Below are 144179 nucleotides of genomic sequence, written 5' to 3'. Positions count from 1 at the left end.
AGATCCTTTGACTATGGGTACTGTTAACCGTGATCTTCTACCCAGCTAGCTGATTTTTAGAAAGTATGGAAAGAAGATAAGACTCTTGTTGGGAAAGGAAGGATTGTGAGTTGGATCTAGAAAGCAGTGAGGTTGTGGGAGGTCAGATTCTGAGGTAAGGTGAGAGTAAAGGATAGTAAATAGGTGTAGTGTGTGAGAGAATAGGATCAACCACTACAGTAATAGAGTTCAGGACACTTTAAAGTGGGCTAAGATCTGGGAGGGGTGTTATGAAGTATTTACAATTGCATGGAACAGCAATTATTTACAATAATATTAGAGCAACAATCATATGACAGAATCTATGAGATCTAGGTAACAAGAATAGGGAGTATAGAACCTTGAGCAGTGTGCTAATGGGACACAGGTGAGGTGAAGGACAGTAAATTAACAATACACTATGAAAGAGATATCAGGGGAAACCTATCAGGTCATACAATATAACCAGCCTGGCAAAGCAGACTATACAGAAAAAAAGAGGAATGCAAAAATATTATTTAAAAAAAGATGTAAGAATACTGGAAAAATAATAATACAAATATGCAATAACTTGCAGGTTCTCTGTAATAGCAGAGTGAAATTTTTCTCACTGTCAAAGCTGTTGTGATGCCCCTTCTTTGAGTTCAACTCTGGTTTTTTCACAGATCCAGGTTTTTGTCTCACTTGTAGGTATTTAAAAAAAATAAAAAAGGCAGATGAAGGAAGGAAGAAGAGATAAAATTGGAGGAAAGAAAGGAGGAAGGAATAAAACAAGAAAGCAGGAAAGAGGGGAAAAAGAAATTAAAGGAGAATGAAAATAATATAAATTTAAAAATTAAAAATTGTTAAAAAAATAGAATAAAATTAAAAAGTCTCTTGGTTTCAAAGTGGCCAAACCAGTTTTTCTGGTCTTGCTGGCTGCGGCAGGCTAAAGGGTGATTGGTATGGCTTTTCTTCCTTGGGAATCTGCACTTGGTCAGGGACAGGCAGTGTCTGGGGAGCTATTGTTGCTCCTGGGCCCTGTGCCCTGGGTGTTGAAATCAGGCCTTCCCTAGGGTTACTGCTGTGGACTGGGGTGCGGAGATGCTCTCCCGTGCTCACCCCACGTGCCATCAGTCAGACTGCATTACCTTTCCCAGTGCTATGGGGGTGTGCAGGGTCCTTCACACGAGCACAAACCTTCTGTGCAAACTTGGGATCTCTGCCTGGCTGGGTGGCAAAGAGGCTGGCGATTGCTGTAGGAGAATTCCCCAAACAGTGTCTGTCTTTTCACTCCTTCCTCTTGAGAAATTCCTCTTATTCAAGCCTGCTGCTCCCTACAGTGGCCTGGCTCCTCCTGTAGCCCAACTCTCCAGCCAGACCAGTGACCATGGGCATCAGGGCCCGTTGCGAGACTGAACCCGGCCAGTGTCCACAGACTCTGAGGGTGCTCATGGCCTTTGTGTGTTTGCCAGCAACCGGGTTCCTCCCAGTGCCACTCAGACCCTGTTTGGCTATGGAGGAAGCAGTTGTCCCAGCTCTCTCCCAAGGACTCTGTGGCAAACCCGCGCGGGTCCCTGGGACCCTACCGTGTTGCAGCACTCCTCTCACCAATTGGTTTTTCGGTTCCACCACAATCCTTCATCCCCTATTTTCACATATGCTGGGGTATGTTGGTTGCTTGCTCCTCCATTCCATAGATTGGCCAGGATTTTCTCCCGTGTGCAGGAGGAAGCCAAATCTGCTCCCTCCTACTCCGATGCCATCTTCTTTTTCCTGTTCTTATTGAACTTTAGAATCAACACATCTAATTTTCCTGGAGTAGAAAATAAAATCAGTTGGAATCTTTATTGTAATTATATTGAATATATTAATTTTAATCTTCCTTATTTATATGGTACAGAGTATCTTCTCTTCCATTGTATCTTTTAATTAGTTCTTGCCAATTATGATGTCTATATGTCTCCATACTACTTTAAAATCACTACCTTACTGAATAATCTTATTTTCAGTTGAATGTTTTGAATATTCTGGCTAAATAATAATTGTGTTTATATATAATTATTAGAATACATACCTACATATAATTACTACAATTTATTGTATTATGTACAATAAATAAAAGCTTTGATTTCCTTTTACTTTAAATACCTCTTTTTTTCTTAATTTATGTTCACTAATACCTCCAAAAAGTATAAAATATATAGTTATACTAGTGACATCTTTACCTTCTTACTCACTTTGACATGAATGCTTCCAGTATTTTTTCTCTATTAACACTGATGCTGGCTTTAGACTGACATAGGTATAAAAGTCAAATTTTATTTGTTGTAAAATTTCAATATAGTTGAATTACATAGCATTCAACTCCATTATGTCACTCAAATCTCCTTTTTTCCTTAGATCAGTAGTAAAATACAGTCAATATGCACAGCTCATCCTTTTGCTAATGTTTGAATGGAATTATTCTTCCAGTGATCTCTTCAAGAAAGGCTTAAGTGAAGTATCCGAGTATCAGATAGTATCTGATAGTATCAGTAATACTATCTGAGTATTAACAGGTTCAAAAACATTTGTCTTTAGTCTTTATATTTGAAGGGAAGCTGGAGGAAATGTGAATAAGGTTTATATGAAATGTGTGGAAGTCTAATGCCAGCTTCTTTCACATTTGTGTGATTAATCTCCTTGTTTTTTTTTTGCTTTTTAAATTTGGAAGGTCAACTTTACAAAGAGATGTCTCATTGCTCTGAATAATGTCTCATTATCACACAACGTGATCTTCCAACGTATGAAAAGGTCATGGTTCTTGTATTTTAGAATATTTTCTCTAATTACATATTGAAATTTTTGCTTTGTTTTATAGTTTTATTTTCTTCAGGAATTTCAATTTTATGTATAATGAATCCTCTCTTCCTGGCTTTTATTTTTATCACTAGTCTGTCACATATATATACATATATGGTTTCCTTGGGATATAGTCTCTTTGTTTCTGTAATTTAAGGCTTTTTTCTGAAATTTTTTTGCTATTTAACTTCTGTTGCCTTTTTCTACTAGTTTCCCATATTTCATTCTCTTGTCCTACGCTTGTCATCTACTGCAGCCTATACAAGCATTCTCAGTTCTTGTATTTTTGGTCTTCCATTACAACAGGAATTGCTGCATTCAATTACTTTTAATGTTGGTGATAATTCATGTTTGTAATGTTGAATTACACTCCAAATGCTTTGTGATAATTTTTCTTTCTAGCGAATTTTATTCTAGTGCAGTTTTATTATTTAAGAGTTTTATAACTCTTTGTTTTGTAACAGTGTACGAAATTTTGAAAATTTAAATAAAATATTTTTATTTAAGAGAGATAGGTTTATCTGACAAAACTATTAGCTAATGATTTCTATGAGCATGTATTGGGGCGGCAAGGGGTGGATTTGGGAGAAAAAGGACCAGGATAGCTTCCAAATTTGTAATCCTGACTTCTTGTTCCTTGCGGTAGTACTATTCTACACTTATTTAAATATTCTGGTCTTTGTATAATTGTGTTCATTTCACTGATTTTCTGTGAGAAGAATATTAAGCACAGTTCTGTTTACATAATGAACATGTATAGAAATTCTGGTTCTAGCTTTTCTCTGATCTTATTTGTCCTATAAAAGGTAGAAAACAGTTGTCTTCTACCGTAACACACATTTAAGCACAGAAAGCAAATTAGTATTGAAGTGTGATAGCCAAAACCTTGACTTTATAACTCTGTGTACTTTTTTTTTTTGTATTATCCTCATTGTCTTGGACAGAAAGCAGATAACAGCTTTGGCTTGCTACATAAGGAAACTCTTTGATACTCGTTAATCATCTCTGTGACTGGAAACTAGACGCTGGAAGAGGGGTGAATGGGTATCATCTTAAAATGATCAATCCTCATCACAGATATCATAAGCAAGACCCTTGAGTTCAGGTAGTGAAAGATTCTTTTGACTTTCAGTGACTTTTCAGGATGTGTTTATTGATCATGTGTTGCATTTTCTATAACAGTTCAGTGGAAAATATTAGTACAGTTTTCATGACATTGGAGATTATAAGTTTTTGACTGTCGTATGAGATAATCAACCATTCAACTGTATCCCTTTAGTTAAATGCATATTTTTATATAATTAATAGGGAAAAGAAAGTCTTTTTGATATTTGGCATTATAATGGCTTAGTTAAATCAACACAAAGGAGAATATAAATCAATTAAAACTATCTAAATCTTTAAAATACATGTAAAGATAAAATTAGTATATATACTGCAATCAAAAAGGTTATTTATCTTTTACTTAAAAATAGATTTCTACAAGAATTCAAAAATATGAGGAGAGGCTTAGAAACCTCCAGGATAACTTTAAATGTTTTGACATCTGAGTCGTAGGGGTGCCAAAAGGAGAAGAGGAAGAGCAAGAAATTGGAGACTTATTAGAACAAATAATGAAGGAGAACTTCCCCAATCTTGCAAAGGAAATAGACTTCCAGGAAGTCCAGGAAGCTCAGAAAATCCTAAAAAAGTTAGACCCAAGAAAGCACACACCAAGGCACATCATAATTACATTACCCAAGATTAAAGATAAGGAGAGACTCTTAAAGCAGCAAGAGAAAAGGAGACAGTTACCTACAAAAAGTTCCCATTGGACTATCAGCTGATTTCTCAAAAGAAACCTTGCACACAAGAAGGGGCTGGAAAGAAGTATCCAAAGTCATGAAAGGCAAGGATCTCCATCCAAGATGACTCTATCCAGCAAAGCTATCATTTAGAATGGAAGGGCAGATAAGGTGCTTCTCAGATAAGGTCGAGTTAAAGGAGTTCATCATCAGTAAGCCCTTATTACATGTAATATTAAAGGGAGTTACCTAAGAAAAAGATGATCAAAACTATGACCAGTAAAATGACAACAAACTCACAACTATCAACAGCTGAACCTAAAAAAACAAAAACAAGCTAAGCAAACAACTAGAACAAGAACTGAATCACAGATCAAATGGAGATCATTACATGGAGGGCTTTTAGCAGGGGGAATGGGGGGGGGATAGGTACAAGGAGTAAGTAGCAAATAGTAGGTAGAAAATAGATAGGGGGAGGTTAAGAATAGAAAAAAAATAGGTTTCTAAATTTTAAAAAAGTGAATCCAATTATCCTAGTATTAACTATGTGAAATTATTCTATGTACCTCTGCACTTCTCCATGGAGAATTATGTCATCTTGCTACATTAAGAAACAAGATATTTATTGATAAATTTTAATAATAACATACACACACTTCAGACACTTTTAGTAAATATCTTCCAGTGTACACTTGAGAAAACTTGAATAATTTAAAAATTAAACTTGGCAGCTCAAAGGAGACTGAGTGCTAAAATTTATGTGCTATGGCTACTGCATTTCAGTAACTTGCTTAAGAAACAACTATTTCATTAAAGAATTTTTAAGGAGGAAAACATAAGAAACTTTAAAAAATATAAATTTGTTGGAAATTGAAATATTCATAAGTATTATCTAAGCAGAGATGAATTTATCTTTGCACTTTGAAACTAAGGCTAAAAGCTTGGTGAAAACCAACTTCCTCTTCAAAGATTTACAATTCTTCACTTTTTTTCCATGGGAATAGAAATGCTGAAATATCATTTTCCCTTTAGGAGTACAGTATTTGTGTTTCAGAGCCAAACCAAACTAAAGCCATCTGGGAACTTGCCATTCTTCACCTTTCAATTTACTCACTGAGTTGAAATGATGACCCAGGCTCTTAAGTTCTGGCACTTCAGTTTGCCTCACAGACTGTTGAATGAATGCCATTTGTTAGCCTACGTGATTTTTAGCTGTCTTTATTACTTTTATTTTGTTTCCTATCAGTGTATCTCTTTACCCAATGATACATAGTACTTAATAATTATAATTCTCTTTTTTATCCATCTCAAGTCCTAGTGTGGTGCCAGTCACACAATATATATTAGTAGTTATCTGTGAATTCAATAGAGTATTTTAGCTGCCAAGTCTATACAGAGTACTTAATAATATTCTCTTTTCAAATTCTTTTTGTAATTATTTTGTTGTTGTTCAATCACAGTTGTCTGCATTAACACCCCCCCAACTCCCCCCCACCCCAGTCATCCCCACCTCCCTCTCTTGCTTCCACCCCCCTTTGGTTTTGTCCATGTGTCCTTTACAGTTCCTGACAACTCTCAAAACCCTTCCCCTCTTTTCCCTCATTATCCCCTCCTACCTCCTCTCTGGTTACTGTCAGATTGTTCTTAATTTCAATGTCTCTGGTTATATTTTGCTTGCTTGTTTGTTTTGTTGATTAGTTTCCAGTTAAAGGTGAGATCATATGGTATTATATAACTGAAACTACACAGCAGATTATTGCAAAGATTTTCTGTGCTCTGGTGATATATGTTATTTCCTCTTAGATATTATCATATTTTGTAATATTATGTAGCTTTCCTAACCGATCCTCAACTTTTTATGCTTTTGAAGTGTCTTTTCTTCACCTTTTCCCTCACTGTTAGGTTTTGTTAATAACCCTTACTTTGTTAATAAAACCTTGTTGGGAACAAACTCTTACTGCTACTTTGACTTTCCTTTCACACTTTTCTCTGAACTCTTTACCCAGACCCCAAACCTTTTAATTTTTAGTACTCTTTACTAGCTCTATTGCACTGTTCTTTTTTTATATATGTGTATTTTCTGTGTCAAGATGGTGTCTTTAGGAGCTAAGACCACTATAAAAAGATGTTTTGAGCTATATTTTACAGGGTCTATCCTGCCATTTAGCACTTTTGACTTTATTTATATTTTTAGTTTTACAAACTAGTTATTAACAGACAAGGCCTACAGATTTATTTCTTCTTGGTGGTCTTGGCATGCTGGTCTCAAATACAAAGACCCCCAAAGTGGCGCAGCCTTTTGTGGGTCTGAATTTTCTTCTGCCTCTCAAGGTCTTCTCCGAGCTTGTTGTGTAGTCCATGGGCCAGGGCCTCCCTGTATTTTCCATCCTTCACATCCTTCTGTCTGCTCAACAACCAACAGTCTGGGATCTTGCACTGGTGTGGATTCTGCATAATGATGATCACATGTTCCAATAAAAACAGTTTGAAATATTTACACACACATCTCAGAAATCAAAAAAGTAAGTAGATATGTGAAAGATCTACATAACTTATACATTTAAACCATAAATGCATAAAAAAACTCAACACCCAAGAAAGAACAAATGCACATTCTTTTAAATAATGCATGGGACATTTGCAAACATTTATTATATTCTAGGTCACAGATAAATATTAAATAAATTCCAAGGAATTAACATCCTATACAATATGTTGTCTAACCAAAGCAAACAAAAAAATGTAGAGCTTTAAAAAATCGAATACATTGAAAGTTCCAAAGCATATTAAGTTACCATTGGGTTGAAAAATACAAGGGTGGTGAATAAATGCTTAGAACTGAACCACAATAAAAAAACAAACCAAAGCCCTGGCTGGTGTGGTTCAGTGAACTGAGCACTAGCCTGTGAACCAAGGGGTCGCCAGTTCGACTCCCAGTCAGGGTGCATGCCTGGGTTGCAGGACAGGCAACCACACATTGATGTTTCTCTTCCTCCCTTTCTCCCTTCCTTCCCCTCCATCTAAAAATAAATAAATAAAATCTTAAAAAAAACAAGACCCCCCCCAAAAAAAAACCCACCAAAATTTGAGAAGCAGCACTAACATAAGAAAAAAGAAAATATTTTTAAAAAGTAAAAGCAACAAACTAAAGAAACAAGGAAAAGCAAATGATGAAGATAGAAGAAATGAAAAAATGTAGAGAAATATATTTTTTAAATAAGAAAAGAGACCTTGCAGGGCCCTGGTCCACCTTTCTATGAGTGTGTTTAGAGGTCTCGGGGTGAGCAGAAAGGAGCAGCCTGCTATGTGCCTATTGGGGACCAGCTGTCTGTGTGGAGAACAAGCAAAGGCTGTTCCTGTGGCTCCAGACTTTGCCTATGTCTGTGAAGCCGAGTTTCCCAGCAAACTGGTGGCTGTGCACTTAATCAGACTTCATCTTGGAGGAGAGGCTGAAATGGCAACAGAGAAGAGCATGCTGCTGGCCTCACAGCAAGTGTGTAAAGAATTCACGAATCTTCTCACATCAAGACCAAACACCCAAAAGGAACACACCGGCCTGCCCGGGTCTTGGAGGTAAACATTCAGAACGGCTTCTCTAACTTCAGACTGATTACCCACGGGCTTGGCAGCCAGGCCATCTGTGCTGCTGTGTCTGCTGAGCAGAACTACGTAAAAGAAGCTTTGGTCATCACAGGCTATCTTACATGAACCAGAGTCCAGCCGATTTCAGTGAGATGGTGAAGAAAATGAACAAATATGGGAAAATAGAACAGGTGGGAGCAAAGGGCCAAAGAGTCGGCAGGAAAACAAAAACAAAAAAACCACTCTCCACCACACACAGGTGAGGGAACTCCTCTTATCTGGGAGACAAGTTGAGCTTGTTACCAGCGTTACTATTAAAAAGACTTCTGTCGATTGCCCAACCGTGATCTGTGCTCTTGAATCCTTAGTGTTTCTCTGGCGCTGAAGCCTCTCCTGAACTCTGGACAAGATACTGGACAGTGACAAGCACTGGTTCTTTACTCATTAACCTTATGTTTTATTGTTTTAAAGCCCATTCTTCCTGTTTCTGAAAGTGGTGCTACAAGTTTTTGTACCTTTTAAATCCATCCCCTGGGCTAACAAAAACCCCCACATGCTTAGCTGTTGAAATATCAAACTGATGTGATTCAAATCTACAATAACTTTCACTGTTAAGGTAATTGCTGGCTTTTTTGCCCACCAAATATTTACCTTAAAAATGTATTTATCTAGCATCTGAATATGTATTTATCTGAAGTGTCTTCAGATATCAAATACTACATACAGTAAGAGGCAGAGTCTATCTGTTTAGCAACTAATTAATAGGTGGTATTGGACTAAAAAAAAACTTGTTCAAAAGAAGGTGAAGGGATTGAGCAAATACACGTGTGTGTGTATTTGTATATCTAAAACATATAGGCACAGACAACAGTGTGGTGATAGCCAGAGGAAAAGTGGGGGTGGGGGTAGGGTGGATGGGGCAAAGGAGGAATAAATGAGGGCAAAAAAGATTTTACTTTGGGTGATGGGCACACAATGCAGGGTGCAGATGATGTTTTGTTGAGTTGTACACTTGAAACCTGTATGGTCACCCCGATAAATTTAATAAAACAACAACAAAAAGAGGGCCTTCAGGTTTCACAAAACTTGTAGAAACAAAGGCTGATGATGATTTTGTTTTCTTTTTATTAAAACTTTGAATATTAACTCTTCAAAGGGGAGATTCTTTGAAATGATATATTCCTTTAAGGTGTTGAGGGTTTATTTGCATATTTATTTCACATCTTGGTGATTTGAGTAAACTTAAAAAGGGTAGGCATAAAGTTTTTTTGCTGCCTGTCAACCTGAATTCCCAGAGCAGGTACAGTTATTTGGAGAAATTATTCCTTGAGTGTACAGATTTTATTTATGCATAATTTAATCAGGCCTGTAAATACCAGTGAAATTTTTAATGACTTTTTGAGAACTAGGATTTCATTTTAATACCTTTTAAAGATGATGGGTTCACCTAAACACCCTTAGGTTCCATTCATATGGGCACAAGGCATTAAGAATTAGGATCCTAGGCTCTGTTCTTGATGCAAAAGATTCTATTTAACTGAAGCTCTCTGTTCACAAAGCAGTAAGTGTGTCTCATTTCCACTGGGCTTATCCCAAACATGAGTATGCAGTACAGCATATGGGGGTGCCATGCAGATTTGGAATTGAACTCCATGCCTATAAACGTTTTTTACAAATTGATTGTTGTATATATGAAAACTGTATGATAAAAAGTACTCTTGAAAAGAATACAGAAACAAAATAAGAAAACCAAAACATGTTTTTATTTTAAAGATCAATAAAATAGGCATTTGTTAATACTTATCATTAAAAAAGATTGTAATCAATTAAAATACAGACTAAAAATATAAATAACTAGACACAATACATATCTAGATGATAAATGATACATTTTAAACAAATATGAAAAACCATGCACTAAAATTTTTGAAAATATGATGAACTAAGCAAAAATCTAGAAAGAATTAAAAGTTTTTAAAAGATTAACCATTAAAGAATATCCCAGCAACAAGTAGTATTGAATTCCAAAAACAGAAAATTCTTTTCTTATACAAGGTTTTCCAGAGACTAGAAACATAAAAAATCTGCGATGCACATTTTGTGATGCTGATACTATCTTGATTCCAAAACAAGATATAGATAGCACTAAAAAAGATTTGACCTATACTGTACTTTGCTGACCCCTGGTCTAAACTTAGGAAAGTAATAGAAAAAATGTTTCTAATGCAGTTCAAACTGAAGCATGCATCATGCCTGTGACCCTCCGATCATAAATACCATAACAAATTGAGGAAAATCTCTCACAGTATTCAAAAACTATTATCTTATTTAACATAGAAGGTGCTTATGTCATTGATAAATGAATGAAAGGTCAGCATACTTCTTTATTGTTTTACTTTTGTCTTACTAATTAATCTAAGCAAAAATATCACCAATGTTTATTCTGGAACTACCCAGGATTGTCCATTACAAGTACAGTTTGGCTTTTGATGCAAGAGTGCAGCCAAAACTGATGAAAGCCCTCTATGAAAATCATTTGACTATATGGGAATTCAATAAAAACATTTTATATTTAATTTTTCTTTAGAAAACAATGAGTTACACATTTTTACATTAGTAAAGTTTATAACAAATCAATGTGTATCAATAGATCTGTATTCATCCATGCACATATTTTATAGAGAGCTGGTTGTTAAACATTTGCCCATAGATCAGTGTATGAAAGCCTATTTCTAGCTTTCTCCCTTTTATGTATACACATTTGGTTAAAGTGAATGTTTTCTTCAGTGAGTATGCCTTTCATTTTTCTCAACTCCCTGTGTCCAAGTTGCTCCTTCAACATGGAGTGACTTCACAGTCCACTTCCAGTTAACATTACCCTATGCAATCTCTAAGATTTAGCTTACATTGACAAGTTTAAGTTTCTACCTTACACGCCCATAGTTTTTATATTCCAAAATTAGTCAGAGTTCATCATGTATCCCCCAATGCTTGATTAAAAGTTCTTTGAGGATACATGCTCTATCTCTTCCATTCTTCACTCCTTATGAGATCTAGCCATATGTCATTTATAGTGTTTAATGCATTTACTGATGAAGTTGAAAAAGCACCATGAAAATAAAATTGCTAGGATATTTTTGTGAACCTTGTTTCTTCCATATGAACTCCCTTTAGTAATACTGATCTATTTACTTTCTCATGAAATGCACATGTAAGTACCTTTACATGTATTTTACATGCATGTATCTTCATGTATGTGCCTTGTCCTTGTTATTTCTCTAACTGAAAGTTCCTTGTCTTAGTTTGTCCAGGCTACTATAGCAAAATACCATAAGCTAGATAGCTTATAAACAACAGAAATTTGCCTTTTATGGTTCTGGAGGATAGAAAATCCAAGATAAGGCACAAGCATGATGTCATTTTGAAGAGGATCCTCTTCCTAGTTCACAACCAGTGCCGTCCCACCTTGTCCTCATATGGTGGAAGGGACCCACAGGATCTCTGAGGAACCCTGTTCAGGAGAGGGCATCCCTCATGACCTAACTCCCAGAGGCCCATATCATCTAGTGGGTTAGGATGGTAACATATACATTTTGGGAGGACACAAACATCAGATTGTAGCATTCATCTATTTTTCTGTTATCTGAATACCACATTGAAAATCAAAGTTAGTTCCCATCTCAAGCAGAAAAATATTCCCTGAAAATAAAAGCCAAAGGAGAGTTTCTTCATCTGAACTTTAGTATGTTTTATTTATCTGGTATTTTCCCAAAACTGTATGTGTAAAAATTGCACCTCCCTAACTGGATGTAAGTTTCTTGAAGAAAGGAATTATTTCTTCCTCAGCTTCAGAAAGCAAAGAGCACTTCCAAAGCACTCAAAATAGAGCCTTGCACTCATATGCTGAATATAATGTTTCGTGAATGAATACATTTTTCATACATCTCTGTATTCCCTATAGTGCTTAATGGTGCTGAACACATTGTCACTCAATAAATAGTTGTTGATTGATTGATATGTTAGTGAAACATAAAAACTGACAGTAGATGAAAATTAGACTAATATTTTATTGGAATGCCATAAAACTATCTTCAGTTTCTAAGTACTTTAATGCTTTCAACTATTTTTTCATCTTTTCATCACAGCCAAATTTTTATGCAATGTCATGAGGCTGTTGTTTGCTCAAATTTATAAGACCTTTAAAAATTCTTAGTCCCCGTAGCAATGCCAGAATCTAGGAAATCTGCAGACATTTATGATTAATGATCTTCTGTGTTTTGTGAAGAATTATTAAAAACAGAAGCCTATGACTTCACTGTTTCTGACAATGACTTTAAACACAAGGTCAGTCCTTCAATTTTAACATTTCTTGGTATGATTAAAATGAAGTAAAAACAATTGCATTGAGAGCTTCACCCAGATGTGACAAAATTGGAGACATAAGTTTTTAATTTGTTTCTTCCAATGAAACATCACCTCATTCACAGAATATTGATGGTGAGCAAATGTTACCAAAGGGCCAATCTAGTCATCAGAAAAACATAGAGTTCAGGACTCTATCCGGCATCACATGGTCAATTCATAGAAGATGTCAACCAAAGGACTTGAGAGCCGCTGAAGAGCTGACTCATAATAAGTGCAGTTTAATATTGCATTTCCCTCCAGATGAGTAATTGGAACAAGAGTTATCAAGTTTAGAAAAAAGTATTTATGATTCCATTAAAAATTCAGTAAGCAAGCACTGAATGTTTCCTGAAAAAAATTGTATAAGGACCATTTTTATTCAATTACTTAAAAATAATAATCATATGCTTCAGCAAGTAAAAAATAGGGCCAACACAATAGTTTGCTTTTAAATGAAAACTCCAGACTCAAGACACACATAGTTTGCCTTCTATTATCTTCTTTTTTGCCTATTAATACCTATAGTTAAATACTTTTCTATAATAGGTTATTTGATTATACTTGTTGATTTTCTAAAAGAAATGTATGCTTTTACAAAAATTAATTCAGCTCTTCAAATCTGCTTGCTGACTAAACTTTACAATCCGTAGGACACAAAAACTAACTTTGTATAGAATTAGTATAGTCTTCCAAATGTACCATTGCACTGAATTCCATCTCTACTACCATCTTAAAAGCATTCTCTTGTCCAGTAACATGGCGATGATATTCAGCGTTGCTTCAGGGTGTGTAACTTTTTCCATGTTATAAGTACCTCACTGAGTGCTAGGCCACAGTCTGACCTTAAATTTGTATGAAAAATTAAGTGGAAGACCCATGACTGAGCTGTGGTTTTTCTCAATTTAATATGATTGCCCTGGAGTCTGGCAAGGGAAGAAAAAACCAGCTGCTTGATAGGAATTGTCACTTTCCAGTCCTTTGGTGGGACGGCACTGAAAAGGATTAAGCTGGAGCCAGCTTTCAGCCAATTCTTCTTCCTGAAAATGTGATGACGTGAGGACAGACAGGCCTAATGAATGAAATAATCCAAAAAATTTCTTCCTTATTTTATTACTACAAGTTGACTCCTAGTTCTTATTTTTTGAAGAGCTCTACTTGCCCTCCTTGTTTCAAAGCAGTAAAATAATGTGTCAAAGCTACGTAGTTCAGTTAAACAGTCCTGGGCTATTGGAACAAAGGCCCTAGTATGTCATGATTTCAGTCCTTATGGTAACCACAATTTAAGATGACCCAACAAGAGATATTTGAAGAAAGAGCAGCCATTCATAAGTATGCAGTTTAAAACCTTGTTTTCTATTAAATTGAACAGGATTTGTGAATTAGAGTGTGTTGTATATATGTGCTGAAATAAAGCTGTTTGCTGTTAATACCACAAAGGAAATGAGTTATAGGTTTTGTAATAAGACACCTTTTTCTTTAAGTTAATAAGAGTTGTGGTGTTGCGTCCCTACCAATGAAAAAGCAGTCCTTAACGTATGATTTTGGTGGTTGTCTATTTTAATTATTTGACCAAGTCCTATATCCATGCCTTCAGTATTTGACCATTTCCAAAATACTGTACATTATAAATAAATCCAATGTTCTGGGTGTGGATTTTTAAAACTGTTGGTTAAGTCCCAATAATTGGAACATATGAGTAATTGGCTCAATAAAATTGTTGTTAGTATTTCTTTTTCTATTTTGGGGGTAAAACTAGAAACAAATATTAAAAATGTAAATTACCTTGCAGTATTTTAAAAGTCCTCCTTGATACCTGAAGTGAATCAGCAACATTCTTTGTACCACTCCCTTCACAGAGGAATTTGGCCTTAAAAAAATATCCTTATGCACTCATAGCTTTCATTCATCCATTCTTCCCCACAATACATTTTTGCTGAGCACCAATCATGATGAAACTATGCTAGGTCTGGAGGATGTAGCAGTGAAGAAGCCAACTGTGGACCTGTTGTCATGACACCTCATGTCTAGTCATGAGAAATGGATCATTGCGTGTGTGGGGGGCTCCACCTGCAGGGCTACCCCCCACCCCGACTGCTACAGATAAGAATAAGTCTACCAAGACATGATCTGCTTGGGGAGGAAAGGTGGCCAGTCTCTCACAGGAGAAGGGCCAAGAGCCTGTTCCTCAATGGCCTTTTATTGGGTTCGCTTACACAGGAATTCAGGTAAAGCTCATTAATCATTGCCAGGAAGTAAGGATCAAACAATAGATAACAAAGAACTCTGAGGGCCTATTTTGAGTCAGGGTTAGATAGCTAAAGAGCTATAAAACTTTGAGGAACAAACTTACTTCTTCCATGGACCCTTATCAGTTAATTAAAAGCATTCTAAACAAAGCAGGTTTCACAGGATTTTACATATTCTTTCTTAGGCCTAATCACCTAGGAAATCTGCCCTTTCCAGCACAGGGCGGCACCACCCTCTGTCATTGTTTCAGGCTTAGGTGGAGCAAGGAAAGTAAGCCAAGAGATTAGGAGATTTTCTCGCAGACAATGAGGACTCAGGCTGTGTCAAAGCCAAGGGCTGAGGGTCCATCACCCCCTTTTGCTGTAGCCCTCAAAGTCCTTCCTTGGGTGCCTCCCACGTGATCGTGCCTGTCTTAGATCATTTCCCCCTTGGGGAATCTTACCTGTCATTGGCTAACCTACCAAGCATTGGGGGCCAGTTATGGGTGAAGTAAAAGAAGCAGAAGCTGTGCTCCTGCCAGGGAGATAAGCTTTTGTTTCCTCAGTGGCTTATGGTCCCAAGGTTCCCTCAGCCTTAGCCTTGGTGAGGGTTGTAGTTTCTGATACCAGGCAGGACAGTTCCCAAAAGATCATAAATAAGTACATTAAAATGTATTAGAAAATGATAAGTTTCCCCATGGAGATGACTTTTTACCTGGGATCTGAACAACATGATAACACCAGTTATGTGACTAAAAAATTCCAAGGCAAAGGATGCAGAGACCCTGAAGGAAGAAACTTGGTGTGTGTGAGGAATTGAAATAAAGGTACTGTTGGCTGGAACCTAGTGGGAGGAAGTATCAGAGAGGAAAGCCAGGCCAGACCATATACTACCACACAGGCTAGTGCAAGAAGGTTGACATTTCCTTAGCTGTGATGGAAAGTCCTTAGAAGAGTTTTAAGGAGAGAAGTAATACAATTTCATTTACATTTTTAAAAAGATCCCTCCAGTGGTTGAGGAAGTTTTCTAATCACTTTGCTGTAGGGTAGATTGCATGAAACAACCCATAGTAGGAAAGGGGTTTTTGTATATAATGGGATTATGAAAACATTAGTCTGTTTGTAATTATTTATTATGTATTTTTTCTATTGACATTTATTAGTTTTAGACTGAATTTATACTTTTAAAAATAGTTTGGGACATTACGGCTATAAATTTTTAGTTAGTATCTTATTTTCTAATTTGTATTTTTCTTTTTTTTTTAAGAAATGTGTGTGTGTGTGTGTGTTGTTTTTTTTTAAGATTTTATTTATTTATATATATTTTTAGAGAGGGAAGGGAGGGAGATAGAGAGAGAGAGAGAGAAACATCAATGTGTGGTTGCTGGGGGTTATGGCCTGCAACCCAGGAATGTACCCTGGCTGGGAATCGAACCTGGGACACTTTGGTTCCCAGCCCGCGCTCAATCCACTGAGCTACACCAGCCAGGGCTTCTAATTTTTATTTTTCAATTAAAGTTGGCATTCAGTATCATATTAGTTTCAAGTGTACAGCACAGTGGTTAGACACTTATGTAACATACGAAGTCATCACCCTGTTAAGTCTAGACCCATCTGGCACCAGAAATACACACTACAGTATCATTGATTATATTCCCTCTGTAGTACTTCACATCCCCATGACTAATTTGTACTTCTTAATACCCTCACTTTTTCTACTGAGTTCCCCCAACCTCCCTCCCTTCTGTCAACCATTCCTATCTATGAGTCTATTTCTGTTTTGTTCCTTTATTTTGCTCTTTAGGTTCCCTATATAGGTAAAATCATCTGCTGCTTGTGTTTCTCTATCTGACATTTTGCTTAGCATAATACCCTCTAGGTTGATTCATGTTGTTGCAAAAGGTGTGATTTCATTTTTTTATAGCTGAGTAATATTTACTGTATATATGTACCACATCTTCTTTATTCATTCATCTATCAATGGACACTAAGGTTGCTTCCATATCTTGGCTCTTGTAAATAATGCTGCAATGAACATAGGGATGCATATATCTTTTCAAAGTAATATTTTGGATTTTTCAGATAAATACCTGACACAGACACTGGGCCACAGTGTCCGTGGTGTTATGGATGAGACATGAGATAAATTCACATGGACTACTGAGTCCTGTGGAGGAAAAGGGGTGGAACATCTACCTTCTCAAGGGGAGGGTGCCTCGGAGTGGCTTGGCCACTCTCTCTAGGGGAGAGCACCCCGATCCTTCCCTTCACAGGTTTTTATTGGCTTTTTAACTGCACAGGAATACAGGTAAATTCATTAATCATTGTCAGGCAGTAAGGATCAAATGATAGATAGCATACAAGGAACTATTAGGGCTCATTCTGAATCAGGGTCTATCACCTAAAAGGCTACAAAACTTAAGGGACCGAACTCATTTCTTGCCCAGGCCTTTATCATTTAATTAAGAGCATTCTTAGCAAAGCAGGTTTCACAGGATTTTACATATCCTTTCTCAGGCTTGATTACCCGGGAAAACCCACCCTTTCCAGCACAGGTCTGCACTGCCCTCTGTCATTGTTTCAGGTTTAAGTCAGGCAGAGGAGGCAAAATAGCTAAGAAATTAGGAGAATTCCTACAGGCAGAATGAGGACTCAGGCTTTGTCAAAGCAGAGGGGTAAGGGTCCATCACCCCCTTTTGCTGTAGCCCCCCAAGTCCTTCCCTGGGGCCTTCCATGTGATCGTGCCTATCTTAGGTCATTCTTCCCTTGGGGAATCTTGCCCGTCATTGGCTAACTGATCAAGCATTGGAGGCCAGTTATGGATGAAATAAAAGGAGCAGAAGTGGTGCTCCTGCCAGGGAGATAAGCTTTGCCTCCTCACTGGCTTATGGTCTGAAGGTCACTCACTCAGCCTTAGTCATGGGTGGGTTACAGCTCCTGAAAACCAGGCAGGGTGGCTCCCAACAAATACCCAGAAGTGGAACTGCTGGGTCACAAGGTATTTTTATTTTTATTTTTTTGAGGAAACTGCATACTGTTTTCGTAGCCACTACACTAATTTGCATCCCCACCAAAGTGAATGAAGGTTTACCTTTCTCCACATCCTCACCAGCACTTGTTGTTTGTTGATTTATTGATGAAAGCCATTCTGACAGCTGTGAAGTGATATCTCATTGTATTTTTAATTTGCCTTTCTCTGAAGATTAGTGATGTTGAGCATTTTTTCATGTGTCTATTGGCCATCTGCATGTCCTCGTTGGAGATATGTCTATTCAGGTCCTCTTCTCACTTTTTACTGGATTATTTTTCAGTGTTAAGTCATTGTCATTTGTTTTGTTTTCAACTGGCCTTTCATGTGTGCAATGAACAGTCCCTTGCCTCTGCTCCTCGAGATGCTGGTTTTCCTCTTTAGATCCTATTCTATGTATCTACTGTTGTATCTCCTTGAAATCTTCTGTGATCATGATAGAGTAGGTTATTATTTGCATAAATATATATTTGGCAATAAATCATGGCATGTAATCAATGTAATAATATCTATAATAGTAATTGCTGAAAGAACTACAATAATATTATAATAATTGGGGCTAATTTAATTTATCCTAACAATTGAATGAAAAAATATTGTTCTTATTTACAAATAATAAATTAAAAGCTGAAAAGAGTCAGTAAATTGATCAGTTGCTAAGTAGTAGAGCCAGGGTAAGAGCCACAGATTTTCTAGCAAAAAAGCTTCTGCTTCTTCAATATAAGGAGCTGTCCTTTCAGTGAAGCACTTACTCATTTGTTGTCAGTCAATGGGATCTCAGCAGATGTCATCACCAAAGAGAAGAATGCTCCTGTATATGATTACAGTCGTAGAGAGAAATATTAATAGGTAAAAATGTATGGTTTTAACCAGTGTTAACATCTTCTTTCTTAGAAAATACACCATAGAATATGGTGTGAATATGAAATATAAGAACCTATTTCAAGGAAAAAAGGAACACAGAGTGATGATTAGTAGTATGTAGTTGTGTTCTTATTCACACATACAATGGATACTACATGCTTAATAACATGTACCTGTGTTAGTGTCTTTCAAACACTGAAAATCTAGAGATTATGGCTTTGCACCCAATTTGTAAATACTGTGTGATGCCATGAAGCTGCATTGGTCATTATGATCTCCTTATCTTCAAATAAGTGAGTGATAGCTACAGAATTATACAATCACCAAAGCAGAACCGATCAAATCACAGATTGATCCTGTTTACTAACCTCCCTCCACGGCCACATAAGATATGAGCATAAGAAAAGAGTGATGCATGTACCGTATCCATGAAGGCTGATTTCGACTCACTTCCTGAACTAAGAGTTGAAGAACCATTGTGGATTTCCCTTGTTGCACTATGCCAAGAACCTCTTTCAGACAAAGAAGAATAGATTATGCTATCTTATTTTCTTCTTGGCTGGTTTTCTGATTGCAGTCTTAGCCCACTGAGGTAAAGAACTTGATATTACTTTTTATAGAAAAGGCAAGAAGTCAGTCCATGTATATAAGTCAAATTGCCTACTAAGGTGTTTATTTGGATTTTGTATTAGTACATAATGAAAGGATTAGTTTAAACAGTGCCTCAATTCAAAGTGGTTTTCTCTTTGAACATAGAAAGTTTAAAGAATACAACCACTTTAGCTAGCTTAAAATAAAATTTTAAATTTTAAACTTTATCTATGTTACAAAAACAAATTTAGAGTGTAATTAATTTTTAAAAGGATAAAAAAATTGATGAAAAATTACACCCTGTTTAGAATTGCAGGATGTAATTTATATTTTCTGAATATTTTCTCTTGATTTTTTATTTTTGCTACTGGAAAGTAATATAACAGATTTTGTTAAATAATTTAAATTCAGTTCTCATAAATGCTTATCTAATGTTTGGAAAACCTGGTGAGTATTTTAAAACATGTTATGTAAACTTGAAAAGCTATATTTTCCCACCAGTATAACGCTGGATTCAACAATTGGGAAAAGGATTCCATCAGAATTGATAAATCTTTTATTATACAATAATTAGTCTGTCTTAATTCAGTTAAACTTAATAGAACAACTTAGTATTTTTTAAAGATTTTATTTATTTATTTTTAGAGAGAAGAGAAGGGAAGGAGAAAGAGGAACATCAATGTCTGGTTGCCTCTCATGTGCCTTCCCACTGGGAACATGGCCACCAACCCAAGCATGTGCCCTAGGCTGGGAATCAAACCAGTGACCTTTTGGTGTTCAGGCCCATGCTCAATACACTGATCTATACCAGCCAGAGCAGAACAACTTAGCATTTTTTAATTAAAATTTTTGGGGTGACATTGGCTAATAAGATTATATAGGTTTCAAATATACATTTCTATGGTACATAATCTATATATTACATTGTGTGCCCACCACACAAAGTCTAATCTTCCTCCATCACTATGTGTTTGACACCCTTTATCCTTTACTTCCTCCTTACCACCCTTCCCTCTGGTAACCACCATACTGTTGTTTGTATCTATGAGTTTTTGTTTATTTGTTTTTCTTATTTATCTGCTGCTTTTTGTTTTCCCATATATGAGTGAAATCTTATGGTTCTTAACTTTTCCTGTTTAACTTATTTTGCTTAGCGTGATACCTCAAGATCCATCTATGTTGTCGCAAATGGCTATTTAATAACAAGAGACACTTCCTTGCTCTCATCACAGGAAATTCCAGTGGCTTTAGGAGCTCTGCAGATATAGAGCAAATATAAATTTCTTATAAAGCACAATATTATACATCCATTGATTTTGACCTGAATCACTCAATATTATGATGACTTAAAAATAATATCAATACTTTTATTTTCATCATCCTTGATATCTGCTGAATTGTGGAGATAGGTTCTGCCAGTAGGATTGTGTGGTACTTTGTATCTGTTTGCCTTCTGCAGTCTTGTTTACTGTTTCCAGGAGGTTCAGCTTCTGGAAGAGCTGAAGGTATCTTTAGAAAGGTAGGATGCCAGAAAGACTAAGAGTTTTGGAACCCAGTTTGATATCAAGTACATTGAATTTCTCTCTCAGCCCATCCTATTACGGCTTTAGAGAAATAAGACAGTTGCTGGTGAGATTGGTGCCATTTTATGTAGTTTCTATATCTTGAACTCTCTTGTCTCAGGAGACCTTACTGTTGGTCTTATTTCTGTACTGAGGACTTGTCAGGTTTTCTTTTTCACTGGACATGGAATCTATTTGAAACACAATTTGGATTCTTGACTATGAAATCCCAATTTTCTTAGCAAGTTGCTCTTTCTAACCAATAGCATTGTAAGAGTTATTCCTAAATGCCACGATAAAGATGTGTAATCTAGAGGAATTGTACACCATCTATCTTCTCTTCTTTGAACCTTCTCTTCAGGGTGATCTTGGTCTTGACTGGCTTTTAAGCCTTCAGATTCTAATTTTTTCTGGACTCGGTGCCTACCTCTTCACTTCTGAAACCAAATATGGATTCTGGGCTCTTAAGTTTTGATTTCTAAATGAGGCTTTTGTTTGGTAGTATAACCTGGGTAAGCTTTTGGTTGAACGCTTTGGTAAGGATTTGTAACTGCTCTTCTGTGAACTTGGTGCACCTTCATCTATGAATCATTGCTATGGTCTTCTTTGTAGTGTAGTTTGGGGCCATATTAGAAGGGAGTCCTGAAGCAGACTCACTCTGCTCTCCATGCCTTGTATACTGTTGTACAGGTGCTGCCAGAACAGAAACCAAACAGCCCAGGAAAATAGACCCACACCACACAGATATCCCACAGCCAATTACACTATGGACAGTGAATGTGCCATTATTAATAAAGATGTAAAGAGGTTAAGACTATTATAAGAAAGGGACAATGAATTTGAGATGACTAACTGAAAGAAAAAAGATTTTGCAAGGGTAGGAGGAGGCAATAATAAGAGTAGGAAATAGAGACAAGACAAAATGGGAAAGAAAATAAAATTTACTTCATAACTAAGAAAGGGAGGAGAGAAGGTGGAATTAAGAGAGGAAAAGCATGTAGTATTGGGTTAAAACCAAAATTTAATATATATATATATAATCTTTTTTGTATATATCCAGTGAGAGAAAAAACAACAAAAAAACCAGAACAAAAATATGTATATTTTTTGTATATGTATACAAAAATATGTATATATATACAAAAAGTAATATGTCCCTAATTTCAGAAAAATCTCCACCACAGAGATATCAGCAACCAATGAGCTAAGATTTATATGGGTGGAATGGGAGTAAGAGGGTACAAAGAAAGAAAGAACAATTTAAGAGATGTCTAGAGGAAAGAAAAATAATTTTTAGTGGATAGAGGGAGAAGAAATACTAAGAGTGCTGGATGAAAACCTGGCTAAGACAGGTCAGAATTAGTATTTAAAATGAAAAAAGAGAAATACAGGAGGAGGGCAAAATGGAGTAGGAGAGGGGAACAGTGAAATTTGAGATTTGAAATGCAAAGGTAGTCACTATCTAGAAATAAGATAGAAGAACTGCAACAACAACCACCTTATCCACTACCTGTGAGCAAAGATTGATAAAGGTGGAAAGAGAACACAGGTATTTTAAGAAAGGGAAAAAATGTGAGATGATCAAGAAAAATGGGTTTGAGAGGCTGTAATGGGGAGAAATAGTAAAAGTACAGAATGGAAACAAGTTGTAACAAGAGAGAAAACAAAGCTTAAAATGAAAATAAGAGAAAAGAAGAAGGTTACTTGCAGTAAAAGAAGGGAGGAGCAAAATATGAGATTTGAAATAAACTATGATATAAAAGCTAGTGACTTAATATGCACAAAACTGAAGGACAAGAAATGAACATCAAAACTCTATGCAGGAGAGAAAATATCTTAAATGATGAAGAAGACCATGGTGGTTTTCATCTTCGTAGTGGTAGCATCTAGTATTTACCACTGTTTATTTATTTATTTTTTTTTCCTAGATCCCCTCCTGGTGATGTCAGGTGGTATCCTAGTCTGGCCTTAGGCAGCCTGTTCAAGACTACTAGGGATCTACCATCTGTGGTAGACTCCTTCAACTGTCAGTCTGGTCACTCTGTAATCAGCAGTTAGGCTTAAGCACCACAAGGTGGGGCAGAGTAATTCCTGCAGGTTGGCTTATTGTTTCCCCTTAGGCTGATGTCACTCAGAGGGGGGTGGTCTACCTGAGCAAGATGGCCCCTGCAGCATGGGAGATAACTCAGCACCAGGATCCTGGCACCTGCTCTCTCAGTTTTCTCCCCAAAGCCACCAGCCCCAGTCCTCTCTGCCCTGTCTTTGCCAGAGCCCAGTGTAAGTGGCTACAAATGAAAACTTACGCATTGGCCCTTTAATGGGCTCTCTGTGTCTTTACCTGTCTGTCTCTGGCAGAGAGAAACCCTGCCACCCTTCACAGCTGGATGTTATCTGGGTATTTTTCAGGCTCTTGTGCTGGATGTTGGGGAGTCCATCTTGGGGTCTAGACCCCACACTTCTCAGTGACATCTCCTTGGTTGCTGAAATATTTCTCCATCAGTTCAGCTGCTACCCATGGGAGCTCCGCTAGCCTGCTCACATCTCCTCCACACTCCATACCAGTCATGTTATTGTGAAGCTGTTTTTTCTGTGTGTCCGTGTTTATAAAGCTTCTCTCCCATTATTGTTCAGTTGTATATTCTGGATGATTTCTCTGCAATTTATTTATAATTCCAGATTTATCCTGGGAGGAGGTTAGTGTAGCTTCCACTCACTCCTCTGCCACCTTGGATCTATCCTAGTTTCATTATTATACCTATTTTAATTTTTACATACATTTTGGGCATCATTTAGAAATTGTCATATATATATATACCTATCAATATATATGTAAAACAGCATCATTTAGAGTAAAGGACATAGCACTCTCTTCTTGTTTGACTAGAACAGTGCTTCTCTATAGGGAGTTGATTTTGTTCCCAAAGGCCCATTTTTTTGATATGTGCAAACTTTTTTGATGGTTGTCACTGGTTTTGATGGTTGGCGTTTGAAAATCCTGGAGTAGAGATGTATTAAAGAACCTTAATACTACAAAGTACATTAAAAATTAAAAAATAAGAATGCAAGTATTACATGAAGTTACGGGCTGAATCTATCTAACAACCATGCCTTGTACATTGTAGAAACTCATTAAATATTTGTTGAATAAACACATAAATAAACAGGTAAAATACAGACAATTGTTCCTGAAGACCTGAAGACTTGCACAGTTTTTTGTATGTAAAAGGATACAAGTAGTTATTTTTTTTATATCTGAGCAAGTTAGTAATCATCATTGTAGGGCAATATATCCTATTTAACGTATGGGGAGCATTTTTAGGATTATGTTTATGATATACTCCAGAATGCATGTAAATGGAGAGTTGAAATGTTTCAGCTTGTTCTAGTATAAGACATATTAATATACATTTGGAAAAACATAATATAGCCATTTTATTATACTGTAAAATTATTACTTTTTCTTATGGAAAAATAAAATTTATGGAAAGGGCCTTTTTACAATTTTTAGCCATAAATGATAAAAATTTTATATACCCCAGGCACAATATTACTTATAAATTTATACCATACAGAGCTTTAACTCAAACTTTTTTTTTTTATCGTTAAGGGGAATGATCAGAGTCAAAACCATATGCTGTGGCTTTTACCCTATGGAATTCTCAAATATACTCTAAGAATAATTATTCCTACTTAATGGAGTTACTGAGGAGAATGTAGCGCTGTATGGCAAGATGTATGTAATCTAATGAAAACCCTCTGTAATCTCTCTAAAAGCTTATGCTAAGAGCTTTGAGTTTTGTGGGTTTTCTCTTATTAAATACTAGCAGTTGAAATTTTTAAGAGAATAAAGGGTGCTAAGGATTCAAAAGCTTTCTTCCTCAGGGAATTCCATCATAAATGTACATAATAAAGGATTTGGGCCTTAGGGAAATCAGTGTCTTTCTGAGAGAGGGTGGGGGGGGGATTTAAAAATTATGTTTTTCAAAACTATATCATATTAAGTTTTCCTTTATTTGAAAACTAAAACATACATTTAGGCCTTCATCATTTTCTTTTGATTACCTCCCTAAGTGTCTTTCTGCTTATAATCTTTTTTCCATCTAGCCCATTTTTCAGAACTTTGTCTGTTTTTTATTTTCGAAAGCACAGATAGGGAGATGACTATCCCCAGCTTCAAGATTCTTGATCCCTTACCACGGCAGAAAAATTCTTTTAAAATCTGTCCTCTACCCTTCTTTCCAACAATGTTCCCACCACTCGGGCACATCTACACACAGCTTTTCCTGTATGCCTTTGCTGCTTTTTTTTTTTTCCTTTCCTAGCTGGGTAGTGTCAAGATATCTTTCAAATGGTAAATCTTTAAAAATCTTCTCTAACCTTCCTTTGACTTCACTTCCTTATGTTCCTTACATTAATAGATTAACCACATTATACTAAATTTCAAAGTGTTTTGAAATTCAAAGGGGAGCCACTTCTTAGAATGGCTAATATGAAAAAGATGAGCCAAACTAAGTCAGTTGAGATAACGATGTGGAAGAACTGGAAGCCCTATACACTGTGGGTGGGAGTAGAAAATAGTATAGCTGCTCTGGAAAACCATTTGGCAATTTCATCCACTTCTGAACCATCAGGCCATTTTACTCCCACTCAAGCATAGGTCCATACAAAAACTTGTACATGAGTGTGTATAGTAGTTTTATTTTAATAACTCCAAACTGGAAATAACCCAAATTTCCATCAACAGGTAAATGGGTAATCCAACTGATATATATCCACACAATGGAATGCTACTTACAGTAACACATAGAGGGAACTGTAGAAAATGCAATAATATGCATGAATCTCAAAATAATTATGCTAAGTGAAAGAAACCAGATAAAAACAAATGTATCCCATATGGATTGATTTTCAATTTGATATTGTAACACAGACTTTTAAAACATAAACTTTATTCATTTATTAATTTTTTTTGAGAGAGAGGGAAGGAGAGAGAAACATCCATTTTTTCTTCCATTTACTTATGCATTCATTGGTTGATTCCTTTTTGTGCCCTGACCAGGAATCAACCCCACAATCTTGGTGTATTGGGACAATGCTGTAACCAACTGAGCATCCAGCCAGGGCCTGCAAACTCTTTTGTAGTGACAGAAAGTATCTTTGTGGTTGCTGGGGCAGGAGTTGGACAAGTACTGGAGAACTGAGGAAAGTAACAGGAGGGCGTGATTGCAAAGGGAATTGATGCCTGATGGTGACAGGTATATTCACTATCTTGATTTTGGTGATTATCCCAGTCCATATGGGATATATTTGTTACATGTAAAAACATCATGTTATGTGAAGTTTTTTTCTGAGTCAATTATATCTAAATAAAGCTCTTTTAAAAGGAAAAAAAGAAGCTGAAATCATGATGAAAAGGCATTTCCATATTTCCATGTAATTTACAACATAAATGTTATTGGTTTTCTTAGTGCATAACTGAATAAGCACAGATATTTATTGACATATTTGGCAGTACATATTTTTCTTTTTTAAGACTAAAAAGATTATTGATTTGAAATACTGTAAAGCCAGACAATATTCTACTGTATTAAAATCTATATTTACTATGGTGTAATAAGGAAAAATAAATTGAACTTAGCATAATTCTCACAATTCTACCAAAGTCACTATATGGTCCCTGGGCAGGTAGTTTAAACTTGTGGGGCATCAGCACTTCAGTTTGTAAAATAAGGCTGTTGGTGCACAGTGAACATAGTTCAACACTTATCAAGGCAATTGGGAAAGATGCTAGTGGTCCAAATGTTAAAGGATTAACTGAGGTACATTAAAAATTTCAAGTTTATTTGAGCAAACACTAATTCAAATCCGGGAGCACCAAACTCAAAAGTGGTTAGGAGCATGCTCCCTCAACAGGATTTGATGAAAGGCTTCAAAGAGCAGTGTTGGCTCCCACCCTCAGAACTTCCCAGATGAAATCTGAAACAGGCCCCCATACATGGAGGGCAAGCAGAGACTGAAGAAAAAAGCAGATCTCTCTAGATGCGTAGGTGACAGTTTTAATAAACAAGGGAACTTATATACATATAGGTGGCTTGTCTGGATGGCCACAAGATGAGTAGATCTTGCAACTGCCCACCAGAGCCCTAAAAGTTTATGTGGAACTCTTAACAGGGTTTAGTCATGTATACCATCCAGATGGTGTCAACAGTACACTGTTCTCTCAAGGTTGTAACCTTGAAAAAAGTTCTGGCTGTGGGAAGAGTGGGCAGACTATGTATTCCAAGGACTGAGGAGAAGCTGAGGAACCTTCAGTTTCCCAGGTCCAGTTTTCAGGTCAAGCTAAGATTACGTGCTTTCCATGACCTCCTTCAAGCAGTAGCAGAAGCAAAGCAAAAAAAAAAAATTATTTGATCAGCCAGGGCTTACGTGGTTGACTTTTGGGGTAAGTCTAGTAGACTGGTTGTGATTGGTTCTCAAATTTTGTTTTCTCCCATACAAGTTCATATACAGGGATTGGCTCTGGCTCAGGTTTCGTTTTGCATACATTAGATACTAGAGCATTAAAGATACTTCCTTCTAATGGCCTCTTGTTTAATTACTTTAACAGTAATTACTATTCAGGAACTCTCAAGGAGTTAAAATCTAGAAGAGCCCTGGCTGTGTGCTATACTTGGTTGAAGTGTCATCTCATAAACTGAAATGTTGCAGATTCAATTCCTGTCTGGGGCGCATGTCTAGGTTGTGGGTTTGGTCTGCCAGTTGGGGTTCAGGAGAGGCAACCAATCAGTTTCTCTCTCACACTGATGTCTGTCTGTCTGTCTGTCTGTCTCTCCCTCCCTTTCCTTCTCTCTAAAATCAGTAAGCATGTTCTCTGGTGAGGATAAAAAATAATAAGTAATAAAAAATAAAATAAATTCTAGAAGATAAATGAGGTCATACACAAATAATTTTTAAAGGAGTTCTAGGTAAAAGTGGAATATGCTATAAGCAAGGTAAAAGCCAAATGCTCTGAGAGGACAGTGAGCACCCATCTGACTGGCAACAGGAAAGCTTTGGATGGACATCTTTCTGCAGATGCCCTTGAAGCTTTCAATGTGTTGAAGTTGTACTGTTGTGGCAACACACAGTCTAAATACTATTGAACCAAACAGAGATGGGAAGAAAGATAATTTAAAATGGTGACTTAGCAACTATACAAAACAAGTTTGATAAAATGGTCTTACAAGCTATTCTTAGAAACAAATAGGATATGGGATGGTTTGGAAAAGGTTTGGTGTAAATCACTGAAGACTTGGAATTCCATCATTAAAAAAAATGGATTTTTGTTATAGAATCATGTTTTGGAAAGCAAGTTCTTGAACCTTTGCACTTCAGCAAGACCATAGAATAAATGTAAAAAGTTTCCTTTTTGGAAGTTAATTTTATCCTACCGAGTCTAGAGAGCACTCATACTCAAGACTAAGATGAAACATACACTGGATCATCTGGTTTATGGAGGTGATTGACCTCAGGGCCAGATACGTTCAATTAGAGGTGCTAGCAGAACAATCAGATACTAATATCTGTTGGGCAATTGATACAAAAAGTTTAGATTAAGCTTAAAGCTAGAGAGGTTACTATGAATTGAATATGTTTTATTGGCAGTTTAAAAAACACAAGTCATTATTTATAAAGCCCAATAAATGTATATACCATTACCTCCCATACATTTTTACAGTAAATATCCATCCTATGAGGCACTTTTTAATCTCTGTGGCTGGTCTTACATCCCTGACCTCTAAAGGAAAGAACATTTTAAGGCTCTATCTTTGACCTTCTTTTCTCCTCCACCTACACTCATTCCCTAAGTGATCCTGCATACAGGGTTGTTTTAAAGCATAATTTTTATGTTGAAAGCACATATAAATGTACTGGGCTAGACTTTTCCAGAGTTTTGCATGCCTGATAGATATCTCAGACCTAACATAGCCAAAAACAAAGTCTTGATTTCACTTTTCTCACCCACATCTTCTTCTGCTCTTTCACATTAGAAAATGACAACTCTACCCATCCAATTACAGAAGCAAACAAAACCAAAACAAAAAAGAGCTGTGCTATACTTATTTTTCTCTCTCACACTTTACATCCAATCCATGAGTAAATCTACAAGCTCAACTTCCAAAATAAATTCAGAACTTATCTATTTTTCACCACCTTTACTGTTACTACCCTGTATAAACCAACATTATGTCTCACCTGGATTGATTAATATGATCATTCCCTAAATGACCCACTTTCAATCTTACCCCCTTTCAGTATATGACCCATATAGAAGCCAGAGTTGTTCCTTTAAACCATGCGTCAAATCATGCTGCTCCACCGCTAATAATCCTTGGAATATAAAAGCTGAAATCCTTACCAAAATTCCTCATGACCTCTCTTACCCCCTCTAACTGACTTCTCTACTTGTTCCAACCAAGGATGTGTTTCTTGCTATTCCTGAAACCCACTGAGCAGGGTTCACCCTTGTGGCCTTCATATTTGCTGTTTCTTCTACATGAAATGCTCTTCTCTCTTTTATCTATCTATCTATCTATCTATCTATCTATCTATCTATCTATCTATCTAGAGAGAGAGAGGGAGGGAGAGGGAAGGAGAAAGAGAGGGAGAGAAACATCAATGTATGGTTCCCTCTTCCACACCCCCTACTGGGGACCTGGCCTGCAAGCCAGGCATGTGCTCAGACTGGGAATCGAATCAGCAACCCTTTGATTCACAGGCTGGCATTCAATCCACTCTAAATATAAAAAAACAAAAAAACAAAAAAACCCCAAAAAAACAAAAAACAAGAAACCCAAGCCTCTTGAACCCATTACTGGCATATAGTAGGTGTATAAAAATATTTGAATGAATATTCAACATTTCAAAGAATAGTCTGTGGGTAGAAAACAAGTACCCTGTGGCTTGAATAAATATTACAAAATTTCACATCTGTAAGTTACAGATCTAGAATTTGAATCCAATTATTTCTGACTCTAAAATGTTGGTTATTTTATGGAGATTAAATCCCAATGTTGAGTTGGAAATCTGCAAAGAGAAATATTTGAAACTGTAGGAGGAGATGGGATTACATAGTAGCTAGTTTATATTGATAAACTAGGGATTGGCACTAGAGAGGAGACTCAATCTTTTTCAGGTTATAAATTCTCCCACTTCTCAAAGCACACATAAGCATGTATCACAGTCTTGCATAATATTTCATGTAAGGTATAGACTTTATTTTATGCTCTAGCTGAAAGGGATAAGAGATAGTGGGAGAGGATGAATTTGGAAATAGTTTATGCAGACTAGTCTTTAGGGAGTTTTCAGAGTAAATGTAAAAGGGGGGCAAGTGGTTCTTCCAGATCTAAAGGCTAAAGTCTGATTTCTTTGTTATGCCTAAGTCATTCAAACATCATTGTCTCATGGAGTCAAGATAGAAGGGACAAAATCGATTATCTAGCACCCTCATTTGCACTTGAAACTGTGGAAGGCCCAGATGTGCCCCAGTTGTTTGCCCCTGTACCCAAATGGCTAGTAGCAGAGCAAAGACTAAATTCCAGGTGTCTTGACCCAAGGCCTATGCTACTTCACCTGACCATGCTACCTCTTCAGAAAAGCTAGGTTATCTTTCCAAGCTTGTGAGCTGTTCTTGAAGGGTTTCAGCGTACAAGCCATTAGTGTCTTTAGTATCAAAATATATGCTGAATACAAATAATAGACAGTGCTTTACACTGGAAATTTTTTTTATATTCCTGAAACATGCCAAAAAATCATTTTGTAACTAATTCATGGGTTTGAGAAATTTGATGGTTAGTTATAACTGGTGAAAAAATATTTGATGGTTAATTGAGAGCTTAAACATCTAGACAGTTAAATGCCAGTGGAAGAATTTTATTCCATTATGCAACTCACTTTAATCAATTTGGTTTCGTTGCAGAGACGGTTGAAACAACAATGCAAGATTGCAGCATTACAATCAATCGCACAATTGCAAAGGGTGTTATACATTCCAGGTCTTTGTATAAACAGTACACAATGTCAGTGGTATAGTCATTCACTTGGAAAAGCTTAAACAATATTTAAATTCTTCAAGATCTGATAGTAATACTGAGAGGAATGATTAAATCAAATCATTAACCCATGTATTTATCTATTTATCTATCCATCTATCCATTCATACAGTGCTTTAAAAAGAAAGGGTTTTGCCAGTGAAGTGGAATCCCTTGAACATTATTTCTCTCTGAGTGACTGGCAAAACTACCCAAGAGTGCTAATGTACTCTCTGCTCTAGCTCATCGGTTAACTAGTGACATTTAACACGAACGGTGTCAGCTTTATGTTTAGGGCATAACTGTTTAAACAGAAGAAGCCACTAGGAGAGTCTTGTTTTAGTGTTTTCACCTCATTTACATTCTTAATTAGTCCCTTTAGTTTAGAAAAGGCTGTTGCAGTGCGTTCCTGCTTTCAATTAATGAGCTTCAGAAAAGGATTAGGTTTGCCTTACTTGGTTTTTCCAAAATAGACCAACCTTAAATCACACAAACTGGAAGAGAAGGTAAATACTCCATTCTGATTTAAATTAACTTCAACAGGGAAGACAATCCTCCTTTGCTTATTTTATTATAGCCTGAGCTGAGAGTCCCAGAAGTTAAAGTTGATAAACAGACACTGTTTTTAATGTCATTTAATTTTTTTCACTTAATCTAATGTTTTCCATTTCTAGTCATTCAATAAAATAGTAACAATAAATGGTAGCTTGTATCAGTGTCATAAAGTCAAAAATATTTGGGTTATTTTGTTATTTGAAAATAAATCCTGAGAAGCCAGTTACCAAAAAATAAAAAATATACCCTAATGTATTTCAATATTAAATATCTTAAGCATACTATGCAAATATAAAGGGAACATAATCGTGTGTACATTTGTAAGGTCACTTTCAGGATACTTATGTTCCTATACTGACTTTTGGGAGATTTCATAAAAATCAAGACATTTGAAAACATCAGAATCCATTTTCTCCTCAAACCCATCCCTACATTAACGTCCAAGAATGAGGAATACATGTGAGGATGGCATCTAAGGTGTCATCAATTTTTTTTAACATTTTATTTATTTTTAGGCAGAGAAGAAGGAAGAGAGGGAGAGAAACATTAATGTGCAGTTGCCTCTCATGTGCCCCACACTGGGGACCTGGCCTGCAACCCAGACATGTGCCCTGACTGGGAATCGAACCAGCGACCCTTTGGTTCGCAGGTCGGCACTCAATCCACTGAGCCATACTAGCCAGGGCAGATGTCATCAGTTTTTATCAATCCACTTTTGGTGATGTTTTTTATGTCTCTACTTGAATCTTTTTATTCCTGAATTCTTGGACTTCACAAATGTTGTTATCATTCCCACAAGCACATATGCATTCTAGTCCTTTCTACAGATAAAATTAAACTCATAACTCACCTGCCTTATATAAGATGAGGGTAATACATTTGTCAGTGTTTAATTACTAAAGACCATGTAGATTTGAGTAGCAAAGGAAGAAACAAAAAAGTTCCTTGATTTAGGTCTAATTATTCATGTTAAAAAATATTGCTTTTAAAGTCCTCCCCAACATATGTTACTCAGCCTAGATTAAAGCAATCAACCCAGTTGTAAATGAAAATATGCTTGAATTAAAACAATTAGGCTCCATTTTCTTGTGCCTTGCATTTCACAGCAGGCGTTCAAGCACAGCCAAAACTTGGACGTGCTGACACCTGTAAATCAACAGGAAAGGCCTCTTTCAAACTAACAAATCATCCCTCCCAGTGGAAGTGTAAACAAAACCCTAATTGGGGATTTTGCTAACTATTTTGCCCCGCTGTGAAGAGTGGTTAGTATCTTATGTTTAAGCAGTAACCTCGGCTATAATTTATAATTGGCAAAAGATAAGACCTAATTTTCTCTGCTCAGTCAGTATTGTTATGTGTCCTTATATGGAGCCAACAGCATTCAATGATTTCTAATTACCAGCTAGTATCAAGCATCTTGAAACTATTTTTTAACTACTAACAAATAATACTAACACATATACTAGTGCCAATAAAATGCTAGACTTTGTCCGAAGCATTTTTATGTACGTTAGCTAATTTAACCTTTACAAAATACATTTGAGGTATATATTAATATTGTTCCTAATCTACAGATGATGAAATGGAGCAGCTTTTCCTAAGCACCAAAACTACTGAGCCATGGAGGTAACATTCGAATACAGGTGACCTGTGGTGCTAACTCAATAACAAATTTGTGCTTCATTTCATCTCGGAGAACATTTTTCTCCAAGAAAAGTTAAGAATAACTTTTCCCTCTATTTCTCAGTGTGGTTATCAACATGCTTTATAGCTACATTCTGCTGTTTGCTAAGGTGCGATATTCTTGGGCCACAAATTAAGAACGTTTGAAAGCTTCATTAAGTCTTTTAGGTATGTAATGAATGCTAATGTAATCAATTTAGATAGTGCCACAGTTTTACTCAAAGCCTAGTCTGTTTAAATCCTTGCTACTCTCATATGGTTATCATCAGTCAACATCAGCATCACCTGGGAGCTTCTTAGAGCTGTTGAATCTTAGATTGGAAAACCCAAACCTATTGAATCAGAATCTGCACTTTTAACCGGATAACCCAGGTGATTTACATGCACATATAGCTTGAAAAGAGGTGGTTCAAATCGTTATTTACAAAGGAAATAAAACTGTGGTTTCAAGTATCATAAGAATTTGATGTATTTTCATCTCTTCACTGCTTGTACTAAAGAAAACAGTAAATCTAAACAGAAAATAAATATGGTATCATAGGCAGTTAAATTAACCAAGGATATTCTAATTTTATTTTTATTGTTTTTTATTATTTTTCAGAAATAAAAGTGGGAGTAGGTTTTATAGTGTTGGGTTGTTAACTATGCACATCTGTGGTTTTACTTTCTCCAGTATCCTTTTCCTTCCTGAAAACTCACTCCTTCCTTGTTTCCAGTCCTTACGGTTCAATGTGACAATCTCACCTCTCCTCCCACCCAAATCAAAGGGTGGGTCCTAGACACTGCCTCAGCCAATAATAATCCATAATGATTGGGCCAGGCTTAGCACATGACCTCACAATGACCAATGAGAGCTTTCCCAGGGCTTTCCCCTGCACTGTTTTGGAAAAGGCTGCTCCCTCTTGCTGAGATGCCAAGCCCTGGTGATCACTAAAGACCAGGAAACCTGGAGCTTCTGTAAATCGTGGTTGCCATGTTATGGGTGGATGGTGCTGCCTGAGAAGGAAACCGACGGAGAAAAAAGCAGACTCAAGAGACAAATTCTTAGTGATGTCAAACACCTGGATCCAGCCACAGCTTTGAATCTTTTACATGGACTTTCCAGGTATGTGTGAGGCAGTCATTCTTTTTAAAAAAATTGAGCTATAATTAATATACAAAATTATATTATTTTAGGTGTACAATATAAGTGAAATGATCATCTCAATAAGTCTAGTTAATGGTTGTTACCATACATAATTACAAGTTTTTCTTTCATGTGATGAGAATTTTGAATATTTGCTCTCTTAGCAACTTTCAGATGTACAATACAGTATTATTATCTATGTTTACCATGCTATACATTACCTATCCATGGTTTTTTATTGTATCACTGGAAATTTGCACTTTTTGTCCCCTTTTGCTTATTTTGCCCTCCCCTCACCCAATAACCAATCTGTTCTCTGTATCTATGAGCTTGTTTTTGTTTGTTTTTAGATTTCCACATGTAAGTGAGATCATACAATATTTGTCTTTCTGTGTCTGACATATCACTTAGCGTAATACCCTTAAGATCTACTCATATCGTTGCAAATAGCAAGATTTCTTCCTTTTTATAGCTGACTAATATTCCATTGAATATAAATATGACATTTTCTTTACCCATTCATCCATCAAGGAATACTTAGGTTGTTTCCATATCTTGGCTATGTCTTGGTAAATAATGTTGCAATGAACATGGAATGCGTATATCTTTTGTTAGTATTTTTGTTTCCTTTGGATAAACAACCAGAAGTAAAATTGCTGAATCATATGATAGTTCTTTTTAAAAAATTTTTTGAAGTACTTTCCTACTGTTTTCCATAATGGTTGCACCAATTTAAACATATTCCTACTGACAATGCACAAGGGCTCCCTTTTATTATTCTTACCAACTCTTATTTCTTGTCTTTTTGGTGATAGCTATTCTAACAGGTATGAGATGTTATCTCATTGTGGTTTCTGTTTGCATTTCCATGATGATAAGTGATGTTAACCTTTTTGTGTGCTTTTTGAACATCTGTGTCTTTGGAAAAATGTCTATTCAGATCCTCTGCCCATATTTTAATCAGATTTTTTTCTGCTATTGAATTGTATGAGTTCTTTATATGGTTTGGATATTAACTTCTTATCAGGTATATGATGTGCAAATATTTTCTATTATTAAGTTGCCATTTCATTTTGTTGGTGATTTCTTTGCTGTGCATTCTCATTTTTAAATGTGGCTATTCTAGTTTCTGAAAAAATTCTCTATTTTAAGAGCCGTTTAATTGACAATGTGTTTGTATTTTAGTTTGCTCCAAAAATGATTTAAGATCATGTACTTAAGACACAAGCATAGAGTTTGGGAGCTCTAAACCTGAATTCATGCTGCCTATATTTGCAGTCTTATTAGCTGAGTGAATTTGCTCAAATGACTTTACTTCTTCCTGTCTCAGTTTTCTTATTTGTACAGTGTAGATCCTATCATAGTTATGTATACCTTTTAAGGTAATTAGGAGGATTCACTAATTCATACTTTAAATGCTTAGTACAGTTCTGGCAATAACAAATTCAATGAGCTTCAGGTACTACAATACTACTAATAGAGTTACATAAAATTAATGGAAAATAAACAATGAAAGCTGAAGAAAGTAAAGTAAGGATTAAAAATGAAAAGGTGCCAGGTGGAAGTTAGAACATAAAACATGTCCCACAAAATCCTACATATGTGCCAAAAGCAAGACTCAACTTTGGCTCTCAGCCTCTTAGTTGCCAAAGTGGAAACCATCACTTACTTGATTCATAGCCCAAAATGAAAATTAAATTCTTGCCTCGGAGCAGTTGTAGTTATTCCTGGGATGAGAGAATTTTTTCCATGAGTCCTACTAATGAGGACATTTGTGATGTAATAGAAATATATCCTCAACACACTCCTTAAAATAAATATATTGATAGGTTTAATGTAACTATTTTATATATTAACCTTTTAAAGAATAACAAATATTTTAGTAAATATAATAGAAATAGGATAAAACTGCAAAGGCAGAATTTTGAATATTAATATAAATGTAAATATATACATAGCATAAGTACATTTATAGACACAAAATGAATGGTTCTAGCATAATTTTTCCAAACTTTCAGTTTTGTACAATACTTGCACTGTCTTTAAAATTCATTATCTTTGTATTATACTACATGTTATTGAGCAATAAATAAAACTGTTCAATAGTATTTAAACAAAAATCATGCCATAATTTTCCTAATATATGCCTTTTTCTGGACATGTAGTTTGTTTCAACCTTTACATAAACTAATTTTATAGCATAAATATATTGGGGCATAATTTTGTATGTGTTTAACATAATTTGTTTTGGATAGATCACTAAAATTAAAACTGAAGTCAGAATTTTAGCATTTTAATGTTTTCAATAAATATAGTATACTTTTAAATATGGTAAAGGGCCCACTGGATACAGAAATATTTAATTTGATCAATTCTTCACTACATTTTTTTCTTTTACACTTAAAGTCAACTTTATTCATTATTTAAAGAGAAGTTGTGAATTTAACAATTTTTAAATTAAACAAAAATTTTTAATTGCTGTTCAAGTTCAGTTGTCTCCATTTCTCCCCCCACCCCACCAACTCCCACCTCCCACCCTCAGGCCTACCCCCTTTGGCTTTGTCCATGTCTCCCTTTTACATGTTCCTTGACAACCCTTCTCCTATTTTCTCCTATTATCCCTCTCCCTGCCTCTGGTTACTGTCAATTTATTCTTTGTTTCCATGTCTCTGGTTATATTTTGCTTGCTTGTTTTGTTTTGTTCACTAGGTTCCATTTATAGGTGAGATCATATGGTATTTGTCTTTCACTGCCTGGCTTATTTCACTTATACATTTTTTTGCTTTAAAGTAATTAGCTTTGAATATCTATGTTAATCCTGAAAATATTTTGCATTTGAAATCTGTATAGTTAGGGATATTGGGTTGCTAAATCTATATTAACACTAGGGAAACCATCCTGAACAGATACAGGATGGGGAAAAATAAAATTACAGTTTTTTGTATGGAAAATAATATAAATAATAAATGACAATACAAAAATAAACTCTTTCACATACTCACAATGGTAGACCTACCTTTGCTTACCCTGCACTTTCAGGGACCCAGGTCACTAGACCTCTGCCATCTTTGATAATGGCTTCCCTGGTCACCCTGGGTATAAATATCCAATTGGTGAGTTGATAAAAATAGGGTGGAGAACATACCACATTTTGGTCTTGTAACAAACTGACAACTTCTACCACCATTTTGATAGCACGAACTAGTTAGATGGCCTTAACTAAGCCTGATATGTACAACCTTGAGGATATGCTTAACCTTCCTGAGTTTCAGTTTTTCCATTTTTAAAATGGGGATAACAATAGTAAACAGCTTATGTGGTAATTATGAAGGTTAAATACTACACACAAAACACTTAGCTTGGCTTCTGACTTATACCAAGGGCTTAATTAATAATACTCACAACATAATTGCCATTTTTAGTTTTGAGAAAAGACCTACAACTAGGCACGTGTTACAAAATATTTTAATTACTTGAACTTACATTTAATAATTCTTAAGAGAACTCCAAGAAACAGGAAAAAAGTTATCTACAAAAAAATAGGTCCTTGTCTCAGACCTCTGCCTAACAAAAAAGAAAACAAATGTTGTGGTTAAGAATTTGATAACTGGACTCATATATAAGGCAATAGTAAGACATGTTTATGTACATAGTTGCATGGAAAATATAGATATACATGCTTCATTCAGAAAAAAACACATAATTCTAAAAATATGAACTCAAGAATGAAGATGACACTGGCCAAAAAGGAAGGTGATAAATTCTAACTTTCCGAGTTAAGGATTATTACAAAAATTGGTCCAGAATACTCTAAAGTTTCAGAGAAGTTATTGAAAGATAATGAATGTGTTGTGAAATTAGTGAAATAAATTTAAAGCATGGGATTATGTAAATAAAGGAGAAACTTGAGAGAAAGTTCAATAAAGGCTGCTTTGCTAAGACTGACAGGAGCAGTGTGGCATGGAATAGGGCTGAGGGGTGAGCAGTGACTGAAAAAGGAGAGTCTTTCTCAGTATATTGGGAGAAAATTGAGTTTTTTAAGAATGCATATGTTAGAAAGTAGGGATGCATGGTAATATCAGAGCTTTCAAACAATCATTCTAGGTGCATTTTGGTGAATGAACTTGAGAAATCTATGAGTAGTTGTGGTGAGTCCAGTTAGTAGGCTATTTAAGTTGTTTAAGAAATGCTCCTAGCTCACACCAGGTGTATTTGGCATTAGAGTTGAGAGAAATTGATGCATTTAAGGATAATTAACCTGTAGAAGTAGTAGAACTTAGTAATGGATTGGGCATGTGGATAAGAAAGGGAGAGGTGAGTGGTGACTCTGAGTGGGTGTCTGTCTTGTGACAGTAGGTTGTGGGTACTGATGCCACTCACTAAGATTGGGATTGAGGACTGACACTGAGTTTGTGTAACCTTGAGACATGATAGTGGAGAGGTTCTATAGACTTTTGGATTATAACTCAAAGATTCAAAGAGGCTATTTGTAGTGATATTGATAATGTTCAGTCATATAGGTGTTATAATTAAAGCTTAAACCTGAGTTTCTCAACTTTGGCACCATTGAAATTTTAGGCCAGTAACTCTTTATTGTCCAGGGTGTGCTGTGTATTGTAGGGTATTTAGAACATTTCTAATCTCCACTCCCCAGGGACTGGTAGCAAGCATCCAGTCATGATAATCAAAAATGTCTGTAGATGTGGCAAATGTCTCATGGGTGGTAAAAATCACCCCATTTAGAAACACTGGCTTAACTGCTGGGGGAGGGAGTATAACAGGACTGAATGGTAATGGAAAAAATACAATAAAAAAGAAAAAAGTTGATAGTGACTAAGGAGAGAGTATAGAGTTATAAGAAGGCCATACAACTCTACTGAGACTAGTAATTTGCTTCTAAAATATATAGCTGAGATAATTTTTCTTAATTGAAAAAATTATGACATAAGAGTAAATAACATGAACAGCAACAGAATGTATTTGTATGTGCTATTATTGTAAGACTAGTTCAAGTAGCACCCAAGGTAGGTGGAGGAATGAAGTCAGAAGGATTAAAGATTTCAAGGTGGTTGAAGATTGGATTTACCACAGGTAAGAAAATAAAAAATGGTATGTAACATTTGTAAATTTTAATTTGAAAGTGAAATATCCTCTTTTTTAAATTTTATTTATTTATTTTTAGAGAGGGAAGGGAGGGAGAAGAGAGAGAGAGAGAAACATCAATGTGCGGTTGCTGGGGGTCATGGCCTGCAACCCAGGCATATACCCTGACTGGGAATTGAACCTGTGACACTTTGGTTCGCAGCCCGCGCTCAATACACTGAGCTATGCCAGCCAGGGCTGAAATATCCTCTTCTTATAGTTAGTTAATTCTGCATATCCATGAATAGGCTTAACTGAGAGACAATGTTCTTACTGACTCCATTTTCAGAAAAAAAAAAAAAAAAAGGCTGATTGCTTGTTCAGTGTTGAGGTGGACATGAATCCAATCAGAATCTTCTCACTTGAGTGTTTGGTCCTTCTAGTGACAATGAACTCTAATGGCATCATGAGAGTCTTAGTATCTTTGAAGGATGATAGAATATTAGGACTTTTTTTGAACTCTGTAAAGTAATATTAGTTACACGATATCAACAGCATTTTCATTATATAATTTTTTTTACTAACTGACTTGCATAAATTTAGCTTCTGTACATTAGTAATATTTGCACTATTATTCTGATTATTTTGTTGGTGAGTATCCCTTTTATTCCTGAAAAATATGCAAATATATAATAATTTCACAAAATTAAACCAGAGGAGTCTGAGCTACAGTTAAATTGTGCAACCTCTGTTCCTTTTTCATTATTTTTTTATTTACAGATAACCAGCTGACTAGTGTTTTCTAAAGTACTTGCCTTAACTTTCACCTGATTGTACTCTAGAATGCTGTTAATATTATAAATTTTACAGTTTTTTGCTGTTAACTTTTGTTTGGAATATTCAGTATGACAAGCTGTAATTTGCCTGTAACTGCCAACTCCTTTGAAAGTGAGAGTGAAAAAAAAGTAGAAATCTCTTTCAAAATAATTTAAAGATCTCTTTTTCTCCCTTAATGACCAGAAATTCCCAAATCCTGGTTTCTAAAAACCGTGCCATTTTGAAATTTCTCTGACGGACAGCACTGCTCTGCTGCATCACATGTGGTTGATGTTAGTCACATCCTTGATGTAACATAACGCAAGCTGGCTAAGGTAATCCAATGTGACATATGATAGCGTTCTGAACCAGTCTGGAATATTTGAAAATATGCCATCTCTCAAAGACCGTGGACAGATAGCATGGAGAGCCAAGACTGTAGACTCTGCTGCTTGCATTTTAAACAACCACAAAAGCAAAATTCTGTGATAATTAAAGGGTGAATTCCAACCTGGTAGATTCTAACAAATACTAACAAATGTATATTTTTTTCTTGATGGTGAGTTTATATTTTAGAAAAAACAGCCACCAAAGAGATGTGATCATGCATTATTACAGGTATGTGAAAAGGTAATGCAGAGATGAGCATTGTATCTAGGAATGTGTAAAGAGGTGACAGTAGGCATTTGGTACCTAGTTGTTGACTATTTGATAAAAGTGGTGCTCAGATCGAATCAAGTATCATTAGTGTTGGAGGAAAAACAATCGAGAAACATGAGCGCAAAGAGGAAAATATGTTTTCTACATATGTTGTTGAGTTTCTCTGTAAAAAGTCTTTCTGTCCTCAGCCTAATTTATTGTGTAGGCTGTGGAGAATTTGAAAACCATGTTTTCTTCTAGGATTACCTCAAGATCAGCTCCTTTGGTTTTAAATTTGTTTCACATTTATTTTAGCAGAAAAACTAGCACTAATAATACCTGATGAATAGTGATGAGTTACAGAAATGAAAATAAGCTGGACACTAAATTTGATAGAGGATGGAGAAGGAAATTGAACATAATATGTACATCTTACAATGAAAAGGTGAACTTGAACTACAAGGTAAAGGGTCAGCAAAGCTGCTTTTTGTAGATTTACAACTGAATGTTGTAATACAGTACTGGCTTACTCAATTATATTTAAAAGAGTTTTAATTTATAAAAAGCTCTTTTTATCTGTCCATGTAAGTCAAAATTTTTAAGTAATTTCTGAGGTAATCTATTAATATGATTTAATTAATTGTGGAAAACTATTCAATTTTTTGTAAATTAAAAATACAGATATTTTTGCATATATGAATATATAAATACATTTTTATTATTGTTTGCACATATATTTTAAAAACATTAAATTGAGATTCCTGAACAGCTGAGATGACATAGGGCATAGGAAGAAAATGCTGTTTTTTAAATTATCTTAGGCACAATAGAAAGAATTTCTAATATTTAATACCACTCATAGTTCATAGTAATGTTTTTCTGACACTTTTTCCTTTGAAACTCAAAATTATATTGTGTATTACGAATTTAGATAATTTTATCCCACTTAACAGGAGGAAAAATTGAGACTCAAGGATGTTCTAGTAATTGATGGAATTCTAATTTCAATCCCAGTTTCAAACTTGACATCTACTACGATTTCTTTTTATGTTTTCCCATAAAATTAGAAGTTTGTTAAAGCTACTTAAGGTATAATAACCAATGCCAAAATTTAATGTAGAGATAAAAAATGTGACATTGAATGGAGGATAGATCTCTCACCCTGATGTTATACTTTAACAATGCTAACAGTATACACAGAAATAGCCTTTCAAATTCTGTTTGATAATTAGATTAAAAGAAGGCTATAGCTAAGAATTTTATAGTGTGTTGTGCTTAGTGCTACATGATTGATGTGTTGGAAAAAAGACATAGCAATACCCAATGAATCTAATATGGAATATCTTATATTTTTTATTTAATAGAATAAACAAAAATATTGCCAAATTTACCACTGCTAGAAAACAATTTAGAAAGCCCATTAGAAAACCAAAACAAAATAAAAGTAGATTGGAGGAAACTCAAGACTAAAAAGTATAAACTAGGGAAAATCAAGATCAGGCAAATTGCTTTATTCACTGGGTTTGTTTCAGGAATGTTATTTGAACATTTTATGGATTCAGCTGTCAATAATCCTGTGCTGTCTATTCTAGACAGATGTTGCCTTACCAGAAGAAAAGATAGGATACTAGAAACAAGATTTTAATGTTTGTTATGTGCTTACTATGTCTATATTTTTCATGGATTATTAATTCCCACAGGAAGCATGTGAAACTTATTATTATCCTATTATATACACCAAGAACTGAAGCTCACAGAGATTAATTGATTTATTCCAAGCAACATAGTAACAGAGTAGGGATTTGAACCCAGTTAAATTGAGATTTGAATACTGAAAATATTGGAGAATTTGCATATCTTGGAAAAAGTATAAGTAGACGACAAGTGACAGGGAATATAAAAGTAAAAAGAACAAAGGAGTTTTGCAAATTGGTAGGTAGTCTAGTATTTGTAAGACCCTACCCAGGAAGATTTGTGTGATACAATTGGGTATCAGATCATTTTCATTAGCTAGCTGAGTTAGAGGTCTCCTGGATAATGAGTTGGCAAGCATTTTGGATCAGCAACACTATAGGGGAGAGAGAACATGGGACATGGAGTCAGAATCTCTGAAGCTGTCTACCTGTGTTACTATGGGCAACTTTATTCCACTCATCAATCCTTTATGCACTCCTCAGCAAGGTAAGCACCAACATCGCTTACCTGCATTCTGTTAAATTATACTGTGGTGATAAAAATTGCCCAAATCCGAATGGCTCACAACAACAAAGGCCCATTTCTTGCCTGGATCATAGATTCTTTTCAGGCTAGCTACAGCTTTGCTCCCTGTTTTCTTTCTTCTGACAAAAAGTAAGTTGTACCTTCTGGCATGTGTTTGTCTGATGGCAGAGGGAAAAGGAAGACACAGGAACCATGGGATGGCTCTCAGAGGGTCTGCTTGAACGGTTCTTGTGTCACTCTCACTGCCCTTTAAATAGCCCAGAGGAGGTCACATACCCAAGCCTCTTATGAGTGAGGTAGGAAAATAGCATCGTCTCACAGGCATAATGGAAAACAATTCTAAGTCTGCCACAATGCCCACAGGATTGTTGTGATGATTAAATACAAAAAGTGAAGCTCCAAGCAGAGTACTAGGCACTTAGAAATTTTATTTCTCTTTCCTTTCCTCTTTGAGATCCAGAGTCAAGCCAAACAAAGCCCAGACTCATGAAGTATTATTGAGGTGTAAGTAACACTTTTCCAGGGTCCATTATGTCTATGACACTTTTTAAATAATTGAGAGAATACAACTAAGTAAATTACTATGTTTCTCATTAGACACTGGTAATTCAAGAAGAATTAAAGTCATAGTTTTAAAAACCACAGTAAGTTAGAAAGATCTTAGTCTTGTTTTACTCTCGATAAAGAATTGACAAATTAAAACTGGTTTTTAAAAGTACATTCTTCTTAGATATCCCTAACTTTTTAGAAATATACATAAATACACACATATGCCCATACAAAGCAAAAATACATAAACTATTAAATGAGTACTATTATCAAAATAAGAAAGCGAAGTTTCAATTGGAAGTTTGCATTTGGCATACTCAATGAATGTAAATTTGGTGATAATTATATTCCTCAGATATCCTGAAATATCTCTCAAGAATTTTGCAAACTTTAGAAGAGAGGAAAATTCCCTATCAAATGTTTCTGAACAGGTCTCTTTTTTAAGTCGTGGTCAACTACAGTTAGTTTTGTATGAGTAATGGATTTGGTCTTATAAAGTTTTGGATGAATCCTTGAGGAAAAAGCCAAAAAGTCTTTCCTTCCCTCTATGAGATCAAAGACACCACTGTACTTTGGTATAAAAAGGGTTTTACCATGGTTGCCAAAAATTTCGTTTCCCCATCAACTGTGTAGTGGCCCACAATGACTGACAGACCAAGCAGTCTCTCCAGTGGGGCTGCATTTCAACTTAATGCCAGTGCTTAATTGGAAAGTACTTTGAGTCCCTCTGGATAAAAATCAGTACAAAAATAGTTTTTTCCTCAGTGAAGAGTCGGTCAACAGCATCCATTGTGTTATGTGTTGCCATAAGATGAAGGAGCTCTCCCTCTAAGAATTCATGAGATGTGGCCCAGGCTGGCATGGCTCAGTGGATTGAGTGCAATCTGAGGACCAAAAAAGGTCGCTGGTTTGATTCCCAGTCAGGGCACATGCCTGGGTTGTAGGCAAGCTCTCCGGCTGGGGCTGTGTGAGAGTCAACCAATTGATGATTCTCTCATACATTGATGTTTCTCTCCCTATCTGTCTCCATCCCTTTTGCTCTCTCTAAAAATAAATAAAATCTTTTAAAAAAATTCATGAGATGTGTTTCTATCTGTGTAAGAACAAAGTACTCAGTTGTGATCATTTACTTGCCTAATTTTCACATTAAATTCAATGGAGAAAAAAATAGCTTCAAATGAAAACTAAATTATTTAAATGATTCTACAGAAACAAATATTTGAGAATTGTTTTTGTGAAAAAAATAAGAATATCATTTGTATGCCATTTTCATTATAAAGTATTTAAATAGTAAAGTTGTCATCACATGATTTTAGATATATAATAGATTGAAACACATCCTCTCATCTAGTAGGTTTTCAGAAAACTCATGTCTTATCAAGGGGTTCTATAGCATATAAGCTCCACTTTGATATCGTATATGTGAGAAAGAAATTTTGAGAACCCATTTATTTTCAGTTTAGCATGTTTCCTTCACACTTGAAATCTATATAATCTTAACCAACGTGACCCCAATAAATTTAATTTAAACTTTTCAATGTATACAATATAGTGCAAAGTGGTAATAATGAAAATAGACTAGCAAAATGTAAATAAATTAACAGAGGTTTATTAAAATCCCTATCTGTCACTTCTGGGAAAAAGAAAAAAATATACAGATTAATAAACCTCTTCTTAAAAGAGTATACCCTTTGAACTGAGGATCAAGAGAGATGAGAATACAAAGCCCAGTTGAGTAAAAAAAATCTGAGAACTTTTATGGTATCACAACTTATATTTAGGTTCTTTATTCATTTTGAGTTATGCCATATACCAGAATAAACTGGAAATATAGAAAACATAGGCAATAAAATTTGAGGCATCTCACTAGCAATATTTTTGCCAATATATTTCCTAGGGCAAGGGAAATCAAGGAAAAAAATAAACAGATGGGACTATATCAAACGGAAAAGTTTCTGCACAGCTAAAGGAACCATCATCAAAATGAAAAGAGAATGGATATATGGGAGAGCATATTTGCCAATGATACATTGGACAAGGGTTTAATCTCCAAAATATGTAAAGAACTCATATGGCTCAACACCAGGAAGACAAACAACACAATGAAAAAATGGGCAAAGGACCTGAATAGACACTTCTGCAAGGAGGACATACAGAGGGCCCATAGACATATGAAAAGATGCTCAGCATCACTAGCCATCAGAGAGATGCAAACTGAAACCACAATGAGTTATCAGCTCACACTTAACAGAATGGCCATCATTAATAAATCAAAAACAAGTGCTGGCAAGGCTGTGGAGAAAAAGAAACACTAGTTCACTATTGGTAGGAATGCAGAGTGGTGCAGCCACCGTGGAAAATAGTATGGAATTTCCTCAAAAAATCAAAAATGGAACTGTTATGACCCAGTGATTGCACTGCTGGGAATATATCCTAAGAGTCCCGAAACACCAATTCAAAAGAACTTATGCACCCCTATGTTCATAGCAGTGCTATTCACAATAGCTAAATGTTGGAAACAGCCAGAGTAACCATCTGTAGATTAGTGAATTAAAAAACTGTGGTACATTTACACAATGGAATACTATACAGCAGAAAGAAATGAGGAAGTCCCATCTTTTGTGACATCATGGATGGAACTGGAGACTATTATACTGAGTGAAATAAGCCAGGTGGTGAAAGACAAATACCATATGACCTCACTTATAACTGGAATCTAACAAACAAAATAAAATAATAAGAAAAATAAAACCAGAGACATGGAAACATGGAACAGACTGATAGCTGTAGGAGGGGAGGCAGGGGTGGGGAATGGTGGAAGAAAGGAAAGGGGTAGTCAAAGAACGTGTATGAGTGATGCATGGATATGAACAATGGAGAGGGGACTGACTGTGGGCTGGCTGGAGTGAGGCACAAAAGGGAAAAAGTTGACAACTGTAATAGAATAAACAATAAAAAATGACAGAAGAAAAAATAACCTGAGAAAACATTTTCTGCTAAAAATGACCTGTTCTTACACTAGTGTTTGCAGCCTTTGTACTTGCAGCATTTCTTAGCTTTTCCCTGAAACTCAGATCTAACTGAATGAAGTAATTGTAGTAAAACACTTAAACACTTTATGCTTCAAATCATAAAACTGAGGATATGATATCTTGAATGATTAAGGCTGATTGGTGACTGTATTCAGAGGTCAAATTTACCAGAAAGCTGCCTTACTTTTTTGCTTTAGTTCACAGGCACTGTTTAAGATCAGAGGTAGAAAAGGGTTGCATGTTGTGTTAATTGATTTGGGAGTATGTTTTCTGCTCACTTTTGATGTTATAAAATGAAATGCAACAAGTTCAATGCAAACTGAAGCAAGAGGTTAGATCGGCGTGGCAATCAGAGCCTAAGTTAGTTTTAAGGGTGCCAGTCAGCATTCATTTGTTCTGCCTCTGACATCTGTGCTCTGTTCTAGGAGTATTTTTGAGAAAGTATAAAAAGGACTGTGTGAAAAAGATAAAGTACTCAGTTAAGTTTTGAATATTTCATTGTCTCAATGTCTACATATTTCATAAAATTTAGTTCACCCAATTTTTCCAAGTTACTTCCTAATTTCTTTACTTCAGTTTGTCTGTATCTAATCCTAAATATTCTATAGCCTGTAGGGGACATTTAGGTCTATATTCTGCAATATCTTGTTATTTGTCTGTAGTGTACAGACAATTCATGTTTTAATTATTTTATTAAGCAATGTAATAAGGCATCTAAGTAAAATTAATAAAAACATTCAAGAACTCACACTAAATCTTGAAGCCTAGTGAAATAATTACAGTTTTACTAACAAATTATGTCACTTATAATAGTAATGTTATTGTCCTTGTATCTGTGCACCTTTTCCAAAATGAAAATGAATAGATATCTCATTTCCCTCTAATTTCCACTTTGCAAATGTCCAGACTCTGAAATAAGCTTATTCCTTATATCACATTGCATCCTCATCAGAGGAAAAAGCCATAACTCTGGGAGAAATACACCCAGTAGGCTTAAACTAGTAGCTTTTTGAAATATTTGAATGATGATTATTCACAGCTCAATGTCTTCTGAAGTTTAAACTAGCTTTATCATTACTGCCTGAATCATTATTAGGAAATGCCTTTTAAAAATATGTCTAAATTGGGGAGCTTTTTATCAGTTTTGCTCCTATTATAAAATCATATCCTTCCATTGACAATAACCAAAATGCATAAGGTAGATGCTTTTGCTCTTAACAGAGTACCTGTCTTTAGAACAGTGCTATTATTTGGGAGTCAGAAATTAATAAAATCTACCAATATTAGTAAAATAACAAGTTTAAAATATGCTAAAGTGAAGCTCAACCCATTTTGTGTTTAAATTCCTAAAGCTTTGATTTAATCCTAATCCCTGCCACCCAGCTGCACTGAATTCATTTGATGAAAACACTTGATAATTATTCACCTTATACTTTTATCATCTATACATTCTCTAGCACTGTCTCCTTATTACTCCTTGAAATAATAAACTCAAAACCAAAGTAAAAAAAAAAGCAATCTAAACACTGCACTGAAAAATAGCATACTCTGAAAATAAAAACAGAAAGCTCTGAAATAATGTTTTATTTATCACATACAAATGTGTTTTCCTAAGAATTGTTTCCAGTGTGAGGCACCATATGGAGGTAGAAAGCCATTATAGGAATGAACTAAGATGGTTTGTATCACCTGCATAACTTGTTTTGTTCTATGCCTTCAGGCTTGAAAATCCGCTTCCCATATTTTTTTTTCCTTTCTTTAAAAATAATGTACATCAGTTTAATTTATCCCAGGTCCTGACAGAAGGATCAGATTTTAAGCATTTAATGCTGTGGTTTCAAATCCAATTTCTCAGTGTTCATCATTTCAAAAGTGGTAGAATTCAGTTTTTGAAAAGGTTCAAGAACTTGGGGAGAATTGGCAACCTTTCTAACGTCCCACACTGATGTTAAAGGCAGCTCTGTATGGGAGAGAGAGAAGTTTGGTCTGAGTTTTTCTATAGTGCTCCAGGAAATACTAAACCCTTTGCCTACCCCAACAAGAATCTCTTCTAATGGCATCAACCTAGGAATATTTTTAAACTCATAAAGCATATCGAATAAATAACCTATTTACAGATTTTCTGAGGTAGGACACTGATTGGTTGGTACATTTTCCTGAAAGGAGGGTATCAGTGTATCTGCTTAAGGCTTGATTCCACTGCATGTGTTTGGAAACAGCTCTCCTTGAGCCCAATGGGATTTTTATCCATTCAGACGCTGAAGCACTAGATCCTTGCACAGTAAATTCATTGTACGCTCTCTTTATTGGTGGTGGGGGAAACTCAAAAGGTCAGGAGTCCATATTGCTTCAAATAAACATCCAGAATCTCAGATGCTTTTTTGAAATGGGCCCAAGTTTATTTGAACCTCTTTTCTGGTTTGGAAATCAGGCTGAAAATTTCACAGAAACAGATTTTCTTGTGAGATCTCAGAATGTTGTGGTTTAAGTAAAGTAATAAACAAACTTGAAAAATGAAAGGCAAAATTGGCTCAGACTCACCTGGTTTCATTCTATTAAATGCCTGAAACTGAGTGGCATTGTGCAATATTTAAAAAAGAAGAAAAAATCAGAGTTTGGCTGTGGTTTAGCCTAGAATCATCAAAAATTCCTGCTGAGGAGGTTTAAGAAAACTTTCTGTCTGTCTGTTCTCCTTAGTCCTCGTTTTTCAGTAACTTAACTATTTTTTTCTCTTTATTTTTAGTTTGGGAGACTTCTGTATTGCACTTCTACTTTTTAGCTATTAATAAAGACTAATTGTTTGACCTTCTTTTGAAGTGAAATAATTTCTATTTGTTTATGGGTGTGATCACCTTGCAGCACATATTATGGTATTTGCATGATGTATGTAACATAAAAAGGAAGAATTTTTTAAATAATTATTGAACACCAGGCATAAAAGTTAAAACTTTTACTTATATCATATTGTGTTATTGTTAGAGCAAAACCATTATGCAACTGTTACTATGTCCATTGTATAAGTGATAAAGATGCAGTTTGTAAAGCTATGGTCACTTGTCCAATTGTATAGCTATATTACTTACAGCTAGTAAGTAGCAGAGGAAAGGTTGAAGCCAAGGATGTCTAACTTCAAAGCCCTTACATTTTACTACTTCTTTATGAAGTTTTCTGTATAGTTATTGAGGTTTTCCCAAGAGCTTTTTTAAAGCCCACTTCTCACTTACTAATAACTTTAATTCCAAATACATACACGTATGTATATATTTTATACACACACACACACACACACACACACACACACATGCACATACCCTTTGCCTACTCCAATAAGAGTCTCTTCTTAATGGTATCAGCCTGGCTGGAAAGAATACTTGTTTTGTACATCTTAAATGTGAACAGGAAATTTCTATAGTTAAGAAAGTCTGTTATCAAGATAATAGCTTTGTAAACCACTGTCCTAAGTACAGGGATCCTTTGTGTTTGTTATCTCATTCAGATCCTTCTAGCAAACCAGGAGGTAGGCAGATATGGCATCTTGATCTACTGGTACAAATGAAGAAAACTGAGGCTCCATGAAATTAAGGTATTTTCCCAAAGTCTTGAAACTAAGAGACATCCAGAGAAACTCCAAGTCAAATCCTCTATGTAAATTGCTCTTCACAAATCAACACTTCAGAATTCCATTCTGTGATCTCCTTCTAATATCTATGTTTTATTTTCTCTCTTACCTCTTTTCAATCACACTGTATGTTCCCCAGTTCTTTTGCATATTTTAGCTCTGCACATACATTATGCTCCTGATAGAAAGTGTTCTACACTAACTGATAAAATCCAAACTACTTTTGCAAAGCCCAAAATAGTCTGGACACATGATACCAAAGCTGTTCTTGTGCTACCCATTTAAGTTATGTATCAAGTCTAAATTTAATTAAGACCACATTTTATTTATACATTTCATGCATTAAACTCATTTAAACTTTTAGTCAGATTTCATTAGAAGAAATACTACCGTGCACATCATGCAGTAGTAAAGCTAATGTGCTTCAGGAATTTGAAAGAAGTTAGAGATCGGGGGTCTGATTTCAAAATGTCTTTTTCTTTCTCTCTTCAGTGCTTGCAGCAGGTCTGGGAGCAAGAGGCACACAGTTTGTTTCCTAGGACACTAATACAGTCAGCATGCTCTGTACAAATGTGTAAACACAGACATTCCCTGTAATCAGGAAGGTTGGTATCTTAAGGCAAGATTATGTTTTTTTAGGAAATGCAATTTATGTTCAGGATTAAGTTTCGTTTGCAGACTGATAATGTCTGAGGTTCAGGAAGATGATAAAAATATCGTGTCCTAACTCCCTGCCCTACCTCTGAAGTCTTAGAATCAGTCTTCCTGGACAGTCCCTATTCTCATAATTCCGAGTAGAATTATTTACATTCTTCATTTTTTAGACAGATAAAAAAGTAAAGGCTATGAAAATATAAAACAAACATTTAAAAACTTAACGCATTTATAAGCCTCAATGGTGGGTGTGAGGAAATTCAGAGAGACATGAGGAAAAAGCACAGATGGCGCTAGGACTGACGCCCTTCCTCACGAGTCAGGAAATTTAGATTTATGTTGGGTATGTTGGAATTCTTGAGGTTAAGGTGGGATTGGGCAGCAAGTTAGACATGATTTTTAGAATGTAATCATTTTTGTCTGCTTGTGGCATTGCACTAATACTATAAAACAAGTTAAATATATGACAAATATTCCTTGTTTGAAATAGAAGTTGAAATAAATCCACTCAGAATATCAACTTAGTCCTCTCTATAAATCCTTTCATCAAAAAACAAAACTAACTTCTTTATTTCTTTTCCAAGCTAGCAAAAAAAATTATCACAAGGTAAAGAGCAGTTTTCATGCCAAAACACTTTTTTTTTTGCACTTAATTCATGGGTTTTCATTTTTAGCTCCAGAGTCAGAGATCTGAGGTTCACTCCTCCCTCCTTTTATACAGCAAGTTGCAGATCATGCAAAAGTAAACTATGGCCTTGATCTTTGATCAGACAGCTGATTTTTTCTCCATCTTTAAAATAAAAATTTCTCCAAATGAACTGAATATGCAGAACTGGAACATTTCTGATGGCAAGGGAGCCTGGCATGCTTTTTTTTTTTTTTTAAATCATGGTAACAGCTTCTGCACAGGTCTGTTGGAAACTGCACTCTGCAGGGCCTCACTTGTGAGAGCAGTAGTGTTGGGGCAGGCAGAGGGGGCATTTGCTTGTTTGTTCTCACATATTTTCTAAATTTCTTGTTTGTGTCAATTAAGAGAATAGAACTGGAGAATACTGCTTTGGGTTGATTTTCATGGAGTGAAGTCCTTGAGTAGTGTTGTAATTATCTGAGTAACCAGATATGCTCTTACAGGCAAAGAGGGAATCAAGTATGATAGGGCTGGACCAATTTTAGATTCTGACTCTTCCTGCTGTTTTCTTCTAAGACATTTGAAAGAAAACATATTGTAGATTAAACTTTTTTCTTTATTTCCCCTTCTGTTTGTAGCACCTCCTCTAAAAATAGAATTTTATGATATGCAATATAATTTATTTCTAAGATCATTTATTAAACAAGAAGAATATTCTCCTGGCTTGAGATGATATATATGTGTGTGTGTGTGTGTGTGTGTGTGTGTATTCGTAGAGTTAATGTTTACAGCAGAGGGCTAACGCATTGAAATAAGGAGCAGAAATGGAAACTCTGACATCATTTTAGCTGCAGTCCCGCTGCCTTAACTGGAGAGAAAAATATTAGCCCTTGTCCAACTTACCTTTTCCGTGAGGTGTAAAAAACACCCTATACAAAGGGAGACTATGAAATCCAGAGCTAGTCTGATTGCTTGCATGTTATTCATCTACACGCCCATTGTTTTAAACTGGCACTAGGCAAATCTGCTGATTCTAACCATATGGCTGCGTGCAGAAGTGCATTGAGGAGTTTCCTCTAGGGTGCCCACAGAGTGTCCTACTGGCGTTCCAGGCTGCAGAAGAAAATAAAAAGTCTGAGTCGTCCCATTATGAGATTTCATCCAGATGCTCATAAGGTTATGTATTTAAATAATGAGTCTTGGACTTGAAGGGAAATTACCATTTAAAGCTTTACACATCATATACATCTCTCCACTAGGTGGCGCAAAAGGCCATAATACTAAAGGTAACTTACAAACGGGGGGGGGGGGGGACAAAATCTAGTTTTTGAATATTTTAAAGGTACATTAATTCACAACTACTACTATTCTAATCAGATTACAAGCTTATAATCTCAAATGCCTGCTGAATGGCCGATAAAAATTCCACATCATAGAGGGCATGTAGAAACTTTTGAGATATGGAAAAGAGTTTATGTGAGTAAACCGAAATGTTTTAAGAATGAAATATTTTCTACTCAATGTATAAATCAATACAAGAGACCAAATGGTCAAATGATCAAGTGGTCAAATGTTCACAATAATTTCTCTACAATCAAGTAGATTTTCTTCCTGTTACATTATTCACAATTTTAAAGGAAGGTATTTCTTGTCCCAAATAATCTTCAAAATTTGGTGGTGTTTTGTTATTAAGACTACTCATGAAGTAGTCTTAATTATTTCTCTAACTGGAATTTTTAGGACTATATGGTTCTTTCTTTTCAGTTTAATAATATTCAGCTATTGTGTGCCATGTGAGCTCTTGACTAAATCGGAAATCTCATGTGGACTTTGGGTTACAATGGGGTGTAGTCGAGGTTCCTATTACATGTACTTGAATTTTGGCTTCCCCAGTTGGTGTTTCCTTCTTCCTTTTAGCACCAGTTTCTATCTCGTTCCTCATGTCTGCTGCACAAATCCTATTTCAGATCTTTCTAGGCTATAGAAACAAGCAGCAAATAAGACATAGGTGAGGTCACACTCTTGCGGCCTCCAGGACTGAGTTGTATGTGAACTGCCCCACCACACACGCTTATCACTAACCAGACCAAGTATGTGCAAAAGTGTGAATCAGGCAATATTGTCTTTGATTGATAGTGATCTTCTCTTTCCATGACCTTATATCCACATCACATGTAGTATAGTTCAGAAAGTAAGCCACAGGCATTAAACAGACTTGGGATCAAATGTTAATACTACTATTTATAGATTACATGATCTTGGATAATTTACTTAATATCTCTGTACTTCCATTACCCAATTTGAAATACTGGAATAATAGTTGCCATAACTAAGGGTAGTTTTAAATATTAAGTTTGATCAAACATATGAAGCACTTAATGGTCTGGTCTGTGATAACTTAATATATGGTAACTATTGTCAGCAAGAATAAGTATTTTATAAACCTAATTCTATTTGTATGGCATTGTGATAGATTAAGGTGAAATAAATCATGGGATATCCTGTCCTAAAATCTACTAAGTCTAGTTGGGATAATCATTCATTTGTTCACTCATCGATTCATCAGCAAATATTTATTGAGTACCTACTATACAACAAGGTGTTTTGATGATGATATTATAATAATGAACAAAAGAGACATGAGCATTGCCTTCCATGAACTTGTAGTTTGGTGGAAGAGACAAACTCTACATAAAAACACATTATTCAAGTAACCTTTTAATTACAGTTATGACAAGTATCATGAACAAACAGGACAGCATAATGAAAGCCTAAATGTCACCTTGGGATCACCCTTACCTTTGAATTACAAAGAAATATTGATCCAAATTTCTTCTATCATATTTTCTGCAAAAGCTAATATCTTAATGGCCGTACAGATGCCTCCAGATTTTTTTTTGGAGGGTCACTCTTTCTCTAATTTCATATTCCTGCTAAAATCTTTCTTTGTGATCTTAATTTCTACAGTGCTTTTCTTCTCCCTGCCTATTGTGGATCAAGATTGATTGCCTAGCCTTTCTAATGGTAACAATATTTTGATTTAAAAAAATAGATATCTAATGCTGCAATTGATTAATCTAATTACTATTTATGAAGTCAGTGATGGTGCAAATATGATTTATGGTGAAGACCAATGATAATGATCCCAACCTGGTGGAAAGAGAGGTTACAACAGAATTCCTTTCTGCTGTTTCTCAAATCATAGCAAATAAATTTGTCTACCAAACTTATTTGCAAAGTGGCTTATACTTGCTTGAACAAATTTAAAACAAACAAAAAACAAACAAAAATTTAACCAAACCTTAAAAAAACCCTGCAACATTTGATCTTCAATTTAAATTTTTCTATTTTATGTCTCTTTAAGAAAGTAAAAATTTTATTTTTTTGTTTTTTTCTTTTTATTACTGTTGTTCAAATACAGTTGTCTCCATTTTCCCCTCACCTCTCCCCTAACCCAGAAAATAAAAAAAACTAAATTGATAAAATTAGATTTTAAAATTTATGAAAAATTTATTTATTTTAACTGTATTAAAAAACAATCCCACATGGACTGAGGAAAGTTTGTAAAAATAATCAACCTGAGCAGAGCTAAAGTAAAAAAGTAAAGTTAGTAAAATACAAACACTTCCAGTAATGTTTATAAGTCTTCTATATGTCCATCAAAACTGGATTGTTGTTCACACTTAATGTGATATCATATAGGGGTGAACTGGGAATTAGGAGGCCTGGCTTCTAGCCATCCAAACAATGATCGATAAGTCTCCGAAACCATCTAGCAATGCACTGTGCAATATACATTTAAATTTTAAATAATTAAAATTAAAATTTTTTATTCCTTAGTCATACTAGTGATATATGTAGTCATATACAAAGTGTTCAATAGTCACATAGAATTAGTGGCTACCATTGGGAAATTCAGTTAAAACACTGCAGAATGTTCTATTGTACAGTACTGTTCTAGAATGCTTATCCATATCTGTAAGTATATTCCATTTTTTTGCTTTTGATCCCCCATTATTTTCTTAATGGTATGTTTGGAGAACAGGAATTTTTAATTTTAAAGTACTTCAACTTATCCATTTTTTCTTCTTCATGGTTAACATTTTCTGTGTGCATTTAGTAAAGCTTTGCCAACTTCAAGATTATAAAGGTATTCCCTGAAAAAGTAAGATTTTTCTTCTCTATAATATTATGAGCTAGCATTGACCTTGGTGGAAATTTAATAAATGCTAATTATAATGGTGGTGATCTGAATGTCTGCATGTTCAATATATATGATATTAAAAGAAAGATAACATTATGGAAAAGCCTATTTTTTCTTTAGATGAAAGTATAGAGGCAGCCTGGCTGGCTTGGCTCAGTGGATTGAATGCTGACCTGAGAAACAAAGGGTTGCTGGTTCTATTCCCAGTCAGGGCACATGCCTGGGTTTTGGGCCAGGTCCCCAGTAGAGGGCGTGTGAGAGGCAACTACACATTGACGTTTCTCTCCCTCTCCTTCTCCATTCCTTCCCTTCTCCTTAAAAACAAATAAATTATTTTTTTAAACAAACTATAGGGACATGGGAAATAGTCCAAAATATTTTCTTACAATTAAACTTCAATTTTTTATTTGAGCTAAGTATCACCAAAACATTTGATTTCATGGCAACAGAAAAGAAAATAGTGTACTGTAGTTTCACTTGGGAAGCAACCTGTATATTTAGTTGTGTTTGTATGGGTCTTGGCTATAGCCTTCAACATTCTACCCCTACTTATTTGAAAATGCTAAGTTTATGGATTAAAATTTCCTCGCCTGTTACTGGAGCAAGTGTCTTCTCTCTTTTGCCTGATCCCAATGGCCTTTCAACCTCGACAGCCATCTCTTTATAAGACAAACTGTGTATTTGAGAAGGAAAACATATTTTGACCAATAAACTTCATATTTTATGGAGTTTAGGGCATGGGAAAGTGCCTAGGGTTCTTGAGTTGTATTTTATTTGAACTTTTTCATATTTCTACTTACCCATTGAATTTTGACTATTTTTCTTACTTATTTGATAAAATTTGGGTCTCAATTTGGTCTCTAACACTGAAGTTCTGAGTTCATTTTGATGGCATCAAAATTATTTCTGTATTCTCTACTATCTTTGAACTCTCCTAATGATAGGTAAAATATTAAAATGGAATACACACTCATGTAATATTTCTCTAAAGAATTTTGGGGAAAATGTGTTATTTGTGGCAATATGACCTTTTGTAGTTTGCTGTCAGTCCTTTGATATCACTGGTTATTCTTCACCCCAAATACATAACTCACACAGAAGAAAATCACCAGAGTAATTAAGTAGTTATGCTATGAACAAAATTTATTAGAAATCTAGAGCAAAGCAATATACTTTATATAGGAAGTTGCTGATCATCAAAACATTTCTTGAAAGTTTGCCAGCCTTTCTGCTGGATACAAATCTCTCATACCAGCTTAGCATATTTAATCTTCATTAGCATCTCAGAAAGCTAGCCAATTTCCCCCCACTGATCTCACTCTCCATCATCTGCTTTATTTTCTCTTCAGGACTTGCAACTACCTGAAATTTTCTTGTTTATTTTTTACTTTTATTGTCTGTCTGCACCAACTAGAATGTCAGCTCCATTCTATATATTTTCCTGTTAACAATTCACTGCTTATGTGTTTTTTATTTCCCTTAACTACACATGACCTGCTTTTTTTTTTCTGTTATAAGGAGAAATGCAAATATCATTAATAAATTAGGTAAGGCAGAATAGAAACTAAATTAATTATACAAATTGTGTCACCCTATGTGATTTGCTGATTTTGTTTAAAGCTCTATCTCTAGTATCAAGAATAGTGACAGGCACATAATAAAATACTTAATAAATATTTCTTGAATAAATAAATCTTCCTGAATTTTTAGACGAGCAAGAAAAGATCATTTTGTTGTTTAAAGGCAGACTTGAAATAGACGTACAAATTTTCTAAGAATCCAAGCTCATAAAGTTTTCATATGTCAATCTGCCTCTGAACTTCAATGTTAATAATCAGTTGGAGAAGTAGAATTTAGCACAATCTTAAGGAAAATTACTGTTTCATATAAGTTGACTCTAGCCAAAAGTCATAGTAAGAAATGGACACATGATTGAAAAAAAATTTCCAGAAAGTTCAGCTAAAAGATATTTTGAAGAAATGGTCTGAGGCTTTTAGAGAGAAGGTGGTTGAGAAAGATGAGAGGTCTTCAACCGTATGTGTGCTGAACACTGACAAACCATCCGTGATACTCTATTTTCAAAGAGACCAACACTTACCCCTCTTCACAAGCCTCAATAATCTTTCAGGTGATGATCTTAACTCATATGTAACTGGAAAATAAAACAAGATTAATTAGACTCTAAGAAGACGACTCTGTCTAGAGATTTGTAGCGCCATCTAATGGATAGTCCAGAGGGCTTATCTGGTGTTAATGGGTAGAAGTCACAGAGACTGCGTTGTGCTTAGCAAATAAAAAAGCTGTGCCCAGACAATTTTGAGTTACTTAGTGAGGCACCTGGAGGAAGAAGGTAGGCAACTATGTTTATTCACTGTCAAACACAAATCAGAAAAGCATCAGATCTGAGCCACTGCATTGGGGTTTGAAACTACTAATGACACTTGCAACAGTCTGGTTAAACTCACATTCTGAATTCTAAAGGTGGTATAGAGAACAGTTTTTCAAATCTCAATTGGTAGATGTTTAGAGAGAAGGCTTACCAAAAATGAATATAAAATAACAATTGTTAATGCATTTAATGCTGACTATCAGTCAAACCTATATGAAGGAGTGGAAACTGAAAATCCCCAGGCAGGAGAATGTTAGGGGTTTCAGATCTCACCTGGCCAGGCCAGTGAGGGCAGGGAGGGGAAGGGAGCAGGGTACATTCTGGGAGTAGAGAGGTGGAGGACCAAGGCTGGTGTTCTAACAGCCATGGTCTACCTGAGGATTTTTTATTTAGATCTTTTTGGACACAGTGCTACCAACACATTTCAGTCAATGGCATATGTGCTGGAGTACGTAGCCTGCTACCTCTGGTTGCTCCAGAGTAATTCCTGGGAACCCTTCTGCATGCAGGGAACTGGGATTCAATTCGTGGGTTATCCATGTGCAGTTCTTTAGCATTATATTGCTGAAAGGCAATCATGTTCTCATTTATTTATTTATTCATCCAACATCTTTACCGAGTATCTATCTGTCATTGCTCTAAATGCAAGGGAACAGCAATGGAAATAAAAAAAGAACTTTCTCATGAAACTTGCATTCTAATGAGGGAAGGCAGAAGTTAAGCAGGTTAGATAAGTAACGTGTACTGTGTGCTAGGTAGTAATATGAGCTATGGGCAAAAATAGTGTAGAAAATGGGGTTGATTACAAGTTTAAGTAAGGTGGGCAGAAAGGCTTGTGGATGTGACATTTGAAGGAAGGATTGAAGGCTTAGAGAAAATGGCTGAGAGGAATGGGGGTATAGGGAAAAGCTTAGAATGCAGCATGCAGGGGAAGAGTATGCTGGCAGAGAGATAGTAAGTTCCTGTCCCCAAAGCAGGGCTGGCTTCATGGTTGTACAATCTGTGCTCTTGCACAAGACCCACACCATCTTGAAATTCTTCATAAAATTATAACAATGAACCTTGAATTTTTATTTTGTGCTGCATCCCTCAACCTAGGGAGCCAGCCCTGGCCTTAAGGCACTGCAGCAAGTAGCAATGAGGCCCCCTGGTTAGAGGGGAGTGAAAAAGATAGAGAGACCAGGAGATGTCAGGGCTGTAGGAGGGATACACACCTGCATGCATGTCAATGACCTGAGTAATGTTTGAGTGGGATCAGTCCAACTGCTGTGTTGATAATAGAATTAATAGATCGTAGGTGAAAACAGAATGGTCAGTTTAAAGAAAACTATTTCTGGTAGGGTAATATCTGGTCCTAGATTTAAAATATCATTATATTTTCCTGTTTATAATTAAGGGCTTATATGTTTCAATAGTTTTAGATGATAGTTTATGAACAAAAGGAAGAAAGACTTGCCATAAAGTATTATTTGTTTGTAGGCTGCAGGTCCTAAAATAGAGTTACCTCATGTCAATGTACCACTAATAATGTGTCATCTAAAAGTCTCACACATATTAAAAATAATGCCTTATAAACTATATGAAGTTATTATCATTGCTATAATGGGGAGTTTGACCTACATGGTCTGGGAAGGTTCTTTCCAATTCTTATTTTCTCTGTTTCATACATTCTCTTTTGCCATTTAATACTATCTTAAATCTGATTTTCATTTTACTTACTCTGGCCCCAGACAGGCTGGGTTTATTTTAAATTCACATTTAATTTTGAGGTTTTGAGGAGTTGTCATAGATTTTAAATATTTATACATAATTATATATATTTCATCTATTAGAATCAAATGAGATAATGCATATAAAATGCTTTGGAAAGCCTAAGTCACTCTATAAATGCAAGAGATTAAGTAGTATATTAAGAAGATTGTAATTTAAATCTGTTTAAAATAATTGGCTTGAAATCTCTCTTACATTTTTCAACAATCTGAGAAAACTATATACCCCACTATAGCTAAAACATAGAACTTGCTTTCATTTTATAAAATTAAATTTTTGGAGAAGGATTAACTAGCAATTTTCTACATAGTGTAAAGATTGTTCTTCTGATATTGGCACTTGTAGGTTGTTTAGAATTTTCCTGCCAAATGTGCAGTTTCTTGACTTTCAGTTGGTGGGAGAGAATTAATTTTCTGGGCTCATGCTTGTTTCTAACTTTAGACTTTTATTTACAAGCAAGAAAATAAGCTCATTTTTTCCCCTAAAATGTTAAGTTGAAGTACTCATTCCCTGGATCAAGTTGTTGGCAATTAAAATGTTCCTTACAAATTTACCTATGTTCATGTGATCTGGACAATGTCGTGCTCTTACACACATTTCTCTAGGAAGATGGCCATCTTTACAAAGGTTAAGTCCTTTATAAATGCTCTTGATCCAGGCTCAAGCATAAAGAGTCAGCTCTTATTCAGACCATCCCTGCCAGCCCTCCTTAAATTGCCAGATTAGGTCTCATCCCTTCACGGCCCTCCATTCTCTTCCTCTCAGGCATTTGTCATGATGAAGTTGATTTTCTTTTCCTTTTTTATTTATTAGCTGTCTTCCCCATAGACTGTAAGCTTGGTTATAGTAGAAACCATGCCTGTTTGTTCTTCCAACTCTGTTACATTACTTGGTGAATGGGAGGTACTCTGCATCTGTCCACTAATTAATGTGAAGCTGTCTGCTTCAGTGCGACTATTGTACTAACATTTTTCAGAATAGCATAATATATGAGAGATATTAATAGCCATGGGATGAATACTAATAAAATAGCAAATGTTGCCTTGAGTTTATTTGAAATAAAATATAACTTCACAACGATCTATTTCACTAGCTTAATTATTGACTATAGGCTATGCTATGCTACACTAGAGATCTCTCTCCCAAATGATAACATTTCTAGTGAGATCAGTGGGAACAATTGCTCCAACAGGTTACTTAGGGACACCAGTTTGGGGGGGAGTTCCACTGTGTTGGGACATACCATCTCAAAGCATGGCTTCCAAGGTCACGGCAGGAAGGAAAGAGAGAGAGCATGGGGAACTCAGTGCCACTCCTAAAAGCCCTGGACTGGAAATGACAAGCGTCAGATGGCCGCTTAAATGCAGGTGTCTTGAAAATCTTCTTTTGTGCAAAGGAGAGAGGTAAAGTAGATGTGGTAAGAACTAAGCAAATGTACTGTTAAGTTAAACTTTTATATGGGGCAATGTTTATTTCAGGTGTTTGAATAAAGAATCACACGTGTAATAATAAATGGTTAAGTAGATAGCTCACTCCTGTAAAGCAAGAAGACTTGACCAGAGAATATCATGTAAGACACAAGATACATAGAATTAACTTTATCATCTGAGCCTCAAACATCATCTGGCAGTAACACTGTCAAATTAAGGTCTTTTTTCATCCTTCCTTCTTCTTTTTCTCTTTCTTTTGAATAATAGATTTGAAAGCTTGTGATTTATAAACTAATAGCATAGGTCACGAAAAAGCAGAAATAAGACAGATTTTAGGTTTTTAAAAAACACTATAACTTTTACAGGTTAAAAACATAAGTGACAAATGTATACAAAAAATTACGAGCTAATAGTATTTGATAAAATCATTCAGTCATTCTGCTTTTGAAATAATTTCAAATAGAACATAATAATGACCATAATGGGGGCTGTGGTCATGACTGTGGAAACGGAAGGAGAGTGTGGCAAGCACACTTCCATGCTACGGAACCAAAGTGACTACTCATAGAAACCAGAACACAGGTTTTTACGAAGAGCCTTGCATTAAGTCTACATGATCAGTTTTGACATATTCACTAATTTTGGAGCTTACTGTAACTACTTATTTTTCAATTTGGTCAAATAACTCACTGATAAGAAGTGCATTTATCCAAGGTAGTTAGTATAGTAAAAACAAAAAGTAGTCAAACTGTTGGAACACATTTTTTAACTCCAAGTCATACCTAAAAGATTCTGACAGAAATGAGTGTGACCAAAAGTTGTTTTGGTTTGAACTTTCTGGCCCTCTTTTGGGGTAAATGTGTAGAAACCTACATATTCTGGATCAATTACTTATAGGGATATCTTACTGAACCAGAAACTGACTCTTTTAGCCACATTCAATTCAACCACAATTACACATATACAGGCTTGGCATAAAAGCCGTATTAAAGTGTTCATACATAAAACCAAATACTGAAATCGAGTATAAACATGTGTATACATGTGTGTGACAACTACATTTATGGTATAAAAATAGTAACTCTAGGAAGCCTAGTTTGGCTCGCTGCATTATCCTAATTCCTTCTCTAAAGAAGGAAGCTTTGCATCAAATTATATAGCATGTAATGTCTGGTACATTTTAGCAAACTTTAGAGATGCCTATTTTGTTTATTGTTTAGCCATTTATTGAAAATATGTTTTATTTTCTGGGTTTTTAGTAAATATCTTTTGAGTGGAGATTGATACCAGTATACAATACAACCACATCTTATTTTTTCATATTTCTATGTGGAAAATGCTCTGTAAACTGCAAATCAAATCTGCTTTGACTGACTACTCATTGCTAATGTCTAGAGTATAATTCATTCAAGTATTTATTGAGCACACACTAATGCTGTTATTCTAGACCATTGATTCCCTTCATGGAATAGAGGAAATGGATGTTAACTTTGTAAACTGGTCACCTATACATACATGCACTGGGAAATAAATGTCATGGAAGTTCTCAGAGGCATATGGTGCAGGTGAGGTCTCATTGAGAAGGAACCATTGAAGCAAAAACTTGAAAATGCCATGGCAGTAACTAAGTGATAATTTGTGGAACAGCATTTCAAGTGAAGGGGAGAGCTAAGTAAGAGGCCCCTGACTGGTGTGTGTCTCCTGTGTTTGCAGAAAAGTAAAATTAACAAACAGAATAGAAATAGGCTTATAGCTGGCAGGGGTATGGGGACTGGGTGAAAGGGGTGAAGGTATTAAACAAAAACAAAAACAAACAAACAAACAAACCCCTCATAGACAAACAACAGTATGGCCTTACTGAAGGAAAATCAGGGTGGGGGTGGCAGTAGAGGGTAAAGAGGGAATAATTGGCGGTGGATGGAAACATGGCTTGGAGTGGTGAACATACAACATACAGATGGTGAATTATAGAATTGTACATCTGAAACCTATACAGTTTTATTAACCAATGAAACACCAATGCATTCAATAAAAAATGAAAAGGAAAGCAAGGAGGCCAGTGTGGCTTGAGCTGAGTAAGAGAAGAGAAAAACCGTCGGAGCTGAGGCCTGCAGGCTAACAGCAAACCAGGACTTTTGACTTTTGCTCTGAGTGAAATAAGGGAGAGTCTGCAGATTTTTGAACAGGACAGTGACATGATCTGAATGGCGATTAAAAGAATCACCAGCTGCTAGATCAATAGCAGAGTAAACTGTAGAGATGCAAGGACTGAAGTAAGGAGATCGGTTATGAGGTGATGGTGGGTAAGAACAGGCTAACAAGATCAGTTGGTGTGAGAAGTGGTTCGATTCTGAACGCAGAGTCAACAGGCAGATGGAGGGGAGTGGGAGAGAGAGAACGAGAAAACCAGAGGAGTAGCTGTGATTCTAAGGTTTTTGGCCCAAGTAACAGGTGAGACACAGTCGTTTTGTGAAATAGGTTTGGGTGATGACAATTGTGGAGGTTGAGTGTTGAATGTGGACTTATGTTTGAGATGATATACACACTTAGATTGAACACCAAGTTCACCAAAATACTTAGATACATGAAGCTAAAACATTAGGAAATAGACTTCTAATAAAAGAATATTTGGGGAAAGCAGGCATTAAAAGCAGGCTTAGAGACATTTATGTGATTTCAGTTCAAATAGGAAACTATTTTTCCCTCAGCCCTGTAAAGTTAGTGTATTTTGTAGCTATGTATAGATCCGCTGGACTTTATACATTTTCTGGTGGGAACACAGCACCATCTTGTGGATAAAAGTGTACACATGCCTGAGGTCTAAAGGATTTGAATTCTGAAATCATACAATAATGTTTTGAAAATTCAACCAAATGTATGAGTTTATTTGCATAAAGTTGTGTCTGCTTGGTGCTAAAATAACTGACAGAACCAATAAGTCTGTCAGGAAACTAAACAATTCAAATAAATATGAATTTAATTACCATTATCTGACAATTGTCTAAGGACTCATTAATTATGTACTTGATCATATAAATAACTTTGAAGAGAAGAGACGAGATAGTTATATATATAATTTGTTAAAGAATATAAATTTTTCAGCCTTTGACAGACTTCATTCTAAACTTCATTTTTACTTCTTCAGTCTTAAAATATTTCAGAAAAATTTTCTGTACATGCATAGTTATAGCAGGCTCAGTTAGAACCAAAGAGGTTATATAAGTCATTGTCTCAGTCCTGAGGAAACTTACTAACAAGGTGACCTTACTATCTATTCAAATTTTTTAAAAAATTGTTATTTTACAGCAATAAAATAAGTATAAAGTGGCTACTTATGAGTCAAATTATTTTTAGACTATATTTCAAAGTAGGTTAATTGGATTTCCTTCAGAAGTTTCACAAAATTTTAACAAAAATTAGGAGAATGATTGTATAAGAAAGTTTGCTTTGGTTGTTTAAATAAACATAGGAAACATTACAAATATTGTATTAGAACACAAATGTCATAACAATTTATTCTAATTTTACTTTCATTTACTTTAACTATTGTTTTCTAAATAAGACAAAAGCACATTAGATCATTCTATGCATCTAATAATTTTATAATAAGATTAGTATCTTTTAAAATAAAATAAACACTCAAATAAATACAGTGTAAATTATCGAGAATCACACAACTAGTTCTGGCTTTTATTATTGCAAAAAGGAAATTCAGGCAGGAAATGAATGAGGAGAGAGTGGAAGAGAAAGAAAAAGAAAATAAGAATTCTTTAACATACTTTTTTTAAAAAATTAAGTTTTAGTTTTGAAAAATGTAAATGTTTTCTATATTACATAAACTAATAAAATAACTAATAAAAAACTAAAGAGATAAACAAAATCTAAAAACCAAAAACAAATGAAGATGACATTATTTCAGACTGATAACATTACCATTCAGAAGAAAAATGTTAATTCAGCTAGTTTCTCAACACAGTCTTTTGATTACACACACAGGCACACACAGACTTCAGAGACACACACATGTACACACAAACTCAGTGAGAACTACAAGGAACTGTATGAGAGCTACAAGGAACTTAGTGGGAACTACATCAGCATGGAAAAGAACATAGAAACTATGAATAAGAGATGCACACACAAACTTTATTTAGAAAGTTTGTATTTGAAATGGCATTGGTATAGTGATTACTAAGTAATTTGTGATGAATTGCTGGTTAGAGCAAATGAGTAAATATATAGATACTGTTGTGAACCATCATTTTCAAGTGGGAAAAGGGAAATGTACATTTGGAATGGGGGAATTGGAAGAAAGAAATTCATGGTGATGGACCTGTAAGTATGAACTTATATTTATATATATATATATATATATATATATATATATACACACACACACACACACACACACACACATAATTATAAATATAAACTCATATTTTATAAATTTATATATAATATATACAGAAATTATATATGTAAATTATATATGTATACACACATATATAAATGATTCCTAGCTCTATTCACAAAAAGATGTAAAAGCAATGAAATAATATAAATTAGCAAAGAGCACCCCAGTTTCCAGATCTTAGTTTCTAAAATCCATGTCCAGAAACTGAGCCCACTTGCTTATGCACCCAGCATAGATTTTTGGCTGATCTTTGGACAAGTGACCTGAACAATTAACAGAATCTCAGCTGACATGATTTTTGAAGCCAAGGAGCACAGAAGATGCTTTGTACTGCCTGCACCTGTAAAACAGCATACAAGATACGGTGGGCAACGTGACTCTCAGTAAGCCAGCCAGAGGGAAGAACCCAACAAAGAATGACCCAACAACCACCAAAACCCAATTACAACAAGAGAGCCCACATCAGCAGCAGAAAGGGCATCCTAAGATCATCTAGCTCAGGAGATCAAGGAGACTGCACTACTGAGTCTCACAGAAGTCCTTCCTATGAAGATGGGGAATCAAAGCAGATTAATCTAGTACACAGAAATAAACAAAATAATTTCCTAAAATAAGGAGACAAACAACCCCCCCAATCAAAAGGAAAGGAGGAATCCACAGGAAGAATGCTAAATGAAATTGAGGCAAACAATCTATCAGACACAGAGTTCGAAATAATGGTTATAAGAATACTCAAGGAACTCAGTGAGAACTACAAAGAACTTTATGAGAGCTACAAGGCACTTAGTGGGAACTATATCAGCATGGAAAAGAACATAGAAACTATGAATAAGAGCCAGGAGAAAGTGAAAAATACAATGTCTGAAATGAAGAATTCAATAGAAGGAATTACAAGCAGGCTAGCCAAAAGCAGAGGATCAACTCAGTGAGTTGGAAGATAAAGTAGAAAACACCCAGCCCTGGCTGGTGTAGCTCAGTGGATTGAGCATGGGCTGCGAACCAAAGTGTCACAGGTTTGATTCCCAGTCAGGGTACGTGCCTGGGTTGCAGGCCATGACCCCCAGCAACCGCACACTGATGTTTCTCTTTCTCTCTTTCTCCCTCCCTTCCCTCTCTAAAAATAAATAAATAAAATCTTTAAAAAAAAACCCAGTCAGAGCAACAAAACAAATAAGACTCAAAAAGAATGAGGATAGTTTAAGGGAGCTTCAGTACAATACGAAATGTCACAACATTCACATTGTAGGGATACCAGAAGGAGAAGAAAAGGAACAAGGGGTAGAAAACCTGTTCAAAGAAATAATGACAGAAAACTTCCCTAACTTGATAAGGGAAAAGGTCCTGCAAGTCCTAAAACAAAATTGACAAACATTTAACCAGATTCATCAAGATAAAAAGAGAGAGGACCAAAATAAAATCAGAAATAAAGGAGAAGTTAAAACTGGTACCACAGAAATACAACGGATTGTAAGAAAATACTATGAACAACTAACTATACTGTAAGAGATTTGACAACCTGGAAAAATGGAAAAATTTCTAGAAACATACAATCTACTAAAACTGAATCAAGACAAAGCGGAAAGCCTGAATAGATGAGTAACAACTAGTGAAATTGAAGTGGTAATCAAAAAACTCCTAGCACTCAAAAGCCCCGGACCAGATATCTTCAGAGGTGAATTTTACCAGATATTCAAAGAAAAAGTAACACCTATCCTTCTTAAACTATTCAAAAAAAATCCTGAAGAAAAGGAAAGCCTCCCAAATTCTTTTTATGAGGCCAATATTATCCTGATTCCAAAACCATATGAAGGCCCAACAAAGAAAGAAAATTACAAGCCAATGGTGTTGATGAACATAGATGCTAAAATCCTCAACAAAAATATTGGCAATCTGGATCCAGCAATATATCAAAAAGATCATACACCATGATCAAGTGGGATTTATCCCAGGGATGCAAGGATGATACAATATTTGCAAATCAATAAACATAATATACCACATAAACAAAATGGACAAAATTCATATGATCATATCAATAGATGATTGAAAAATCATTGATAAAATATCTAGCACCCATTTATGATAAAAACACTCAGCAAAGTAGGAAAAGAGGGAGCATACCTCAACATATTAATGGTCAACATCATACTCAATGGACAAAAACTAAAAGCTTTCCCCTTAAGATCAGTAACAAAACAAAGGCATCCACTTTCACCACTTCTATTCAACATAGTACTGAAATTTCTAGCCACAGACAAGAAAAAGAAATAAAAGACATCCAAACTGGAAAGGAGGAAGTAAAAGTATCATTAATTGCAGATAACATGATAGTGTACATAGAAAACCCTATAGCCTCCACCAAAAAAAAAACTACTCAACCTAATAAGTGAATTTGGAAAAATGTCATGATACAAAGTCAATATTCAGAAATCAATGGCATTTTTGTACACCAATAATAAAGTATCAGGAAGAGAAACATGGGGAAAAATTCCATTTACTATGGCAACAAAAAAAATAAAGTACCTATAAGTAAACTTAACCAGGGAGGTAAAAGACCTGTACTTAGAAAACTATAGAATGCTGAAGAAAGAAATTGAGGAAGATATAAATAAATAGAAGCACATACTGTGTTCATGGTTTGGAATAATTAACATCAATATAGTGGCCATACTAACCAAAGCAATCTATAGCTTCAGTGCAATTCCTATCAAAATACCAATGGCATATTTCACAGACCTAGAAAAAATATTTCAAAAATTTATATGAAACTAAAAAGAGCACCAATAGCCCCAGCAGCCTTCAGATAAAAGACAAAATTGGACAGATCACAATATCTGATATCAAACTATACTACAAAGCCCATGTAGTCAAAACAGTCTGGTACTGGCATAAGAACAGACACATAGACCAACGGAACACAATAGAGAGGACAGAAATAAACCCATGCTTTTATGGCCAATTAATATTTGACAAAAGGGATACAAGCACACAATGGAGTAAAAAGAGCCTCTTCAATAGATGCTGTTGGGAGAACTGGACTGGTACATGCAAAAAAATGAAACTAAACCACCAACTTACAACACACACCAGAATAAACTAAAAATGAATAGGAGACTTAAATATAAGTCATGATACCACAAAGTCCTAGAGGACAACATAGGCCGTAAAATTTGTGATATCCCACATAGCAGTACTTTTGCCAATATATCTCCTTTGGTGAGGGAAATCAAGGAAAAAATAAACAAATGGGACTACATCAAATTAAGAAGCTTCAGTACGGCTAAAGAAACCATTATCAAAATGAAAAAGGAACCAATTGTAGAAGGGAATGTATTTGCTAATAATACATCAGACAATGGTTTAATCTCCAAAACATATGAAGAACTCATATGACTCAATGCCAAGGAGACAAACAAATTTAAAAAATGGAAGAAAGACCTGAACAGACACTTCTCTGAGGAGGACATACAGAGGGGCCCATAGACATATGAAAAAATGCTAAACATCACCTCCATCAGAGAGATACAAATTAAAACCACAATGAGATATCACCTGTCAGAATGATTATTAAATCAACAAACAACAAGTGCTGGCAAGGATGTGAAGAAAAAGGAACCCTAGTGCACTGTTGGTGGGAATGGAGACTGGTGCAGCCACTGTAGAAAATAGTATGAAATTTCCTCAAAAAGTTAAAAATGGAACTGCCTTTTGACCCAGCAATTCCACTGTTGGGAATATACCCTGAAAATCCCAAAACACCAATTCAAAAAACTTGTGCACCCCAATGTTCATAGCAGTGCTATTTATAATAGCTAAGTGTTGGAAACAGCTCAAGTGTCTATCTGTAGATGAGTGGATCAAAAACTGTAGTACGTTTACACAATTTAATACTATGCAGCAGAAACAAAGAATGAGCTCCTACCCTTCATGATAGCGTGGATGGAACTGGAGATCATTATGCTAAGTGAAATGAGCCAGTCAGTGAAAGACAAATACCATATGATCTCACCTATAAGAGGAACCTAATCAATAAAACAAACAAGCAAGCAAAGTAGAACGAGAGACATTGAAATAAAGAATAAACTGAGTGAGCAAAGGGGCAGGGGGAGGGGGATAATGGGGGAAAGAAGGGAAGGGACTAGTCAAAGAACATGTGTGAGTGACCCATGGACATGGACAATGGTGTGGGCATTGACAGTGGGAGGGGAGGTGTGAGTTGGGCAGAAGAGGGCAAAGGGGGAAAAATTAGGACAACTGTAATAGAATAATAAGATAGTAATAATAAAAAATAAAATCCATGTCCATTAAAAATAAACAGTGTAGCAAGAAGAAATTAATGGTTTTAAGTTTGGGGCAGGAAAATGATAAGGAGAATTTCAAACATATTATTATGCCAGAAACCAAAGAAGAACCTACAGATTAATGGGATCACATGATGAAAAGGGATAGGTCCCATTCAAGACTCATACTGTGCAAATGTAGGACAGTTTGAAAAATCAAAAGAATAATGAATATAATGAATTATAGAATAATAGAATTAATAAATTAGGTGAAATGATAGAATTAAAAAGTCACCGTTTTTTAGTCACCAATATAATTAGCTGATTCAGGAAAGGATCATTAATGCATACTGAAACTCCTTGTTTTAGGGTTGTTTTGGAACATGATATTCACATGGTCAAAAAAGTATCACCTCACATTATATAGGAATTAAAGAAGGAAAATATTCCTTGACAATGGAGAACTCTAGTTGACATCACTTTTACAAGTGATCAAGCTTAGTATCATCAGTGAGAGAAAAACCTAAATTATATGCCTTCTGATATGATGCAATAGGAAGGACATAGCACCACCTAAGGGCAGACTTTGTGACATAAATATTTAACCTAGATCTAATCATGAAAAAATTCATCAAATCCGCAAGGCATTCTGATTTCTCATGCAAGATGATTGTGATTGCATTAGTGTCAAATACTTTGGGTGGTCACACAGGACAAAGTCCTTTTCTTAGGAGATAACGGCTAAAAGTATTATGACACTTAAGTAACCAGGGACTAAGTTTCATTGTGTCTGCAAATTGCTGTTAGGTTTTTCTGGGGGAAAAATAAAGATGATATCTGTGTCTTTGTCTGCACCTAAATCTATAAGTTTATGTCTATATCTATACTTTAATCTCACCTACATTTACATCTATCTATGAAGCAAATTGTTAATGATTGATAATCTAGATAAAAGGTATGTGGGAGTTTTTCAACTTTATTGTAGGTTGGAATCTTTTTAAACTAAAGAAATTAGGGGGGAAGTGCTCTCATTTATCACATAGATTTTTTAAAACTTCGTCATGTTTAAGAAATACAAAAGTTATAAAAATACACAGGCAATTCAACCCAATATTCAAAAAATGTTTTTTGCTCAAGCTTACAAAGTTAGAAAAGTCACAGAGGTGAGATACAAATTGATACTCAATCGGGAACACTCAGCCATTGCCGCGTTCTGCAGTTGCCTTCACAGCACACCTAATCGCAATGTTCCAGCTGGCTGGGGGGATACTAATTCTATTTCTTAACTTTCTGAGCACAACCTTCTTGTGACTTTAGATTCTGACTTTATGTGACATTTTGACATTATCAGTTCTCCAGGAACTTGTAGTACAGAAAATAAGAAGTTTGAATTAAATGAAAGTTCAGGCTTTAATTCTAAGATTTTAGGTTTTCATGGATTTTAAATATTGTTTATCTCAACCACAGAAACATAAGATCTAATATAATGTGTATGTATAATATTTAAACCTAAAGACCATAAATGCTTTATGAATTAAAAACAATAATATATACATATAGATTCATTAAGGTTCAATATATATACAATATTGTATTCTGATTATTTGAATATTGCAATTCATATCACTACATTATTCAATGTGTCAGAATCTCAATCATTGCAGAAATTTCAGCTTTATCTACATTTTTAAAACTGGAATTTACAAAATGGATAAATTCCATTATTGAAGTTATAGATTTTTACATTTTTATTTCAAGATTTCAATAATTAAAAGTTATTTTCAAGAACTTTATCTATGAATGCATTTATTTTCTCCTAATAGTTCTTAGCCTTTCTCTGCACCTTGCAATGAAAGTCTCATTCACTATAGTAGAGAAAATTCTGAAAGCTTGTACTTTGTTTCTCTTGTTAGGATAACCATTTCCTTTACATTAATTAAATCAGAAAACCTGCCTTACATTCCACCTTGCTTTAACAGAGAAAGCATTGAGGAATAGTATAAGGAGGAGGAGGAAGGTAGATATAAACAAGAAACAAAACTTCAGAAATGCGATATACAGTGAACACAAATGTTTTGGTGTAATAAACTGAGATCTTAGAGTAAGGGAAATTTCGTGGACTCTGAAAAGGCACTATAATTTATAGGACTATGTTGGTTAAATTCCAAAGTGAAATGTTCTCACTATATAAAAATCTAGCTCAAATTCAAATTTTTGGAGGAAAGATTAAAAAATAAAGTACTGGTTGCTGGAAGGGAGTAACTAAAATTATGTTTATCTATATATTAGGATTGATATTTATATTAGAGATATAACTACCTATTGTATTTCCGATAGATACATAACAGTTTCTTGTATTGGTCTGCCAAATATATTTAATATAATTTAATGTATTTACTTGGCATTTATTCAGCATCAATTATGTACCAGACATTGTGCTGGACAAATTTATATAAAATAAATGAAATAACCCTGTTAATCCAGTTAAGTAGGAAAGAGATATTTTTATCATGCTGCACGAGTTGTGGTCTTCCCGCACCGCCGCTGAGATTCTGAGCCTCCTTATCCCCTCACCTGCCACCCAGAATTCTCTCTCTCGAAATTACATAAAATTACTGTCTGTGAAAGCAAGTCATTGCCCTCGTGTTGGAGCACAAAAAGAACTGGGATGCACTGGTTATGCTGCTCCTTTCAACGGGCTTCTGTTATTTTCAGGTGTTTCATGGAAATCCATAATTATGCATATTTTGATCAAATGGTTAGATAGAGATGCATTTCAGACTTCTGTTGATGTCAGCTTTGCTCTTACAATTCTCAGATGTGACATTTTATCTTAACTCAAATGTGGCAAATATGAAATTAAACACCATTGCTGCTAATAATGCTACTGCCATTTTTGCCTGCTCACTTTCCTTTCCTAAAGCAGTCAATTTAATGAAAGTTTTGAGAGTAGAACATAAATATATAACAAGATAAACAATACATGGAAAATGGCAGAAACCTTAACATAGGAGAACCTTTCAGAAGAATAATTTGAATAGATTTTTTAACTCTTGTGGTGCAATTATCCCTAGAATACTGTGATGCAGCGAGCATACTAAGCAAAATCAGGCAAATGGATTTGATTATAACTCATTCCTGGGATGAACACAAAATGGTTGCCTTCTTATTTTTCATTTACACAAGAGATTCTCATGCTATATTGAAGTACACAATTGCTTTATAAAGCAATTTTCTTGTGTTCTAACCTCTTCTGTGGCATTCCATTCTAATGGATTAAGTTAAAAACTGTCCAATAAGTGTCCTTAGGGAGCTTCAAAGCAAACCTCACTAAGGCCCAGATCAAAGTGCTATCACTGTAAATTACTATTTGCATTTATTCAGTTTCCAAGGATGTAATTAAAAAGAATGGTTAAGGTATTGGTTGCATATTTAATAGTAAAAAATCTAAATAAAGAAAATCTAAGAACTCTTGAGTGATACACAATGAGAACTTAAAATACAGTTCATTTGTCTTCTGTCTTCTTCAAAAATGCTATCTCTATATCATCTTCTGATCTAGCCTTGCTTTCTGAGAGGCACAAATGTTTTAAAGGGAAACATTTATAATCCCTATTGCCTCTGCTCTCTAAGGAGGGTAGATCCTGATAGAAAAATCTCTTCCTTTGTTGTACTGAGTGAAGGGTGGAGAAGCAAATTATAGAATACTGGAGAAATACTAGACGGCTCTGTATCAGCATTTGGATCTTGGGGAGATGGACATTCCAGTGGCAGAGAGATGTGAGACCTAGATTTGGGATGAACTGAAGACAAGTGGTGAGAGAACATAGAGACAGTATCCCAGCCTTTCAATCCAGACCCAGGGCCAACCAGCGCTGACAGTACATGAATCATACAAAACTTTTGTTTGTTCATAGGTCATTTGTATTACTTCATATGTATTTATATCTTTTGTTCTGATTTGGTAAAAGATTTTATTTATTTTTTAGAGAGAGGGGAAATCAGGGAGAAAGAGAAGGAGGGAAACATTAACCAGTTACCTTTCTCACACACCCCATCTGAGACTGAACCCATAACTCAGGCATGCACCTCACTGGGAATCAAACCCATGACCCCTTGCATTGTGGGACAAAGCCCAACCAACCGAGCCACACTGGTCATGACTCTTGTTCTGATTTTTAAAAATGAGGATTTTTTTTTTTAAAGGCAGGCAATCTGTTGCCTACTGAAGAGGTCTCTCTGGGTGTCTTTGGGCTTCTCAAATTCACTACATCATGATTCATTGCTTTCTGTCCACATATGACCCTCCTCTACTAAGCCACACTTTTGTAAACAGAGTTATTCTACCCAGTTGTGTAGCCTAGACATTCCAGAACCTCTGTAGATGTTCTTTCTCTCTCACCCTGCAAGTTTGGTTCATAACAACCTTCTTATTCTACCTCCTAAATCTTTTTCTATCCTATGGCCACAGTCTGACTTCAGACACTTATCTCTTCTTATCAGGATCATTTTGCTAGGCTCATATCTGGTCTCTTGACTTCAGGTAAATTGGCTCTCTCCATTGCCAATTTTCTAAGATAGAGAGCATATCTCTTTTCTAACTAAACCTAGGGGATGCTACACAATCTACCTGAGATTACCATACCTGTCTGACCTCCAGTCCACCTTGACCACTCTTCAGCCAGATCAAACATATATGATCTTTTTCCTTATTTTGTACAATCTGTTCCTCAAACATGCCCAAACATGTTCCTGCCTCTGGGTCTTTGCACTTTTTTCTCTTTCATGAATGCATTTCTTCCACATATATGGTTTTCACATTGATTTCTCACCTGAGGCATCTTCTCCAATGTCACCTTATTAGACAAGCCCTCCTTGGTCACTCTGTCTGAAAGAGCAATCCTCTCTGTGACACTATTTATTCACTTACTCTTTTATCTTACTTACATCTTGGCACGTGGTGGTGCTTCTCACCAACTAGCACATTACAATTTTGTTTATTGGTTCATCACTCCTTTTACACGTCTAGAATTCAAGCTTGTTGGGGACAGGGCTTTATTTTTGTAATAGTCCCACATGTAGAACAGGGCTTGCCTTATGGTAAGACTCAAAAAGTACTTGGGAATGATCACATGAAATAAGCTATTTTCTAGGTGTTGAATGTGTTTCTCCCCTCATATGTCTAATTGGACCAAAGTCAAATTCATCTTTCATAACACATCAGTTTTTATGCTAGAAAGACTAAATGGCTCCACATTCAAAGTTATTATTGCACTTTGTAAATAACCATATTTCAATATATTGTTTACAGATTTTTTGGATATTGATAATGGTTTTTTACATTAATAACTAGACTATAAAATATTAAAACTGATGGATCATGTATTACAGGCTCAAAAATACTCCAGTGATTAAATCAATTATTTAATGGACTCTAAGGTAAAAGTAAGTACTAGATATAAAGAAAATGAAATCATTTTTCCCCTCTTTGTAATAGTCAGAATATTTTTCTTTATTTCCCCCTGGTTAGTCAGAATCACATTTGCACAGTACATATACTTAAAATTTATATGTTCAAACACAGAAATACAAAAGGGCCCCAGACTGCTGGGTTTGGTCCTCACTAGACAGGTCTCAATTTAATTCATTCTATGAACTGTAGGGAGATCAGTTTATAAACTCTACCTTCCTTGAAAGACCTCTGTTGCAAATAAAGGAGTCAGACTACTTTTCCTATCTGACTGAACTTTTTAAAAACTTTAAAGTTTAGTCTCGAGTTTGAAATAGGCTTTTCTCCTAAATTGTTAAATTGTTCAGGGAAGCAACTTCTGAAAATTTTTCAATAACATAATTGCCTGCTGGTCGCTTTGAGCATACTGAACAATTTTCTTCCACTGAGAAGAACATAAGTTCTTAGAAAAAAAGAGAAATCACTGAGCTGTAACATACTGGAATAACTAAGTTCAAAAACCTAATAGCCAATATTTTTTTCTTCAACTTGTCAAATAATCTGAGCAAGCCACAATTTTCCTTTGGCTAAAATCATGGAAGAATCTGTTAAATTTCCTCTAAGTTTCTCTGGGTCACAAAAATGGATACTAAAGGACTGAGGCATAAAGAAATGAAGTCTTTTCTAACAACTTTATTTTTTAACACTCAATTTAGGCCTATACTCAAATAGGCATCTCCTCAACCCCCCATCTCCAACATTTCTGTCAGATTTTTTGTGCAGAGCTTTATCTGTGGTCTCTACTGACACCTAGCATTACATTTTTACATGCTTTCAAAAACTGGAAGTCCAGCACAGCTCATGGATTGGCATGGTGATGACAGTGAATGTGAATGTTGTCAAGTCTTCTCTCAGGTGCAGTCAGTGCTTATTTTCTGTCTCTAGTATAGTATCAGCAGCTGTGGCTTATTTGCTTGTCACAGCATTTGGAGCAATTACCTTTATATAAATACTTTATTGCCAAAAATTTAATTTTAGCGACAACCACTTCCTCACCTTTGTCATATGTAAATGAATTTACTTCTACCATCATTAAAAATTGCTGGCTCTACTTCTTCTCTGCTGTCAGACTAAAAGGAAGAGTTGACAAAATTTATTCTTTGTTTTTATTTCCCAGGCTTCCATAAGTGAATGGTATGATATTAAAAAATAAGTCACACTAAAACATAGGCAGGAAAATCTCAGATATTCCATGCAGCAATAATTTTACCGATACATCTCATTAAGGAAAGAGTAAATAAATGGGATTTCATCAAAATAAAAAGCTTCTGCATGGCTAAAGAAAACATCAGCAAAATGAAAAGGGAACCAACCATATGGGAAATATATATTTGCCAATGATACCTCAGACAAGGGTTTGATCTCCAAAATACATAAAGAACTCACAGGACTCCACTCTAGGAAGACAAACAATCCAATTAAAAAATGAGCAAAGGATCTGAACAGACACTTCTCTGAGAAGGACATACAGAGGGCCTAGAGACATATGAAAGGATGCTCAGCATCACCAGCCATCAGAGAGATACAAATTAAAACCACAGTGAGATACCACTTCACACCAGTCAGAATGGCCATCATAAACAAATCAACAAACAACTGGTGCTGGCAAGATTGTAGAAAAAAGGGAACCCTAGTGCACTGTTGGTGGGAATGCAGACAGGTACAACCAATGTGGAAAACACTATGGAATTTCCTCAGAAAACTAAAAATGGAACTGCCTTTTGACCCAGCAATTCCACTGCTAGGCTTGTATCCTAAGAACCCTGAAACACCAATCCATAAGAACCTATGCACCCCAATGTTCATAGCAACACAATTTACAGTAGCCAAGTACTGGAGGCAGCCTAAGTGCCCATCAGTAAATGAATGGATCAAAAAAATGATAGTACACTTAAATAATGGAATACTATGCAGCAGAAAGAAAGGAGGAACTATCCTTTGCAACAGCGTGGATTGGACTGAAGAGCATTATGCTAAGTGAAGTAAGCCAGGTGGTGAAAGACAAATACTATATGATCTCACCTTTAAGTGGAACCTAATCAACAAAATAAACAAGCAAGCAAAATATGACCAGAGACATTGAAATTAAGAACAATCTGACAATAACCAGAGGAAAGGTGGGAGGGGATAATGAGGGGAAGGGAGGAAGTGTTTTCAGGAACAACTATAAAGGACACATGAACAAAACCAAGGGGGGATAGAATCAGGGGAGAGAGGTGGGGATGGCTGGGGTAAAGGGGGGAAATGCAGACAACTGTACTTGAACAACAATAACATTTTTTTAAAAAGTCAAAAAACATAAGGCACTTATTTTTAATTTTGAAAGTTTTTGTAATTTAATTTATATGATTAGCCAAACTTAAAATAAGCTTATAGATTTAGAAAAATACGGTAAATTAATTGTAGTCCCAAATAAACAGTTTTGTGGCTGTTGCCATGGAATTGAAAGAATTTTGACTAAATAAAAATTATTTTTCTGATGTCATAAAAATACAAGTACCAACAATAATAATTGAGGACATTCATGAGGACTTAACATTTATCAATAACTGCTACATGCATCTCCTCAATTTGTTCTAACAACTACTAGAACATAGGCCCTTAGTTCTATTTCATAAAAAATAAATCTTGAGATTTATAGAGGTTATATAATTTACTCATGTTCATACATTTAATAAGGTATAAGTTATAATTAAGGCCCTACTTAATGGGCTGTGTTACATTTATTAAACTACAATTTACAATAATGTTATGCTAAATTATAATTTCAGATGTGTTTGAAACAGTTATGTAATAGTAAATGTTTATAAACAAATATAAAAGAATTAGGAAGACATCTCAAGGGTAAAACTGAGATTGTTTAAGTATTGAATCTACCAAAATTTGTTAATTTTTAGGCTTCCTGAAATGTCAGAAAAATGATACCATATTAAAAGTATGAGTTTTATCATGAGTTTTTATCATGAGTTTATATTAGAAATTATATGTTATATTTTATATCAATATAATAGTAATATCATTTTTGAATTGTGTAGTTTTGTTACCCAACACAACCAGCAGGGAGGGTTCTACCACTCACTGCCTACCAGGCAAATCTATAGACAGAGTTCAGTGGAAAAGAATCTTTTCTTTAGTGGCAAGTTTCTGCCTAAAGTATCTGGGTAACAAAAGTAAGGTGAAAGAAAAAGTCAGAGTATGACCTCAGAAATAGTCTACTACATAGGTTGAAGAACTAAAAATAACACAAGAACAAAAATCTGTTCACAGTGTTATTTTCACCAAGATCTTTGGAAACAATAGTAAATTTCTGCCTCAAAGCCTGTTTCCTCTAATACACCCAAAGAAAAATCACCCTGTCCCCTCTATCACCTCAGTTCAAGGTTGCATCAGAAACCTCTTTTCCCACCCAAAAGTATCATAAATATAGGTGACTTAGCTGGTCTCCAGTTGCTGTCCAGCTTGGGGCACCTTTTGGAATCTGTGCCCCCCAGGCCGCTACTCACAGGCCCACATTGGCCACCACTGACACAGCCCCTGGCAGGGGAGGGGAAAGAACCAACTGATTTTTTGCTTTCTGATGCTCTATTTCAGTAGTCCTCTCCCAGAATCCTGTGTGTGCAGAGAGCTGGTGGGAGTGTCCAGCCTTCAACCAAGGAGGACCAGTGTGGTTGCCTTTGCCCTTTTCCAGCCACCATGTTCAGCAAGTGGGCAAAGTCTCCAGTCACTCGTGCACAGTTCAAACCTCTTCCCCAATTTGGGGGGACATACTCACTGCTACAGTTTTATTATATGACTATTGTATTCTTTAATAATGTTAAAATAATAATAGAATAAATGATAACATTTCTCTATCTTAACTTGAAATATTCTTAACGTAATAGTTATTAAATCTGTTTAAGGTTCAGACAGTGCCAAAACTATAAGTGTAATTTTATCATGTATAGGAAAACAATATATGTGGAAAATATGTTGAATGCATTTTGGTAAAATGAGTGAATGATTTGGGTGAAATATTTTATTAAGGATTATGTGTATATTCAGTACTCAAGATCAAAGAACAATAACATATTAATTGTCAAAATTGAATTTTTTATGTTCTTGCAGTTTTCAAAGAAAAATAAAAGGCATACTTATTGTATGGCAGGTGAGAAGAGTTTATTTCTCAGGTTCGTCTGTAAGTAAAGGAGGAGCCACGTCTCAGCAGATCCATCAGGGAAACCAAAATGTGAGTCTAAGTCAAGGATAATTCTGAAGACTTGTTTCTTCTCAGACAAGCCCTGATTTCCTCTCATAATTAGGTTTCTATTGTTCCTATAAGGTTTCTGCTACTGTGGGCAATTGCTAAGCTTCCCTCTGCTAAGGTTTTTCTGTTCTGGCTCCTACCACCTCAGCATTCCTGATCTCTCTTGTTCTGCCCATGGCTTTGACTCATTCTCGAATCCTCCCTCAGGACCTACTCAGCTGTGGTACCATTGGCTTGGGAAGCCAAATAATTCTCAGTTCTTAGGAAGAGGTTTTCCATACTCTGAAGGATGTTTAGCAACACCCTTGCTCTCTGTCTAGTAGATGCCATCCTTCTCCCATGTTATAACATCCTAAAGGTCTCCAGACAGTGCTAAATGTTTCCAAGGAGCAAAATTGTCCCTGGTTTCAACCAATGACTTTGCTTAAGAATGTCTCCCTGTGTGTCACATCACATTCTTTCTCTTTCTCCTCTCTTTCTGTCTTTTCTCTCTCTCTCACACTGTGTCAAGTTAAAATTACTTCTGGAAAAAGCTTCCCCAAAAACGACAGTACACCCAACCAATATCTTACATAAATTTTTCCATTAAAATTAAATATCTTACTTCTAAGCCCTTAAGGGACACTAAGTAAACCAAATTAGAGACACAATTTCCCTTTATCCTATTACTATTTATAAGAATTTATTTTTTTAAATTTAAAGGATCTTGTACAAACAATATATTTAATGGTGAAGAAAAATTTATTTAAAGTTCATTCCACCTCATTTCACTTCTGTTTATACTTTATTAAATCAAAGTAAAATAAAATGGACTACTTTTAATTTAAAATATAATTTTAATATGATTTAATTTTTAAAAAGGAAATTCTATTTCTCTATCTACCACTCTGTCAGTACATACATGGAGATATTATGTTTGAATGGATAACTCATATTACAGAACCCTGGGTTTTAATTCAGATAGACTCTTAGCAGATCTTGGGGGGAAACTCAAATGTGATTCAAGGTCCAGGATAATTCTGGAGACTTGCTTATGTGACCTTGGGAATTTAATCATTTTTACCTTACTCTTCATATTTTTGAATGGAAATAAAAATATACCAACCTTATAGAGCTTTTATGATGACTAAATGAGTTAGTATTTATATTTAAACTATCTTAAGTGTCTATTATATACCCAATCAAAATAATGAGCGTATCTATTTTTTCCCAAAGTTTTCTTTTATGTCACTATCTTTGTTGTGGTAACAGTTTCATGAATATCTTCATGTAGAAAATTCATTATATGGTATATTTTATGTATATATGGTTAATGGTGTATTGATTGTACCTAAATGTGGCTGAAAAATTGTAAATAAAAATATACTTATAATGATTTCACTTAGTGAAAAAAAAGGTTGTTTGTGGATAGTGGTAGTCTGTGTGGTTTGTTTACATTTTAATTAGAGTTTTATTGAATTTAATTAAACTTTCATTTCTTCCTGCATTATTTACATCTTTAAGTAATGAGTGTATAAAAGCAACTTGAGTTATTTATCATACTTTCTTAGAAGGAATCATTTTGAATATAATGACGTGTTTAATATGCAGTTCTAATTCTTTACAGTCTGTGACTCTTTCTTAGACAGGCTGTGGATGTACTATTTCTCATCCAAGTCTTTGAGTGCTATTTTTCCATTGTTACCCATTTGACGGGTACATATCTCAGAGATGACTAACTTTGCCATCTTTAAATATATTATGAAAACTCACTGCAAAGCTTTCCCACACTTTGTATTTCTCTCCTGCATTCAGAAATAATCCACAGAGTAAATGAAGCCTCCCTTACATTTAATTTTAATAGCATGGGACAATTTAAGCGCATTTTGCTTCCCGTCTACAGAATACAACTGCTGCTAAACAATTTTGGCTTACTAATTTTCCATACAGGGAGCGTTAAATTCCTAAACTTCCCCTTTGCTCCTCTGAGTAAGACTAATTTTGTTTCCTCTATTGTTTGTTTCTTCTTCTTTCCACAAGCTGTACATGAGCACAGCCCCCTTAACCTAACTGTCTCTGCCTCTGAGTGGGCCAAACTGTATCAATTTCTGTGGTATAATAGCAAGAATGTCCCCCTCTTCCTTACCCTGATACACACAAAGTGATCCTTTTATACTTGAAGTATAGGTAATTTGAATATTTTCAAGACGATACTATTGGTTACAGGACAAAGCTTTCACTCATAATGAAATGGATACCAACAGCCTCATATACGTCAATGTTTTCATTGGTGCCTATGTTAAAGACTCACTATTTTAAAGGTTGTTTAATATAAATATATATTAAATGTAAACATTTAGAAAATATAAGTAATTAATTTACTTTAATTCATTATCTCCCTGTGACATTGGACACACTTGTGGCTGTCCCAGTGCCCCCTTTTGTATGGACACAGGATATGGGGAACAGAGATGTAACTGATTACAAGAGTCTACTCTTTTTTTTAAAGATTTTATTTATTTATTTATTTATTTTTAGAGAGGGAAGGGAGGGAGAAAGAGAGAGAGAGAGATAAACATCAATGTCCGGTTGCTGGGTGCCGTGGCCTACAACCCAGGTATGTGGCCTGACTGGGAATCGAACCTGTGACACTTTGGTTCACAGCCCGCGCTCAATCCACTGAGCTACGCCAGCCAAGGCAAGAGTCTACTCCTTAAAATATATATATTTTTATATATTTATATTTATATATTATATTATATATTATAATTATAATATATATATATTAATTTTATATATATATTATTTATTTATTTTAGAGAGAGCGGAAGGGAGGGAGAAAGAGAGGGAGAAAAACATCAATGTAAGAAAGAAACATTGATTGGTTGCTTCTTGTATGTACCCAAGTAGGACTAAACCCACAACCCAGGCATGTGCCCTGACCAGGAATCCAACCTTTCACTTTGTGGAATGATGCCCAACTAATGGAGTCACATGCATCAGAGCTATGACAGTCTACTCTTTACTAAATAAGCAAACACAGAGCAACCTTAAATTTCCTTTTTTTGTTTTTGGTTTTTTTTTGGCCATGGAAGCAGCTTTGAACCAGTACACCTCAGTGTCACTTGACACAACTACATTTTTATCCAAAGCATACTATTTGACCTTTGGCAATACCCTCAGTTCATTAAGGTAGAATTTTGATTCCCTGTTCTACTTTGTTCCCACTATTACTACTTCAACACTTGCTTCTTTTTCTGTTATCCTCTATGTGTTAAGATTCTCACCCCAATTTTCAAAACACCCCATGATCTTATCTCATCTGACTGCTGCCTCTGACAAGGACTTTCTACTCCTCTCAGATGACTTCTCATGAGTCAATGGCTGTACCACGCCATTTACTTTATTAGATGCTTGTTTTGTGTCCTTTTTTACATGTGTAGGTATCTTCTTTGCTCTTCTTGGACACTTTCTGAGGACTACTTCTGCTTTACAGCCCATTTCAAGTCCTGTTTTTTCTGATTGTCCTCTGAGAGCACATTTGTTCTCATCCTGGTCTTAGAATTCAGTGGTGGAAGAACTTATAGAGATCTTGCAGTTGAATCTCTGGTGAAATCTGAACAGTTTCAGTGAACTCTGCAGCATTAACTAATGAGCTACTGTGAAACTAATATTAGAATTTACATCTTTAAATTTTATATCACAAGACAGTGTTCTTTCCCCAATATGATGTGACTTTGTTATTGAAGCACAACTACTTTCTGGTCGTAGTTTATTATCTTGTGTGAGCCTTCTTCCCCAGTTTGGTAAAAGCTTCTTGAAAATTCGGCTCAAACTTGTATATCCTTCAAGATGGAACCCAATCCAAGCCATAGAGCTCTTGCTCTCTCGCTCTCTTTTTCTCTCTCTTTCTGGTACCTTAGTACCAAGTACAGACTTAGCAGATGGCTGTTATTTACTTTTTTGTTAAAGATTTTAATTGTTTAGAGCAGTTTTAGCTTCACAGCAAAATTAAAAATAAGATACAGAGATTTCTTGTACAGTCACTGCTCCATTTTCAACATGCATAGAATAATGCCCCCCCCCCCATTATCAGCGTCCCCCATCAGAATGGTATGTTTGTTGCAACTGATGAACTTACATAGACAGGTCATAATCACTCCAAGTACAATTATTACATTAGCAAATTAGGGTTCACTGTTGGTGAGATGTCTGTTTTTAAAAGTTACTATGAAGTCTTTGTATACCCAACATAAACTCGGTTAAGACATTTTGTGACCCTTTATAAGTGTTTAGTTTTGACCAAATGTTAGATTATAATAATTTACTGGATGCTACTCTGATTCTCCTCTATATCTGCCACTCTGAATTCTTATTAATCAGGTCCATCACCTTTCTCTCTATTGCTTATGTGACAAGTACTCTCAATTCTCCACCAAAACAAATCTCTATGAAAGGCCACAAAGGCCAGAGCTCCATGTAGCAAAGCTCATTTCATGTCTTTAGGATCTGCCTCCTTTTTATCCCTGGCCTATTACATAATTCTTATTAGCTCAGGTGTTTTAGGGTATGTGTGTGTGTGTGTGTGTGTGTGTGTGTGTGAGAGAGAGAGAGAGAGAGAAGGAGAGAGAGACTGTGACAAGCCACAGCCACTGTGTTCATTACATAAGGCTTGTCTTTGTAGATGCATCTGCAGGAGTTTCATCTCTTCCCTATCAGGCTTATCACACATACAGAACTAAGTCCACAAGACAAAAACTATATACTTGGTGAGGTGGACTAGGAAGCAGCTGCTCTTAGGATAATGCTGTGGAAACCACATGACTGACTCATAAAAAAAGACGACATGAAGAGGGAGCATGTTTGAACATAAGAAGGTTTATAGTAAATTGCCTTTTTACAAGGGAACAGTCCCTCTGAACAGTAAGTTAGTAATCTATTAAAACTACTTATGCTTAAAATAAGTGGTCTTAGTCATTAATTAAATTATAAAACTACTGAATAAACTAGATGACATGTTGGTAAAATGGAACTTAATTATAAACTTTAATCTTGGCAATGCTGCTTGAACGAAACTTAACACTGTGCCTATAAATGTCTGTACTCAATAGAACACAACCTTCCCACTTATTCACAGCACTCCCCTCACACTAGGGGTTTCCTTTTCTTAAGCTGTTAGCTTAGCCCACTCCCCACCTGATAGGTCCTTAAGAGACGTGAGTATTTCTTTAAACAAGGAGACAGCGCTTGGAAGCCTCCCAGATGACTCATAACTTAAAACTTGTTTAATCAGAATTTCAATTGGGGGAAATAAAAGTTATGTTAGGTAGCAGCATGATACTCCTTTTCACCTGTGATTTAATTTAATTTACTTTTCTTTTACTGTGAGATCATAATGTTTATTACTTTTAGCAAAAATGAATTAAAGAGAAATCTTGCTTGCCTGCTGCAGTGGCCCTTCACACTGAAGGATGCTCTCTGCTGGGGAACGGGCTGCCTTAAAGCATGTGCTTTTGCCCTGAGAACTCCTGAGCCTGTCCTGGTGCATGCTCATCTCCTGGATATCCTCTTGTAGCCAGCTCTAAAAGCAATAGCTCTGTAATAAAGGCTGTCCTAGGGTTTGTTTCAATTAGTAAACGTAGGTCAACTTCACCAATAATAGTCACCAAGCATACAGTGGCTCTTACACAATGCATTTTTTTCTCACATACATTATCTGTCAGGTGAACAATTAGACAGGATGTATTGATACCCTGTGGGCCACCATCCCCATTGGATTGCAAGGAAATAAATGTACATTGAGGAGAATGCGTGGTAGGATTTCATGGAACAATTTTGGTGGTAGTGCATATCATTTCTACTTCCCTTTTACTAAGTAGAACTGAGTCACATGGCCACAACTTAAGTATAAGTGAGGCAGGAAAACATGGCCTGGTGCTCTGTCCAGGATGAAGAGATGCTCGTAGATTCGGGTGAGCAGTTGGCTATTTCTGCTGTACCCACTCAAGTCCATTCAGTCTCCACTGGGCAGGAAAGGAATGTCTTATCCTTGGACAGATCTTAAGAAAGCTTTAGCCTTCTGAAAGGAGATCAGTTAGGCAATTTCCTGGTTTTTAATCCAAGATAGTATATGTAACTTTTCTAAGTGAAATTAGGACTATTGATATCAAATGCATGTATCTTCAAATAGATATGATTAATAACAGATTTTACAAAGTTTATAACCATATTTTCTATTTTTGGAAAAGTTAACTACCTCTGTTATCATGTATGACTGTCTTTTTCTGCCACATCCTTTACTGATAATTTTAGGGCTAGGTCAAAAATTCAAGATCTACAGAACTAAGTTGAGTTTTCAGATCTCAAAATTCACCAGGTTTCCTAATAGAGTATTTTTTTTCATTTATGAAGAGTTATAGTAAAGCTTGGATGACTAGTTATACTACCTCTGAGATATAAGGAATGGCATGTTGGTGAAATTGGAGGCTTCAGAGTAAGCTTTAGTGTAAAGTTTGGCGTTATATTATTCAAATCAACATAACTTTCCTGATATAATTTACCAAAAATAATTACCAAATTATTTTGGTATAAATGAATTTTCATATACCAAATTCATTTTTGGTATAATTTATTGTCCCCCATCTTTTATTGTTAGTTGATTTACTGATTTGGCAAATATGGCTATTCTAAAGCTTAAAAAATAATCGCTCCTAGCTGGACAGATCATCTTGCCGCCCGTGAGGGCTCCAACCACACTGAGGCTTCACTGCTGTTAGCAGAGGCAGTCCTGCAACAGGGCCTCCACCCCTCTTACTGCCGTTCCTCATAGCGACCCCCCAGTAGGCAGGGTACTCAGTCCACACCTCCTCCAGAGGCCCTTTTGTTCTTCACCAAGTTGACTTCTGGTAGCTACCTCTGTGCACAACTCTTTAAATAGGTTTCTTCAGTGGGTTGACCACCTGTCCCAATTTGCTTAGAGCTGAGAAGTCTGCTGAGATGCTAAAACTGGGAAAGTTCCTGGCGAGCTGGGAAAAGTTGGTCCTCTTGACCTCTTCAGGTCCTTCAGAACTGCCAGGTAACAGCAGCAGCACAAATACACTTAACTGACCCTGAGCATCACAGCTCTGAGGCAATAAGCCTCAGCTAACTTGCTCTTGGTTCAGAAGAAAGTAGTTCTCAAATTGTGGTCCCACACCTCCAAATCAGAATGAAAGCGATTTTTAAAATGCAAATCCCAGGGTTCTGTCCAAGATCAATACCCAAATTTCAGTGGATGGGGCTTTAAATCTCACATTTCTGATAAGTAACTTACAGTAAATTTGGATGTGCTAAAATTTGCTTATGCAATCTGTTTATAAAATGGGAAGACACAGCTCTTATTTTACCTGTCTGAATCAAGTTTAGGTAACTATAGTGTTTGACAAAAACCTCACACTTTTAATGCACTCAAGTTTATTTAAGAAATATAGGCACTTATGCAAATAAAGCCTCTCAAATTATACTTAGGAGTTTGGCAAATGCCTCCCCTACACCAACATGTTTGATGTAAAATGGGATTCTAAATGTCTTTGTCTCAGTGTCTCCCCCCCACCCCCTACCCACAACCACAGCTGTCACCTGATATCCACACTCCCCTCAGCCAGCCTTTCTCTCCCGCATCCCATAGTAGCCTTTGTGAAAACTCACTTTACTGCAGTCATGTCTGTACCACTGTCAAACCTTCTGGAGGGAAAGTTGTATTTTTTAAAACTCCTGGTTACTTCCCTTGTGATTTCTTCTGTCTCACAGTATTACCCCAAAGAGAGCTCACTCCCACCCCAGAATCTGAGCAGTGTGTGCTGGTCCTTCCCAGCTGTGCCAGGCACAGGATCTGAAACTTTCTGAGACACGCAACAGGCCTCCTCCTTCCGGCTCCAGACTGGATGGTGGGTCTTTCTCTGCAGGGGGAGGAAGCAGTGGTGGCCATCACATCTGTCTCTAGGTTTCAACTTCTTGATGGTCAGATGTTAGCTAGGACTTTCCTTCTCTGGACAACAGATTCTTCCTAATTTATTTTCATTTTTCATTTTAAGGAATGCCTATGGGAAGTGAGCAGCCTGTTGTAATAGGTCTGCCCACGAGATGGCACTCCTGGGTTAGCTTTGTTTTCAGTTTTCATCAGTGCAGATCATTGGTTTTTACATCAGAGCAAGAACAGAAAAGCCATACTTATGTTTCACAATTTACTTGCCTGATTACAAGGACTAAAATGGTTCAGGGTTCTTCATATTTTAGGTGGTTGTTGTACTGTTAAATCTGAGATATACAGTAATATATTGGAGGGTACACTACATTATAGGTGGATGCCTCCTTTGAGCTCCCCAACTATTTGTTGCTCCAGACCAGAGTCCCAAAGAGGAATGTGTCTCTTTCCACAAAGGTGGAGCTTGGGTCTCACTGGATCTCTCTCTGAGACACCTTATTTCCTCCACATTCAGCCTCACTTCTGCCTCCTAATGGCACAGTACTACCACCACCCTATACCTTTGCATGAGACATAGCTTTCTCTCTTCACACTCTACTTATACAAACTAAGTTTTAATAATGACTGTGGTTATACTTTATATATATAATTAAAGCTATGACTAAATAGAAAAATAAGTATCTTTTCAGAAAGAAGATATGTCTAGGTTTTGGGAAAGATATGGCTAGGATTTTGGAGGAAGATTATTTTAAAAAATTTGAATCTCCTGCCCAAATTAGCAAATAAAACTTATAGGTAGGAAAAATGAAAACCTAAAAAAATGATGTCCCTTGATGGATGATTATGTACATATACAATTCACAGTATAAAGAGATAATAGGTGCATTTATCTTAAGACTCTTAAAATAGTGACAGTATATGAAAATATATAAGTAGAATTGTAACATAGGGGATATCAAGACAAATTCTCAATTTTACTCCATTCTAATTAGATCATAGGAATTAGAATTATGATTCTCATTAGATCATAGCCTTGTATGATATAAGGGCTATCTAGAAGAATAAAAAACTCGATGAGATCATTTAACCTAACTAAAGCAGCACTACCTGGGGCATTTTTGAGGTAATGGTAAAACCTAGAAAGCAGTAGCCCCTTCTTGAATTTTACTTGTTCCTTCCTTTGGATAAGGCTGCAGGCATTCTCTGGAACTACTTGTGTGTCTTGAGCAAATCACTGAACCTCTATAAGCTTCATTTTTCTTACCTGTAAAATTGCTATCACAGCATTCAGTTTGCAAAGCATTGGCAAGGTTTTAATTGTGCAATGTTTGTGAAACATGCATGCAGTAGATTATCAGAATATATTGCCTTTATTAGTATAGTAGGATCTCAATTAGTGGGAAGCATTAATATTTTTACAATTTGTCCTCTTTAAATAGCTGTTAATAAATAACCACATGCTGAATCACTTTGCTTTGATATTTTAACACTCAGCAAGGAAACTCTAATTTTCTGCATATAATTTATGGCATATGGGAAGGAACTCTCTTATTTTTACATTGGTAAGAGGAAAAAATGATGGCGGAGCTGGGGCGAAGGCAGAATAGAGAGATCAAGTGGGATTTTAATACCTCAAAATAGTAAGGAGTACTAAAAACAGAGAGGGTTCAGAAACCACAATTACAAGTTGGTAGGTCCTAGTAGCCTCCAGTGGTGAAAAAGCAATCGAAAAGCTGGCTTAATATATTAATATTAATAAAGTATGGGATTACTCACCAACCCACCTTATCCTCTGTCATGTATTAAATTTGTGAAAACCTCAATGAAACTTTGGTAATAAAAGTAAAATATATATAATTAAAAGGTTTAAATTATGGAGGCCAGTCTAGATATTTTTTAAATGATTTTATTTATTTATTTTTAGAAAAGGGGGAAGGAAGGGAGAAAGAGAGGGAGAGAAATATCAACGTATGGTGGCCTTTTGTGCAACCCCAACCATGGATGTAGTCCACAACTCAGGCATGTATTCTGACTGGGAACTGAACCAGCAACCCTTTGATTTGCAGGCTGGAGCTCAATCCACTGAGCCACACTAGCCAGGGTAGATTTTTGTTTTTTAATAACCGAATGTCTTGACTCTTTCACACTGATACTGTCTTTGAACATCAATTATCAATTTCAAAGGTACTAAAGCTAGACAATATTTTTTTAGCTTTGTTTTAAATTAGGTAAGTTTATTCACTTTATTCTAGCCTTTGAATGTATTTGCATACTCTGATGCTGCTTTTTAGATTTCTGTCAATTATAGGGAGTCATATTGTCAATAAATAATAATGAATAATTGTTTTGTTAATAGTTCCTTCAACAGACTGTTTTTATTTTAAATTTAAAACATTGGGATTTAAGAAGTATATTTGGAAAAAAGACCTGCTGAAAATTTTGCTTTCTTTGCCATAGTGAAACTTCAGTTGGGTTGAAAGTTAGATTTGTTATCACTTCAAAAGAGGCTGCTTATAGGGTATCCCTTGTAACAAACTAAAGTCATACTCTGAAGCGTGGACACCTGAATAGCACAGATGTTGCAATAATGTTAACTTGTTTCCCTTTCTTTATTTCTGATCACTCATGTCTTATAATGACATTCTGAATTCCCACCATCCTTAAAATCAGGCATCTTGACGCAGTCTGTAACTTTAATAAGAATAGTTTGTATTCAGTTTTTCAGATCAGAAAGAGAAAAGTCTCTACAATATAGGGACCAGGACTCATTTCCATGAACATGTGCTATAATATGACAGTAGTGTTAATGTCAAATTGTGGAATTGGATTTCTATCCAATTTATTACTATGAGAAGTAAAATTTAAAACACGATGTATTTGATTCAAGATAAGAGAGCAGTGAAATTAACCATATTCAGTGTTCTAGTATTTTTAAATTTTCTAGAAGTCAGCAGAATTGGAAAAAGTACAGGACCCCTGGGCAGATAGGACAGGAGGGTGGAGCATTGTCCTATACACCAAAGGGTTGCAAGTTCAATCCCCAGTCAGGGTGGGTAGGAGAGGCAACCTTTGATGTTTCTCTCTCACATCGATGTTTCTCTCTCTCTCTCCCCCACATCCTCTCTCTCTCAAATCAATAAACATATCTTCACGTGAGGATTAAAATATATAAATAAATACATAAATAAACAAGAAAAAACCCTAAACTTTAGTTGTTTTGAGTAAGACTTTGTGGAGATATGAAAAATATTAGAATTGTTTGAATGGCATGGCTTACAGGAATGCTTCTCAAATTATAAATGTCCAATTTAAGACAAATAAAAGGGTATTGCATAATAAAGCCAGAAAGAACCTTCGCATTTCATTTTAATCGAGGGGATGGTTATAATTTTCAGAGTGCACAGTTAGTACTGATGTTTCTTTTCTCTTGGAAACTTTGCCAATGTGCACCAGTAATTGCACATTCTTTATATCTCTGGTCTTCAAGGCTGGACTACTTATAGGAATGATTGATAGTATAGAAAATTTTTGAATTTTCTTTTCAATTTTAAAGATAAGATAAAAATCAATCCACATATGATTATCAATGAGCACCACATTTAAATGTAAATCACAATTTAAATAAAAAATTAAAGAAATACAAACAATAAAATACATATCTTTCTCCATTTATTATTCACTTTACCAATATCTGCTAATGTGCCTCTAGTTTTCATTTCAAGCCTGAATTAAATGCCAAGTTCAACATAACTATTGACTCTGTATTTTTAATCAAAAGACCTTTCAAAATTTATATTTAGGTCTGGATCTATCTCTTCAGACTTCAGGGTGATTTCTGTACTCCTTATTTTATTACTAATTTTCCATAGTTATCTGCTCAAAATTAGGGAGGGAGGGAGAAAAGGAAGGAAGGGAAAAAAGGACAGAAGGAAGGAAAGACATGAAAATAATGAACAAATGAAAAAGAAGAATGAAAGAAAAGAAAGACAAAGAGAGGGAGAGAAAAGAAAGAACACATTGACCTCTGCTGTTTCACCACCTCCTTCCTTCTTCCTTCTTCTCTCTTGGCATCTGAGTGTAGAGGTTTGATTAGAAATGGACATATCAATTAACCATCAGCTTCCTTATCTGACACAGTTGCAAAGCTTCAACTTTAAGACTCTTTATGTGAGGTGATTAACAAGAATGTTGTGTGGATGAATTACAAATAGAATTAAACCCATAAAAATGTAGATACTACTGATTTGCATTAATCTCTTAAGGAGGTCTTTTTCTTAGTCTACATGGAATTGTCTATGAAGAAACCTCATACCAAAGGAATGAGTCCTCTGAGCAATAGCTACTTTAAATTCGTGGAAATGCAATATGTCATGGGTTATAAAGGGAACGCTCTTAGACAACGAAATTGATTCAAGGGACCACTACACCCTCCTATACCACTAGAATCACGAGGAAGAAAAAACTGAGGCTACTATAGATATCCCTGAGTTCTTGAGCAGTAGCCAAGTTAAACTATTGTCCATCTTATAAATATTTTTCTACTTAGCTAAGGTTTTCAGAAGAAAAGTTTCCACACTACAGAAAGTATAAGTCAGCAGAAATTGTCATCCCTTTCATATTCAATTTATTTTCATAACAAATATCCTGAAATGAAATTCATGGGTAATCTATCTTATCTACAAATGTAATTTATAAATCTACATACTGCCCATTTGTAATATAAAAGACAATAAAAAGAAAAGTAGATGCTAAAGTGATCTCCATTTCCATATGTAAATGTTTAAGCACAAGTGTAACAAAATAATTAGAAGTCTGTACTTAAACAGAATCATCATAATTAATAGCTAAACAATGTAAATGAATGCATGGGTTTTGTTTTGGCAACTAAAATACCATAATCCATGAATAATGTTGATCAATGTCATGATTTTCTAAAATGGTGAACAGTCTTAATAAAGTTCCAGAAAATTTTTAAAGTATAATTTAAAAAAATTATGGTGTTTGTATTCTGGAAAAGTCAATATATATTAAAATATTTAAAATATGTTTTATTGGAAAAGTAGAATTGAGTTCATGTAGGTGACATACAATTTTATAGTAATCTTAACATAGAACTGCTAGGTTTTTAACAGAGGAAAAAATCAATTCTGAGTTGAAGATTTCTCTCTTAACCCCTATCAGACATTTGTAATATTGGGGAAAGGAGAGTACAATAGACATGAGAATGAAGATAACTAAATTGTAGACCAGCTCCAGGTTTTCTCATTTTTGTGGCTTTCAACTCCAAACTTGGTTTCTCACTTGGTGGCACAGGCTGACCCCTTTCACAGTCTCCTAGTCCAAAACAATGATGTTATTTAGGTCAAGTCCATTATCCTTAAACATTATTTATACTTCCTAAGAGCGGAATACTCTACATAAAATTTGCAAGTAGTAGTTTATCACTGTTCCAATATCAGTAAGCTACTCCCAAATTCCTCAGTTAGAAAATGGAATGGAGATTGTTGCTAACCCCAAACATATCTATCGACAATAGAGAGGTGATTTGATATAGCGACTTAGAATCAGACTAACATGTTTTCCAATCTTAACTTTGCAGAATCCTGAATATTCAATATATTACCAAATCACTGTGAAGTTTTCTGTCTGTACTTCATGGGGCTGTCACAGGGTTAAGCAAGGCTTAATTAGTAGGAACTAACCTTCGTAATTTATCCTAGTATCATAAAATATTGCAGGAACAGAATGGAAAAACCCAATGAGGATGTGATGATAGAAAACACGTCAGAAGGAAAAGTATGGTCTCCTGGGAGAGAAGAAAGGAAGTGAGAGTATCAAACTGTAAAAGGGATGATAAATTAATACCTAACTCCACTCTCAAAATTAAGATTTAATTCTTTATTTGTCCACGTAAGAAGTGGCTAGAACTGTTGAAACTTATATGAAGGAGACGAATTGGAGGTTATTGTTCTCAGCTTTGTTTGTATAGATTTGATGTGTGTTTTTCATTTTTTTTAAATAATGGGCTTGAAAGGAATAAAGATAATTGGGAATACTTTTTGTTAGACTAACATCACTGAGGATGTGGTCACATCTTTCAGTATCTAGTTAATTTCCTTAAATTTCACAGTTTAAAGTTGACACTGACAGTAAAAACAGGTATAGAAATAGAGAAAGAAAAGCTCATGATATAAAAATAAACATATTGACATATACTTGCATTCAGAAAAAAACTGTGTAAGTCAAAAATTAATTCTGCCCTAACAAAAATAATAATAATCCTGCCAAAATTACAACTGGTACTTATTAAAATGGGAAATTTTATTTATTTAAAAAAGATTTAAATTCCTACTTTAGGTTAAGTCCTATGCTAAGTGCTGGGAATCCAGCGATGAATAAGATTACATCCCTGCCTCCATGGGTTTAACTTCTAATGCTAAGCACACTCTGTTTAGAAATTTAAAAAAGATGTATTTTTGCACGTAGTTTATGCACATGGGCATATTTTTTCTCCTTTTTTCAGTTTGGCTTTTTTGTGTTTTATATTGTTTGTGTGAGAATTATGCATACAATTCCTTTGGTTGCTAAAGCACATTAAAAAGCAGAAATATTGGTTTTTATAAAGTCTTTTCTTTTTTCAGAACTAGAAAATAAAACTGTTGAGTAACTTCTCAGGTACAGTGATCTTTAAGATGAACTGGGCACAGCAGTTTCTTATGGATCACAGTATGAAAAAATTTCTGTTTAATATTGTGAGAAAAATTTGGACTACGAACGTCCTTTTTGGAGATCTCTTTTTTTAAAAGACTTTATTCATTTATTTATTTTTAGAGAGAGCGGAAGGAAGAGAGAAAGAGGAGAGAAGCATTAATGTGTGCTTGCCTCTTGCATGCCCCCTACTGGGGACCTGGCCTGCAACCTAGGTATGTTCCCTGACTGGGAATCGAACCGCCAACTCTTTGGTTTATATGCTGGCCCTCAATCCACTGAGCCACACTATCCAGGCCATGACATCAGTGTCTTTAAGTTTAGAATATCACACTGGGATGATTTACAATAAATGAACTCTGAGGTATTTTGTTGGAACTTTATTCTGATGTTTGGAACAAATGATTAATTTCAGTGACAATAGCTAGTAATTTAAGGCCTTCAAATAAAATGGAGAATGATTTTATTTCTCAGAATTTGCAGTAGGCACTTTTTTACCCTCATGCCCAGCCAGAGCAGAAATGTAGAGGTGACATGGTTCTTGAGAGATTTAAAATTTTCAGCTGACTAGTTTTCAAATGGAAAACTTAATTTTATCTTTTATTTGTATTCTGAAAAGATTTCATATTGAATAACACATGGAAAACTTAATTGGAAATATACTACAAATCATAGCTTTATTCTCACTGAATATTTAGATTTTTAATTCTTTAATTTAAACATAAACCGGTGGTTCTGCAAATATCTACAACAGAAAATAGGAGTTGATATAAAAATATTGTTTAAGTTCAAATAAAATGGTCTACAATATAATGTTTAGAAAAGTTACTTGTTCATAAACCCCTGTTTTCTTAAAAGAATCTCTATAAAGTGACCTCTTATTACATGTTCCTAAAATATGTTACCAGGTTTCTGTTGTGTCTAGTTGTCCAACTTGACAAACAGTTATTGAAGTCTAGGCACTGGAGTCCCGCCAAAAACTGTGCTAAGGTCCCCATCCTCAATTTGATTAAAATCTTTCTAGATTTAATAAGAGAGACAGATCTGTCCCTTGAAACCTATATTACATCAGGACTTTCTATGTGGATCATGTAGGAACTACAAATTTTCAGTCTTTCCTTCACTGCTCTGAAAAGGTAAGGTAAAAAGTTCTATAGGCTCTATGTGAACTTCTATGTAGACCTAGTTATTGGCTTAATAAAAAAAACAGTATGTTAATTTTCTTCTGGTTCTTGGTTTTTTAAAAGCTATGATGACCGTTTTGCTAGGCTCTCCAGGACACTTGCTCAGCTGCACAAGCCTCCCGCAGTGATGCCAGTGTGCCTGAGCTTTACCAGTGGCTCAGCCCTTGGGCCTCAGCCTCAACTGTGCTCTGGAGTAACTCGAAGAGCTTTAGCAAATACCAGCATCTGACACCCCCTTCAGATTAAGTAAATCAAAATCTCTGCGGTAGAGCTACACACTCACTGCCTGTTTTAAAATTCCCTAGAGTGATTTTAATATGCATTAGAATTGAGAAACACCACTATGGACATTTCCCATATCAAAATGGGTTTCAATTAGATCACTATTTTATTCAAAGAAGTAACTAGCTATTGTGTTACAACATGAAGGCAATATGGGAAGCAGATGAGTGTTTTGCAGTATTATAAATTGCATTGTTCTTACTCCAAATATCTCACCTTCCCTTCAAATTATGGAACAATAGGCTTGCTAATCTCTTTAGATCCAGAGGTATTTAAAGATATTAGCCTAAATTGGAACCTTGAGGACCCCTTCGTCTAACATCTCACACCGTGTAGGTGAGCATATATGCAGCATATATGGCATCTTCTCTGCCATACAAGCCACGTAGTATATTAATGGAAGTACTTAGCCATCAGAAACCTCTTCTTTCTCTTGTTAATCTAAAATACTTATCTCTAAAAAATAAAAAAATAAAATACTTATCTCTATGATTTTACTTATTTGTCCTCATCAATTTTTGAATAATATAGACTATATCTTAATTTCATCAGTGACTCTTCAGATAGTTGAAGATAGTCATCAGAACTTTTTGTGTCTTCTTTTCCACAGCTGAAATATTCTTAGTGTTTTCAACTATTCACTTTAAATGTCAAAGGGTTCAAAAACACGGCAGCAAATTCATTGAGACTTTGTCCATCCAGAGGTGAGGTGTTTATCTGACTAATGTAGGTGGGCTTGTGACTGAGAGTGTGACTGCAGTGATGCCACATAAAGTCCGAGCACAGGTATTTAAAAGGCACACATTTCCTTTTTGCTCCCTGGAACACTCACTGTTGAAGCCCTGATCCACAATGTAAGAAGCCCCACCACCCTGAGGCTGCTATATCAATGATGCCACATGTAGGCATTCTAGTCAACACTCTCAGCCCAGTTCCACCTTCCAGCCCAGCTCCACCTTCCAGCCTTCCTCATTAGGATACCTCCAGACCAGCATACCCTCACTGATTGTTCATCGTCATTGCCCAGTGGAGCAGAAGAAAGCCTGGCCAAGCCAAGCTCTGTCCAGATTCTCAACTCGCAAAACCACAAGGTATAATAAGGTCATTGTTTTAAGCTTCTTAGTTTTGAGATATTTAGTTACTCTACAAGAGACACATAAAATGGTACATTTGTTATAAACTATGTTTTAATTTGTTGGGCAGCATCTTTTTCACATCTATATGAGCACAAATAATGTCAAAAGAAAAAATGTTCTCATTTCTGTTTATATACCAATGTTTGTCTCACAACACGTTTTCAGCCAAAAATATGAATATGTCATTTTAGTTTTGTTGCGACAGACATTGATAACTGGCAGATGTTTACTTTTCTTATATTGCACTGTCCCATTGATTTGTCTTTCTCTGATATGTTATGGACTTGAATTCTGGTTTGCAAGTACAGAAACACAAGAAAGTAAGGAGGGCCACAGAATTTAGAATGCTTTTCTGGACCACCTCAAGGAGATCTACACACATTGTTAAGTATTATCTCAACTGGTTGAACTTTAAAAGAAGATGTGGTATCTCTTGGGATTGAAAAAATAATACATTAATTTTGTTTTCTTATCTTTGGGACTTCTATGTACATTATATATAAGAAATCATGAGAAATAAAAATCAACTAAGTAAGCAAATAAGCAGTCTCATATTTGGTAACTAAGTTTTAAGTATTTGGTACAGCCATTTTTACAAAAAGAGAAACAATATTGTTTTATAGTGATATTATTAATATCACTTCCTATTTACTTTAATGAAAATGCACACAAAGATATTTAGAATACCTGAGACAAAAAAGGAGTAATTTGCAGTAATGTTTTTTTCTTATAGAAAAATATATGCTTTTGGTACATTTCTAATTAGACCACTAGATGGTGCTCCTTATTAAAAGCCATTTAGCTCTTAACCCAAAGAACTGCTTGAGGAAAGAAATACACACACACACACACACACACACACACACACATTTATATATATATGTGTGCATATACATATATGTGTATATATATAAATTTATATACACACATTAAATATACACATGCATGTATATATAAATTTATATATAAATATATATAAATATATATTTTCCATTGTATATTGCTTTAGAAATATTAAAAATATTAAACTTTAAAATATAAAAATCTAATAACATTTTCTTAATGTTTACTAATCTATCTGGTAGTGAAATTACACATGAATATTCAAATGTTAATACATTTCAGAAAAAAATTCAATTTCTCTTAAGAATGTGCATCAGCCCTTAGAAATATAGTCTGAAAATTGCTGGTTCTACAGAGCATGTGTCTCTTACCAATTTACAGACAATAATGTCATTGTCCAGAAGGTACAATTCTATTCTTATGAAAATACACTCTCAAAAATTATAAATTCCAATGACAGATTGTAAAAATGTAGAAAAAAATTTTTTCTGGAGACTTTTGCTAAAAGCTTCCATGGGTTATTAGCACAATTACAAGCAACAGGTCACTCTGTTCTTAAGAAGTGAGCAGGCTGGTAGAGACACACACGTTGATCTTTGTCCCCAGTAATTTGCATATACTTACTGTATTTATGATGTGACCAAGAGATATCATTAAAGTGTAATTTAATAGAATTAAAAATATTATTAACTTAATGAATGAAATTGGACGTTGTGGTTCGGATGCCAACACTGAACAAGCCTGTCTTAAATCGGAAAATGTCTATGAGTCAGAGCGTTACCTTCACTTAATCAAGCAATGATTCCAAGCCCATAACGAGTTCATAGCCCAGCAGGAAAAATAAAAAGTCTTTTCCAGGTGACTGTTTATTTTTCTATTCCTCCTTCCAAGCAATGGTATCATCGGGGGCCTATTGTGTGTAGAAGTCACTACATTAGTTCATAAAAAGTGACAAGTACTATTCATTATAAATTCTGTACTACAATATAAATAGATTCTGATGAAGTAGAGGAGGGATTAACAAAAGTTGCCCAGATTGGTAGCAAAATGCTTTACCAAGAAGGGGATATTTGAACAGTTCTGGAAGTATATTTAGAGATTTTAGCTGTAATGGAGAGTTTTAAAAAAGGGGAGAGGGAAGAATTGGGTCACATTGAATTGACTATGGATATAAAGATAAGTGCAATCTAATATAATGGGAGATTTGAAAGCAAAATGTGTGACTTATTCCTCATGTCACCTTTACTGGAAACCTAGCTTGGGTGTCACCGTGGAAGATCTGATGGTGAGAGTTCTGGGAGAGGGGCTGTCCTGGTATCTCACATCAACTTAGAGTGTGTTTTTCAGAATGGTAGACTATAACCTCTAGATCTGAGATGCTTTTTTAGAGAACCACAAATTTCTATGTCCTTTATGCTTATACACTTCAATGATATGTATGTTCAATGATAAGATGGGAAGAGAGAAAATAAAAAATAAATTTCATGAAAATTCTTTGGGACCACACCTTAACATCCAGACATACCCGTCACAACACATCTTCCTGTGGGGCGAGTTGAAGAGAGGGAGACTGTACAGGCAGTAAGTAGGAAAGCAGGATATATATATATCAAATGCTCTGGAAACTCAGAGCAGAGAGCGACAGAGATAAGGATAGCTCTGCCAGTTTCATCGCATAGAACACCATGACAATTTAATTTCAAAAAACTCACCCAGTTAGAAATGTCTTTCATTTTGCCTATTGATGATGGGAAAAACACTGGTAGTAGAGGATATAGTGGCAATGATGAGCTGGCCAGGAAGATACTGTGCTCCCCCAATGCATTTGGGGGAGAACTTTGACAAAGATTGGGTTTCTTGATTCCAGGGTGATGAGGGAAAATCTAGATAAGATGGCGATTTGGGAAAAGGAGGTGGAAAGGAGCAGTGGAGCAACAGCAGGGGGAATGGTAGTAAAACAGAGGCTTGCAAAGACTGGTTTTGTCTGTTTTTGCTCTCTGCTTAGAGTCCAGTACTAAAGTCTAAGATATTTGGTCCATCTGACCCAAAACCAAATGTTCTTTTTATTATTTTACTAAGTGGGAGAAAGAAGTATTACAACTATAGGAAGGCAAGAGCAGAATAAAGGTATATGCTTCATATTTTATTTTGGCAGAAAAGCTGATTATATTAGCACTTAAAACTGTAATGATTCAGAACATGAATTCAGAACAACACTCAAACTCTTCTTCATCCAGTGGATGCATCTACACATTTCTTGCATTGTCCTAAATAGTTCTAAGGCCTAATCTTCATGCATCCACTCTCCAGTGTTTACTGAGGTACTGTGGTAGATTTTTTTAAGGAATCTAGCCTGTCCATGGTTTCCTAAGCCTGAAGTATTTCTCGTAATTAGCTCTCTGTGCTGTCCTAGGAAGACAATGCATGAACTCTTCCAATACTTCTTTGTGTTAATCCCTTAATCACAAGTATTCCCGAGTAAGTCACTCAATTCTGGCATCTTGATTAAGTCATATGTGTGACCACACATTCAATTACAATATTGTACAACCAAGAAAATGCTCTTGGAACAAATATTTTAGAAAAGCACACGAAAGCTTGCATTTTTAACTGCTTTACTTGTCATCATCATTTTTTTAACAGAAAAAAGGAAATAAAATTTTAAAATGATAGTTGATTAGATAGACCACTCTTTTCTTCTTCTTCCCCCATTCTCCTCTATGACACTACTGTATAAATATGGGGATATAAGAGGTTTAATTCCTCCACTGTGTGGTGGGATGAGCACTCTTTAATAAGAGAACTGAATTTTTATTCTAACAAGAATCTGAAGAGTCTAGAATTTCTAATGTGAAAAGTAAGGGGAAAGGGGGGGGAGGTAGGGTTTATTCAGTGAAGTTTTTAGGTCACACATTAAATTTAAAAATCTCAATTTACTTATTTGAAATTTTACAAACTTTATCTCTATAGACAGAAAGCAAATAACCTTTCATATTGCTTATATAATTCATTGGTTTCCCGCCCCCTCCTAAAAGGGTACAATTCCTATTTGGCACTTCTTAAAATTTTTAAGACAATCTACTTATCTGCAATATCAGAATAAGGTTTGAACATTAATCTCCAGCCAGGGACCTACAATAATTCATTACTAACAAGAACATTTTAAAATTAGTTTGAATAAATCAGTAGAAAATCTGCCATTATTTAGGAACCTATCACTGTTAACAGCTGTTCGACAACATGAAGTGCCGACTGGTACCTACCCTGTTGGCTAAGGCATCAAGTTAACAGTGATCCTATCAGTCACCCAGCTAAAAAGAAAAATAAAAATCACAATGTGTTTTTTTCTTTTTCAATATAACTTGTAGCCATCAAAATTAAATGAAATCTCAGAAGGAAAATAGGTTACACAAATGTGTTCAGTACAGATGAAAAGATTCAGAAGTAAACAAAAACCCAAGAAATGCGGATAGTGCAGAACTATTCTAAACTAACAACAATGAACTTCTCCTGCATAGAAATTGGGGAATGACATTGTTTAATGTCAACAAAAGAGATGCCAAATACTTTTCTTACAGAGGCCAGAAAGAAATCATTAATCATGGAAACCTCACTCAGTTCCAGAGACAACATGCATTTCTATTCCAGTCAGCACACCTAGATGATTCTAAATTTTGGTCAAGGGTAAGAAAAGTCACATGCCTGACTTCACACAGATAGGAAAAAGAAAACATAGACTTTCTATGTCCCATCATTCCCTGAATATTTTATCAAATAAGATACCATCATTGTAGGACATACTACCATTTTATACAAAACTGAAAAAAAATGCTGCCAGTTAAACTATGACAAACTAATGTTTCTAAACCATGTTGCAATTTCAGGGGAAATGTCCCTTTTAAATATGGGCAAAATGTGAATTATGGCACATCTTTCTCACAGGGGTGATGTGAAGGTCAAACATATTTGAGTAGTTCTTAAGCTTAGCATTTTCTATGGAGTATTCTATGGAACAAGTAGCCATGCAGAGTTTGAATAAGTATGTCTAAGAACAAATACACAGACAACAAAATGTTCCAGGCACAAAGAAGTTTGAAAAATAATAAATTAACAACATTAGACTTTACTGTAAAATATCACAGAGCCTTTAATGTTTGAAAAGCATTGCAAGTCTCCAAGGGGTGTAATAGGAGTACCTATTGGTTCCCCAAATTGTTTGACATAAATAAACCCCCCTGTTTTCATAGGGCATATTGTTGTATTATGGATCATTGGAAAATATTAATGTGTTTATAATTTAATAGAAAACAAGTCCAAATTTATATAAATTGCTTCTCTAATTTTTAGGTTTTTAAGAAATACAACAAAGCTAAATTTTAGGTAAAATGCTTATTCTCTCTTCCTTGGTAGGATGCCTATCCCAAATTTCACGCATCTTTCCTACCCTATTGATATAAATTTGGCAATGAGGAAAAATCAAAGACATCTTTTGTTCTTGAAGAACACTTGTTATATATATGTTCCCCAACCTCTTGTTCCCTAGAAAGGGATCTCCATTTGAATGACACTTTTTGCTTGGATACTTAGTCCTTTCTCTGCACAGGAGGCCGTGCATTTTCTACTGATCTTCACTCCTTCTTGCAGGCGTGGTGGTGTTCCAAGGTCCAGATGGAGTGTGTTAGTAAGGAGAACGTTATCAAGCTCACTTGCCACACACTTAAGCAATGTGTGTACTCCAGCCTAGCTTTCATCTATAATAAACCTTCAACCTTTTTCTCTGACTTCTTTCTATCTCTTGGTTGGTTCTAAACTCTGGCATAGAAAAGTCTTACTGCTTAACCCCCACAGCCCCAGAATTTTATGTCCCTTTACATTAAAAGTGCATATGAGAGTCAGACCCAAGCAGCTAACTTTTCGACTGCTTATCCTCTGGAATTTATCCTGGCACCTCCCAGCTTTCAAAGAGAATCTTAAAATAGGGCACATCTAGGTACTGCTCAAAAGGTAAAATAAGAGAACCTGTAGTGACCCAGTCTGAAACCCACTACAAAACCTCCTAGAGAATATCACCCTATCCACACTTTCTTAGAATGATTTGTTCACTCCTACTGAGGCCTCAGAGGATGCTGCCATGCCAGGGTTGGAGGTGACTATAGATTGAATGCCCTCCAGCGATTTGAGGTCCGTGACACTTGATGCTACTCAAGCCACCTTCTCTCTGAGGAAACTGAAATGAGAGAAGAGGGCATGTGTACAATCAGCACAGTCCTTCACCTTCCTTCCTGGGTTGGACATTTCAGGGAAAATAAGAAGTCCTTCTCCTATCTTTCCACTTCATTCCAGAAGTTTTCATGGTTTTTGATTCTGAATGATTCTGAAAGCCATAAGAAATATAAAATGCTTCTCTTGTGACTGTAAGAGAACCTTCAGGGACAGTCCTGTGTCCACTTCCTCTCTCCGGAACTCTATTTCTTTCCATCAGTACTGAGTGCTGTGTGTACAATCTACAAAGGGCAGGAAGAGTAGTTTAAAAACATTTCAGCTTTTTGTTATCTGTATAAAAGTTAAAAGAGCTTCTTCTTTACCTCCCCTTTTTCCTTCTCTTTGGAGAAGAACATTTCTAGCAGGTTCCAGGATGGGGAACTTCAGTCATTACTACAAAACCTAAATGTAAATACAATGATTACTTTTAAAAGATAATTGCAGAATAGAAACCCAAATCTCTAGAAAACATTTAATTTTGACCAAGTCTTTCTAAAGTCATGCTGTACATTAAAGAAAATTCTTTTAGGCTATTGACATTCTCAGTATTGGAAAATTACTAAGAGTAAACATTTTACTCTTGGGTTGATATTTCCTTTTGAGAATTATGCCTGAGCTTTAGCAAAAGTAATGAAGCATGAGAGGAAATATTAATAAGTACTGTTAGCACATTTTAAAATAGTAACAATGCATTACTGCCTAAAACTGTACAACAGAATATAAAAGGTATACAGTTAAAAACTGTACAACAGATTTTGAATGATGTGTCACCATAGCAAAAAGAACAGTAAAAACATGTGACAGAACTTGCAGTAGACTAAGCAACCAGAGTGAAATGAGTAATTCTGCTTTTATGAAGGAAAAGTGGGTCATTATTGTCAATCATTTCCATTTCTGGCCTTTGAGTACTTCTCTCTTTGTAAACGGGACCTGGAGGGGAATTGGAGGATCAGAGGCATATGTTTCCTAGGGATGGAACAATTTATTTACATAATTTCCTTTAGGACTAGATCCTTATTGAAACTCAGGACAAAGCAGCTTTGCCAGCAGTTTCTGTGCCATTGATCACATCCTTGTACTAGTCCTGCTTCTGTGAGATAACTTTTGAAAATGATGGATCATGAGTGTTATTTTGAGGCACATGTGTCCCTCCACTGTACTACTCAGTTTTGAGTTCAAAGGAAGAACAGTAGACTCTGAAAATAAAATATATAGCATTTTTTTCTCATTGGATTCCTGAAAAGCCAGTGCTCCATATTTGAAAGATTTAAAATCAGGGCTGATGAATGCAGCATCTTAAAGTATTCTAAGCAAACACTATACACTTGTTCAGATTAATAAAATAAGAGATTCTGTTAGGATAATTTAATTCCTCAGGAATCATTCATCTTATTTACAGCATTATTTTGATTAAAAAATGAAGATATTCTTTATGTGCTCATCAGTGTAGTTAAAGTAATTTTTTTTCTTTTAGTGTTGCAGGGATTGTTCTTTTTATCAATCTAGAAAGCCAGGGCTAGAACCAAGTTGTCATTACATACAGAATTTTTTTTAAACAAGAGCTCTTCCATTTTTCACTAGTATGGGCCAAAATACAAATGACTATAAACCTGCTGAAGAACTCTATTCCTCCAGCAGAGTTTAGTGTGCCCACAAAGGGAATATCTGCGCTTAAATTTTAAAAATGATTTAAGCCCAAAGCAAGATGTTTTTTCCCTCTATAAATGTTTTGAAAGTAGCTCTGAAAACAATTATTGGACATCAGTCTATTATTACTTGAGGAATAGGGTATAATACCAAATATATTCCTGTTAGAGTTTAAAAACAATTCTCTCTCTTTTTTCTTGCTCCTTTTCATGGTTTATTCTCTTGCAAGCCTAGAGTACACTGTTTATATTGTCTAGCTTACAGAAATGGCTGTGTGATGATACAAACTGCAAACAACAATATGAAATCACTTTTTCTTGGCCAATCAGAAAAACAAGAGACACAATGGCTGCCTTTAGTTCATTTTATTCCAGACTGGTAAAAATGGAATGTAATAAAGGCTCTAGCTCTAAATGAACATGATTAGACACAGAAGGCATGGAAAGTCAGAGGGTGAAATTGATGAAAACATGTTTTGTTATTAGGGGATTTTCATTCCTAAATGCTAATGAATTTTAAAAATGGTGAACTGTAAAAATACACAGATGTATTATAACTATATCACTTAAGAATATTTTAAAATTGTGTCTGAGTATACATGAAGGGGCATCTCCCATGGCAATTATAAAAATCCCTCAGCTGACCATGAGTAAATGCAACAAAAATATGTTGTGCCTCTGGAGGCTATGGACCATGGATAAAAGAGGAGGAATCATTAATTCAGAAAATAGACCATGAGGTACTCTCTAATTAAAAATCAACTAATTAAATGGAAGGTATCAAGAATTAGACCCTTGCTTTCCCCCTGCCGACCTCACACACATGCACAAATGAGCTCAGTGCCATGGGGACTGGAATTTAATGTACGGTAATTTAGGTCAGAGAAACCAAAAGGAATATATAATAGAAGCACATAAAATTAAAAAAAAAAACCCTGATGTACAGTGCAAAATAATGGTCTCCATTTGGAGAGATCATGAATTGATTTACATATTTACCAGGACTGAATAATGTTCATATATTAATAAAGATCCATCATTAGGCAATACACTATGACTAACATGTGCTATGACTAACAGTGCTGTGCCTTCACATCAGACATAAACAGCAGGAGACACTCATCTACACTGACTTACTCATGATTTCATTACTATGAACGAAGACACACCCATTACAAAATATAGGCCCATATTGGCTAGATAATAGATTACAAGTACAATGTGATCATACAAGACTGGGTAATAAATTCATTTATAAGGTGTTTGAGAAATTATTTTAGGAAATATTTTTAGGTTAGTTACAATGAGAAGAAAAGATTTTTTTTTTCAAACTTAGAATTTTAGTCTTCCAGGCCCCCGGTTTTCTAGTTTGATGATCACTTAGTTCAGAACCAATTTCATTATTGGCTTTCAGAATACAAATAGAAACTGTGACACCATAGCCTGACTCCCACAGATTTAATGCTTGTGTGTCTAATTGCTGTCTTCTATGACATCAAAAAAATATTTTTGCCCCTCAATACGCTGAACAAGGAGAATTTACAATGGGAAGTGGTCATCTAATTTTCCATCATGGGCAAAATTTGTTCCCACATTTTGAAGATCCTATCTCAATCCTTCTTGAGAGGGTCACCTTCCTAGTTAGAACAATCAAGTTGTCGGGTAAGAGGCCTCTCATTAAGAAACAGCTTTAAACATATTCAAGTCTGGATGCTTTTAGCAAAAATTATTTTTATTGTAAGTTCAGTAAGAATCCTTTTGGAGCTAAGCCATTAAATTTCAATTTAATTCCACAAATGTCTATAGAGCATACAGTATTTCTTAAGCAACAGTATTGGAGATTAAGTTCAGATCCAGACGCTTGATTAGAAACCCATCAGCCCTGGCTGGCGTAGCTCAGTGGATTGAGCGCGGGCTGCAAACCAAAGTGTCGCAGGTTCGATTCCCAGTCAGGGCACATGCCTGGGTTGCAGGCCTCGGCCCCCAGCAAATGCACATTGATCTTTCTCTCTCTCTTTCTCCCTCCCTTCCCTCTCTAAAAATAAATAAATAAAATCTTTAAAAAAAAAAAAAAAAGAAACCCATCAACCTATGACCCTTCAGTCAAATTTTCATCCCTAAAGCAAAGATTACTCTGTGAAGATCACAGTCCACAGAAACTTAAACAAAAAAGGGAATTTCAGCATGCAAAGTCACGAACATTGGTGCACTGTTCTACTCTGCTCTTTGTACCCAGTATAAATGCCTTACCTTTAGGCACAAATTACTCCAGAGCTCAGTGTCCCAATTACCCACAGTCTGCTCTCCAATATCTATGTACCCCTTCTTCCTTTTCCTTCTATATTGTCATTCAAGAACCTTTCCTAAATCCACCAAACTCATCAGAATTTTTAGTACATGGTTCATTCCATCTCACTTGTTAGCTGGTTTTCCAGCTAACTTTTGTTCTACCTTCAATTTAAGACCCAGATGAGTGATACATCCTTTGCAACCTCTCGCTTGTTCAGGGCATGTTGTTGCATTCTCTACATTTCCACAGCTTATTGCTTGCATCATTGCATTTGTGTTTACCACAATATATTGCAATTCAAAATACAGCAGTGAGGTATCTATTTTGGATGTGGCTACTAATAAAGACTTGACATTAAAAACCTGGACTATAAATTGAGTCCTCCTGAGGTGCAAAGATCAATCACTTGTGGTCTCCTGGAGTCAGGGTGGGCCATACATGCAGTTCCTGAAATAGTAGCTTTTTACATGCATTAACTGCTCAGCTTATTAACTACTACTTAAAACTAAAGTTTTCCAACTCTTGAATTCCCTCATCACTGAGATCCTGAATTTTTGCTCTTAAAGACTTTGTATAGGCCACTTGGAGTTCTCCATACATGGTCTCCTCCCTCTTCAAGCCAACAATGGCATATCACATTATTCTTTTGTTTCAAACCTCTCACTTCTACTTCTGCAAATAGCCAGGGAAAGCTTCTGCCTTTAAAGGTATCCTGTGGTTAAGCCAGGATCACCTGATTAATTTTCCGTCCTCAAGTGGAATTGTGCCATACTACACATGATGGAGTAAAATTCATCACCTTCACTATCTTGAGAATGATTCAGGTTGTGAATATAAGATCTTGGAGATCTTGGAGAAATTTTAGAATTCTGCTTACCACAGCCCCCACGTAGAAAAAGTCAGCTCTGCATTTTAAAACATACTTTTTTTACTTGCCCATAAGTGACTGAACATTTTCTCATGAATCTTTTTTAATGTTATTGTTAGATAGAAGTTTAGGAGAAGGAGGAGGGGTATGAGGGGGTCCATAATACTTGCAGAAGAAGCTCATACATAACTTTAACTGCCTCTAACCACAGTGTGTGCTTTGAGCAGGATAACAAGAAGTGGTTTGGAGCAAGATAAAAATCTGAGTTAACAGACCTCCGCCCATACTTAAACTTAGGAATTCAAGCCCTCCCTTGGAGGAGTGTGCACCACCTTCTCCCACCAAACTGATTTGCAATTCCCTCACCCCATCCCACAAATTATCTAAGTGCTCAGGAAAAAGAGATTGAATGTTTGTGGCTTTCTCACCCACCTCGGCTAGGCCCATTAGCTTCTATGAGAATGTATCACTAATAAACTTTGCTTACATACTCATAGGCTTGCTGATCTGTAATTCTTTACTGTGTCTGCAAGAAGAACTGAATTTCCCACAACAATACTGTGTAACAACATTCTGACAACTTTTGGAGTGCTGAAATTTTAGGATTGGCCAATGATAAATATTTCTCCCCATATTATATATATATATATATCCATGCTTTTCTAATACAAATGGACCCCACCTTCTCCTGGGGTCCCCCTGTACTATGTTTGCCTTGCCTGCTGCCAAGGAATTATAGCTCTCCATGTCAGAGATCGGTGAAAAGGAAAGGAATTAGTTATTCAAAAGTTATACAGACTTAAGACTAATGATTTAATGTCTTCATTAAGATCCCAAAGTCCCTTAAACACACACAGTCCTTCCTTCCCCCCTTTTCCCAGTCTGGGGTACCATATCTCAGGAAAAGAAATAGCAGTCCATGGCTCAGGTAACCCCAGTTCTTCCCAGTAATCCATGCTCAGCTGGTAGGTCTCCCTTGTTTCCCAGCACCATCAGCTGCATCTCTGGGATCTCCAGTTCTTATTCCAAAACCACGTGGCACCTTCTCATGGCCCACCAGCAAGAGTCCTTTCACCCCTTTCCTTCCCATAGTGTCTCTACTACAGTCTTTCAAAGTGCTAAGAAAGAGCTCTGCATCGCTGGGACATCTTACTTTCTGGCTTCTTAAGCTGCATGGCAAAGAGAGACCCAAAGTCACGTGGTTTACTGCAGCCAAAGCTACATGGTTCCTCCTGTCATGGCTGCTGCACCTGGGTTTAAATTCCAGCACCAATCTTCCTCTGCAGCCCCATTTCTGACTTCTCCCACAATCGGCTACACTTGCCAGCATTCCCATATTTTTCCAGCTTTTCTGCATTGCCATAGTAAGTCTGGGTAGGCATGGCCCTGTAGTGTGAAGCCAATTATTCTCCAAGCTCTCACGCAGGCTCTGTAACCAGGGGGAGTTGCCTCCCAGTTATATACATCCTGGGTGAAAGTCACTCCCATCCCCTTGGCTCAAAGCATGGCCACAGCTATTTAACATATCTATGAAACCAGTTAAAGGTTATAAGTATGTTAAATGGCCATGCCAGAAGTCAGCTGCAAAACTGTTACTATGCAAAACAACTCTCAATGGCCCTGATCCATGTGTCCCATCCCCCAGTTCAGACTTGTGGGGCTGAGGACATCCCATATTTTAATATTTCCTGGACACCCTGAGTTCTGGACCCCATTACAAATCCTTCTTTTGGGCCCCCCTGGTTGCATCCTCTTACACATGTACACATAAACATCAGAAGTACTGATAGCACTTTTAATAAATAATAAGTGAAATCTGCTGACATCCTGACCACATAAACTGAGTAGCTAGAGATTTAAGAAAAGACTACATATATTATCAAAATCTATCATTGCCAGATTAACACATAAAATATCTTAATTCTGTTCTAGTTTGTTAGGTTTGCTGTAACAAAATGCCACAGACTATATGGCTTAAACAAAAGAAGCTTATTTTCTCATAGTTCTGGAGGATAGAAGTCCAAGATCAAGGTGCCAACAGGGTTGGTGTTCTCTGAGTCCTCTTCCTTGGATTACAAATGGCCACCGTTTTGGCTGTTTCTTCACACCATCTTCCCTCGTTACTATGTACGCTCCTGGTGTCTCTCTGCCATTCTCCTCTCTACTTCTTATAAAGACACCATTCAGATTGGACCATGGCCCACCCTAAGGGGCTCATTTTAATTTAATGACTGCTTTAAAGGCCTTATCTCCAGATGCAGTCACATCCTGAGATACTGAGGATTAAGGTGTTAACATATGAGTTACATGGAGACAGGGTTCATCCCATTACAAATTCTGATTAAAATATATTATAAACCCCTCTAGTTTTTGTAGTAACAGTAGTAAGTTATGAAAATAGTGAGTTGATTTGTCACACATGATACATTTTCTTGCTGTGTATGACTATAAAACAAATAAAGTGACATCTGGGGTATACATTTCTCCAAAAAGATTTAGTTTAGATTGTGTCATTTATCTCTTATGCTTTTATATAAATTGTTCCAGTTTTCAGAAAAGACAAAATATGTGTTTTCTGAAATAGGAATTAAAACAGCATCATTCCAGGAAAATTACTTTTTATAACTGAAATGTCCTTTGCTAATCTGTGCAACAGTGTGAAATCAGAAAGAAATGTAAACACAGGAGATGAAGAAAATGTCAAGACTAGCAAAATGACATCTATTATCCCACTTTGTCCATATATATAACAATGCTCATTGGTTTTTAGTGATAAACACATCATATATAACTATCATCAATGAGCACAAAAATGGAAAATTTCTTTTCTAACATATGTTATATTGCATTTTAACTAACTAGAGTCTATTTCTTTTATTTCAAGTTGAAGAAGTAACTATTTCTTACAGAGTGGTAGAAGAGTGCATGCAAAAAGCCCTTCCTTTAGTCCGAAGTCCAAAGGTTAATTAATTACTAAATAACTACTATATACTCAGTTGTATTTGTCTGTGGTTGCTATTGTAACAAATTACCACAAATTTAGAGGCTCAAAATAACATTTATTTTCTGGTGGACCTGAAGGTTGGAAGTCCAAAATGAGACTAAAGTCAAGGAGTCAGCCAGCCCAGTTCCTTCTGGGGGCCCCAGGGAAGAATGTGCTCCTGTCCCCCCTGCTAGTGGCTCCCAGCACCCAGTGGTTCTTGACCGCCTCACTCCGTCCTTTACTTCCTTGGTCACGTTGCCTGCTCCTCTACTGTAATCAAATTTCTCTACCTACCTTTGTAAGGCCCACCCTGATACTATAAGATAATATCTTAGTTTCAGGATTCTTAACCTAATAGTGTCTGCAAAGTCATTTTTTGCTACATAAGGTAACATTCACAGACTCTAGAGTTTAAGATGTGGATGTCTTGGGTCCATTATTCAGCCAACCACACCAGTGTTGTTTTGTATTACTGTTCTAGTAAGAGATATTTCCTCTATGGGTTTATAACACAGGTGGCAAACACAAGGCCTGAGGGCCAAATTCAGCCCTCTATCTTGTTTCTACCCAGCAACAGTGCCAAGGTCTTGGTCCCTAGTTAAGGAGTAGTTACATTTATACAGTCCTAAAATTATATTTGGCCCTTTGAAGGCAACCACGAGGCTGATGTGGCCCTTGGTGAAAAAAAATGAGTTTGACACCCCTGGTTTATAATATAAATAGGGACATAGAAGAGGCTTATGCTATTAAATATGGAGAAAATCAGTCTGTGTGGGCTGAGACCAAAAATAAGCACAATTAATTATTTAAAGACTGAAGAAACTGTTTGGAAGAAGCTTGGAACAATACATGAGCAAGGACAGAAAAGGGTAAAATAGACACACCATATATAGAACTGGATTTCTGAGGAAGAGCAAAACGTGGAGGGTGGAAACACATAGGAAGATGTCTGGTTCTTTTTATAAGGTCAGGTACATAAGTAGACAGTGGGTGCATATCTGTATGAAAAAGTAGATGATTTATTGACATGGGAATGAATAAACCTATGAATACTTGGGATAGTAAATAATTTGGAGGTTGAAAAATGAGCCCAATAAGTTAGATTTAATGTGAAAACAAGGGAGTTTTTTGGTTTTTAAGCATGAAAGATTTATTTTATAATCGTACATTAATTGGATAAACCCAATTCCCCCAGGCTCTGGGGACACACTTTCTATTTAATATCACAGTCCTCTGCAGTAAGAAAGTCTAACCATATTCACACACTTTTCCAAGGGCCACTTTCTTCTAATTATATTTGTAGAAAAGAAAGAAGTCAGTTCACCAGGCATCATGCTTTTCTATCTTCTCCTGATACCACTCTGAACTTGAAGCTTTGCTCATGTGACTGCAGCTCCAGATCAATGATGATTTCTGCTAATCACCACTACTAACTCGAGGTTTTTGTATATAATTGTCTTTTGCAAAAACTTTTGGAGAAAGTGATAGAATTATAAAACAAACAAGAAATAACTCCAAAGTCAATTCCAGAGATGACATTGTATGGAAATTTATGACCTATTGCTCACTACATGAAGTTTCACAATGAGAGTTTCCTTCTGCAGGCCCTAGGTTAAGCACAGCACTTTCTCACAAATTTTCCTCACATTGGTCTCTGTGCTCCAGATCTTCCACTCCCTTCTCTCCCTAGCTGGCTTCCTGAAATGCAAACTGTTTGCCCTTTCTATTATGCAGACCGAAGGAATACTCTCTTTGGTTCACACTTGTTTAACTGTGGCACACAGTTTCTTCATTTTATTCAAACAAAAGGTTCGTCAGTTCAAATGTTGAATTGCAATGAGTATTGTATTATAATACTTGGTTTGCTTTTGTTTTGTAAAACATAATGAATGCAAGAATTTTCATAAATTTTCTGGGAAGGTATATGCAAGACACTATGAAAAGCTATGGTCCTTGATTTGGACTTTGGGTTAAACTACACTTTTATTATACTGTAGTGGGAAGAATTCAGCCATCCTATTCATTCATAAAATGCAATAATAGGCTTGTTGCTATAATGACTTAAAGGGGTGATACCCAAGGCCTGACACGTAGCAACAAGGGAGCTCTGCTAGTCAACACTTACAGTTTTCAAGCATGAGGTAACTAGACAAGGGGGAGGGCAGAATGATGGAAGTGAAAGACATTAATTCGAAATGAAGTTTTGGGGAAGAAATGGCAGGTGCTTGTGACAGAGAGGGAATAAGGAAAAGGAAAGGGTGTTATAACATGGGAGAATGGTAGTGTAACTGACAAGTCAGTACATGTTCTGATAGAGATGCTATTGGATCTTTGAATTAAAAGGGGGATAGCAGTATACTTGTTAGATACATAGTTGTCAAAGAAATATAATTTGCATAGTGAAAAAAACTAAGTAAAAATAAAGTAAGTGAAGTATGGAAATGAAGGTACACTCAAAATTAATATACATCAGCATGGGGGTTAGTAAGGTGAGTGGAGAAGATTGGTTAGGATATAAATCTACTTGGAGTGATGAATTTACATTGTGAGTCACCAGAGGTTAGGCAAGAAGTAGAGAGATTGGGCAATCATTTACCATGATATTATCAGCAAGAGAGCCTTGTAGGCTTTTGAGCTAGCAAAACTACCTGGTTTCTAGACCTATATAACTAGCTTATTTAAAATGTCTCTCAAATTTGCTATTTTGTCCCCATCTCTTTATCCAAAACATCTGTTTGCATCACCAAATTCTATATCATTATGATAAGTTCTCTTAAAAATCATCCCCTAAACCCATTCAAGAATTTTTCACTTCTCTAATCCTTGTCACATACTATATCAGTTAATAAAGCTCTGCTATCATCATGTCCCATTTGTTGTGTTGAGTCCCATCCAGGACTGAAGGCACAACAGTAAACCAGTGCCACAAAGCCGAGGACAACGATGCTGATATTTTGAAACAAGGAACATAACCTTAGGGGCTTCAAAGGCACTTGCCACATGTAAGGTTTAGGGCTGAGGATTTCTTAAATGCACTTGAGTTTTAAATGTCCTGCTCACCAATTATGATGCCTCTTAAACATAACTGTTTAGTTCAGTGTCTATTCATCTTATATAAAAGAGCCAATTAAAGAATTTCGAAGAGCAGAAAAGCACAAAATAGAAATAAGGACAGTAAGATGTAAAATTTTACTAACAAATACATCACTGTATCTAAAAAAAACACTTGGAATGCAAGATATAAGTTTTTAAATTGATTAAGACCAGATGAAGAAGTTATTGCTGTCAAATATTATTGGAAGGCAGTGGTGACTGATGCAGACCCTGGCCCACAGTGTCCCCGTCATTATGGATGAAATGAGACATTCACATGAACTACCGAGTCCGGTGGAAAAAAAGGAACAATATGGCTTTTCTCTCAAGGGGAGCAAAAGTCTTGGCCCTTGCTGTTACCGGCCTTTATTGGGTTTCTCCGCACATTGCATGATGGTCCTCATTCACTATGCACAGGTTCGCTTTAGGTGGTTCCTTTTACAGAAGACAATGGAGCCAATGCTGCTAATCACATCACAGAAGAGGGACATTTGCAAATGGAAAGGCAAAAGTGGTTGAACCAGTTACATTCATCCTTGGAAGGCTTAGCATGGATTTTAGGAAGTTACTTTGCAGTAAATGTCCTTAATTCAGGGTGAGGAAGTTTTTCAGCAAGAGCAAGACTCATAGTGGTCTAGGCACATTGCAGGCCTGATTCCCCACAGAAGAACCTATCTGTGGGCATGGGTCCTGTGCATCTCCGAGTGGGAGCTGGGCCCATGCCACACAAAATGGTCTCCTGCAGGTGACAAGAGGTGAGAAAGGTTTGAAGATTATATATAATGTGTATGTATATATTTATGTATATAAAATATATATATCTATATTTTATAATAACACCATCCAATAATTAGGACTGTGTACATAGCTCTCTAAAACCAAGTTTATGTTTCTCTCAATGTGCTACTAAGTATTTTCAGTGTTTGTTCATGGAAGTAACATGTTTTCTAAAAATAATACATAGTGTGTCTATAAATGTTAAGTACATTTTTTCTGTATTTTTCTTTGACAATTGGCACAAATAAATATCATTTTTTACATGTATAAATGGTTTAAAATTAATATGTTTCCCTTGAGAATACATACTCCTGGAATTCAACTGCAGTCACATTCAATGGTTTTGTTGAGAGTGAAATTTTGTCTTTCATCTGTAAATGTAAATCTGTTTAAAAATTTAGAGATAAATCACTGAGGGGAAGCAAGGCTTTCCACTTCAAAATATGCCTTTTGCCATGTTGGTTATTTTTAGCTGATTATTTTTAGAAACAAAAGACTCAGGAAAAACTGAAGGTCTTTCTCCTAACTGCCCAAAGGAATTTAGATGGAGGATAGAGGACCTGCTCCACGAAGGGAGATATCGTCATAGGTAACTATAGTTTAATATGAGCTCAGTGTGACAAGCAGAGGAGAACCTAGCTAGGGCCAATTGATCCAGGTCTTCTCTGTCTGGTTGTTAAGGATGGCCCAGCAAACATTTGTTTGCCAGACATTTGCTTTTTCATTTCCATGAGAATGGCCTTTCTTCCCTTTGAGATCCCAAACAACCATCATCAGCCACCTTCTTAGCTCCAGAAGGCACAGAAGCCCTAACTGCCTAACCTCTTTTCATTTTCATATTCTTACGAAACCCCTGTGTGTGCATATATAATATATTTGGTTATTTTCTTCTCTTAATCTGTCTCCTGTTAATTTGATTATTAATCCAGACAGAGGAATTCAGAAAAGTAGAAGGAAAATTATTTTTCTTTCCTCACATTGCTATTATTGTTGCTTTATATAATGTCTTTGAATGTCCTAGAGAAAAAAAAACTACCATTTATAGTCTCAATCCCTTTATTGAATATTATTTTTGAGGATATTTTTCTCTGAGGTTCTTTAAACAAAACACAAGCAAGTTTTACAGTTGGTTTTAAAATATAAGTTATGGGTTTTTAGGTGCTGAACCAAGAACCCTTCACTTACATTATTTCCAAACAGTATTGTCTTCTAATATTTGTTTCCTAAAGAACTGGAATTAAGACTTGATTCAGCCTGGAGGTGTTCACAAATGATCTTTTGAATCACCTACTTCTCTGTAATTTTATTCCTCTACATTAAAAAGCTTATAGCATATTGCCAATTTTACACTAATGATGCATGAAATGTAATGTTATATAAGTTTCCAGATTATTATACAAATGGCCTTTAGTATGATGTTTCACTGTGCATTCCAAACTCATATGCCATAATTGTATAAAGATAATTTTAAAAAATGTTTGCAATTTCTCTACTTAATAGTATATTAAATTGCATTACCTGCTATTCCAATTTAGCTGGTAAATTTTCATCAACATGTAAGTACAACTATTTTTTAGCTATATATTAACACAGGCATTAGGGAGATACGAAATTATCTCTCAATAACATATCCTAATTGTTCTGAAAAAAATTAAATACTTAATTGAAACAGACTACATCAGATATGTATTTTTGCCCTTTCAATTTATTCCATATTATCTACAGGCTCCAGCAGAAGCAACACTTGCTTGAATGTGGTCAGTAGGGTATATGAATGTCTTGCATGAGGTGGACAGTAGTTTGAACATTTCACTAAAATGTCGTATGGTGTGCTTCATATTGTTATGTTACAAAATTATATGCTTATGATTTTGTAATAAATGACTTTGTAATAAAACAAGGACATTATTTGTGCAGGACTTTGTATTTCCCTACTTTCTACTTATTGTCTTTGTAACAATTCTGAAGTTACTATACCTTGTTTGTTATTGACTATTGTCTGTTTTCCTTACGAGAATGTAACATCTGTGAGCAAAGGGGACCTCTGTGTTTTAGTGCTATATCATCATTGCATGGAACAGTGATTGTAAAATCACAGACTTCTAATGAATAGTCATTTGGCATCTACTGCCGTAGAATGCTAGATTTTAAAGCTGTGATTAATCATACCATCTAGTAGTTTTCTTCAAAAAATTGCCCTGGCTGGCATAGCTCAGTGGATTGAGCACGGGCTGTGAACCAAAGTGTCGCAGGTTCGGTTCCCAGTCAGGGTACATGCCTGGGTTGCAGGCCATGGTCCCCAGCAACCGCACATTGATGTTTCTCTCTCTCTCTCTCTTTCTCCCTCCATTCTCTCTCTAAAAATAAATAAATAAAATCTTTGAAAAATTATGAGAATATTTTATTAATAAAAAATAAATATACTGAATAAACTGTGAATGTAATGAGTCAAATTTTTACCAACCTGTAGTTATCATGTGTTCATAGTCTAATCATTTCTAAGTCATATGGAGACTTAATGATTTCATTATAAAAACACATTTTGTAGAAATTAGGGCAGTATTTTCTGCTAGGACCTAGGGCAAGGCACAGATATTGCATCAAGAACAACTTCCTAAGACTGACACACAGCTAGTTATAAATCTGTGTAGATTTCTAGTGAGTTAGAAATAAGCAGAACATGTTTAAATCAGGAAGCTATCAATTGCCTTTAGGATATTAAAAGATAAACTGAGACACATTAAAAATTTAAGAGTTTATTTGAACAAAAATTGACTTGAATGGGGCATTCAGTCTAGCAGGAACTGTTCAAAATGACAAACTTTCATAGGCAGAAGGGAATGAGAACAAGGAAGTTATACTAAGCATAAGACCAGGTTAATTATTGTAAAGTTACTTTCCTTCAGGGGTTGGCAGGGGTCGGTGTATCAGGCAGATGACCTAACTCGTGCTGATCAAGTATTTCCTGATTGACTGGTTTAAGATTCCACTTCTGAGACCAAAACTATAATTTAATCTTGGTTTGGTGATGTGAGTCTTAATATAAGTAACTCATCTTGGGCTTGTTGTCTTGTTTATAACAAGGGGAAGTCACCTTTAAAGAAGTACCTAAGTAATTTTGAAAATATCATAGAATGTGTAAGTGATCTGAAAGTAACGATGAAACAGAACATGAAAAAGGGCAAGAGATATTGGAAGTCATTGCATGTTTGGGGGGGTTGGGGGAATTGAGCTTTGTTGGAGTCATGTAGCAGATCATATGGATGAAGAGTGTTATTGTAAGCGTGTCTTCCATTCTATGTTGAGAAATGATATTTAATTTATTAGGAAACAGAGAATCATTGCATATTTCTAGTAATGGGAGGAAAATTGTAAGAACCCTGGTTTAGAAGGATTAGCAATTTTGACATAACTGAATGTAACCTGAGGTACGACAGTGGGCAGTGAGTGGGTGGCTGAAATTGGTCAGGAGAGGTATGATGCATTGCTGAAGCGGAGTAACAGAAATGGCATTGAAAGAAAGGCATATTTAAGGAGACAAGGTTAGGAGTTTCTAGGACTCAGATATGGATAAAGTCCTCAGCAAGTTTTGAACTATGAACCTAGTGCTGACTTAGATCAATTCATCAATTGTTCTAAAGAGGAAGAAGCCCTTAGTGAGACTCTCTTATACTCACCCTATCTGTGTCCCCTTTCTGTAGAACCCCTAAATAAAGTTCGTGCTGTACAGAGACTCATCTTTGTGCCAATTATTGCTATAAAGGCCCAAGTTAAAGTTTTCACCAATATTCTCATTTTGTTTTATACATGTGTTAAACCTGGGGATATCAATGATAAATGATCTGTTCCCACATTCACTGTATTTTGCAAGTACACTTATTCATAACCCATTAGAATTATTGAAAATATATTTGGTAGCATCAAGTGGTATGATATGAAGCTGTCACACAGCTCTCTTTCTCTTAAACCTCCTATTTCCAATCTGTCAAGTTTTTGGTTTTTTTAAACATTAATATATGTAGTGACTAAGGTGAGTCTCTCCAGAAAAAAAAACTACCTGCCAGGACGCTTTTCTTCCTCCTTTGTAAAGAAGCCCGTGGGATTGTAAGTTACTGCTCTATGTCTTACCTACCTTTCCATGCTTTACATGCTGCTTACTTAGTCTTTACTCATCGTAAGTTTTGACCCACAATACATTAATCAATTTCCCACATACAGAGAAAATACTAGAAGGTTTTGCTTAGAAATTGGGAATATTCTTTTCTTTTTTCTTAGAATCCCCATTTTTCATCTTTCCAATTCTTTTGAAACTAGCTCTCTGTTTCTTTTATAGAACTACTATAGCAGAACAATGGGTACACTCTCAAACCAGGACACTCCACAAAGCCATTGAAATGCCAGTGGCTTGCTAGGTCATGTCAGCTTACACTTGCTGCCAGGTAATTGGGAGCTAAGCACTTATCTCTTTGATATGAGAACAGTTTATCTCCCTGAGCACACTCTTACCAGTTTCATTCAACACAGGGCCATATTCTCTCGGTCCTGCATAAATAGCCCCATTTTTCAACTGGTTACCCTAAGTTCTAGAAGTGAATGAGAAAAAATCCTGAATTTATTAAATTGTAGAGTACTAGAAAACCCTTTCACCTTACTGCATATAATGAAATAAAGTTTAGCAAGAAGCCTGTCATGTTAAATGCCTCAGAAGCAATACTCTTGTAAAAGGAGTAGTTTAAATAAAATTACCATCATCTTTTAACAAATAACCAAAAAAGAACCACATTAGGTTTCTGATAGTATTGTGGTATTATCTAGGGTAAAGCATGGCTCCCTAGATAATTGCTCAATCCTTATTGAGTAATAAGGATTTATATCACCTAATAAACTAGAAAACCTAAGAAACACAATTTGTGTCTTTTTTATGTTTAAGTAAATATAAGCAGTAATTCTAGCCTGGGCATCATTTTAGGGAAGTAACATATAATGTGTTTAAGAGGCTCGGAGTGTCCTAAAATATTTTTAGGCATTTGTTTTTGGCTTTGGTTTTGAATGTTAAAATACTAGCATGAACTACAATAGAGAGTTTGAAGCCCAAATAGAAATTGTGCATTGTAATTGGGAACCCCAAAGGCAGGGCAACCATGCGTATCCCAGTTTGTTGGGGCCAGCCCTGTTCATACCAGTTGTCCTCATGGCATTATTAACAACTCTGCCTTTCATTTTCAAAAATTGTCTTGGTTTGGAATTTAAATTGTATGTTAGTTAGAAGGCACAGATTTGACATCACTTATCAGCTAAAATTTATATTTTTCACAATAGAGAGAAGAGATTGGAGATAGGAGGAGAAAGATGGAAAAATAAAGAAGAGTAAATAGGATTGGATCATCCTACATGAAAAATCTGTAGTCATCAAATCATTAGACTGCATAGCCACCCACTAATTTTTTTAGTTCCAATTCCATTTAACTAAGGTTATATCACCAGTGACTAGGACAATATTCTTCGTTGGAAATTTGGCTAAATGACAAATGTAGAAGACTGTGTTGATATGGCCATTGGCCAAGTACATAAAGCCCATCCTATTAACAGCAACATTAATTTGCAGACATTATCAGAACAGCAACACCTATTGATTCAGTGACCGAATAAGAAATTGTATATAAGATTTTAATTCAAGACCCTTTCTATTAAACTACACTCATGATTGTTAGTACAAAGTTAGGTAAGCGGTGTGAAGAGAGCACTGTTTGAAGTGGTGGGAGTAGGAAGTGCACTAAACAGCAAGGCTACGTTCCAAGTGGAAATGAAATTCTCAGTATGTCATGTCATTCCATCATATTTTAACGGAAAATAACTAAAACTGTTACCAAAAATAACCATTTTTCACAAGAATAGAGGTTAAACATGTTTTAAATGTGATGTTCTTAAAAAAGTATTTGTGGACTTTCTATGTATGACATGCTGGAACCTAATGGAAACATACTAAGGAAAGAAAGAGCCTACAATTTCTCACACCTCATTTTCTGTCTTTAGTCTGTGATGTCAAAGTTCACTTTTTAGTCAGTAAATACATTTGTGTAAATTTTATTTTTGTAATTTTATAAGCATATTGATGAGTATTAAAATGTTGTGAAAATAGAGATTTGGATAAGTTTATGTCATAGTTTTTCTGTAGGTTTATTTTTATAACTATGTTCATTTTTGGCTTTCTGATACAATTATTACACTCTGGAAGATACAAGAATATTTTATACAATGGTGATGTGTGTGTTCAAAAAAAACAAATGTAGTGGAGAAATAATTTTGACCATTTATGAACTAAATGAACTTTGCTTTGGCAAATAGTTTTCTTTCCTTTTTAGAAAAATTGTTAATTGTGAGAACAAAATCCAAATTTTTACTTTATTTATAAACCCTTTCAATTCATGTATTACCTTTTATCCCTATCATATGTATATATAATTTATAATAATTTAATTAAGGCATATTGTCATTTTAAATTTTTTTCTAATGTGTAGCATGTCAAATATTTTCCATCTATATACAGCCTTAAAAATTATTCATTTCATAGTAATTTAGTTGGTATAAGGTAACAAAAATTTACTGGCCATTTACCTAGTGCTGGGAAGTTTAATTTTTACTTGTGTTCTAATTAAATGTCACTGAAATCTATATCTTCAATATACAAAATTTTGCTTCTTCTAAATTATATTCTCTATATAATTTCCTTTGGCTGAAGTAACTAGGTCAAAACATTAAAAAAAGTATGTCTTTGACCAAATACTTCTATATTACTTATAATGCCACTGGCAGCATAAGAATTTATAATTTTAGTGCAACTTTACAAGAATTGTTTTTAAATGGTGTTAAAAAACAAAATTCAGCTAAATAATTTGAAGACCTAATTAGCTTATTAAATCATTCATGAGTGAGACAACATCTCCTTTAGCAACTAGAAGGGGGCTCTAAAGGACTGTAAAAAAGGAAAGTTTTTATAGGAAGAAGGGTGAGGGGGGAGTTACTAATTAAAGAAAAGAAAGGACTATTATTAGACGAAGGTATCTTCTCTGGGTGGAGGGGAGGGAAGACAATGGTGTTTATCCTGTAGGTTGCCTCTTCTTTCCACAGGGCATGGCGAGGGCACAGTGACAGATTACCTCATTGAGTTTAGAAAATTTCAGACTGGTTGATTGAGATTATGTTTCTGGGAGAGGTTGAAACAGCAACAGATGAGATATTAAATCTAGGCTTGATATCATGGGCTTTACTACAAGTGACAGAATTTGGGGCCTGTGGTTTTCTCTTTGATAATTGTTTAGTAGGCTTAAATGGCACCTCAATTTTCCATTAATTTGTGATTATTTTATTTCTAAGAAAGATAAATATATTTTCTAATATTTGTGTACTGAGAAGAAACATACTGTTAGAAGAAAAAACAATGTCTTTAAAAATATAATTTCCAGTGTTTTGAAGTATATGATCCTCTTCCATAATTTCTTGCTTCTATTTTATTTAATAAAACACTTTTTATCAAAAACTCAATTGTAAATCTTTTAATATTTTCAAATGCTTTTAAGTTAATATACATAATCATTTTCATAATGATTATACCCAAGATAATCAATTTTTTTTCTCTTGTGGCTCAGCAGTAGACTGAGAGCAGATTGTGATGATTGTTCATTCAGTTAGGACTGAGCAAGATTTCAGGGAGGAAAAACATTTTCACCTATTGTTTAGCAAAGAACAGTCAGGGAGACTTGACTGATGGCATATTTAAAATTTTATCATCGGCTATGGAGATACGGGCAGGCATGGCATGTTTCCTGTTGTGGTTCAAAATACGGTGCACAGCATCCCCTCAGTAGGATATTCTTATCAAAACATCTGAGTCCATTCAAGACTTTAGATGTTATTATTCTGCTTATAAGATAGATTATAAATAAAGAAGGTAAGAACAATTGTGTCAGAAATCCAGTATTATTATTATAGATAAAAAGTGTATCATTGCATTTGATTTGTTACTGTTTTGCACTTTTCTCATTTATTGCCAAGCATAATGCTGTATTTAAAATATCGTTGTACAATAAATTAGGACAGATTTTTATAGAATTTATGTTTGAATATGTCATTCACTTGGAACACATCACAGTCTTGGAAGAAAGGTATAGCTGTGCTCACTTTAAAGATGAACCTAAGACCTTGGGAGACTAACAGTGCTCTGTCTGCACTCATTACATGTAACCACATTGCTGAGGAGAGCTGCTCAAGTAGCTGGTGCAGGTGCTGAATTGGAAGGTTAGGGAGCTCAATGTTCCAGGGATGTATCACTAGAACTATTTATTTGGCATCAGTTATAAGGCACTTCACAGAAAGTTTTGAATTGTTTAGTTGGTCTGAACACCATCTTTAAGAAGTCATTCATTCATTCATTCATTCAAGCATCCATACATTCGATGAATATTAGTATCAGCTGTGTACCAGGCAATGTTAGATGTGTCTGGGAAGCAAGGCCGCCACTCTCATGGAGCTTACATTCTGGTGTGGAGAAAACAAACTTTAAATTACTTTTTGAAATTATATATAGACTCTGTCAAATCGTAATATATGGAGAAAAATAAAACTGAGTAATTAACTGAAAGAATTAATAAAGGTGGAGGCAAAGCAGAATATACTGGTTTGGCCAAAAAGTTTATTTTTGTTTTTCCATAAGGTGGCTCTAGTAGCACTTAGTTGTCTTTAACTTCATTCGAAACAATATTGTTAGATTCTACTGTGATAGCTGTCATATCAGTGTGCATTAAAAATATCTTATCAAAATTATAAACTTATAAACATTCAGAGTCACTTAGTACCTTTGAAACTTTCATTTTTATTGCAGAAAAGAAACAGGTGATACCCTATTTTTAGTTGTAGATAATAATATAGTATTGAAAGAAATGTCCAATTAATGTAAGTGCAAAAGTTGGATTTGTGATTCTCCTGATACCTCAGGAAATAAGACCTTCATGATTTCTTTTCACCACTCTAATAACAGATTTTCAGGGAAAAAGATGGGGATAGAAAAACCTTCAACTCCTATTCTCATGTACTCTTGAACTCCCAGACATTTCATTCCATTTTTTTAAAAAAGAATAATATAATGAATGTATAATATGTACATAATCTTTTCACCTAAGGAACAAAAACTAATTATGTAATTATTTCTATAATATTCAGGAAGAGGACATCACCAGAAAGTGTAATTATTTCATTATTAGTCAGTTTTTACATAAAAAATGGTTAAAGTAATTTAATAGAATTATCTATAACTAATAACCACCATTTATTGAAAATATTTTTATATTTTAATATTTGTTAAAAAATAACTATGATTTGTAAAATTTAGCTGAGTAAATTATAGTCCATGCAATTTATATAGTTTAGAAAATGACACCTGAAATGTCTTATTCCAAATTAAAAATATATATGTATATCTGTATACACATATATACACATACATACACTTGTATAATCAAAACTAGAGCCTGAAAATGCCACTGAATGTATAGGCCAATTGATTGCAAAAATATAAACAAAATATTTGGCAATAGTTTAGGACTATTAATATATACTGATCTCATGCAACACACACACACACACACACACACACACACACAGATAAGCATCAAAAAACAACTGGGAAAAAACCTAACAAGCAAATTATATGTGTCAAATACACATATGAGAATATGTTAAATGTCATTAATGAAGAAAGAATTATAAAGTAGAATAATGATCTATTTTTAATCTTTCAAATTGTCAAAGCTTATTTAAAATTATAAAACCTAATTATCTGAATAAGGCATTCTCAAAAACTGTTACTCAAAAGTTAAATAAATTCAGATTAATTTGGAGTGTTAAGAAATATTTATACAATTTTTTTAGTACTTCTACTTAAAGAAATTTAAGCAAATGTTCAACAATGTATAACAATGCTTATTATTATGTACTTTATCACAGCAAAAAATAGGGAGTAACCAAATCATCTAAAAATAAGAAGATAATTGATTAAAATGTAGTTAATCCATACAATGTTTGAAACCCATAATCCTTCTAGTCTAACCAGGTGTATACATTCTAAATTTTAATAACTTTAGATATCAATTAATTAAAAATGAGATGTAGATAAATCAACAGATTATAACAGCCTCTGATCAGCCATTTCCAGATTTTAGAGATAGGGCTTTCCCTCCAGTTCCTCTGCAACTGGCTGCTCAGGCATCTGGCAGAACTTCCCTAAGCACTGAGAGGTCAGGTGACTGATCATACAAGGAACTCCTAGCATCAGTTCTATATAAACCTGGCAGCCCAATAAATCTAAAGCACCTGTTATTTTTCACCAATTACCATGATACAGATCATCCTGTTGTAGTCTCTTTAATATGTAATAATCCTCATGCTTCCCTGTGTTTCTTCATCCCAAACACGTCTGACTTCCTCTCTTTCCAAAATCTTCCCGCTTTGTTCTCTGGCATCTCTGTTTCATAGTTATCAAATTCTCCTTTATCACAAGTTGTTTACTCAATATTACTTCTACTTTTCATAAATTTGGCTTTTAACTAAAGGCATTACATCTCTAGTTCATCTATTTCAATATAATAAGAAACATGTATTCTTCTTTCACCTAGTGATGCTTCTCAGCTCTCAGTTCCTTATTCTGATGTAAAATGCCCTTTTCTCTGGAAGCTTATGAAATTGGGTTGAGCTCTCTTCATGTAAGAATTTTTGGTATCTAGTCAAACTCCTAGCTACTATCATTCATAAAGAGCTTCTAGATCATGATCATTGTGAATAACTGGAATATAGCATGAAACTCCATTGAACAAGCTAGACCACTTCATTCTCAGCTTGCTAACTCCAGTGACCTTTGTATTCATCTTATTTTAGTTTTCTACTTCTGCCAGAACTACACTCTAAAACTTAACAGAAGTCCATTCTGTAATATTGTTTATACATCCCTCTTTCTGGCTACAACCTCCTGTCCTTCTGGTTGCCTCCCACTGTTGTTTCCATCATACATTTTCTTTGACCTCATGAAAATCACCAGCCTCTTGACCATTTGTGGATAACAGGCCCTGTTGCCAAGTGTAAAGAATGCACAGTAGAAATGACACAGCCCCTCAGCACACACACTACAGTGTGACAGGCAACGTGCCAGACCGCCCTCTCAGATCATGCACAGTAAGCGACACGATCCCCACGCGCCTATCAAAGTTGCACAAAACTAAATAGGAAGGTCTACTGGAAGTGATGTAAACATGTGCCTATCAAAGCTGCTGTATACACAACCTGTGCTATCGGGATGGAGGAAAACAACATGTGCTTATCTAAATTAAGATGAACATATTTATGAGAAATTGTTCGAAATCAACATGACTTTGCAACCTAAGAAACACAAAAGCAGAGCACTTCAGACTAAGGATGACGCATCCGGAGTGCAAGTCACTTTGAGACATCCTGTGCATTCACCTTCAGGAGAGAAAGAGCTCCACTGCATGTGGTCAATCTGACTCTGCCTTGCAAAACGTTGACCACCCAGCCCAGTTGCCTCCTGGACCCAGACCTCATCCGGACTCTTCAGGTTTGTTATCCCCCAAATCTTGCGAGATGTTATTACTGTCTGTCTCTGAGTGATTATTATTGCTATTAGGTTAGTACAGATTTGGCTTGAATATGCATTGATAAAAGCTAAGTGAATGGCGCAGTCACCTGTGTTGGCTCCTTGTTATTTCTCAGCTAAATGTCACCCACAGGATTGGTGATCCTGTAGGTCTCTCGGTGCCTTCAGTTCTTAAGGCCTGGATCGGATGACCCAAACGGGAATCAAAGACTGGCTTATAAGAAAGACTGTATCGCAAATATTACGCTTGCTGCCCACTGCATTTTTTTTCCCAATTGTTACATCCTTTCTTCACGGTCTTTCCTAAACAGTTTAATTCCAAGACAGTGTTACCACTCTGCTTTCCTGGCTGGCTGTATATTCATTGTCTTCAGATTCCAAAATGTTTAACCATGATGAATTCTACTGTCTTGAACTCACAAACAACCTCCAAAGAACTATGAGAGAAAGTGAGCCCTGGTGGAGGAGTTTGCTTTTGTAAGGGCCACACAGGTTCATGGTAGCCCACCTCACATGGTAACTCAGACCTCCAGGAAATCTCATAACTTTCTAATCAGCTGGTTCCCATTTCTACAGCCCTGATTTCTCTTTTAACTTGTAATCTTGTTTGTTGACTGCTCTTAAAATAAAACTGAACTAATTGCATTTCCTTCCTAAATCTGGTTTTGTGGATCCTAGTATTTGTTCTATAGAGTCACACTTTCTTTATTGAGTTATAGTTTTCCTGTACGGATACTGCCTGTTTAGTTGGTTACATTAGTCATTGGCATGATGAATATTGCAACAGAAACAGACACAGCCATGTGAAGTAAAAATAATTTAGTCTGATTTCATTTCAGTAGCTGTATGAGTTATAGCCCTACCATACAGGCAAAATATGCTAAAAGTAGGAAAGACATATGCACAAACAAAACAAAAAAAAATTGTAGATTTGTGTACATTGAAATGAAGGGGTTAGAATCAAGAGATTACAAAATAATTACAAGAAGAACTATTAAATAGCATTAACAAATCTTTAGACATAAAAAGAGGGCACAGATATTTTAAGAAAATCAAAGACATGCAAATGTAGCAGGCAAGAGAGAACACAAAAATCTTAGTGTGCATTCAGACTAAAAACTGAAGGAATTAGAAAGAAATAGGTAGCAATGTGCCTCATCCCAGGACACAGACTTCCTTTTTGAAGTTTGAGAGACTTAGTTTGTGTGACTGATAGTAACTGATTGGGCTCAGTATGTACTTTTAGGGTTATGGACAAAAAATAATTTTGGTAATGTAAACAGAGTTTTTAATGGTTTACATGAAATCTCAATACATGGGCATGGCAATTCTAATTTTTATGGATCAAGATGATGATTTATGTGGTTGTGTATATTTTAAATTAATATTTAGAATAAGTACAGAAATCATAAATTAAATTATATTATTAAAAATAATGTGTTTTACATTACCTATAGGAATAACCTGTGCCTATTTGTATTTTAAGCATAATTAATGTTTAGGAGAATTTTGCACATTAGAGTAGCTAACATTTGTTTCAGTTTCCAATTTAAAGTTTATGATTTAGTGAATTGTTTTATATTTTAATTTTAGATTAGAAGGCATAATGTTTTTTAATTGGTCTATGACAATAATAGGATATTTTTAGGTAATTGAAATATTAAAAAACTAAATTTTTATATTAAATGTATAGTTTACTTCAATATTATTTAAAGCATAGCCCTGAATCATCTCTGTAAACCAAAACTACCCTAAAAACATCAGAGATATCAACTACTCTTTCTTTAAAATCTAAGACCTGCATTTCCTACAATTAACCTAGCACTCCAGGGCATATAGTGGATATGCCCACGAAACATTTCTAAAATGGATGTTTGTATAAAACTGTTAGAACTATGTTTAGCATTAATATTTAATTATATTAAATATGCTCATAAAAGAAAAAGAATACAAGCCTATATTTTTAAAGTGACCTTAAATCTATAAAGATTTCATGCACACACACATATAAATATATTATGTATAATATGTATGCCATTAGTGGATATTAAGCCTAACTTTTTTTAACTCTGAGAACAATCTGCAAAAACTTTCCTTTCTCAGTTGCACTGTTTTTGTTTTCTATCTCCAAAGAAGTGGAGGAGTGAATTATTTTTGGAAGAAACTTTTATTTGGGAGACAAATCTCTTGAAAATGTCTTTTTATTTTTAGAAATATAAAGCAAGTTCTATTCATCATTCATAGGGAAAGTGACAAAATCTCATTTTTTTGATTATGTAAATTGTATGGGGTTGGGTCTGGGGTAAGTCTCTACAGACTTTGCTTTTTATGCAGTAAAAAAGGATTTTTATTTTAATGGATTAACATAGCACTGTACCTCTAAATGCAGTTTATTTTCACTTGTGCAGAGTGATGGAGATTACCTAGAGGTCTGACTAAGTACAGGAGGTACAAATAACCCAATCTTTGAGAAACACCTGTGGGGCCAGAAAAATAATTTTTCTCCTAACTTTCAAAATTCTTCTGGATGGACTAATAATCAAATTAACATGAGACAGATTAATATGATAAAATTGCCAACTTTATTACATATGTACATATAGGGGTTTCATGAAGAATATGAGACCTGCAGACACATCGTACAGTGGAGGCTTCTGTGCCGTTCTGGAGGCAGAAATCTGGGATTTCAAAGTGAAAGTAGCAATTCACAAGTAGATAAGAAAGAGCAAACATGTGGTAAATAAATTCTTTCCAGGCCACCCAGAAACCATGGGAGGCAGAAGAAAGTCAAACAAACAGGCTTTGCTAGATTTCTTCCTTTCTGCCACACTCTCAATTCATATATTAAGGTGCATATGCTAAAATGCATATGCAAAGTTCCCTTCCTAAAGCAGGTTTTTCTATCTGAGTTCCTTTAGGCAGGTAAACGGAGAGGATTAAAGGCTCTTTCTGAGTCTTTCATTTCTTAAAAATAACCAGCTTAAAATAATCAATATCCCAAAAGGCATATTTTGGGGTGGCAAACTCTGGTCTCCCTCCAACCCAGGGAACTGACTTTCTATGCTGCTCAACCTGGAATTTAGGTTCCCTGACTAAGGCTCAAGGTCATGTCAGTCTAAGTAACCTAGGTATACCTGGTTGATTATTGTATTCTAATATTAATCACTGTGATAAGGCCAGAGCCTAAGGGCACAGTCCTGTGGTTTCTTCTGAAGGGAATAAGCATCTCCATTCTCAGTAATGCTTGGGAAGGCAAACCCTTAAAAAGAAGTGGGGGTTATAGGAGGCAAACTTTAACTAGATTGGGCTGGAGCCAATGAGAAAATTCTTACTGGGACATATGCTTGGATCATCTCTGGTGGTAGTGATGAAGAAAGGGGAAATAGAATATAGTTTAGTAAGTATGCCTCCAATGGAGCCCGCAGTCTATGTTTACCTAAAGCTCTCCTCACCTCTGCGCATTACCTCATGATTCTGGTGAAGATAGCCTGCATACTAGGATATACTAACTTTTAAGAATAGAAAACTTAGTATATAATACCAAACACACGATTAGACAATAAATAGCTTTTAAAATGTATTATTTTCTCACGTTCAACACATCAACCTGTTTTTCGTGACAAAGCTATATATTACAATCTGCTAGGGATAGATGTAATCAAAATATTTTAAGGCTGCACTCTTCCATTTGAAATACATGCCATGGTGTTTAATAATGTGGCTATCATGAGTTCCTTGTTCCAGTTCAAGTCAGGTCTTCATTATCTCTCTCACGAGTACGGTTTTGTTCTTTTTTCTTTACATCTCCTTTGCCTTCTCAGATTGCTGGTGTATTCTGCTTACAGCTTCCGCTTTTTGCAAATAAGTTTCAACTTTAGAGCTCATGAGCATGAGAGAGAGAGAGAGAGAGAGAGAGAGAGAGAGAGAGAGAGAGAGAGAGAGAGGGAGAGAACAAACCCAGAACCCAGAGCCCAGATTTACTTCATGGAAGTAGACTCTGTCTAATAACATAGGATGTCACACAAAGCAGAGCAAGCCCCTGCACTTGGTTAATGCACTGTTGTCGCCCTTGAAATTCTTAATTGTTTTGAATAAGGAATCTTGCATTTTCATTTTCCACTGTACCTTGTAAGTTATGTAACTGATCCTGTCTTTGCCCTTACAATTTCTTCTCTACAAAGCAGCCAGGGTAATTTCTTAAGCTATAAATCAAATCATGTATTCCCCTACATAAAACTATTCTGCGAACCTTCTTCCCAAACTTTTAGAATAAAATCCACCTTCTCGACTTTTGCCTTAGAAATCCTACATTATTTGGCTACTGCGTAACTGGCCCACTGCCCTGCTGGTCTCACACTTGCCAGGTTGGCCTTGTAATGCTTTTCCCACAAGCTGAACTCCTTCCTGAGATCTCTGAGCTTTCTGATGTTTAATCTCAGAAAACTTCCCTCCAGCTCTCCTCATACCTGACTTTTTTAAATCATTCAAGCCTTACCACCCACATTTCCTCATTAATGATGTGCCCTCTAAGGAGTTTCTCTAGTAACTACTGCATTTTCTTTATTGTGTACATTTATTTGTTATTTTGCTTTATGAGTTTTGGTCTGTCTTCTCAGCCAGCCTGCTCCAGCCCACCCCATCTAACATCATCTCCTTGAGGGCAAGAATATCATTTGCTGGTTTGCAGTTGTAGCCCCTGAACCTAGAGCACTTTGTGGAATATGGTAATTGCTCATAGATTTTTCTCGAAAAGTGATTGAAAAGAATTAGAAATCTTAGAGAGAGGAAAAGCAATTTTGAATCAGCTCAGTGCCCAAGGTATTTGTGAGTGTTTGCCCCAATAAAAGTGCCATAAAATTGTTCATGTGGTCAAAGGTTAACAGAAAAAAAATAGAAGAGTATAGACACTAACTGTCTTATCCATTCTAATGTTTATCAACAGGTATTATAGTTAAGAAATTACAATTCAGATAGCATTCATTGATCCAAGATCATCAGAGAAAATATATTTATTTTGGTTGAACAAGTCATCATCTCTTTCTTTCACTGTGTGTGAACATCTGGGAGCAACATGACTGAGACAGTGCACTTGTTTATGCTATGGGCGTTTCTCATGATGAGTAAGCTATTGTTTCTTTCATGTACACACTAGAGCCATAACAAAATGTGATTCAAAATATAATGTTCCAAGGATATATCATTAACAACATACTCATGTCAGCGCATTTTCACTGAGCTGGCAACACCTCAAAGAGGGTGCGTACTAGAATGTGTTCTAACACTCTATGTTTAGTGTTTTTGGTGACAACACATAATTAGACCAGTGTTTTCCAACTGATGTGAGACAAAACGTAAACGGATGGCCTCCACAGGCACATCTGCTGTGGCTGAGCAGCTGTTCACCCCCCTCCCCTGGAGTTATTAATTAATCATAGGACCCAAGAGAGGGAGAAGAAAAGCTAATATTAAATAACTGGTAATACATATGAGGTGTTTATTGTGTATTTTGTATGTGTTCAATCTCACAACAATTCGGAGAGCATTTCTCTGTTTTCATCACATACAGAGCAATGTAGTACTAGTGTAATAGAGCAGCCTGTGGTTCAGTTGCCTCCTGCTGTGTACAAGCATAGCATGGTGATTTGTGGGGAAGCAAAAAGCTTTTTTTAAGTAACTAGTTTCTCAATTTGGGGTAGTGCAGGACATCCCTGCTCCAAGCCAACCTCTTCTGCGAAACACAGGAATCCCTTTGTTCCCAAAAAGACTGAAACCCAAACTCATGTCCAGAGGTCCTCCTCTATGCTTACCTGCCTTTTTGGAGCCAAAGGCTTCTACACGAATGGATCTCCATCCTCAGATTCTCTCTCTCTCTGGAGCATGAGCTTGTGTGTTCCAGTATCGCCATTGCCTCCCTTAGCTTCTGTCTCTCTCTCTCTCTCTCCTGAACCCGGAGCACACTGTCAGATCCCTGCAGCAGGTTGTACCAGGGGCTCCCTCAGTGGGGTGCCAACACCTAAGGCTGCTCTTGCCCCTGGGGTTGAGGAATTTTCCCCGCCCACGCCTCCATGTGCTGTTCTCAGAGCAAGAGAATGAAAGTGGTACCAGACCTGTGCCACAAGAAGGGGCCTAGCCTGGGCCCCTGCCTTATGGTGCAGATCAGCAGCATTCTGTGGGCCAGTGCCCAGTGAGGTGCATGACCCAGCACGCAGGCCTTCTCCAGATCATGCAAGCAGGGCAAAGCAAGAACAGTAAGTGGGGCTGGCATCCTGCAGGGTCCTGTTAATGCTCCACACCCCACCCTGACCAGGGTGAGGGGTGAAGAAGAGAGAGCAAGCTTCCGCACAGCCCACTATTATAAATCTTTCCCCCTCAATCTCATATGGTGCGGGGGTGTCCATATCCCAACGAATTCAGGCCAACAATCCATTCCTCAGCAGACTGCATTAAAAAGCATTCTTATATATGTTCCTCTGAAATTCTTGTTTCTGACACACACACACACAATCAAACTCATATTCCTTTATTAGTCTTCTGGCTATTGAGACAAAAAGATCTGTTTCTTATTCTACCCTTTTTTTAAATTTAAATTTAAGTCAGGTGTAGTGTTTTTTTAAAGATTTTACTTATTTTTAAAGGGAGGGGAAAGGAGGGAGAAAGATAGGGAGAGAAACATCAATGTGTGGTTGTGTCTCATGTACTTCCTACTGGGACCTGGTCTGTAACCCAGACATGTGCCCTGACTGGGAATCAAACTGGTGGCCCTTTGGTTCACAGGCCGGCACTCAATTCACTGAGCCACACCAGCCAGGGCATAAGTCAGGTGTAGTATTATAGATTACAGCCAACCCCCAAGTCTGATCCTTGAAGATTCTGCTTTTTGGTTTCCTGAAGGGTGCAGGCCTAATCTTACCCCCAACATCAGGTTCACAGGAATTTTATCATATGCTGCTTCGAAGGAAGAGGTCACTGTAAGAGAGTATTAGTGAGTTGGGATCTACCTTGGTTCTAGTCACAGGTTTTCCATCAAAGTGGTATGATTTTATTTTATTTATTTTTTTAAGATTTTATTTATTTATTTTTAGAGAGGGAAGGGAGGGAGAAAGAAAGAGAGAGAGAGAGAAACATCAATATGCGGTTACTGGGGGCTTTGGCCTGCAACCCAGGTATGTGGCCTGACTGGGAATCGAACCTGCAACACTTTGGTTTGCAGCCTGCACAAAACGGTATGATTTTAAACATAATACCTTTAAAATAATCATTTTCAAGTATAAAATCAAATGTAATCATAACATAATGTTTACCTTGCAAAGTTTTTGTGCAATTAACAGTAACATCTAGCACCCTCTTTTGAATGCATTATAGAATATTTTTCTCTTCTATTTTGGTAATAACAGAGGAGGAAAGTTCTTTTCCGTAAAAACATTTCTCCCCATTAATGCTTCAAACCACTTACTAAAAGGCATATTTGTCTCTTAAAACTCAAGTTGTGGCACAAAATAAATACCTGTTAGATAGAAATGAATTTATGCAAAACAGGTAAAATAGAATAAAGATCTGATTCCTACCAGTGTATTTAATGTAATAAATATTTATGTATTGTTTCATTAATTCTAGCCAGTTATTACCCCATTAAACTCCAACCTCCAAGCAAAACCTAGAGAGGGGACATTAGTTCACTGAATACAAATTTTATTTCAGAAAGTGGCCTTGTTATACAGCTAGTGCTTATTGGTCCAGACTTTTTAGCTTAAGAAAACAATACTTGGGGATAAATACTATTAAAAAAGAAAACAATAAGTTACAAATTTTGGCATTAGGATTTCACCATATTCCTTGTGAACATGATTTGGCTTGAAAATATATCCAGTTTCCTCCCCAAATCCTGTCAATTCCAAGGATGATTAGCCTTAAATTTTTATATTCCCTTTTAACTACTTGAAACTTTGTGTTTAAAGAAAGTACATCTCCACATCTCTTAATAATTGACATTTCTTTATAAAAACTTGCCCTGGCTGGTATAGCTCAGTGGATTGAGCTCGGGCTGGGAACCAAAGTGTCCCAGGTTCGATTCCCAGCCAGGGTACATTCCTGGGTTGCAGGCTATAACCCCCAGCAACCGCACATTGATGTCTCTCTCTCTCTCTCTCTCTATCTCCCTACCTTCCCTCTCTAAAAAAAAAATAAAAAATAAATAAAATATTTAAAAAAAAAAAAATAAATAAAAACTTAATAAAATATAAAGCTTATTTTTCTTTCAAATGAATAAAACTATTGTCCCAGGATTATTTCAGATATTTTGTTTGATTTTTGTGCCTGGTAAAAATGTGTTTTTCAACAATTAGAAAACCTAAATTATTCTTTGTTATATTTCTCTTTTACAAAATTTGGTTATGAGAATATATTTAACTTTCGAAAAGATTTTTGGTAAAATATTTCTTTTATAAGAAGCAATTTTCATGTATAATTTAACACCCACTTACCTCTGGAAAAAGAATAAAAAACATTTAGGATCATCATTAAACTGCTCATCTTCAAATATGACTAATTAGTTTAACATTATGATTCAGGTTTTCCCTTATATGACTCGGGAAAAGACCTTAATTGTGCATTTTACAGCAAAGTGAATGGAATAACAATGAAAACTGGCAATGAGTATAATGCAATCATTTTGTTGATCACTTGACCTCACTGCTGATAAGAAAGGAAGTATTTTTTGCTTATTTTATTTTTCTTTCTGTCATCAGGGCTATAATTACATTTCTAAAAATAATTTCCTTAAAAAGTACAAGGCTTTTATTGCTGAGCTTTCTGAAAGATAACTTAATTATGGACTTGGACCCTGAGAAATTGTCAGACACTAAGAAGTAAGCTTTTCAGTGAAGGATAAAACCAGAGATCATTTAACCACCTTTATTCCTTTGTAGAATGGGGGATAATGGGCCTGAGAGTTTTTCCCAGAGGGGCACTGATGAAGAGTAGGCACAAGTTCCCAGAGTCCCTGATTCTTGTCAAACTGTAACCTGGTGATTATCTATTGATCCCATCTCAGATTCTCCTATAGACGTCTGTGTGGTGAGAGTATCCTTTCAGATTAAGGGTTGTTCTGTCCTTTCATAAATTGCAATCCTGGACCTGATAGCTATTTTGCTTTTAGAGTAGCTGATCTACTTATACCTTTCTACTCACAGCTCTTTCTGCCTTGATCACAGAGCCACAACCCTGAAAATACAAAATGGTTGAAACAATTATGCTGGTTGAAAGGGTAGGGCAAGCTCAGAGTCCTGCTCAGACTGAGCCTTCTCATCGTGCCTCGTTACAGCCTGGGCCTCACATCCAAGGAACCAAGCTTCATGAGTGGCATTGTGTGGCAGTGACTGAGTATGTTCTTCTGCCATGTATCTCTTTTCTTGTATTCTTGAAATCTATTTCCGAAGCATACATGAAATACACACTCCTTCTCCAGGGAATGTTCTTTTAAAAAAGCAAAGTTTGAAGCTACATAAAAGAGAACAAATTGTAATATGGAGCAGATATAATACAAATCGTATATGTTCTTTCTCTTTTCCTGAGTTTTTTTAACCATAATCAACATGATTCATGGGTTCTAATGATTTGATTAGATAGTTAAAACTGGATTTACGTCTTAGGTCTTTATTCTTGTGAAATGTTTTGAATAAATAAAAATCCTCAGTGGCACATAGCTGTCACATTACACACACATGATCAATCTTGTGTGAATCGTGCAGTGTAGCGACGTGTATACACAAGCACTGTTAACAGTGAACTCTATAGTCTAACATTTAAGAGGGTTTGTACCGGAAACACATTTTCTGCTGGTAAATGTCTGTGAAAACTGTTGAAGATCTCTTTGCTCACTCTCCTCATCTATAACATAGAGACAGTAATAATATCCCCTTATGAGAATTATTAGGGTTCAGTTACTACTCAGTTGGCAAAGAGAAAAGGGTCTATAAAAATGGTTGTTAATTATATCATAAACAATCATGGGAGATATTGGGTGTGATGGAGAATGAAGGTTCTTATTTGAGGGAGTTTTCTGCAGAAGCAAACATACTTGAGACTGAAAATTGATGCATAGTTGCCAAATGCATAAGAAGCACTGGGTGCCATTTACCATATAGTTGTGTTCATTTTTCATTTGTCCTTGACCACCAAGAAGAATTATTTCATGCTGGGTCAATGCATGAAAGAAAATGGGAAATAGTCCAACTCTATTAAACTCTAAAATTTAGGATTAAACAGAAGCATCTGTTAGTTTCCAGGAATCAGAAAAAGAAATTATAGTTTAGCCTTTCATATGGGAAATTTTGATTGCTTAAGTTTATCAAGTTTCCTTTAATTGAAAACCACTTGAATTACTTCTCCCTTCTAGGGCTCCATTAACAGTAGTGTAAGTAGTATGGGATTGTTCATGGTCTAGTATACCAGTGTTTGGCATTCCATTACAGCCGGTTTGCCTTAATATTATTTTCTCTGCTTTTCTCATGCCATTATCTTTTAAGGAAGATCAGTTGAAAATTTAGTGCCTCAAACTTTGTCTGGATATATGGAGTCTATTACTAAACAATCATTTCCATATTTTATTCAATTGTTACAAACTTTGTCCTTTTACTTTACTATCCATGGGGAGGAGAAGAATAGTTTGCTGTCTCTGGTTAACCCACAAAAACCCTTTGCCCATTCCCACAGTTCTATACTAACCTTCTTCACAGCAATTTATGTGGTTGCAGTCCAAGGCCTATTCTGAGAGTAAGATACCAAATCAACTAGGGGGCAGCTTCATGTTCCTTTATGACTTAGCTTTGAAGGAAACAGAGCATCATTCCATCATACTAGGTAGGTCAAATACAAGCTTGCCATATTCAAGGGAAGGGACAGAGGCAGCAATGGGAGGCATATCAACTAATTCGCAGAACTTTTTTTAAGTTCCACATTTTGTACCTTTGCTACAAATGATTTATTCTTATTAAGTACAAAATGCAATCCTAACCTCCAAAGACCTACCAAAAGCCTCCTTTCATTTTGACATCAGGCTCAGGCTTGAAGTTCAGAATTTTATTATTTAAATCAAATCAGGCAGCAGATGAAATACTTCAGGTTCAGTTCCTTAGGTTCATTTTCTGGGGGAGGTCAGTCTGAAGACCAATTAGTCACACCACAAACACCCAATAAATGTGGTTAGAAAGGCACAAATAGCTTCAATAGAGACTACCCTTTAAAAAAGAAAGAGAAAGGGAGACATCAGTGAATGTGGATCCATTCCATTGACGAAATTCAGTCAAGTATGTCTTGCCATTTCCTTGATTATAGCCCAGTGATATTCTCCAGGACTGATTTCCTCCAGCTATGAGCTGGATCTCCTGGGATTTTCATTCTTCTAAGTCACTCCTCCTTAGTTCTTATTTTTAGCTGTGTAGTTTTCTCAGTCTGCTCCCACCCATAGAAGTATAGGAATTCAAAGTCTTCTTTTGATTTCATACTGTTCCTGACATTTTCAGTTCAATCTGGCATGCAGTTTCTTTATTGAGCTTGTGGGCTTCAGTGTACACCAAATGCTAATGCACCGCACTAGCCCCAAGCCCCTCCCACAAGTCTCTTTGAGATGAGTTTTCTACATTGGGCTTCTTGTGAAGCTGCAATGGGACAACACCCTTTATAATTATTAGAAATTTTATCGCTTAACAGAGAGAATCTGTGAAGCACATTGTTACTATCCTCAGAAGGCCTTTAGTCTGCCTAAATAGATTTATAATGTTCTACATACAATCATCCTGAAGTCTTAACAAAGGCTGCAGAGTCATATTCTGGGTCTTTTGCATTTTCCTTAAATTCTGCTTGAAAATGAAATAATTCATTCTTTAGTCCATGTCCCTATATTTGTACCTTATAGTGCTTGCTTGGGCTACTGTAACAAAATACTGTAGATTGCTTATCTTAAAAAACAAAGAAATTATTTTCTCACAGTTGTGGAGGTTAAAAGTCCCAGATCATGGTCTGACAGAGTTTGGTTTCAGGTGATAAGCCTCTTCCCAGTTTGTAGACAGGAGGAGCTTTGTTTTTATATGGCCTTTCCTTGGAGTGGGTACAAGCAGGAGGGCGGAGAGATATCTTTCTCCTCTTATAAGGCTACCACTCCTATGGGATCAGGGTCCCACCCTTATGACCTCCTTTAATATTAATTACCTCCTATAGGTTCTATTTCTAAATATAGTCACATTGGAGGGGGGCTTAGGACTTCAGCATTTGAATTTTGGGAGGATACAATTCAGTCTATAACACATTGTTCAAAGAAACCACACAACACTGTTGACAATCTGTCACAAATCTTTCTAGCCAGATCTATTACACTAAGATCCATTTTCTTAAGTACATCTTCTGTTTTCCACGACACTGTAGATGGTAGTTTTCCTAAACTTCCTGCTACTATATAATAGATAAATTTTTCTTCAGGATTTAATTACACTCTCCTTATATGGCTTTGGGCTTCTACTGACATCTTCCTTAAGGCCTGTCAGGCACCTGGCATACTGTCTTCTCAAGACTTCTACTTGCCACTTTATCCCTAAGCAAAACTAGATATTTCAGGTTTTTCTTGCAGCAGCATCCCATTTAGTATACTGCATTATATTCCAGTATTTATTGTTGTATACAAATATCCCCCAAACCTAGTGATATAAAACAATAGTTTCTAATTATGCTCAAAGTCTCTGTAAGTTGGTAATTTGAACAGGACAGGACTATTTCTGCTCTATGACATGTGGAGCCTCATCTGGGAAGACTAGAATGGCTTGGGGTGATTTGAATAGCTGGGAGCTGGAATCATCTGGATATTTATTCACTCACAAGTCTGATACCTGGGCTGAGAGGACTCATAGCTGGGCTTAGTGGAAATTGTCAACTAGAACCTCTTTTTGTGGCTTGTCTATATAATCTGATCTTTTCATAGCAAGGTGGCTTGAATCCACAAAGTAGAAATTTGGAAAATGAGTATTTCAAGAGACCTGAAGAAAGCTCCATACCCATTTGTGACTTACCCATGGAACGAATATATCACTTCCACCACACTCTATCATGCAAAAGAATTATAAGCCCATCCATATTCAGGGGGAGAGGACATAGAGCCCACCTCTACATGGAACAATGTCAAAGAACTTGAAAACTTAAAAAACAGCTCCACCATACATGCTTTATCCTTTTTCTTGCCTAACTGGTGATGTTTCTGACATCATCTCCACTAGTCTCCTTTTGCTCACTCAGTCATGCTGAATAGGCTTCTTCAGGTTTCATCATGAACACCAAATGATTCCTATCTTCAGGCTTTTGCATTTGTAGTTTCCCTTGACCAGAATGTTCTTCACAAAGATAGCAGTGTGTTTCACCCCTCTCCCCCATCAGGTCTTACCTCTTGTGTTGCTTTTACAGAAGTATAAACTCCTGGGGCGTGTTAGATGGTGAGTTTTACTTTTGATATACTAGCCCTTAGAGCATCACCTAATACCTACAAGATGGAAAATATACGTTGAATATACCAAATGAATTAACCTCAAATTTTCATATTGACCATATTATTTTTCCTACTCCCATTTATGAAGCCTCACTCATCATGAAATTGAGAGTCTGAATATAGAAGAAGGGTAAATTAAAGATGGGTAATACAAAATAGGGAACACAAACCAAAACAAACATGGGGATTTCATTAAAATAAAACTTTCTTCTACAAATTATGTCTACCTCTGACTTACAGATCTACTTTGAACACTGGACTTTTTCCATATAATAGTCTTAAAACTATAAGCTTGATTTATATGTTATATTAAATGATTATTTAAAAAATATAGTTGAGTGATTAAAGAATTTTGGCAGTAAAGTTCTAAAACCTAGTTAAAATAAAGCATTTCCTTGTTAGAATGTTAAGTTAAAATAATGCATCATAAAATTCATGATTGATCAAGGATGAGCTAAATTCACAAATCAGGCTATATGAACCCTTACTTTGGTTTATAAAAATTAAGAAAGAATACATTTTGTATTTGCTTATTTCTTCTTTCATATGTGCAGTCCTAACTGATGTTTAAAAGTCAAGAACAAGGTATATGAGCTCATTTTCTAAAGTTATGCATTAACCATCAAAATTAATAATATAAAAAAAAACAAGAAATGAATAGAAGAATTTATTCAGGAGAGGGAAAGAGAATTGAAAACTATTGCTTTCACCATAAGCTCTTTTGTACTACTTGATTTGATAACATGTGCAAGTTTGTATTTTTTACATTCTTTTTTCAATTATTCTTTATTGATTGTGCTATCAGAGTTGTCCCAATTCCCCACCCCCACTTTGACTCCCTCCAACCAGCAATCCCCACTCCCTCAAGCAATCCCCCCACCATTGTTCATGTCCATGGGTCATGTGTATAAGTTCTTTGGCTACTCAGTTTCCTATACTGCACTTTACATCCCCATGGCTATTCTGTAACTACCTGTTTGTACTTCTGCAAGTTTGTTTTGATCTGCCTACTTAACATCCCCTTCTGGATGTCTCAAATGAAGCTCAAATGAAAAATATCCTGCACTGAATTGAGTTCACAGTCCTGGCCTTCTTCTACAGTCCCCTCTATCAGTTAATGTCAAGATCCATTTACCCAGTCATTTTATATACTTCTTTCCCTCTTCCCCCTTGTCCTATTTCTCTCTAAGTGCTATCCGTTGTGAGCTTTTAAATGTCTTTTGGATAAGCTTCTCTTTATTTCCATTGTCACCTTTATGCTCTCCTCTTTTCTACAGTACTGAATTAGCTTCTTAATGGTGTTCCCTAAATCTACTCTGAGCTCTCTCTTCAGAGCTTGAGTGATCTTTTCAAACTGCACACGTGATTGTGTTTCATATTTTTGCTTAAAACAAACCAAAACAAACTCACAATTGCTCTTAGATACAGAACAACTCTTTCTCCTTAACCTGATTTGGGAGGCTCTGTATGGTGAAGCCACAGCACCACCTTATACTACTATGTACATTCTGGTTCACTTTTGCTTTTTAACACGCACATCCATTTATTCACAAAACATTTGCACATGTTCTTTCTTCTGCTGTATAACTACTCTAACTGCAACTCACTCTCACCCTGTTCAGTCTTAATCATTCTTCAAATCTTAGCTAAAGGGAAGCCAACTCTGCTATGCCAATTTCAATCATATTCCTTTATTATATAAAGAACCACATTCATTTGAATTATCTCTCTCTCTCACTTTCTAGCTCCTTCTTTTTCTACCCAGTATTTAGCTTCTCTGAACACTAAGCTGAATGATAAAGTGACAGCATAGATTTTGGCTATTACATGTCTACTAATTAATATAGTGATTGACAAGTTGTAGGGAATTAAAATTATTTGTTATGCATTACTGTTCAGTCCACTGGTCACTTATTCTAGCAATAATGCAAATTCTCTTAGTTTTTCTTTCCATTTATAAGGTGTTTGCTAATTTATTTGTTAGACCCTTGTTTCTATGCATAATTGCGATCACAGTTTCATACAATGAAAAGATAGCAGATTATGTGAAATGTGCTATACTTGAAAACCCTTCTGCTGCTTCAGATTTGCTAGACTACTGTGGCTTTAAGGAGAAGTAACATTTTTTTCCATATTTAGTGCCGATTATAATTTTTCTCTTTTCTCAAATGTTTTAAATTTTTAGTCATTTTTTCTATTATATATGATGAGGTCTGTCTGGAAAAAATCCAGTCTTCGTTAATATGGCAAGAATGGTTTGAGAGGCAGCTATGTAGCCTGGCTGCCAAAGAGTGTGGCCTGGAATGCTCATGTGTCAATAATGAAGACTTCACTGTGCTAGTCAGAGGGGGTGGTAGATGCTGTTGAGTGGGCATGTGTACTATGTGGCTATCATATTCAAAACGAAAGAGTGAGTAGAGCAAAGAATCTGCATCAAATTTTGTGTTAAGCTTGAACATCTTACCTTGGAAACTATTTGGATGATTCAGAAAGCTTTCTGGAATGATGCAAAGAGTGCAGCACAAATAAAACTGAGGCACAAAAACTCCAGAGATGGTTTGAGAACCTGTTGAAAGTGATCCACATTCTGAAAAGCCTGCAACAAGCAGAACACCTGAGAATGTTGAATGTTATGGTCTACAATCAACAAAGACTGGCAACTAATAGTGAGAGAACTAGAAGCTGATCTGGGGATTCCAAAAACTACAATGTCCAAGATTTTGATGCAGGATCTTGGCACAAGATGTGTTATTGCAAAATTCCTTCCACACTTCTGCTGCCAGAGCAGAAGGAACATTGTGCTGCAATTGCTACCAATAAACCAGATTTCCTGAAGAAGGTCAAAATCAGAGATGAATCATGGATCTACAGCTATGATCTGGAAACAATGGCCCAGTCATCCCAAAGGAAGTCACCTGGTTCTTCATGCCCAAAAAAGCTGTGGCAAGTTGTAGCAAGATCAAAACCATGTTAACTGTGATTTCTGATTGGGAAGGTGTCCAAAACAAGTATGCCCCATCAGGCCAAGCACTTAATAAGGAGGACTATCTCAGTGTTCTTTGGTGGTTCAGAGATGCAGTATAATGAAAACAGCCACAGCTTCGGACAACTGATGATTGGCAGCCTCTTCATGACAATGCACACACTCATGCATCATGTCTGCTGCAGAGTTGTTTTTTTTTTTAGCGAAACATCACATCACGCAGGTAACTCAGCCCTTCTACAGCCCAGATTTGATGCCCTGCAACTTCTGGCTTTTCCCAAAATGAAAATCACCTTTAAAAGGGAAGAGATTTCAAATTGTTGATGAGATTCAGGAAAATATGATGGGGCAACTGATGGCGATTACAATAAAGGATTTTGAAAAGTGTTTTGAACCGTAGAAGAGACACTGGGAGAACTGTGTGAGGTCTCAAGGTGCCTACTTTGAAGAGGAATGAGGTGTCATTGTTCTATGTACACTGTTTCTTATATCTTCTTCAATAAAGGTCTCTATTTTTGATATTACATGCTGTATACTTTCTGGACAAAACTTGTATTCTTTGAAAAATAACTACTTATCTCCTATATTTAGCCAATTAAATTGATTTTAATATTTACATTTTTTTGATAATTTTACATATAGGTAACTATTTTCTCACACAGACAAACTTTCACATTCACCTACAAACCAGACTTGGCATCACTCTCAAAAGCAGAATATTATGTTTTGTGACTTAAGAATTTGCTGTTTTGTAAATTCTGAAATAAATAAATCACAGAGCTAAAGACAATAAGTGATTAATGAATATTTGCTTAATGAAAGAAAATTTGATCCTGTCTGAAGAGGAAAACCAAGTAGAAGTCAATAGTAGTGATGCTTGTGGGCTTGTGGTTTTGTTTTGGTGGGGAAAAGATGTATTAGCTTATATGATTTCCTCTCTATTTCTAGGTGGTCAAAAAAGCACAGTATAAGGAGATTTTTAATTGTCCAAGATAGTAGTATAAGTTTTAAGCATCACTTAAATCATACTGTTCCTGACTGCTCCATATTGCTGTCCCACATCCAGATTAACTCAGAAAAAAATAAAAAGGAATCTCATTATTTTCTGTGTTACGATCCTTCTTTTTTAATTTTGAGACAAACTTGTGAATTAGTTTTGATTAGGTAAAATTGTCCCCAGTTTGGAAATAAAACTAAATTATGTT

This window comes from Phyllostomus discolor, chromosome 2 (assembly GCF_004126475.2).
Source record: "Phyllostomus discolor isolate MPI-MPIP mPhyDis1 chromosome 2, mPhyDis1.pri.v3, whole genome shotgun sequence".
Lineage (NCBI taxonomy): Eukaryota > Metazoa > Chordata > Mammalia > Chiroptera > Phyllostomidae > Phyllostomus > Phyllostomus discolor.
The sequence above is the reverse complement of the archived record's forward strand: the minus strand, read 5'-3'. Positions refer to the sequence as shown.